General features: G+C 43.5%; 8 protein-coding genes across 12 annotated transcripts in view; 2 read left to right on the forward strand and 6 right to left on the reverse strand.

Annotated features, from left to right (window-relative positions):
* Positions 1-2944, forward strand: part of ginm1 (glycoprotein integral membrane 1) — a 5241-nt gene extending 2297 nt beyond the window's left edge. The window contains exons 6-8 of the mRNA XM_036549926.1: positions 885-1105; positions 1462-1625; positions 2367-2944. Of these exons, the coding sequence (XP_036405819.1) occupies positions 885-1105; positions 1462-1625; positions 2367-2469 (488 nt within the window). The 3' untranslated portion in view covers positions 2470-2944. The remainder of the gene's footprint in view (positions 1-884; positions 1106-1461; positions 1626-2366) is intronic.
* Positions 2945-3930: 986 nt separating this feature from the next.
* katna1 (katanin p60 (ATPase containing) subunit A 1) lies at positions 3931-11928 on the reverse strand. Its single transcript, XM_036550052.1, has 11 exons — positions 11568-11928; positions 10477-10639; positions 10081-10217; positions 8789-8975; positions 8187-8302; positions 7643-7748; positions 7197-7355; positions 6689-6815; positions 6180-6314; positions 5514-5640; positions 3931-4679 (listed from the first exon to the last, which is right to left on the reverse strand). The coding sequence occupies exons 2-11, from the start codon at positions 10636-10638 to the stop codon at positions 4481-4483; spliced, it is 1455 nt and encodes a 484-aa protein (XP_036405945.1). The 5' UTR covers position 10639; positions 11568-11928; the 3' UTR covers positions 3931-4480.
* Positions 11929-14169: 2241 nt separating this feature from the next.
* Positions 14170-24015, reverse strand: lats1 (large tumor suppressor kinase 1). Of its 3 annotated transcripts, none has more exons than XM_036549584.1 (8): positions 23862-24015; positions 22158-22672; positions 20420-20576; positions 18565-20081; positions 16760-17342; positions 15169-15351; positions 14878-14984; positions 14170-14768 (listed from the first exon to the last, which is right to left on the reverse strand). In XM_036549584.1, exons 2-8 carry the CDS (start codon positions 22515-22517, stop codon positions 14244-14246), a joined length of 3432 nt encoding a protein of 1143 aa, XP_036405477.1. In that variant the 5' UTR covers positions 22518-22672; positions 23862-24015; the 3' UTR covers positions 14170-14243. The 3 variants fall into 3 exon arrangements, with proteins under 3 accessions (XP_036405477.1, XP_036405480.1, XP_036405481.1); XM_036549587.1 differs by lacking the exon at positions 23862-24015 and adding an exon at positions 23722-23770; XM_036549588.1 differs by lacking the exons at positions 14170-14768; positions 14878-14984; positions 15169-15351; positions 16760-17342 and adding an exon at positions 17504-18210.
* A 2375-nt stretch (positions 24016-26390) lies between these two features.
* On the reverse strand, positions 26391-30868 carry nup43 (nucleoporin 43). Its single transcript, XM_036550471.1, has 8 exons — positions 30687-30868; positions 30368-30490; positions 29993-30070; positions 29336-29498; positions 28773-28908; positions 28463-28614; positions 28181-28297; positions 26391-26821 (listed from the first exon to the last, which is right to left on the reverse strand). The coding sequence occupies exons 1-8, from the start codon at positions 30804-30806 to the stop codon at positions 26592-26594; spliced, it is 1119 nt and encodes a 372-aa protein (XP_036406364.1). The 5' UTR covers positions 30807-30868; the 3' UTR covers positions 26391-26591.
* A 1014-nt stretch (positions 30869-31882) lies between these two features.
* Positions 31883-42848, forward strand: pcmt (protein-L-isoaspartate (D-aspartate) O-methyltransferase). Of its 2 annotated transcripts, none has more exons than XM_036549420.1 (8): positions 31883-32027; positions 36309-36413; positions 36562-36593; positions 36912-37016; positions 37694-37814; positions 38111-38196; positions 40246-40467; positions 42660-42848. In XM_036549420.1, exons 1-7 carry the CDS (start codon positions 31970-31972, stop codon positions 40423-40425), a joined length of 687 nt encoding a protein of 228 aa, XP_036405313.1. In that variant the 5' UTR covers positions 31883-31969; the 3' UTR covers positions 40426-40467; positions 42660-42848. The 2 variants fall into 2 exon arrangements, with proteins under 2 accessions (XP_036405313.1, XP_036405312.1); XM_036549419.1 differs by having other exon boundaries at positions 40246-40415.
* Positions 42849-45410: 2562 nt separating this feature from the next.
* lrp11 (low density lipoprotein receptor-related protein 11) lies at positions 45411-54199 on the reverse strand. The gene is made up of 9 exons (XM_036549418.1): positions 53358-54199; positions 52695-52852; positions 50605-50746; positions 49247-49372; positions 48111-48344; positions 47220-47390; positions 46909-46965; positions 46490-46591; positions 45411-45616 (listed from the first exon to the last, which is right to left on the reverse strand). The coding sequence occupies exons 1-9, from the start codon at positions 53962-53964 to the stop codon at positions 45462-45464; spliced, it is 1752 nt and encodes a 583-aa protein (XP_036405311.1). The 5' UTR covers positions 53965-54199; the 3' UTR covers positions 45411-45461.
* Positions 54200-56357: 2158 nt separating this feature from the next.
* On the reverse strand, positions 56358-105027 carry map3k5 (mitogen-activated protein kinase kinase kinase 5). 2 transcript variants are annotated; one of them, XM_036549464.1, is made up of 30 exons: positions 103829-105027; positions 92239-92378; positions 90264-90287; positions 86869-87062; positions 83988-84156; positions 82733-82839; positions 80517-80687; positions 79732-79844; positions 78486-78645; positions 77463-77616; positions 76765-76872; positions 75868-75917; positions 74407-74502; positions 73970-74051; positions 73084-73217; positions 68038-68165; positions 67557-67693; positions 66868-66973; positions 65759-65916; positions 63034-63211; positions 62736-62753; positions 62197-62374; positions 61648-61816; positions 61364-61549; positions 60070-60175; positions 59250-59493; positions 58070-58182; positions 57495-57607; positions 56900-56976; positions 56358-56719 (listed from the first exon to the last, which is right to left on the reverse strand). In XM_036549464.1, exons 1-30 carry the CDS (start codon positions 104265-104267, stop codon positions 56659-56661), a joined length of 4113 nt encoding a protein of 1370 aa, XP_036405357.1. In that variant the 5' UTR covers positions 104268-105027; the 3' UTR covers positions 56358-56658. The 2 variants fall into 2 exon arrangements, with proteins under 2 accessions (XP_036405357.1, XP_036405356.1); XM_036549463.1 differs by having other exon boundaries at positions 75868-75920.
* A 6850-nt stretch (positions 105028-111877) lies between these two features.
* Positions 111878-114801, reverse strand: ccn2a (cellular communication network factor 2a). Its single transcript, XM_036550435.1, has 5 exons — positions 114473-114801; positions 113969-114185; positions 113588-113839; positions 113258-113469; positions 111878-112798 (listed from the first exon to the last, which is right to left on the reverse strand). Exons 1-5 carry the CDS (start codon positions 114533-114535, stop codon positions 112502-112504), a joined length of 1041 nt encoding a protein of 346 aa, XP_036406328.1. The 5' UTR covers positions 114536-114801; the 3' UTR covers positions 111878-112501.
* Positions 114802-142623: the final 27822 nt, after the last annotated feature.

Here is a 142623-nt window from a genome sequence, read left to right on the forward strand (position 1 = left end):
TGGGCTTTAAGCATTCATGGCATTGCAGAAATGAGTCAGCCCCCAAGCTGGTGACAGTAGATATAAAATCACTGTTTATTCCTCAGTCACCTCTCAGCAAATGAGAGGATCTGTTCATGTAATGGAAAGGCAGTGCGGGCTGTTGCTCACTTGGGGCCTGTGTTTTTAAGTAGTATGATTACATTTGTTCCAAGTATTGTATCTTCGACTTCTTCCCACTGTTTCTAATTTGTCTTAGTTTTAGATCAGCATAAGTTAAGTTGTGCTTGATGATGTGATGCTTGAACGGTGTTGTGCATGCACTCACTGGTCTGGGAGTGTTGTTAACTAGGTCTGGCGCTGTTGCTCATGCAAGCTGGGTGGATACAGTTCTGTTTTCTTGCATTGGAAGTTGCTTTGGATGACAGCATTTGGTAAATGCATGTAGTGTAAGGTAAAAGCCAAAGGGTATTCAGAAAGCCATGGGAGACTGTCAGCAGACTATTTTTGTGGTGTTTTCTTAATGCTTTTTCCCTCTTTTTTTGATATCATCAATACTCCTACATAAAGCTTGCTTCTTTGTAGCATCTCCTGTACTCTCACATGAATACTGAGTGGGTGGACATGTTGAGGGGACAATGGCTGATGAAATCTACCCTACCCTGATGGAATGAAGTCAGTTGTGTTCTGCCTCTAGGGACTCCTGGTCATTGTCGGCAAATCCCATAGCTCAAACTTGAAAGTAAACCTTGGTCCGGGCTGTAGGGTGACTTAACTCACCGAGCTACTCAAGAGCCCATCAAACTGAAGTCCTGTCTAAAAGCCAAGGATGTGGACACGCTTCTTTTCCTGATTTTTAATAAAGTGCAGTAATACTGTCTTGTTCACCTTTTGTTTTCCTTTAGTGGAGGACCAAGACATCTTGCACACTACCAGTCACTACCCCTTAAAACAAGCAGAGACCACTCAGGAGGAGACGGCTGCCCCCGGGAAGCTGCCAGAGACCCCCCTGCGCATGGACCCCGCCCCCATGTACGAGGAGGACACCACAGCCGAGGAGGAGGGGCTTCCAGACAAACTGCTCCCCGAGACACCGCTCAGATCAGAGTCCATTTCCTCTTACAACGTGAGCAGGGTTGCTGGTCTGACGAATCGGAGCCAGTCTTCAGTGTTGTATTGTTTTAACCCTTTCGCACGTAACTTATCTTTTATGCTATGTAGCGCACATGTTACGTTACATGGTTCATGGTGTTTTCGTTAGCGTTATGAAGCTTCTCATAGTTTTCAGTTAGCATTTACTATATTTTTAAAGTTGAGTCGCTGATTTCTCAAAGCTAAAATTAGCTAGAATTTTTCCAATCTAGCGTTCTAATCGCACCGGTTTCAGCATACGCGCTAAATGGCTAATCACACCGGTGTGGCCGTACGCGCGAAAGGGTTAATTCCTAGAATGCATTGTGAACTCTTGACTGCCCCCTGCAGGCCATGTGTCAGTGGGTAGAGGAGCTGAGGGAACGTCTGAGACGCTTCTGGACCGAATCCCTGCCCCTCTTCTTCCTGATCATGTGGGTAGTGGTGGTGGGGGTCGTGGGGTCAGCGGTCATCGTCAAGATCCTGGACGTGTTCTTCCCATCCTGCGAGCACAAGTAAGTACTTCAATGATTGTGACCTGGTCCTCCGTGCTGGCAGTGACACGGACAGTAACCCGTGCACCTTCAGCTTATGTGTTATTTTCTATGTTTGTTCTCGTGCTCAGAGTCAGTATGGTTATGACTGCTGTAAGCTGTTGACATGAGAGCATCCAGATCCAAGACCAGTTCATAACGGCTAAATGAATTTACGCCTTTGGTACAGTTGCTCCTCCTCTCTGAATTTGATTACCCTGAGAAAGGCCATGCCACCCTGCTATTCTTTCCTGCCTGACGGATGCAAGATATGCAGGGTTGGGCTTGGCTAGTACTTGGATGGGGGACCTCACAGGAAAATTAGGTTGCCGCCGAAAGTGGTATTGGTTGGTCAGGATGCTCCAGTGCAGTTATAGGGACACTGTGCTGTAGGAGATGCCATACTTTGGATGAGATTTTAAACTGGCATCCTGATTTTCTGTGGTCAATAAAGATCCCATGACACTTTTTACAAAGAGCAGGGGGTTTCCAGGTGTCCTGGCCAAATTCTCAGCCAGGCTCTTTCAATCTGGCCATACAAATAATCCTACTGCTGAACTGATGATGAAATCCCCTCCCCTAGGCCGTTGCCAAAGAAAATTGGCTCTCACTTGTGAATTATATCACCTTGTGGAATAAACAACAATTTAAAAAGTTGATAAAATTGTAATTTGCCTTTGAAGCAAACAGGTGGGTGACTGGGTGTTTGTTTTTTTTCCCCAGGGGAATCCTCACTCTAAACCCTGTGACTCTGATGCCAGAAGACGAGAAACATTCTCTGCTGGAGAACATGGAGACACAGCCACAGGAAGAGAAGCAGCCCTGAACAAAGGTCCTGGGATGGATCGGACAGACACAACCGTGGGGCCAGAGGCATTTGTGTGGTCAGGGAAACCAATTATCTTTTCCTAAGTGTAGCACTTTCATACATAAATATATAGTGATGATGCCTTTATTTCTTTAATTGAAAAAAAAGGATAACCCACCACAGAACATATGAGAATCTAAAAAATTTTAAATGGACGGGGGTAAGCTTTGTGAAAAGGATTCTGACTGTATTTTTGTGTATTAAATGGTTCTGTCACTTCACTGTGGCTCCATGACTGTAGTTTGTATAGTTAAGCCCAATTATAGATGTTATTTTCTTTAAGATGACATGTCTTTTGTTTTTGTATTGGTTGACCTTGAGCAAAGTGAACTTGTACAGAGCATTCTTTCAGAGAGTTCAACACTGAAGAGCTCGAGTTCTCTTTGCTTAAGTTAAAATATACTTAAGAATTGCTTAAAACAATTCAGATTTCACCTCTAAGGTGTGACACTTAAAAACTTTAAAAAAAAGTATAAGATGAAAAAGAGCATGCCTGACACAAAGGAAAGGCAGTAATGGTAACAATGCAAATGTACATTGAACACAAGCTGTCATTTAGCTGAATGTTGTATTTTTACGTCTGAAAGCATTACTTACTTAGAAACTTACTTTGTCAGTAAAATTGACTGGACACCCTTTGGTCCTTGCACTTACATTAAAAAACGGGCAGTTAATTCCATTACATAAGACTGGAACAGTGCTGAAAACAGGTGTGAGACACCTCCCATTTTAAGTAACTGGGGAAAGCGCTCACCACTGCCCCCTATGAGATTTTGTGTTTGTTAAATGTATTTTTTCCTCCCCTTTTATGGTCAGATGTAGCTGTTAGGTTAAAAGAGTTGCTTGGGAATGTGATTCATGACACTTAATGCTTATTGTTTCGTGTTGATGTTAAAAATCATTCGATAAGTCGCTCTTTTGCACGGTAGCAGCATCAGTCATACAGGGAACCATTGCCTGCAGGGTAAAGGCACACAGCGGGTGGGGTTTGTGTCACAGGTAACTGAACCAGGTTGGGTTGGATGCCCTCATAACATTGGGCCCTTAACGGTGCTTCTGTCGTGCCTTCTCGGTTTTCCAATCTCCAGGCTTTGTCGTTTGCAGTGCTTGAAGCATGGAAGCATGACTGTGTGCTAAATTTTTATTTTTCCAAGTTTTATTTCAAAACTTTCCACTCTCTCATTATTTCATGCTGAAATCCTATTCGACAAATAAAAAAAAAAAAGTTTCTGTAAAATGTCCTTAAAGTGTTGACTTCTCTCATGTAATGGGTTACTCCAACAAAAAACATTAAAGAAGAAGCATTAAAGAAACATTAAGACAGCTCACACGTCAAAATAAACTTCACATTTTATTGCAGCACTACCACCACTACTCCTATAAAAAATGATCAGAAAAATACAGGATGATTTCCTCGTTTTCACTTTTAAATAGCTTTATTAACTTTAACTTTAGACTTTGCTGTGGTCAGATTTCAGTTAACCGCCCACAGTCCAATGTCTCTGTGGTGATTCTGGGAAGAGTAAGGTGGTCCCCCTATAAAAATTAAGTGCATAAAACATTTCGAATGCATTATAACTCTTCGATTGAGACACACAGCTGGCACACAGGCTAAAACCCTGGCATACAAACACAAAGTGGATGCTTTGGTACTAGTGGCAACCAGGGCAGGGGCTAAAAGCCACGCAACACAAACATTTGATTCCCGTTAAATTAAGTTTTAGCTCCAGTTTAAGAGGCGGACTCCAACGCAATGTGACCGTTCGGACAATAAGTTCAATAAAAGACGTAGTGTTTCTCAACAGTGCGCATGATCATCACACTATAGAGCATACTGTAGGACCGCACTGAATGAAAATACGAACGAACGAACGAACGAACAAACAAAAAAAAAAACTGCCAGAGTGTGTGAATTTTAATAGATAGCTACAGATCCCTCCCCCACCGCTGGTCCTGTGCAGAGGCAGACTCAGCAGGAGCCGAACTCGGCGATCCACTTCTCGTACTTCTCCAGGTCGGCCGCCGACACGGACTTGGACACCTTTCTCAGCGCGGACTCGAAGTCCTCCATGGTGGTGGGCATGTGCATCTCGTCCCGGGAGATGTTGCGGATCTCCTCCGGGGTCAGACCCTCAATGCGCCGGCGCATTGCCATGAGAGAGGCGTCCCTGGAGGGGGGTCGCGGAGAGAGGGGAAACCTCAGCGTCCTGGCAAACGCACTCATGTGCTTTTACATGACATTATAATACATTACTGTCATTTAGCAGATGCTCTTATCCAGAGTGGCTTACACTGCCCCCCACCTACTTCAGTGACAGGGTTGGGTAGCTCTGATTGTGTGTGCTCTTCTACGCCGTCCCAAGAAAACAGTCTTAACAACACTGATGTTCAATTTCAGTGATACTTTGCAGACACGACTAAGCTTCTCTTAAAATCACTTCAGCACCAGGTTTTAATCATTATCTAACAGACTCTTTTCAAAGCAGTCAAGTACAGAGAGCTGAATCAATGGAAGTGAAAGTGTGAAGTATTTTCTCATGAGGGCTTTTGAAATACTTATGAAACAATCCAAGAGTCTGCAAAAGCTCTGTATTCTGCAAAACAATTCCATTATAGTGTTTTGGAATCGTTTCACTGTTTGTTTCATTGTTTCAAATTCTCCCTCAGCCTCTGCTGGTGAAAGGGGGCGAGAGTGTTTCAAGGAGACTCAATGATTAACATATTTAAGCTGTCTGCTGGTCCTTCGAAAGAGAAACTGCACAATGACCTACACCGAGTTACAGGACTACAAAGACTCACCATAAACATACATGCAGAGTTACCTTTCTTAACTGGTAGTAGTTACATATTTCTTACAACACCTCATTCTATAGAATGACTCCTCAGTTGAGAGTCTTGTAGGTATACTCGCCCTTATTCACAGCATCTGCAGTGCGATGAACACAATAAAATAACAACATTAATAGTGTCAGATGAGTGAAAGTTGAAGTGAAAGGACCCACCTGCACACGTTGGTGATGTCTGCTCCAGAATAGCCCTCCATCTGTTCGGCTATCTTGGACATGTCCACATCGCTGGCCAGCTCCAGCTCCTTCAGATTAATCTTCAGCAGCTCCTCTCTGCCCTTGGCTGAAACAAACATTTGAACCATAACACAGGGTTATTCATATCAAACTCACTGTAATAATAAAAATGAATAAAAGTTATATTTATACATGCTATTGTATATGCTATATCTGCTTGAAAACAGTGTGCTAGCTTCATGTTAAATGTGTAATTAGGCCAGCTGAAGTGAAGTAGTACTGCGAACACATTAACCCAGCTAAAGCTACACCTACAGTTGCGTTTTCACGGTTTACATCACATCTCAGGTACAGCTCGTCGAGCTGAGAGGTGCTCTCAGCAGCTCACTTTCTGACCTGATACTCTATGCAAACTATCCAGCTTGTCTGGAAACAGCAATGGTCTTTCTGGGCGTGGCAAATTTGTTTTACATCCGCTGGCTATTGGCTATGTTTATCGAGCGCTGACTGCTTGAGGATGACACTCTCTTCAGCTGTGATGCACCGTGTGTGCGTGTGTGTGTGTGTGTGTGTGTGTGTGTGTGTGTGTGTGTGTGTGTGTGTGTGTGTGTGTGTGTGTGGGGGGGGGGGGGGGGGGGGGGGTACCTGAGGGCAGAGGGATGTAAATCCTCTTCTCCAGACGGCGTCTCAGAGCCTCGTCAATGTCCCAGGGGAAGTTAGTGGCCGCCAAAACCATCACCATCTTAGAGGGGTCATCATTTTCTGATGCACCACCAACACCTTAACAGGGACAAATCAATTTCACCGTCTATTCAAATGTAATTACACTCATCTGCAGTGACTGTAATAGACTCAGTGGGCTTGTTTAACCATGATTACCCATTCTGATAACAATGCAGCTTGAAACCATGCCCCACCTACTTGGTAACCACATCTTAACGATGTAAAAAATTCAGGAATGTTTATTAAAAATAAATGTTACAATTTCATTTAACATGGGAACAAGCTAAAATGAGAACAACCGTAATGAATAATCAAAGTGACATTTCATCTCAGCGAATTGTTGTTTTTGGCCATGAACAGTTTTGTGGAATTTCAGCTTTGACTGTTTGGATAGTTTGAATGCCACCCATGTCAATGAAGACAGAGCTTACCATCCATCTGCACCAGCAGCTCGGCCTTCACCCTCCTGCTGGCCTCGTGCTCCTCCGACGTCCCCCTCCGGCTGCACATAGAATCGATCTCATCGATGAATATCGTGGTTGGGGCGTAGAACCTGGCCTTTCAACGGAAGAGACACATCAATCTGAATAGGGCTCACAACACCAACAACAAAAAACAGATCAATCCATACAAACAAAAATTGTTGCAGACATTTTGATACCTCATTAAATGTGGCACTCCGTTGTCCACACTTAACTTGTGTTAGGGCTTGGACAGTGTTACGCTCACACTGACTGCTCTGGGGGTGTTGTTACCCTGGGCTAACACTGTTGCTCATTCAGCCTGAATGGATACACTTCTGTTCTCTTGTGCTGGAACTCACTCTGGGTAAAAGCGTCTGATAAATGAATGTAATGTAATGTAATGTAATGCTGGGGGAAGGTTAACTCCTTAACGTCGAGACTGCACTGACGTGGAAGTCCAGAGGAAGACGCTCACCATTTCAAAAAGGAGCCGGACCAGCTTCTCAGACTCCCCTCTGTACTTGGAGGTGAGCGTTGACGAGGACACGTTGAAGAAGGTGGTTCTGCACTCTGTCGCCACGGCTTTGGCCAGCAGGGTCTTCCCCGTGCCAGGTGGGCCAACCATCAGCACTCCCTGGGAAAGGAGGCGAAGAAATACACAGGTACACTTTCTGGAGAACGGAAGAGCCTCACAATTCACGTTTTGGCAGCCAATCAAAAATGTAATTTAGATCCACTTTGATGGTCTGCTGCATGGCCTGACTAATAAGGGGTGCCAAACAACCCACATCATGTACTTTCTCTGAAAAACCAAAACATTTCAGGTCCATTCCAAAGGTACTAATGCTAGAAATGCTACGCAAAAATCATACTTTTAAAAATTCTCGTCATACTTGTAGACAACTCATACAGCTGTAATACCTTCCAAGGTCTTCGAATTCCTTTGAAAAACTCAGGCATCCACATAGGCAACACCACAGCTTCCTTCAACAGCTTTTTAGCTTCCTCCAAGTCTGCAATGTCATCCCTACAGACATACACAAATGATTAACCATTAACAGATTAACTACAGATTACTACTAAGCACAAGGAACCTATAACAATTGATTGAAAAAAAACATGGCAAACCAGCAAAAATTACAAAAGTGATCATAATTAATAAAGTGGCAGGTAAACTTCACAGTCATTATAACACATCTAAAAGTGCAATGAAATATTGAGGGGAAAAAAGGCAGTTGCAGCTGGCTGTGTCTTTTATGTGTGGGCTGAGGAAAGTCCTGCAGATTCCATCCTTACTGATAAAACAAAGTTGCCCATGTTTCAGTCTGACCTCCATCAGCTCATGTATATATATATGTAAAAACTGTTTTATACATAAACACATTGGTATTGTATTTAAAAGATTCAGGGTGTGGGTGTTTTTATTATTGGAAAAATAAATGAGAAATGGTGTCATTTCACGCACCACTTGACATTTGGGTTTTGTGATATAATGTCTCGTTCCAGGGCCTCCACGAGGTCTTTGTCATATCCTGTCCCGTCAAACTTCTTCACCTCCGTCTCGGATACGTCAGCTTTGCTCTGCATCGCAAATATTCAGGATGAGCTGTTGAGTGTGGTCACGGCTACCTGATACTCAGAAACTGGACTAACAGGATAGTGGTGGTTCTACGTAAACATGCCGGAGAAGAGGTATTTGGTCAACAGCACATATATTTCTTCAGGTTATGCAACAGGTGGAGAAACAGCTGGGTTTCATGCATTTCTGAACCTTAAGGATATTTGGCTGAAAGAGAATATTTTTATATTATATACATATGCATATACACACATAAATAACATATTGCTATGTTCCGTGACCTCAGGTGTACCTTGATTGGTTTTAGGCCAAACACTCCAGCATACAGAAATATTTGCCAGTAAACGTTCAGCGTCGACATACAACCATTCACATGGAATCATACGAAAAAAGAAAGAATCCCCCCCCCCCCCCCCCCCAAAAAAAAAAGGTTAGAGGGAAAGGCATCCTGCCCGTGGTAGTTGCAGCTGTCCTGTGTGCAAACGTACCTTGTCATCCTTAGGCTTGCTTGGCGCCTCCTTCTTCTCCTTGCCTTTGGCAGGCTTGGCACGGTCGCCGTTGGGCACGCGCGGCGACTGTCGGTGCTGAGACCGGGCGGCTGCACTCAGGCGATTGTTGTGCGGTTTGCCTTCTTTGTAGGGGACCTGTGGCCTCCGCACCGGACAGGGCGAGGACCTTCATGGAGAGACATCAGACCATCAGCCCGCACACACACAAAGCCCCAGCTGTTACCATATTTACCACAGCACCCAGAAAGATTTGCATTAAACTCCTGGCTTGCGGAGGTTGCAGTTATTTTTTTTTTTTCCTTTATCCTTTTAACACGTCAAACGGTTGCATAATCTTATCAGACATACTGTGATGAGACCAAAAAAAACAAGAAAGCGAGCAGGCCACTTCCAGAGCGCCCATGCCCTAATCCCACTCATATGACTTAATCATGAAGCTTTTTTCCCCCAGACAAACAGCCCTTTCTTCCTGCTCACTTATTTACCTAACCACACTCCCAAACAGTTTTGGATGCACAAACATTCAAAGTACTTTATTTTTAGGTATTTACTGTGGAGAGGTGGGAAAAGCAAGTATGTTATTTTCCCATAAAGGTAGAATGCAAAAATGATAACTACTGCCCAAAAGAGCAATATGTGGCACAAAAACCCATACAGCAATATCAAAGACCTCATTTTCAAGGAAAAATGCACAGATTTAAACAAAAAAAAAACACAGGACTACCAATGTAACATTGCATTCAGGTAAACAGCATTATTGACTATGCATAACCCGATCATGCTTAGAAATCACGGTATAGACATCACAGGCTATGTAACTAGGTTCACACAGATGTTGTATGTCTACCCCTCATGTGAACCAGTGTCATTCAGTGCAATAGACTCCAGGCTGGAGTAGCTACGATACTAGGTTTTTTTTTTTTTCTTTACCATGCCTCAGGTGTGGCCAACATCAAGCAACATAGTGGCATAACAAAAAACAAACCACTGTCTTGCAGAAGTGAAACTGTCATCATTACACATAGGTCTGTATGGGTGTCTAGGCCAATATGAGGTGCACACTAAACAATTATTTCCTTGTACTATATTCACAAGGTTGAAGCTGTTCAAAACCTGTTAACAGCAAACTAAATTTTAAGACCTTTACTGAATTGCATTAAACACTGTTACCTCTAGATACGATGTAAACATGCTTCTACAAACAGCTCCACAAACTCTACACCAGAAATCCTGGGGGCAACAGAAGTGGGCACCATGTAGGAAAGACATACCTCCGCTCCACCTGCACAGGCCAGATGTCTCCATCTTGGCAGCTTGGTTTAGAGGGGGTGGTCTCCAGCTGAAAGCTCTCCAGTGTTGTCATAATGTCCTGCACATGTTTATTTTCTTCATGGATTTCTTGCCAAACCTGTCAGGTGGCGAGACAAGTCAAGTATTTACATCCAAATGTAACATTTCAACACTGTTGTTTTCAGATACACAATTTTCCCTTACAGTACCCTCCTTGTCAATTTCAAATGTCAAAAGCAATAACACAATATTTAAGCAGTACTGGATAGCAACAGGGTATGTTTCTCAGTCCAAAAAAACAAAAAAAAACAAAAACAAGTGTATTTACACATTATGCAATGAAAGAGGGCAAGGGCCATTGTAACGGAAATAAATACCTGTTGCCATTTATGTTGTAAAGCAGCATCTCGGACAGAGTAGAGATATTTCTTGATCTGCTCAAGCACCCCCTGGTAGCACACTATAGCAGAACTGTAGTTTCCGAGTAAGGCGTATTCTCGGGCAAGTTTGACGTTTTCACTTATTTCAAGTAGACTCATTCTAGGTGAAAAAGCGAAGATCAGTGGAATATTAACACAGAAAGTCGCAGTAAAAAGTAACATCCGTAATAATTAACGAAGTTAATGCGCTTTAAAAAAAAAAAAACGCATTCTACCGGCTACGTAGCATGTTTTTCTTTTGCCACTGTCAACACAAACATCCACACATTCATACAACTCAATGGCGATGTTTCCATCAGACGCAGAAACAGCTGGCAGCATTCACACCTGAGCGAAAATATTTTCCCGTTTTACACAGATCTTAGAATCCAATCCATACACTTAAATATTTAGCAAAAAAAAAAAAGTTTACTGTGATCGGCTTCAACTGCAGGTGTAGGCACAAACTATATGTTATTTAGCCAAGGTCCAAAAACCTGACGGGGTGGGTGACAGCTTTTCCTGACAACTTGAATATGAGATGAAGCATTTCCACTCCATCAGGAAGCCATGGATAGTGTAAAAATGTATTGACTGCACTTGCTCACAAGTTTGCTTTACAAAAGCAACTAAAAAGAGTACCGGTAAACTTCCTGCCTCCCTAGCTGACTTAGCGGAGCAACTGTATGCTCGGGCGGAGTTAGCAGCAAGACCGCACTGAGCGAACAAGCTAACCAAGCCCGCTAGCTAGCCCTCTACAAAGACTGCCATGTTGCGTATGAAAACACCCTTGGCTAGCCGAAGGCAGTTACAACTAACGTTTGTAACTTTCTAAAACATGAATTTCATGATAAGGGTATAAAAGGCAGACAGACTGGTTCTTAAGGTAACTACCACTGTTGAGCTGTTTCAAATCTTAGAAGGCTTTGAAGGAAGCAGAACTTTATATCCAGCTAAAAATTTAGCTAACATTAGCCAGGGAGCTCCCTAGAAGTTAGTTACTTAGCTAGCATTAGCGAGCTAACTAAGCTAGACAGTTGCTCACTCACCTGTTGCAATATTCAAAGTGCAAAACACTATTCGAAAAAAAGCGAAGAATGGCGTGTAACTAAAAATACATTTCTTGAAGCATCAACAAAACATGTTATTAAAAAGAGCTAATCCAAGAGCAGGTTTTGTTTGCTTGTTTTCGAGTAGATCTTTCTTCCCAACCCGTCCGGCAGCACCCGCCTCTGGAAGTTTGAAGTCAAGCGAAGGGCGTCATTTCCTGGGCTGGAGTGGCTGTTCGGAGCGGCAGAAGGAGACCAGGAGCCTTCTTTCAAACCAAAAAAGCTGGCACAATTAAAAAGAGAACAAGTTCCTACCTAACAACATTATTGTGATTTATTGATATTAGCTTTAACAAGAAAGAAACCAAGTCAATGTCTTCATACTTTTTCAAAGCCTGTTTTTTTCCTCTCATATTTACATAACTTCTTTTCGTCAATAGGGGGTATAAAAACCCAAGGTCAGTATCATGCCTCATTTAGTCCTGATGGATATATAATTCTAGATAAACTGGCATATCTGTAACTCTGTATTTTAGCTATCTTTATCTTTACTCAAGTGGCAAATGATTTGTGAGCAGAATTCACTACATCCCGAATTATTAGAAATATCATAGCAATACGAAAGGTGTTAATGGAGTTTACATACATTCCTACTCGTACACCTGTGCCTATAATATTGGGCTTTTCACACCTATCTTTATCCTTCCTTCGCAGTCCAGACCAGTAACCGCAAAATGCTACACCCTGTCTTGATTTCAAAAGATAAGGAAGGGTTCAACCTCCTAAATATACAATTTAGTGTTGTCTTTTTTCACAGCACGTTATTTTAGCTTCAAATAAGGCAGTACATACAAGCACAGCGCCTTTAAAAAGAGTGATTTGAGCTCCATGCGTTACACTGCAAAGGTTTGCTTTTTCACGTCAATTCCTAAACAAAGTATTAACTGTACAAATGAGTGAATAGGAATGAACAACTCTTGAGCTTAAGTCATGCTGGTAAATAATTGCCAGTACTACTGTAATGAATCTTATTTTAAAGAATATTCAGTATGTATATGTGTGTGTATTGTGTATATACAGTTTTCTGAATGAAGGATTTTATAAAGGAACACAAGAAAAACATTTGTGCTTTACATTTTTTATTCATCACCCTCCTCTCCCTGCATCCACCCCATAATACATTTAACACAAAATAACCAAATTTGGATATCATGTTAACATGATTACAGTAAAAAAAAAAAAAAAAAAAAAACACAAAACAAAACAAAAAACAGGAACAGTGCAGGAATATGAACGGTCATACCCCAGAACTACATTCAGACCTCTCCAAGATATGTAGAAATAAGAGCAAAAGGGAAAAACTACCCTCAGTACCCGCAGAAATGCACATAATCGGGTGTGCGCAGCCAGGAGGAGAGCCTTTAGGTCAGGCCTTAATGGCTGGCTTTCCAAGCAGCATAATGTAGTGCCATCCCACACATCTTTCAGACTCTTTTTCGCGCGTAGCATCGATCCCTCACGAAGCCGCCAGCCCTGTCTGGGAAAGATCCGCAGTGTTGCTTGGTACTTTGGTTGGGTGGTGGTATAACGCTAAAGGCACAGTTTGCCTAAGATCGAGAGCACAGACAGGACAAAGGAGAGCACTTCAGGAAACAAACACAGGGATGAGGGCCATCCCAAATTACACCTCTCTTGCTTTCGAGTATTTGCAATACAGTTGGTATGCCTTACATTTATTTCTTTTGGAAATGAAAAAAAAAAGAAAAAAATGTTGAAGGCCAAGAGTGATCAACAACCTTACAGAGGAAACAAGGTCTAAATGGAGTCATGAAAAAACACAGGGCCTGCCCTAAGAGGTTTATCACTGAAACCAACAGGATAGAGAACATTATTTACATCAAATTTATACAGCATAATTTATAAATACATTTATATGTATAAATTAGAAAGAAATACACAAACCTCTAAATCTTCCTTACACTAGTGTTTTCATTAAAAATGCCAGACTGATTAAGTTTTTTTTTTTTCTTCTTATGCATTTGGTAAAAGAAAACAGATCATCTCAAAAGGCACTGCAACATTTCAAGAATTTTTCCATCCCTGCAAATTCTATCCAGACCAGTAATTCTAATTCCCCTTTGCAGCTTTACACAACATCTATTCAAATATAAATTAAGACACATTTGCAATGAAATTAAGATCCAACTACAAAAACAAGTTCCATAGTGTATGTTGAGTGTTACTATTATCACCAAGTTTACAATATTTAAAATAAATTAAGGCGTAATTGGGGGTTTACTTTTCTGGAAGAGACTTCTTTCCAAACGAAGAACACCCACACAAAATAAACTATTTTTTTTTTCCGTCTGTTCAGACCACACAGTTGAAGCGTACAATGTACATCCCATAATAAATACACCAGCAGTGTGGTCAGAGCCAGACTCTTTCCTGCCTCCTCTTGAACTGACACCGTAATCTCGAACACAGTCACACCTCACTAGGCTCTCCCTGTTGGGACATGGCCAGAGAGAGCACTGACCGTGCACCACTCAAGGCCAAAAAATGGCCTTCTAATCCTACTCCTTTCCTATAATAACCTCACGATACACATCTGCCACGTCATGGATCAGCAGTGACACAGGAGAAAGCTGGTAGCCGGCAGAACACGCGGACAGTCTACACGTACACCAGGTCACGGCCCTGCGGCCCCCGGCCGGCCCCCTCCTGCTCTGGCCCCTCTTCCCTGGGGGGCTCAGCGTCTGGGTCCTCGTAGCCTTCGTACTCGATGGGCTTGGGGCAGCTGTAGGGGTGGCCGTTGTCGTCGAAGAAGCGGCGGAAGGTGAACTCGTAGAAGGCGTGCTCGGGGTGCTTGCCGTTCTTGTACCAGCCGTTGAGCGTGTCGTTGTGGTTGCCCTCGCCGTCGTCGTCGCTGCTCCACAGCTTGTCGGGGTCGACGGGGTCGAAGTTGGAGGTGTCCGTGCAGTGGGCGATCTTGGGGATGTAGGGGGCGGGCCGCTGCTGCTGCCGCAGGTCGCTAGAGAAGTCAACGGTCTTGAAGAAGGGCTGCACCTTGATCTCATCTGCCCCGTTCTTGCCCAGGCGGTCCTCTGGACCCCGGCACAGTTTGACGATCAGGTCGGACGCCTCGGGGCTCAGCTTGGCTTGCGGAGGTATGTGCAGGGTTGTCTGCCAGTTTATCACCTGAGACACACACACCAGGTAACAGTAAGCAAGGCAACAAGAGAGAAACACACACCTGGCCATGAATGAAAGTATTGGGAAGCAGTATTGTAGTACCCATGTTCATTACCTTGAGCTGTGTTTCGAGGGGTGTTGTTGCTAAGAATGGGGGTTGTCCTACTAACATTTCATACAAAATGACACCAACACTCCACCAATCACAGAGCTGGGTGTAACCTAGGGAAAAAAAGAAAAATATATTAAAAAGGTGGTTAGACATTAGTGGAAGTATTCAAGCACTGGTTAGAGATTTTTTTTACTACTTTAACTACTTACGGAAGCCATCTGAAATGACTTTTTAAAGTAAAGCAGCACTCTGTGGACCCAGGTCTCGCCCCAGGCAGTGAAGAGAGAGGCTCACCTGTGCGAAGCAGCACTTCGGGAGCGATGTAGTTGGGTGTGCCGACGAGCGAGTGAGCCAGGCAGCGCTGGTGCTGCCGGGCCGCTCGCCGCTCCAGGGGCTTGAGCCGGTCTCCGCAGCGACAGTTGGCCGGGTCCTCCCACTCCTTGCTGAAGTCCATGCTGTCCTGCCGGATGTGGTCACCTGGGGGGGGGGGGTTGAGGTATGACGGTCACTGCACACACTATGGCTGTCACAAGGATCAACTTTATCAATAAATGTAATATAATGTAATAAATGAATGCCTATACGACCATTTCACGGGGATGATAAACTGATAAGATGAGAGACATTAAAAGGGCGGCAGATAAGACAAAAAGAAAGTGGTTGGAAATGCCAAGCACTAATAAAGCAACCTTTTAAAGACTGATGACTTACAGGACAAATGCTTTGTCCTACTGTGTCCAGGGTTCATTTTTATATATTAGCTGACTTTTCCAGAAAGCTTGACAAACATTTCAAGCCCCAGTTAGTCATTCACATTAAACGGTCATCACAAACTGATTACACTTTTGAGAACAACTATTGATAATGAACTGCTGATGCTCTTTAAACAGACAAAACCATTTATGTTTTAGTGCTATTGCTGCGTATGCCAACAGCACAGCGTCGGTGAGTCGCCTCGCATCAGGAATAACTGATTAAAGGTGAGGGGGCTACTGCCTCAGCATGTTTCTGTGGAGGTTTATTTTGGTTTTCAGTCATTTTTACTGTTTAGAAAATAACTCGTACGCGTGTTTCCCTGTACATCCATCTGGCCAGATGTTTTGTGACAGGGAGAGAAGAGGGGGTGGGAACAAAGAGGCCTTTTCAGCAGTAAAATCAGCAGTACCTAGATTCCTGCGCGCAGTCACTTGACCTTAGGACCGTTAGCTAATCCCTTTGATCGATGGAAGGAGAACAATGTCGTCTTTTATTACAGCCATACCTTCGCTGCTCTCATAGGGGCCGATACACATACACAGCAATCATATGGCATTCCTCGGGCTGGACGCAAGGTCAAACTGATAAAGCAAGACATTCTTCAGCTACGTTCACGTGCCGGATTATGTTCGAGCGTTATGTTCGATTAATTCACTTCATTTCTCTAAACAAAAAAAACGTGTAATTGTAGTAACCAATGATATAATATATGATATGTGAAAAATCAGGTAAATACTACATAAAATATTCTAACAAATATCATTGTAAAAGAAGCACATTAATTCACTATATTAATTCAACACCTCAAGCATCCACTAGTTGAATTTTTCCGTTATTACATGTTATAATGGGGCAGCAGTGTAGCACGGCGGTAAGGAGCAGGGCTCATAACCAAAAGGCTACCAGTTCGATTCCCAGCTGCTGTGCCCTACTTAACCCAGAACTGCCTAAGTAAATATTCAGCTGTATAAATGGATAACATGTAAAAGCTGTAATTTATGGGAGTTGCACTGGATTAGAGTGTCTGCTAAATGACAATAATGTCATTTAATGTGTAATGTAAATCCTACGGGGAACTCATATTCACCGAGGGACCAAATCAGCCAGGCGAACGCGGACGGGCACTCACCGCTCTGGTAGTACTTGGAGTCGTGTGTCCAGCGGAAGCCGGTGCAGAGGCCGAAGTCGGTGAGCTTGATGTGGCCGTCGCGGTCGATGAGGATGTTGTCGGGCTTGATGTCGCGGTGGATGAAGCCCATCTTGTGCACGCTCTCCACGGCGCAGGTGAGCTCGGCGATGTAGAACTGCGCCAGCTCCTCCCGGAAGATGCCCATCCGGATCAGCAGGCTCATCATGTCCCCCCCGGGGATGTAGTCCATGACGAAGTACAGGTTGTCCTTGTCCTGGAAGGAGTAGTAGAGGCGCACCACCCACTCGTTGTCGGCCTCCGCCAGGATGTCCCGCTCGGCCTTAACGTGCGCCACCTGGTTCCTCAGGAGCACGTCCTTCTTGCGCAGCGTCTTCATGGCGTAGAGCGCGTTGGTGTCCACCTTGCGGGCCAGGCACACCTCGCCGAAGGCCCCCACGCCCAGCGTCTTGATCTTGACGAACATGGACTTGTCCATCTTGGCGCGCTTCAGCCGGATGTAGTTGGACTCCTTCTGGCACAGCATCATGCGCATCTGCTCCTGAGCCTCCCCCGAGAGGCCCACCTGCACGCGCACACACACGTGCACACACACACACACACACACACACGTGCACACACACAGAGACACACACACACACACACACACACACGCGCACACATGCACACACACACACACACACACCACGTTAGGCTGAACCTCTCTGCCACTTGAACCCAGGCCCTCTGGCCCCATAGACTGCACCGAGCTCACACAGCACTGCGTCACCAGTGAAATCTGGCCTCCTCTAGGGGGACCTTGAAGCAGAAGCGGTCAGGCGGAAAGCCAGCAGCGGGTGATCATTAAACGGCTTCCATTTCACACGAGAATGTTGTCGGACAACTATGCACCATCTTCCGCCTTGATCTGAGTAGCAAGGAAAGACCATTCACCACAGAACATTCCATACCGAGTTCGCCGGAAAGGTGTTCCATGATTCTGTACTCATGAATATCCAATATATTCACTTCTGAACGACTTGCGGTTGCCAGAATTCTTGGCACATATAAATAGTAATAAGAATCTGATCATTCAGAAACACCTACATATTGCTTTAGGGTTAAACTTGCCAGGCAGAATTCGTGTGAAATCCCACAGGCCTAATATCTCACTGGTGAACAACAGATGCTGGTTTGCTGGTAGGCTGAATTCTATGGTCACTGAAAAAACATGCAATCATAAACACCAGTAGCACCAGGTTAGTGGTGGAAAAACAGCAGAAAAGGAGGAGGGGGGGGTTTGTAACCATGCTGAAAAACAAGAGACGGTTTCATGCAGTTAATTTAAGATGGACTTTCTGTCAACAGTAGCTTACTTGGTCACTGAACTGTGGAGACTATTCAGGTCACAGCGCCTCAGATACCTTTACCTTCTATACCAGCTGTTAGTGAGACTGAAGAGAGGGGAAAAACAGCTCAGGATAGAAGAAGAAAAACAAAGCTACAGCAGAAAGCATTTTTTTTTACAGAACAAGGTGATAGAAAGAACCGAAACAGCTCAAGAAAGATGAGGGACAGATTCTCTGAGAGAACAGCTGAGTGTGTTGTGCTTAAACCAGCCCCACTTCCCAGTTAAGACTTGATTGCTCGTCACATCAAAAACAGTGCCTTGGGAGAGGAGATGACGAGAACATACGTTTACCTTTACTCTTAAAACAACTGACACACAGTTCACGGGGGCTTTCCCTATGCGTGTAAGATCTACCTCCACCACAGGGGGGCGCTGGCGGGACTCGGAGAACGCTCACCCTTTGCATCTCACTCTCCAGCTGCTTCTTGCGCCTCAGCCTCTGCTGGTGGTTCTTGAGGATGTTCTCCACGTGCTGCTCCATGAAGAACTTGAAGGCCTGCGGGGAGTAGATGGGGACGCGGGCCTCCCCCCGCCGCTCCTCGTCCTTCTTGTTCCGGCGCACGGGCACCGGGGAGGTGGTGATCTGCTTCTTCTCCCGGTCGGTCACCGCGGTGCCCTCGGGGCCGTCTGCCCGGTCGCCCGCGCCGCCTCCGCCGCCGCTACCCCCGCCCCCTCCCTCCTCCGCCGCCGCCCCCGCGGACACTGCCTCCTCCTTCCCGCCGCCGGGCTTGCTGCCTGAGTCGTAGGCCGGGCAGGGCGCGGCGGGCTGCTGCAGGAGGTGTTTCGGGTAGGGGGGCGGGGGGCCCTGGTAGCTGGGTACCTCTGGGCCCTGGTAGCTGGGCGCGGGGCCCTCCGGGTAGGGGCCCGGCAGAGGGGCCTGCTGCTGCTGCTGCTGTTGCTGCTGCAGCCACGGCGGGTGCGTGGGAGCCACGGCCGTGTGCAGCTCCGGCTTCTGCACGCGCATGCTCTTGACGGGCTGCAGGATGGGCGCCTGGGTAATGGCGGTGACGGTGGTGGCCGAGGGCTGGGAGCTTGCCGGGTGGCCCTGCCGGCCGCCCAGCTGGTGGCTGTTGAAGGAGTTGGAGCGGACGGGGATGCTGTGGGGCCAGGAGGAGGGCATGTCGTGGCCCCCGCTGCCGCCGGGGGAGGACTGGGTCTGGGGCCAGGACGGGGGCAGGCCCGGGACGCTCAGGTTGTACAGGTCCAGGTTGTGGCTGTTGCGGTTGGGCGCCAGCACGGACTGGGGGAGGTTCCCGCCATTGACGTAGGTGGGGGAGGAGGCGGGTCCCCCTGTCTGCATCTGCAGCGGTGTGGGGCTCTGTCTGCTGCCCTGGTTCAGGGGGTAGGGAGGGGGGGGCTGCCGCCCGCCCCCGCTCAGGGCTACGTTCTGATGTCCCAGGTAGTCGGGCTGCCCCGAGCTGTTCTGGGGCCAGCCAGAGGGGAAGTTGAACTTATTCCCCCCCGAACTCTGCATGATGATAGGCTGCCGGCCGACCGGCACCGGGCTGATGCCTCTCTGGTTCTGGGAGGAGGGGGCGGAGTACCCGTCGGGCCAGGCGCCTTGCGGGACAGGGGAGATGCGGGGCACCAGGTAATCCATGTTTCCCGAGAAGCGCTTGGTGGAGGGGTTAGTGTCCCAGGAGGGCGGGGGCGGGGTGGTGCCCCTGTTCGGGGGAGGGGTGACGCTGCGCACCTGGGGCGGCAGGGGCGGGTTGACCCTCTGGCTGTTTCCAGGGTGACCCTGTGTGAAGGCCGGGGGTGGGCGACCCGCCATGTCCGCCTGGGGGCCGGGACTGTCGGAGTGGTACATTATCCCGTCCACTAGGAGGGGCCCGTGCCTCTGGGGGACCAGGGACTCCTTGGAGCCCTTCCAGCTCTGCTTCCTCAGCACGGGCTGCTGGATGTGAGCTGCACCTGGAGCACAGGTAACACACAACACACACATCATCACTCAGAGGCAGCATGCGCACAAGCACTCAGACCCAACAGGCTGACACGCTGCAGAAATCTGAATTAACACAAAGGTACGTTTATACGCACACATTTCCACGTAGGGGGAAGAAAAGTCAAGACAAACAGCAGAGCTGCCAGACAGAGGAGCTGTTCAGGGTGGCCTCACTAAAAAACGAGGGCAGCCTAACTTCAGAAACAGATGGCCCGGTTCCTCTGGCCCGCACAACAGCAGGTCTCCATGGACACCCTGGGTAAATGACAGTTAGCCAAGCGGCGGGTTCCGGAGGACAGACACCTACTGGGCGTTTTCATGCCGGCGTTGACGGGGCGGGCGGCCGCGGCCACAGCCACCATCTGCTCCCGCCACGGGTCCTGGTAGCTCATCTTACTGATGTACTCGATGGCGGCCTCCACGCTGCGGCTGTTCGTCTGCTTCAGGGCGCGGATCACCATCTCCTGCGCAGACAGCGTTCACCGTTACACAGTCACGACATCACATCACCACACATTCATTTAGCAGACGCTCTTATCCAGAGCGACTTCCAGTACAACAGAACATCAATGTATCCATTCAAGATGAATGAGCAACAGTGTCAGACCAGGCTCACAACAATCCCAGACAAGGACAGGAAAAGCAGGGGGGATCATATTACCTCTGACACATCGCAAACTCACAAGCATTCACTTCAAACACTTCTCTAGTGAACTCTTTAAGGTGTAAACAAATGACAATGAGATGAGTAAAGGCTGAACTACAAGCAAACTCTTTCCATAGACATTACATTACACTGCTGGAATTTGGCAGATGATCTTATCCAGTAAGGTTACAGTATTTACATGTTATCCATTTATACAGCTGGATATTTACTGAGGTAATTGTGGATTAAGTACCTTGCTGAAGGGTACAGAAGCAGGGTCCCAGTAGGGAATCGAACCAGCAACCTTTCGCTTACGAGCCCTGTCCCTTAACCACTATGCTACACTGCCACCCCTCAGTAACATAACTCAATAAAACTGATATACAGCACATGAGAACGTAACATTTCACACAACTGGACAAAATCTGTTCCACAAACAATAAAAGCTCTGCAATGACAGGACGGGTAAATATGCAGTCACGCCCTTAAGATAAAAAGCACAGAGGTGGGTTTCTAAACTTGCACTACCTTAAATTATGATTTGAACGATGACTTCATTTGGGAGTGGGTGCAAATGTAAACTGTTTCATTCGAGTGGATGACAAAACTAAACTGAAATAAAGGAAACGATCTCGTGACTGTAGCCATAAACATCCTCACAATGTGGCTATGACATCCTGAGCACGGTAACAATGCCAAAGCTAACCAGTCCACATACCAGCGCTTACATATTTCAAATCAATCTCACAAAACAAGGTGTTGAGAACGTCTTGCAACACTTGCATACCTGTCACCGTCTCCCAAGCCTGCCTAAAATGGTATCCAATGCAGAACATGGATAAAAACTGTGAACCACCAACCAAACCATGTAGATTTTGGAAATACTAAATGTGCTGGCAATGTCCATGGTGAGCAGTGACTAGCTGTACCCTCTACCTCAGCTCCCACAGGATATTTCTAGCTAGTTGTTTGGAAAAAACATCTATCCAGCAGCATGTACATTTTCACACAAAAAAACCGGTTCTGATGCATAGACATGGGACAGGCCAGCCCTCTGGACCCAGTTAGCTAAATACCTTAGAGTCAGTGCAAATGATTACTGTTTTTGTGAAAAATCAAATTCCAAACCCTGAAAACAACAAAACATCCACAGGCGGCAATGTAGCATAGTGGTCAGGAGCAGTATTCATAACCGAAAGGTTGCCGGCTCAATTCCCCACTGGGGCTGGACCCTTGGGCAAGGCACAGAATTGCCACAGTAAATATCCAGCTGTATAAATAGATAACATGTACAAAGTCTGTCCTATGTAACTCACTCTGGATTAGAGTGTCTGCTAAATACCGAAATGTAATGTAATAATGTAGTGTAACATACGTTCACCGTCGCAACTTTCCCTACCTCCTCAAAGCCAGCGGTCTGCAGCTCCAGCAGCATCTGCTTGTTGACCTCTGCACCCCTGCTGGAGGAGGAGCTGGGCTCGTTAGCGAAGGGCATCAGCGACTTGCGTATCTCCTGCAGGGCTTTGTGGTACGGGTTCTTGGGGTTGCTGGTCCGACCCTGCTGCCTGAGGTCGTCCGCCACCACCTTCCCTGCGCCGGCGACCATGTCCACCTTGGCGGCATCGGAGGGCCGGGAGAGGTTCCGCAGGCTCTCCCGAATCTCCTGCAGCATCTGGTGGCTGCTGCCGCTGTAGTTACTCGCGGGAAAGGTCTTGGGTCGCATCTGTCGGTATCCTTCGGGTTTCTCCCCCCTCTTCATGTAAGAACATTAATGTGGTACAGCCAGGGGTGAAAGGGCTGTAGCTTCGCAAAGCGGCGAGAGCCGTCTCCGGGCGCAGGGTGGAGAATCGAGTCGGTCGAGCGCTTGTGTCGAGCGAGTCTTCAGTTCTGCGTCCACAAATCACACCGGCACATCTAAGGGAAGATAAAGGAAATAAGTTCAAAGGCACTGATAAACTCCATTCCGGATGACAGAACATAACCGTGTGCCCTGCGGTCCAATAAATGCATCACTTAAGAGTGATCACAGACCGCATCTATTCTTGGACGACAAATGTATGCATTTGAATCTAGCTATAATGCTTCCATTAGCCAATAGGTTTGTTCTTAAAGTTACAAATATTCAGTCTTTTTACATACTACCGAATTTATGGCAATTGTAATATAAAAACAAATATTGCAGGAAGGGTATGTTTCAAAACTAAGAGAATGTCTGTAATTAAATTTGCCCGTGTTTGCCAGTATATTCCTCTATAACCGTTGATTGTAAGGAAAATAAGTCGAGTGAGATAGCTTAGTTGATTCATTGACTACGTTAACTGATCGCTAGATACAGCTAGTTAGCCGACGTTAGCTTGCAATCCTTGCTTTTTGAATGTTATTACCCCACCTCTGCACACAACATATTGGCAGATCTGCAAAAAGGTAAACCTACAACAAACGAAGACTACGGCATATAGCTAGCTAGTTCGCTCGCTAACTACTCTGAAGAGGCTGGAAATGCATCGTAAACTAGCCACTGTGTGGTTACCTCGCCAAAAACGTCATTTACACAAACATTCGCTAATTTAAACTACTACATAACAAGCAAACTCTAAAAAAAGAATTTGAAACGGCTGCATCAAAAGAATGCTGCTATTCACTCTTCATTCACTTGTTATCAGAGACGCTTCCCATGGCTATCCACTGTATTACATTGGCTGGCTGGACTGCTAGCTGCTAGCCGACAAAACCAGGCTTCTCCATCTTGTCCAAGGCCTCCGCTGATAATGTTATGCCCGATCCCCAGCTAGCTACGGGCCTAGTTTAGCTACATAGCTAGGTGCGGTCAGAAATTCCTAAATATTTAGTTAGCGATCTGCCACGGCAACTAAGCGGATGTACGAATAAAGTACATATCCAACTACCTAGCTGTGTTAACATTAGTAACGAGCAGTATTTCAACGAAATTAGTTTTCGGTCACTTTGTTTTGTTGTGGAGGTCTCTCGGATTTCCAGGTCCAGATCCTGACATCAGTCCCGACTGAAGTTTCCAACCGATACGAGGGGCCTGCGGTGGCTAGCAACCTAGCTAGTTAGCTAAGGATACTTAAACAAACCTTACCCGCAAGGGATCCTATTTGATTTCCAGCTTCGAGTCACCGAGAGGGGTTGTGAATCTTGTGTATTAATTGTTTCCTATCGTACAACTCAACCGCAAAGAGTTATTTTGCTGTTCACACTCCTCTTTAGCATTCTTTTCCCGTGTGGCTTGGATATTGAAGTCTGTCAGACTGGTTGCCCGGATGTGAGGGATCTTTTCCCCCATTTCCCATCAGCCTCAGCAACATAAAAACAGCATGGTGGTGTCCCAATCCCAGCCTCTGGTCCAATGACGTCACACCATCCCACCAAAAGTCAATGGATTGGGGGCAAATTTGTGTGGCTGTGTGTGAAATATGCGGCGTGCTTTTTATCAGCAGTGCATCATGCCATTTTGAACATGTACTCCAAACGATTAGTTCTAGGAAAAGAGAGAATTAACGTTTTAATTTTTTTTTAAATGTCTGCAAACTGAAAAACAATTAAACATTACCAGATCGACAACTGCCAACATGCTTAAGTTTTTTGGAACTGGAAGTCAGTGATACTGAGCTCAAAGAACAATCAGGCAGATGTAAAATACTGACTAACCAGAGCCAATGTGCCTTGAGAAGGCTGATTACCTCATCTCACTGTCAGACCCTAGAAAATGTTAAGAGATACATGATGCCACATGCAAACCTGTAGGTGTTTTCCACTTCGAGAGCTGCATGCCATGAATTTTCAAGGAGGAGGTGCAGCCCACAATCAGTTATTAACAAAAACAATTGCACACCGTTGATTGGCATGGGACAAGTTGCACCAAGCCTGTACCTTGGGTCAATGGCAATTGTTCCTGTGGAGCAACGAGTCATGTTACACACTCTTTCAGTCTGATGGTGTTTGGGTATGCAAGATGCCTGGAGAACAACTCTTACCAGAGTGTTGTTGCAGCAGCGAAGTTTGGAGGTGGGGATATTTTATGGCATGAAAAAGGCACACTGGTCAAAGTGCATGGATCTTGTTCTGAACAATTCTGTGTGCCCTACATTGTGGCTATTCACTCTTCATTCACTTGTTAGAGTCACTTCCCATGCCTACCCTGGCTGGATTGCTAGCTGCTAGCCGACAAAACCAGGCTTCTCAATCTTGTCCAAGGCCTCTACTGATAATGTTGTGCTTGATCCCTAGCTAGCTAACAGTCACACAATGTTATCCTAGATGCCCTATCTAAATAATTACAAGAAGGGCATGTGTGTGCAATAATGATTTTAAATACACTTCCTTGTGGATGCTTGTGGATATGGAGTATTTTACTTACTTTAACCTTACAACATTATTGCACATGGCTGTGATATAGTTTATATCCAGAAAAGATATCCTTAATTTATATTTTCTATTTTAATTTTGAAATTATCAGCTTCATATGGTTCAGTCATATTTCCAATGCACATCTGTTATACAATTATTGTAGTGAAGACAAATTTTATGAAATAAAGAATAGCAGTAGGCTGTCGTTATTCAGTTCAAGGTCACAGGTTTTAAAATTTGCCACAGAAATGCCACAACACATTCAAACCCCGCCTACCTACACCAAAAATTAACATCATAATACGATATGAGGCATGGTGGTTTTTGAGATATGATTGAAAAATCATATTTTCCTCCCTTCCTCTGTCATTTACTCTCGTTGCTTAAGGACCCTTATTATTACAGAAATGTAGTTCTGACTTAACCACCAGGGGGCAAAAAAGCTTACAATGGTGGCAAGGGCAAGATATTGTGGTGACCAAAGGAATGAGCACAGGGCAAAGGCAGAGGAGTCTATCAGGGAGGGAGCATAGAGTGAATGTGGGTAAAAGTAATGATACATTTTTTACTTACTGCCTGTGCCATTGGGGGATTTATATGAATACTTCATACACTTGTTTTTTTTCCCTCCAAGTATTCAGAGCAAAAACATTTCTATTTCCACTTTGCCAGTTTAAATTAAATTTAATTTAAATTAGTTTCATGCATTTTATACATCTAACATGTTCATATTTAATCAACATAATTTTCACATGAACTTCTGGTCAAAATTCCCTGTAGTCCCTTTTTTATTAGTATATGTTTAAATTTTTCTGGCAGTCTTGCTGAATATACATTGGATTATTGAATAAATCTGTTTTGTATGGCATTAGCTCTGACATACTAAAAGAAGCTGATGTTATATTCTCTCTAGTCCTCAATATCCATAACATCACCAAACTGTCAAGTGAGTACCTACTATGTGTCTGTAGGCTGTATTATCTTCCTCATTATGTTTTTTGAGCAGTTTTTTTTTCTTCTTGAAAGCCAAACTAGGGACAGAAACTAGTCTAGATTAAAACACTAAATATGATTAAGCACAACATATTGATGTTCCATGTTTTATCCCCATCTAATTAGATGATAAATGAAATGAAATAAATGTATGAAATGAATATTCATGTTGAAAAGATAATTCATTTACAAAGACATGAGTTACAGTGCTTATTATTTCCAGTGTACGTTAAACATTTTGTAACATAATGGCATAATGGCACTTCTCTCCTTCAAGAGTGAGGGATGTGAAGGGGAGTTTCTTAGATGAATCCCTTCAGATGAAATCACATCCAATACCTAACAGACAGCTTCATAATTTTTAATCAAACTGCTCTTGAATACAAAAAAGATAATAACACTCAGAGTTACACAGATAGTAAATAAGCCAAAGTGAAAAAGTCCGCATTGCTGAATGATGCTCTTTGCTCTAGACAGGGACCTGTCTGTTGATGTAAATGGCCTCTCCATCAGTTCCACAGACCAGGCACTGCCCTATCACATCCAGACTGTTCACGGACAGGGTCTGGCTGGGCAGCATGTGCGTGGTCTCCAGGTGACCCTTACTGGAGTCTCCGCCCAGCCAGGCACTCATCAGGGATTGGTTCCCGCCAGCCTGTTGGACTGCGCTGCGAGATATCACGCTGGTGTTCCGACCGCCTTTGAAAAGCAAACATCAAAACCACAGTTATACTGATGTAGCAATTCAATAATAAAGTAAACACAATTATTATAAATGTTAATAACGTTCTTTAATGTTTTAATATTAGACTGACTAACTGACATTATGTGAAAATAGAAAACAAATACTGGAAATCAAATGCAATATCTGAATTTATTCATGAAAGACGTGAGGACCAAACCTGCTGAAATAATCTGGAAATCAACAAGCTTAATATGTTGCCAAGTGATGACAAGAAAAAAATGAGCACTGATTGCCACACTGATAAGCAATAGCAATCACTAGCAGCCAGGGCTTTACTGATGAATTGCCTTGTCATGACTTAGCAGTTTTTACAAACCAAAATGCCACTGTCAAGCGTCATCACGAAAAAGGCATTTACTCATTATGAAGTAGCTTTTATTTATAACGCGCTTTATTTGCTCACACATTTGAATAGATCACGAGTTGCTTGTTGGCTTCATGACTTTGAATTTAAAACAAATGCAGTCAGAGTGCAAATGCTAGCCCCTGACTCAGCCTCCAGTGATGAAAGGTCATTGCTTGTGCCCCTTTCCTGTGAGCAATCACAGAATTAGGCTGCCCCCTGATTTGCCCCCTACACCCTTGTTAGTTGACTTCCCTCACTATGAGGACACCACCAGCCATATTAAGCCAAGGCTAAATACTGCAGGAGGTGAATCCAAGTGAGGGGAGAGGGCATGATGTGCCCTCAACTTTTGGGATTCCCAGATTGGGAAAGGAGCTGGTCTCACAGCAAGGGAGTGAAAATAATGACCTAGAGACACATATTTAACAACTATTACAGTTAACCAGCTATTTATCCTGATATATAGCTAGCTTGCTATCTAGATATGAATGATTAACTGGCTATTCATGCCACTGGATAACTTAGCAATAGCAATGATAGCAATAGATGCTGACCAGGTGTTTTCTGCAGGTGTATAATTGCCAGTTATTGATATCTTTGATAAATATTTTCCCTGTATATATTTTGCAGGGGCAAACCACACATACAAATCTATTGATCTGCGATCATTCTCTCTAACAATTCTGTCACAGAATGCTGTTGCAAGGTGCTAATTAAACAAGGTGTGCCATAGGTTTTAAACCTCCTGCCTTCACCCTTCCTCCCACTTCTGCTGACTCACGAGGTCCACTCTGTGATGTCGGCAAAGCGCCAGGGTGAGAGGGCCTTTGGTAAAGGAGGGGAAGAGAAGGAGGGGCCACAACAAGCCAAACCCGAATGCAGCCCGTCCTGGGCTACAGTGATGAATGTTAAATAAAGACTATGAATAACTTGCTGATTTAACCAATTCTCACAACCGACAACTTACCCTGTAAGAAGGATGCCATGGAGGAATTTGTAGAGCTCTCCCAGTGCAACAAGGAGCCATCTTCTGAGCACGTGAACAAGTGGTCTGTGTTTGTCGGATGAAAATGAACTTCCCACACTAGGGAAAAACATGAACAAACATTTGCAACGGCACAAACATCAAACCTTCATGTCTGCAATTCAAACTGTATGATACAAGGCTAAAGGAAAACAGAACAGTGTTGACTACAGTGTACGGGGCAGCAGGTTATTGAGATGACTGGTGTGTACATAAAGCCCTCACTTTCAGCAGAATGGGCCTCCATCAAAGACAAAGGCACGCTGCCCTGTCTCACGTCCCACATGCACAGCATGCCATCCTGCCCCCCGGTGGCCACAATGTGCTGCTGGTTGGGGTGCCTATCCACACAATGCAGAGGGACTCTTTCTCCAGTTCTGTGAGGCAAAAGAAAAGACGTCACGAGTCATACACAAGGACAGGTCACATATGACAGGAGATATCCGCATTGCGCAACAATACCGATTAAAAATGCCGTTGTGCCAAGGCACTTCAAATAAAAATGGCATGTGTGCAAAGAAGGGGGCGAACTCACAGGGACAGGATCTGTGAAGGATCGCCGCCCTGTTGCCTGAAGTCCCACAGTTTCAGCTGGCCAATAGAGTTGACTGTGAGGACCTCTGTTGTTCTCAGGAAGGTCACAGCGTGGATTGTGCTGCTGTCAGCATTATCTAGGTATGAAACACCGGCAGCAGTTAGCCATATTGACACTGAAAAGATGAATGAACCTCATGCATAACTTTAGAACAAAATGGCACATATAGGGTTGAATGGGTTCCAGTAGTAAAGCTAAGCTAAGGTGGAGCTCCTTCCGGTTCACAGCCAACACTGGAAACCCAGGGAAAGCGTTTGGCTAGCTGCAGCAAACACAAAACTTGGACATGCCATCCACTCATGGATACCTGTTACCGTCATTCACTTTCCCCAAAACTATACCGTTGAACACTCATTGCACTATTAAAGAAAGGTTTATGGTATTAACATGCTTGGTTTTTTCCCATGCCATTTCTCCAGCATTAAAAGTGTGTAAGTGCACCCCGATCTGTGGTAGTGACAGCAGGTGCCGTACAGCAGGCATGACCTGTGCATGTCACACACCTATGGTGCGCAGGGGTACTTTGTGGTCCGCTCTGAAGAGGATGACCCTCCCGTCTTCCCCCACTGTCACGATCTCTGGGCTGTTGCACACCAGCCCCGTGCACGGCGCGTTGTCACAAGGGTAGTGGTGAGCTTTGTCCCACACTTGTGCCACAGACAAAGTCTACAGGGACCAAGGCAAAGAAGACTCCATTAACTGAGCAGTAAATACCTGGATCACACTCTCTGCGCAGCGATATTGTCAAATTTAGGAAAATGCTACTGTGAACAGCATGTATGTTTCGTGCACAGTAGTGTACTGTAGTGGTGAGGTTGTGGGTCCGTTTCCCTGGTGGGTTACTGCTGCTGTGTAAGATAAATACCTGTCTTCAGTGAATATCATGCTTTATAGTATTAAACATATGGCTGTTAAGAGCAGTTCATTGAATTTTATTGCAAATATTGCAAAAAAAAAACACTAATAAAAAGGCATCAGGATAAGAATACACGTTTAAGGAGGAAATTGTCGTATATGGTGGTAATAACACACATTGTGCTTAAAATTACAAGCTATTCCATTGGATGAAGATTCTTTCTGTCTACAGTCACATCGATTACGCCCGCTTATATCTTAACATGAAGGTGAAGCAACATAACGTAAAATCAGGAACACCTAACCTGGCTGTTGGGATGGTGCCGGAAGATGGTCACTGCTCCAGTTGATGAGGCTGTGACGATTCTCTCTTGGTCCAGAAACTAAAAGTAAAACACACTGTCATTTGCTCACGCTTCTAACAACGTAAAGAACATTTACACGATTTTAACATACGGTGTATGAGGAAAAGGCAGTACGTCAACCTCTCGAATTGGATTTTTCCCCTTCCATTCAGTAACACAGTAATATTAGCAAGACAGCTAGCTATGGCTACCTTTGCATGTTCAATTCTGTTCAAGAAAATTATCAATTTATGTAAACCGGTTTGAAATTAGCAAATACACCGGCTAAATAAATTCATAAAACGACTGGGTTTGTCAAATGTATACAACACTTACATGCAGATCCAGAACATCTCCGTTATGCTTGTACTCGCAAAACAACTGTGGATCTCCTTCGAACTCGTCTTCCATATGGGAAACTCCATGCTCCCCAATAGACCATAAAGAAACTTTGTTGTCCTGAAACAAAACAACAGTTAACGTTAGCCAGTACTACATATCCTCCTACGCAGTACCTAAGCCAGATTCTAAACCTGTCACTTATCCAAATAGTGTTTGTCTCATTAACTTGTGCTTGCTAGCTAAGCTAGCCTGACTATCCAATGTGAACGAAGGGAAACTAGTTAGCCACCGGTAGCCAGCTAACGTCACCTACCTCGTTGTCCCACGACCCTGTGGCGAACACATCTGGTGGATGTAGGGACCCCGTAGACACCGGTCTCCATCTTGTTTTGCTAACCTTCTGAGAGACAAATTTGGCGTTAATACACTCCATTATTCTTTAGTAATTCGAACGTCACCTCTCCGCCTGTTAATACTGTCAGGTCGGTAAGAAAGTTTAGCTTGCGGATTTCTATTTCCCTGGATCCCGCCAGCCCCACCTCTTCCGTTGAACACCTTAGATGTGATTGGTAAATCCACTACGGTGGCCCTACTTGGCCAAACCTTATGTGAAAAATATGAACATTATTAGAGGTACATATTTGTATGTCTGCGTTGAATGCTTGTCTGGGATTTGAAGGATTTGTTTTATATTTTATATATTTATATTTTTATATATATTATTTATAGGGGAAAAATTATATATATATTCACAGGAACAGGACACTATTTTCCCAAAACATATTTTAACCATCATTTGTACTGTCAGTATTGACAGATGGTGGCGATTTGGAAACCGCCAGGGCTGAATAATCCGTTTGACCAATTAACACTCTTACCCAAAAACCCAAACAGAAATTTTCATTGAATTAATGCATACATACAAAAACATACAATCTAACAAGATTTTAAGAATTTATGAACTGCAGGGTTCATCTAAGCATTCCTAACAGAGAGAGGCTCCAAATTACAATGATAGCCAAGCACCAGCAACAGAACGGTAACGAGAGTAGTACATTACCGCTTACTAGAAAAAAACACATGACACGGAAACATTGAAATGCATATTTATTTCAATTTTATCTCCCACCGATGCTCAAAGCACACCCGAAACACATGGCCAAACTGGAGATTTTTGCTATTGTCTAACCCAGCAACGTAGTATGGCTTGAAGCGATCCAATTTGCGCATGCGTCACGTGGTCCACATAATAAGCTCAAGTTCTCCGCCTGGTGGAAGACAGCTGCAGACCTAAATCTTAGCAAACACTTAACCGTATCCGTTCGCAGCAGATACGCGTGCAAAAATATTCCACCAGCACATCGGCCAAATGCCTGAAATAAAGACGCTATGTATTTAAATATATTTTAAATTGTGTGCATTGTGTTATTACGCCTGTCTGTTTGCAGGGCAAGTTGCAGGGTTACGCGGGAAAGCGCTATGTCGAGTGACGTATCGCCTCCTTCTGCGCTGGAAGTTGTCAGCGTCGTTGGCAAAGCTGTTTGCGCAGGCGCGGCACTGACAGCCGCTCTCTACTTGATCCGCAGAGTGTGTTTAATGATGGCCTGGAAATCAGGAGGAGCCAGCCACGCCGAGCTCGTCAACAACCTCCGCAGTAAGTTTTACCCTCCTCTGATCCTTCGCGTGGGTTTACCAGATCAAAAAAAATTGCATTTGGGTAATGACACGTTTTTTTTTCTTGTGGAAATGCCAAATCATATGAATAAAGATCTCGGCTTGGTAGCAATGTAAAACGGCAGTTCTCTCCGTAGCTCGCGAGCGTTAACGTATCTCGCGCCGTTGGTGATGGTAAGTTGCTAGCACGAGCAAACGACTTGCTGTTTTGCAAAGGGGTTTTATCAACTCCGAGGAGGGGACCTTTTTTATTCTACCCTTGCAAATCATAAATGTTCCGTAGCCTCTCGCTGTGACTTACGCCTGTCATATTGGGGAGTCATGTCAGATAATGACGTAACCTTAAAAAATTGTAGCCAGCTTAGTGCTAGCGTTGCGAGTAACGTGCACTGGTAACCCCCCTATTGCAAGCTACTAAGGGTCCACAAAGCAGCCCAGCCCACCTGACGCAGGCTTTAACGAACTGTGCCTTTTGTGTGTGCATGCTGCGTGCAACGTTGTGTTCGCGGCCAGACCTTGTCGCTCGATCTGTGCTAGGACGGTGTCATGCGATTTGGGTGGTCTTGCAGCAAACAGCAGTGTAAGCGGCCCTGTACCCCACTGCCAAGTGCTTGCTCTCATTTGGATGTGGCTAATTGAAGCGGAATCGTGACCCTAACTTAGCTAGCTAGCCAGCGTTATTCTTGCTGGCTAGTCATCAGTGTCTTGAAATGACGCGAAATTGTCAGCATATTTTACGTATGAGACGCCACTGTCTGGCAGACGGCGCGGCCCCAGCCGTAGCATAGCCAGGTAGCTTGCTAGTCATTGCAAGGCTAAGTTGATAACGAAAACAATGCATTTTGCAGCGATCATGCTGCCACGACGAGCAATGATATTGTTAGAAAGGCTACATTGAAAGCCAGACTCCGAACAGGAAGCTGCTATTTTGCTGTCAAGTGTAATGGGAAATTTTGCTAGCAAACTTGAATTCAAATACAGACTAGCTAACGTTAGCTGGCTAGCTCGCCCTAGCCATTGTTGACTGGATAATTTTCGCACGCTTTTCGTGTGTAAGGTACGGAAGTGTCACTGAATATGCTAACTAGTTAGCTGTCTAATGACACTGCAATTCAAATTAAGCAATAACATGCTAAAGAACTTTATAACGCAAAAGCAGATTGTTCTGGCGTGTATTACGAGTGCCCGACTGTCTCCGGTCAGTGAGGAGGGCGGGGTCGCCGAGCACCATTGACAAGTGCCGAACAACTGTTACATTTTCCATTGGTATAGATTTTTGTCATCCACAAACAGGGTAATTTGCTGCCTGTTCATAGGGATCAATTCAGAGAAGATGTAGTTCTATTCTTGATTGGCTCAATCTAAAAGTCGGTGACCGCGATGAGCCTATCCAGATGACACAAAGATCAGCGGATCTGCGCAAGAACGCATTCCGCGAACAAGCAGTCAATTTATATTATATCTAGGTAGTAGCTACATAGTGAATACTTCGAAGTATGTGTACACAGTCAAGTTCTGTATTTTCAAAGAGCCCTTGTCTGTTGTCTATTAACATATTTGATCAGGTTGCTAAGTAAGTTGTCTATGTAAAATTGATTTTAACATCATACTTACATGTCCTGAAATTCCCGGTAGGCCCTCATTTGTAATAAAGAGCCTTTATTATACACAGTAGTGCAGTATCTTTTCCTTTTCAAACATAGAAATACATTAAAACATAACAACTAAAACATAGCTGCTTTTTCCTTTGCACACTGGCAGTATAAGCAACTGTCTACACCCCGATCTCTGAGTAAAAGTCATTTGCTGTATTGTCTTTGTGAAAACAACTCAGCACATCAGTTATTTATAAAGCTAGGTAACGTTGGATCCTCTATTTTATCTTTTATTCAGAAATGAAATCCCGTCTCCAGCCGGGTCCTTTGGAAATTGCAGTCTCAGGGTTGAAGCAGTGCTAATCTCAAAGGAGCTGGATGAGTGGGAGAGGTTTTGTGTTACAGTAACCAATATAGCAATGTATGCACCATGATTAAGATATTTCCCGTTAGCTATAATAAAAGAACTCATAACATTTCCTGCCAGACTAGTTACATATTACCAGTGATATTGTCTTCATGGTATTTATTGTAGTATATATGAGGATAACATAGTATATTTTTGTTGTTTGGTAGAACACCATAACAAAGACTACTTGCTTTTTCATAGACTGAATTGCCAATTCTGACAAGAGTCAGATCAGTTAGAATGCATAAATATTAATGAGAAGCCTCAGGAATTTTGAGACTGTAGAGTAGTTTGAGCAATCTGAACAGAAATTCCTCCTGAAGGTTACTTGATAGTTGTCACCAGCCACACACTTACCAATAAAATGCTGGGTCGCTCTTTGCATCATCAGAATGGAATTGAATGCCACCTACAAAGGCATTTTGTAAAATGGCGTCTGCCTCTCTTTGAAAATGAATATTAAAATGAAAATGAATAGAGGTAGGGGAAGGTTTGATTGGACACAAGATTTTTATAACTCAGGTTAATCATATCATTCCAGACAACGTGTTTTCAATACAATAGCATACTTGCTGGTGGAAAAAAAACAATTAATAGCAAATTCAATTTGTGTAAATTCATTAGTTCATTTTATTACTGTGGGATGCATTTATGGAGCAACTGGCTGTGGTATTATGGTAGGCTACGTCTACTCTTGACTGCATTCTGCTGCTGGACCCTCCCCTTGGACCTAGCAGTAAGAATGCTAAACATGGGTACAGGTATAGAGTTACAGTGTGGGGGTGAGAGAGCGAGATTCAGTCCTTCCCAGCTTAGTCGTCAATTGCTGAATGCTTCAGGTCCCGTACATGTCCAGCCAGCTTTATTTTGCGAGCTGATTTTGTGTATCCCGGGCATGGGTTGAGTTGCCTCAGTAATGCTGCTCAATGAAAATGTATAAGCGCAGGAATCGTGTTGGGTGAGGAGAAGCCGGCCTTATGCTCAGCCAGTTGGAGCTGTGGCGTCTTGTCAGGTCTCCAGTATTTGAGATTTGAGATTTGAGCCCCTCCCTGGCTTGTGCATCCTCTCTCCAGCCTGTAGCCCTGCAATGGCAGCATTAGGCGACGGGCAGTCATCCGCGCACCGCTCTCTGTGAAGTCCAGCGCAGAGTGTAACTCATACCCCCGCGTCTGTGTCCAACGCGATTAGGCTGCCGGTCGCTAGCGGGCTATATTTAAATGCTCGGCTAAGCATTCTGCAGATGGGACTCGGTGTGAGCTTTTGTTGCCAAAGGTTACTTGCGTCTGTGAGGGAGTGGTCGCAGTGGGTGTGTTATGACGGGACATATGGATGCTGGGTTTGTAGAGATATGGGTGCTGTCTTTGGGCTGAGTCACTGGTACTGCGTGTGCAAACGTGGACAGTGTCAATATGGCAACATATTGTTTTAAATGAAAAATAAAAATGTATTTGTTTTTTACAGTTTTGATTGGTATTGTCCATTTTTCTCACTTTACATGAGCACTTTATTTCAGTGCATTTTATGTAAATTGTGTCATGGCAGAGACTGCTGGCAAGTATCCCTTGACGGTGAGAGGGCATTTTTATTCCGCATGATAAAAGATTGAGGCCACCGTTTAAAATACGCACCGGCACAATGCTGTCACGCCTGGAGAGACCACTCTGGGTGACATGTGGCGCTGGAGCATATGAAAGTTTCATCTCAAGAACCCAAGCGCTGAGCAGATCCACCCTACTCCCTCTTCCCTCCCTCCCTCCTACACCTGCACTGACCCATTTCGCCTGCCATCTGCAATCTTTACGTTAGCCTTAGCCAGATTAAACCCACCAAAGTCTGGATGCCTGTTAATGCTTGACTTGTAATTTGGCTTTGGTCTATTAGCCTTCAGTAGATTACCGAACAGTGGGCGCTCTAGAGACTTGTCAGATTCCAACTGGTGCGTTATATAGGGTCTGGAAGCCTTCAATGGGTTAAGGCTTGCTTTCCCTTCCAGGGAAGAATGGTAAGTAGGTGTTGTCTTTTTCTGTGGGAATGATGTCACAGTATCTTAGGTCTTTATGCAGCTGGTTGGGGATGCAGTTGTACTCTGGCGTTGAGGAGGTGACTCAGAGTCACCCTGCCTGTTGTAGGCACCACCTGTCCATGGGACCTCATGTTCGGGATTTACCCAAACGGTGACAGACAGGCTGAGGTCTGTCAGGCTGTGCATGTGGGCATATGGTTGTGGGCTGTAACTCTGGCTTTCTTTCTCCCTCAGAAAATGGGATCATCAAATCAGACAAGGTCTACGAGGTCATGCTGGCCACCGACCGAGCCCATTTCTCCAGATGCAACCCCTACATGGACTCCCCACAGTCAATAGGTACGCTCCATACTATTTTCATGATAACTGCCCACATTAATCTGTGTTAACAGTTTAATGTCATGTGATGCCTTATATGTGAGAAAGTGTAAAGGCATGTAAGGAGTTGTTTGTAGTACATAACATATCTGTTTTTTTATATCGACAGGATATCAAGCAACTATCAGTGCTCCTCACATGGTAAGGTCTGATAATTACTCTTCAAATGGCAAAATGGCTGTCCATTAATTCAAACAAACATCTTCTACAGTACTTATCAAAACATCCCATGTTTCTCAGAGACAGTTTTCTTTTAATTTGCATTTATTTATGAACAATAACAACTAACAGTGGACTCATTAAAGTTCATGAAGGCTCCCAGATTATGCGTAAACCGAGTCTTTTTCAGGACTGATATGCACTTGAGGTAACCGTGTCAGTGCGAGTGTACACGTTGGTAATATAGCTGGGACTTGCAGAGGGCGATGCTGTTTAATGCGACTGTGTGCTGTGTTGCAGCATGCCTATGCCCTGGAGTTGCTGCACGACCAGCTCCAGGAGGGGGCCAAGGCTCTGGACGTGGGATCGGGCAGCGGAATCCTCTCTGTGTGCTTCGCACGAATGGTGAGGCCCTCTCATTACATTACATTACACTGCATTACATTACATTATTGCCAGAGCAACTAATATTACAGTTGACTTACGGTTACAGTTCTTTACAATGTCATCCATTTATACAGTTGAATATTTACTGAGGCAATTGTGGGTTAAGCGCCTTGCCCAAGGGTACAACTGCACTGCCCCAGGGGGCGGAATTGAACCAGCAACCTTTTGGTTACGAGTCCTACTCTCAGAAGGGCGTCAGTGATTTCATTCTGCTCGCCGTTTCCACGTTAAATTCTCGTCTCTCAGCCGGCATTTACGCCTTTAAATGTGGTCCCTCCTTCACACCCAGGGAGGTCTGCGGACTTTTGTCCTTTTGGGACAAAAGATGTGAGAGCCTCTACATAGAGGAAGCGTGGTATTTTACACATGTGAAACAAACAATCACAGATTCTCATTGTTCCTCTTTCTGAGGAACTAAAGATGATGGCAGCCTGCAAATTCTCCTGCCTCTCTTTAATGCTCTCCCCCCCCCCCCCCCCCCCCCCCCCCTGTTTTTGCGTCCCCATTTTGGACTTGCTGATTGTATTCCAGGCTCGTCTCGGCGGGACAGCCTCTGCGCTCAGCCAGGGGTGGCTCACATCTTGCATATAAAGTAAACACCCTGCAGCTCCTCCCCTGTCTCTGTTGTTTTGCAGGTGGGTCCCAAGGGAAAAGTAATAGGAATCGATCACATCAAGGAGCTGGTAGACGATTCAATAAACAACGTGAAAAAAGACGACCCCAGCCTGATAACTTCGGGCAGAGTGAAGCTAATCGGTGAGCGAGCGAGGGTGTGTGAGCGCGTTATTTTTTATGTTTTTTTTTTTTAAAGAGAGAGATTGTTCCGGAAAGAGGATTGTGGGCCACGGTGTTGAATTATTGAGGGGACTGCGGCTGCCTGTGCCCGGCCCCGCCGCAGTCTTCGGTGCTGAGCGATGCCAGCTCCCCTCTGACCATGACGTCACCCCCCTGGCCTCCTCTGTCTGCCAGCCCCTGTGGGCGAGGTTGGCATCTCAAAGCGGCTGGCAACCTGTATGAGCAATCCCTGCTGTGTGTGTGTGTGTTTGTTGCAGTGGGGGACGGACGGTTGGGGTACACGGAGGAGGCGCCTTATGATGCCATCCACGTGGGAGCGGCGGCGCCTAGCGTGCCCCAGGCGGTAAGTGCCAAGCGCAGCGCGGTAGCGTTAGAGTTAGTATTAGCGACCCTGCCTCACAGAACGAGGCTCTTGTTTGTTTCTCCTCTCGGCCCGAGTGAAAGGCGTGATCCAGAAAGAGGGACTCTCCGATTTAGAATTCATAAAAAAAGACAACATACGGAGAGAAGGAACCCGCAGCTTGTGCAGTTGTGGTAATTTAGGGCGGTGCAGATGGCAAAAAATACCCATTTTCTCTTTGCTGTTTTCCTCCAGGATTTTTTTTTGTACTTCTGCTTGGGGGGGGGGGGGGGGACACGTTTGTGCACACTTATTTTGGGGTGTGAATTAATACTAACATCGGAGGCAGAGATATTTAAATGGTTCTGCAAGTCATCCACCTCAATGGTGTGTGTAATGATAACACTTGACAGGGTAGTTGTGACAAATGTTTATTGAATGTATAAATTCAATGGCATAAATTGAATTTGCTGAAGAAGATATGAATGTATAAGAATAAGAATGTATATAAATAAGAATGTATGCATCCATACGCAGATACTGCCAGACAGTTTCGCAATGACTTACTCCCAACCCGCTTGTGGAGTGTGCCGAATGTGCTAATGCAGATAAAAATAAAAAAAAAAGGATTTTCTTTGACAAGAGTGAGCTGTTTTGGAAAAAAATTGAAATTGGTGCTAATGTAACCTCATATGCCCCTGAACTGTGACGGCTACCCATACATGCTTGAGCAGAATGCTAATCCATCACACTGTTTGTGGGAGGAGCTAAACCCCAAGAATGTGCCCTGTCTGCAGTTCTGGCAGATAACAGTGTGTGAGTCCTCCCTACCCCGACTGGGTTTAATTCTGTGAGCGAACAGCTTGCGTTTGCAACCATGAAGGGCTGTCCTAGCAGTTTACTCTTGATGATAAGAGTGATTTATGTAAACTATAAAAAGAGAACAATGGCAGGTATTGAATAATAAGCAAGCTCATATCAATAAAATGGCAAACTGCATGCGGAACCTTGATCTTGATGTAATCTCCGGACCTCGTTACATCTGGCAGTGCCTCGAGCATTTGCAGTTTACTTTTCCACCTCTACAGTTTTCTGCAGAAGTGAGATTTGTACAAATTTTGTGCCTGTAAGATGAGATAAGTAAGACAAAAAGACAGTCATGGTAGAATTTGTGGCCACTTAACAGGTCTCTTTGCCCCCAGTATCAAGTTAACAGGCTGCTGCACCTGTTTGACATGGTTGACATGGATGATCTTAAGTAGAAATTAGCAGTAGGGTATTTTAGTACTCGTGTTTTAGCGGTGACGCTTTGTTTAATTCTTTCATTTCCTTAAACTTCACCTGCAGCTGACTAATTGGACTTTCAGAAGGATATAGCCTTATGGCAAATAATCTTTGTTATAATCGAATTACACTCTTTTCATTTACAAGTAATAAGATTTCTGGCATCTGGGGAATTCTGGCATCAGTCTTTTTAAAGCATTTACAACACAGTTATTCAGAGCATTAATCATTAGCATACCTCGCAGGGCAATTCATATGTCAACCTTGAGTGCAGCTGTATGACTTATTTTCATTTCTTAAAAAGATGATTGTACGAAACACAGACGAACAAAAGATGACTGTTATCACTGACATTGCCTGGAGTTCTTGTCTGACATCTTGTTTTTATGAGCGACAGAAACTGTCTGATAAGAAAGGTCAAGGGTGCAAAATGTTTTTGTTTCCTTCTTTCCCTTGGTTATGAATTCTGTTAGAATCATAGTAATATGCGCATAAAAATGTATTGTCAAAATACCAGCAAACTCGTAGAAATGTGCTGCATTCACCAACTCAGCTTTTATTATTAGCCTCAAAGATCTTTTTGTTTAATTTGTAAGACTTGAAAGTGGTTAAACAATAACCAGATTGCACATTTATTGAATATCATATGTGTATTTACAGTGTTATTGGACGCCACACTGTGCGGCTCTGCCTGTGGCGTTTCTCAGCAGGGGCCTGGGGCGGCCCTGGGTTCTGACCCGGTTCTGTCTGTGCTCTCCGTCCCCTCAGCTCCTGGACCAGCTGAAGCCCGGAGGCAGGCTGATCCTGCCAGTGGGCCCGGCCGGGGGAAACCAGATGCTGGAACAGTACGACAAAATGGAGGACGGGAGCACCAAAATGAAGCCCCTGATGGGGGTGATTTACGTGCCTTTAACAGACAAAGACAAGCAGTGGTCCAGGTGGAAGTGACTTCCCTACTCCCTCTCTCCCCTCCTTTCCAGGGTGGCAAAGGTGAAAGGGTGTGGCTAGGAGTGAGACAGTAGATGGCAAGGGCTTGCCGTTCGCTGCTTGTCCTCATTATTTGCCTCTCCATGCCATGGCAGCCGGCTGCATGTGTGATCGTAACCCCAGATCGAGCCGCGAACTGACGCTGTAGTGACCAAGCCGCTAGGTCGCCCGGGTGTGCGGTGAGGTGTTCATTAACACTGCGTAACAGCTTTGTACGTTCCGTGGGTATTGCTGCCCGAGTTGGGTAGTGGTGTGACGTAGTGGTGAGGAGCAGGGCTTGTAACTGTGAGGTTGCTGGTTCAGTTTCCCACTGCAGCACTGCTGTTATACCCTTGGGCAAAGTACTTAACTCAGAATTGCCTCAGTAAATATCCAGGACAGCCTGTAAAATTGTAACCTATGTAGGTGAGTCTGGGTAACAGCGTCTGCTAAATGACAATAATGTAAGGAGTGTTACTGCAGTGTCTGTGGAACCACATTAGTACAACAACGTCACTGTATTATCACCATTGTATTAACAGTGCCCCCTGAAAATGCATTAGAAACATGTTAACTGAAAGCAGTGGAAACAATGTATCAGTAGTGTAGAAGCTGTCTGACGTGACTGATTTTTCACTCCAAAAATGTGATGTCTCCAGGGGAGATAAAGAAATCAGACTGTCTCGTTGGAATGACCAGGGGGCCACAAGGACAGCATGTCTCTGTCTTGCACTAAAATTAAACTGGTTGGGTATAGAGTGAGTTGGGGACTGGTAAAAAAAAAAAAAAAAATGGAAGGGGTGTATAGTGCTTATGCATATGTGTGTTTGACGTGTGCCCATAATCCTAATCAGACTTCTAATTCCCCTGCATGTTAGAGATGAGCATTTGTGGCTGGTTGTGGTCCAGGCAGACTTGAATTCTCTTCTCAGCCAGTTGTTCTTTGGCCGTATGTTAATAGTGCTTTGAATGTGAATGCAATCAAATAGAAAAACATGGATGCCACCAGTGATAGAATATGCAGGTTTTTGGCCCTTAAATGTTGCACTGTAGACAGGTGGGCATCTAGCGCCCTCTTGTGGACCTAGTTGGTAAAACAGTCATTCTGATTATTACATATGAGGCATGCGTTTTAAGTTAAACGATGCAATTGATTAATACACTGATTGTACCTTGTAATTTAAAATGACATAATTTTGCAGAAATTTAAGTTATGCTTATTTCCCTAAGGAATCAGGCTGACAGCAGATTTAGACTGTAGGATGTTTTCAGCCAGAAAGTCCCCCTCACAAACAAGATCTTTTACTGAGGTTGGGTCAGTAATGAAGAAAAAGTTCAACAGTTGTTATTTTAAGTACAAGTAAGGATGGATATCTTTGTTCAAATTTGGCCAAAAATGGCCAAAAACATGCCCCTAGAAAGATTTCACACACTTAAAGTTCAAGATGTGTAAAACTCATAATTGGATCAAATTTGGGTTATCGCTACGTTATTTAACTTAATAACAGTATGGTATGAGAGTAATGTATGAAAGTGTCTGAAATTCCAAGCCAGCAAGCACTCATGTTAGTTGGATTCTCTGTGGTATGTCGCGGCATTACGGGACAAGATCCATTTGGATATTGTTAAACCTTTATTTTCTACACCATAATACATATTCTTTAACTTCACAAATTCAGTCTTCTACTTCGTTTTTCTCCCGTTAGAGGCAGGTTATTTTGTATGAAATGTAGTCAGCCCTTTATGTCAGTAGGCAGCGCAGCTGCCCAATCAGTTCTGTGCAAACGGTCATTGCTGCTTTCAGCAATATATTTATTATTTAACTTTATTTAATTTTATTTGGGTTGTTGGCACATTCTCCAAAAGCATGATGAATGATCCTAGATGAAAGGGGGGGGGCTGGTGCATGACAAGAACTCTGCATGTCTAAAAACACCCAGGGTTACTCTGTGAAGAGAGAAGAGAATAAAACCCAGAGCTGAACATGCCAAACGTTTATAATGTCAGTGTTGTTGCAGTCAGTCATATGCAGCGTGCTTGGTATGTTCAGCTTTGCCTCGGCTTCATTCTCTTTGGTGGTTTACTTTGAAGTACTCATTGATTTTTTTTTTTCCCTCCATAAAATTTTAAGTTAGATATGCATGTTAGATTAAAACGGTGAGGTAAACTAGAGGCCTAGGGCTTCCTTTAAAAGCTGCATTTTCTGTCCTCCACAGGGATGAACTGTGAAGATTCAGAGCGTCAGTATCCTGCATTTCAGCGTGCACCCGCAGTGGACTTCTCAAGTCTCAGCAGCCACTGGATTTCAAAACAAAAACGTTGATAACCAACACATCGGAATTTGCGTGTGTGTGTGTGTGTGTGTGTGTGTGTGTGAGTGTGTGAGAGTGTGTATGTGTGTGGTGGGGGAAATTTTCATGCATTATTGTTAAGTACCATGCTGAGGGACAACCCTGAGTTCAGGAATGTAGATTCAAGAAAGATAGTATTTAACAAAAAATGTTTGGAGATTGAGATTTTTTTTGTCATGCCTGCATTTTTTTTGTTGTGAACTACTATTTTTTTTGTTATTTTTGAATTGGATGCAGGGTACAGTTACTTGTGGTTAGATGAATGAATAATAATCATAACCACATTTTCATGCATTATTAGTTCCATAAAGCTAAGGGTGAGAGAAACCTTGTTTTCTTGTTGCCAGACTGTTTTGGTGTGTTAAGCCTTTCTGATACTTAATAGATGTCCACATAGCCACGGCGTGCATCCTGAGATCTCAGTATGTAGATATCTGTATTGATCTGCGCTAATATTTAAACGTTTTCCTGCTTTTTCTCAGCTAACAGTATTTAAAAAAAAAAAAGAGCAGCACAAAAAGGTCCGGTTTCTCGGTTCCGTATCTAATTGCTTGAAAACGCGGCACATAACAACCCTGTGTTTGCGGTGGCGTTGTAGATATCTCGCCTAGTCTCTCGCACAGTTGGACATGCAGGCAGACTCCTCCCACTTCTCCCCCCCCCCTCCAACAGCAGGCCACACGTACACGCCCCACACGGCAGCGCTTACTCTCTCCTCTGGTGTATTGAATTGCCCACCGTCTCTGGTTTCCATGACAGCATTCTGTGCAGGCTTTTCCAACTAGTGACTGACACTAAAATGAAGTACTGCTTTGCAAAAAAATAAACCTCGGTGCAAAGCGTATGTCTTCTGTTTTTCTTTTTTTTTTTTTTTTTGTACGTGAGTTCTAGAACACATTATCTTAGAGGATGTGTCGCTTCAGAAGAGTTCACTGTTTATGGAATGGCAAATTTAAATAAATAAAAGCATATCTTATTTTTTTTTCTTCGGTGTGTCACAGAGTGTTAGTGCTGTGAGCACTTGGTTTTACTAAGCCTTTGTTCTTCAATGGTTATGTCAGCTGTGTGGCGTTTCACACACACAGACAGGTTGCTGATTAGAGATTTTCTGGTTGTACATATAATTTATGTAAATAAAACGCTTGAGGATTCTTCTCAGTTGATCTCATGTCATGCAGTATGTAGAGTTTTTTTTCGGTTCTGTCACATACAATTTTTAAGCCAGAATCACCACTTATTTTGCCAGCACTTCATGTTGTCATTGGTGAATTGATGTCAGATTGCTGTCATTTGGGTTTGTAAGTCTCCAGTGACCTTCACGTAAGGGAATATGTTAAAAGTGAAGGAGCAGGAGGAGAGTGTTTCCAAACTTATAACACTGGCAGGAGCAGCATTCTTAGAATAGGTGTTGGCTGTAATAACTCACACAGCAATGATCACGCTGCCTTTCTACTTTAAGAGGATCTTAAGGTGTCACAATGTTGTAATAAACTGATGCATAACAGGATAACGAATTTTATTTTTTTTTTAAATAGATGTGCGTACAGACTTCACAATTTGTAGATCTACATACATTTACATTTTATAATTTATAGGTATATATATTCATAGAGAATAGAGAGCAACAACTGTTACTACAGTAACATCATTGGCAATTTCAACAATAGAAAATGCAAAAAAAAAAAAAGCAGAGCATGATACCAAGGCTAGAAGGCTTGTCTGGAATCAAGTCAGGGTGGGTGGGTTTACTTGTCTTGTCAACAACTATACAATGTAAAATATAGCAGTTAGGGAAACAAGACCAACATCGCCACATAGGAAAGCTTGATTTGGTAACCTCTACTGTTGTAGGTTCATTCACTCTTCAAGAAGCTGAAAAATGAAGAGCTACATGATCACAAATTCCTTCTAGATGGTGGTTAGATGAAATATATATACCCTGGAGCTACTCCTGTTTCTTCAGAATAAAAAAACAGGCCTGTGTAATGTACTTGATATCCCTGAGGGGCAGGAACCTTTAGCAGCAGTATGGAGTGAAGCTTTCTGTTTCTGTTATTCACAAGGCTAAGAACTGAAATATTCACTCTGAAATTTAGAGTAAAGTCAGGATCAGCACATCTGATATGGAGTGAGTTATCCTTTATCACGAAAATAGATTTGGACTTTTAACATTGGCTAATTTTTTAGAGATTTCAGCCTCTTCCATTTGAAGGGTTGGGTGTATGGTACAAGGGCACAACACCACCACCCAGTGACATTTGTGGGTAATTATTTAAATTTCAGAGGAGAAATGGGAGTGGGAGGTGGGGTGGGGCTGGAGGCACAGAAAAGGCACACCCAAACCAGGCACACTGAAAGGTACACAGAGACATTAACAGGAATAGGTTGTAAGGGACCCTTCTTCCTCTTACAGGGTCCATATGACTACAGCCTGCCCCCTGTCAGGTTTGTGGTGATGCTGTCTGAAGAGATGGTCAGTCAACATTGGAAAAAAAGGGGTATCGGTCCACCAAAGCAGAGAGTTGCTTGGACACTCCCCACTACAGCCAGCAGAGAGGATACAGAAGCAGCTGATTTACGATTGGCTCTGTGAACGGCAGGTGACGTGTGGGTAATTTCGTGGAACCCTGGGAATTCAGAACAGAAGCTGGCTTCCCTGCCCGTCTGCTACAGGTACATTCCGTTGATGAGGTAGTCTGACTCCTCGGAGGTGATTGGCCGAGCCTTTTTCAGCTTGTGTCGCACCAAGCGCAGACGGCAGCCAACCATTAGAAGCAGCAGGGCAGTGATTATCAGGCCCAGGGCCAGTGGAAGGATTGCACCTACAGGGGGCAACAGAGAGTAACACAACCTTTTTGAACATTCCATCAATTATCAGTTTATTGTGAATATTCAGACTTCATACACAATAATTGTTAGTTTCTTCTGATAATGGTAATAATAGTATGAAGTATCCCCATAAAGACTACAGCGGGAAAACTAAAACTGAAAAAGTTTGGAATTCAAGTGGAAAACTCTTAGAAAAAGAAAATATTTTATATGATGTGTATATCTGAGGATTTTGCATTTTTTTTTCTTTAATGGATATGTCCATCCACCATTTTTCATTTCAATTCTAATCAGAGGAGTTCAAGTAGAGTAGGTACAGCTACAATCTTCTTGCTAATGACTTGCATAAACAACACACTCCAATCTGTAATGTACGTAAGGCAGAGACGTCAGTAAGAAGAGGTCAGCAACCTGAAATGCCTATTTTTTTTTTTTTTTTTTAAGTTTTCTTGTTCTAAGCATTCAGTTCTGTGAAAATGTTACTACATGTGATGCCCGCTTTAGCTCTATGAACCTGAAGGTGTAAGTTCTAAGTCTGTTAAACAGTTGTTGGGTGCTTGGCTCCTATTAACTAACAAATGACAGCACCTTCATTTGAATGGTAGAAAGATTAATACTGCTAATAATACTAAAGTGGCTGCAGCCGCTGAATAGTGACTGTTCTTGATACATTATTCTTCCTACACTTGTTCTTGTACTTGTTACATTAAATGGTGGTTATCTTTGCCTGTGCTGTATGGTCATTACTGTTGCTCTTGCTGTCTATTGCTTGTTGTGCATGGAACCACATCCTATGGTGGTGCTCAGAGCTTTACGCATACATTAATGTATTGATTATGTGAAGTGCAATATTCTGGGTTTCAGACCTGACTCGGGGACGGGATGTCCTCCTAAAACAGGATAGGGTTTAGACACTGGAACCTCACTCTCCGCTTTCTCCTTGGAAATGGCCACCCGGGGTGGATCCGCTACAGATACAGTTCGAAAATAAAAAAGGGCATTTAAAAAGAATTATTACATCAGCTAATGAAAAATGTGTGCAATCAGAATAGCTAAAAGTGTAATAGTTTCTTGAGGTATTAATATTTTAAAACAACAGATTTTGTGTAATATTTTATTGTATTTATGTCCTGCATTGTGAGAATCTCTTCATAAAGGAATCTCTGAAATTTTTATCAATATTATTACTAGTACTTAGTACTTATTAGTACTTAATTAGTATTATTAGTGTATTATTACTGACACTGTATGGCACAGAACAGCAGGCAGTGAGGTGGAAACTTACGCGTCTGTGTGCGTACACTGGGTGGAGGAGCCGTGGTGGGCTTCTGTTTGACAGGAACTGAAATGAATCAACATCTGTGTTCATAATTCTCATGGGTGTGGTAACATTCAGTTGAACAAAGGCCATAATTACATTAAAACATAATGCATGACAGATGATCTAATAGCATGCTGTTTAACAGCATGTGTAAAATTTCAAGCCACTGTTTAAAAATAATGTTTCAAATTTCCACAGATTTCATTTCACATATATAATAGAACACTAATCTGTTACAATTTCAGTAGAGGAAAGGAAAAAGAGAGAAACCCCACCTGGTTTCTGTACGCATTCCGCGTTGCAGTCTGCCTCCTGCAGGAAGTTATTGTCGTTGCCCTTGCAGCCCCCATAGATGAAGTGCTTGCACACCCCAGCCACCGGGTCATAGTACCACCGGGGGAAAATGCCTTTGCAGGGTCCGACAGCAGGGGGCGCTAAGCAGTGATCTGATAAGTACAGAAATCGGGTAAAAGGAAAAGTTTCCCTCGGCCCCTCCCTTTCTTAACAGTAAGAAGATCTGATGGTGGGATACAGAGGGACTTTGTTCACGGACTCCAGGGAACAGGAGTGTAGAGCCCTGCTCTCGTATTACAGAACAGCCCCTTACTGTTTCCCTCATTCAGAGTCTAATCTACCGCTGTGCTGAGACACGCTGAATAATAATACCAGTCTTTAGCCCCCTGTGGAGAGTATCTCTTCCCTTATCTGAGAGTTAAGAGAGCATGACTCCGAAATGAGTCACGCTTCACTTGGGAAGTTAAAATTTGGTTATTTTTAAATAATGATCCTATTTATTTTGCAAACACATTGTAAAGGTGCTTAATGTGTTTATCCATCAGAAAACCCTATGAAGAAAGTCTTAGACTTAATCCAAAACCTAATCCAAAACTCTACACCAAACCCAAACTATACACCTAACCAGTCCTAAAAGTCCCCCCAAACGTATATGTTCACAAGAAAGGTTAACTCATATATAGATTATATCAATGACAGTCTATGATAAGTCCACAAATGCAGTAGCCCTAAATGAAAGTGACACCCTGACATAAATTTCTTCTATTCTAAATTATACTCATATAGCAGTCACTGTCTGACCAGGACTTTGAAGCCAGCTGGACCAACTCCATTGCAGGCCCGCATGCGTCTACCTTAACAGAACGTGGTACCTGGACTTGCCCTGCCGTCCTGACTGCTGGGAGCGTGAGGCAGGGGGCGGGGGTTTCCCCTTTCCTGGGATTCAGCGAAGGGATTGGGGTCCTCCATGCTCTTCTTGCTCCCGTCCATGTACATTGTGCGGTCTTCTTCCTCTTCCTCCTCTGCCTCCTCCTTGCGGTGGGTCACGGGTCTCGCCATACTTGGCAACCTGGAGGAGTGTGTCACAGCTTTCCGGTTCCCGTCAACTGGAGAAGCAGGAGGGAGAGGATTTCGAATAAAGACACAGCATGCACACATGCACACACGTGTCCATAAACACATGCACACGTGCACACGCACACACACACGCGCACACACACACACACACACACACACATACACACACACACACACACACGTGTCTAAACACCAGCAATGCAGTCCTCACGGATGGGATCTCAGAGTTATCATTCATTGCTCATTCACCATGAATGGATACACTTCTGTTCTCTTGTGCTGGAAGTTGCTCTGGATAAGAGTGTCTGTTAAATGAATGTACTGTAATGTAATGTAAAAGTATACCATGGCCCTCATTGCGAATTTCTTTCAGATACGAAGTACCTACTGCTCATTAGAAAGGTGATTTTGCCACATCAATAGCTGACAAGCACAGGCTGCTCAGACACAAAAACAGGAGTTCTGTTTGTGCTTCTGCTTACATGGCTGAGACAAACTGCCAAAAGAGTGAAGAGACACCAACAGAAACCATAAGCGAGATCCACGGCAAGCGACTTCATTATACAGCCAGTGAGAGCAGGCGCATGCTATACGATCAGGTTTTGACTAAACGTGATGACCTGATGACCCCCAGGTAAAAAAACCCTCAATAATTACCTAAAAAAAGAGCTTTTCCTATAGCTAGTGCTTAATGTTCAGCGGATGTCCAAACCTTAGTAGTCTAATGAAAGTAGCCAGAAACTTTGTGAAGGCAGTAGAAGGATTCCATGTAGGTAACATGAAATCGCTGAAACAAAATCACAGGAACTGTAAGCGAGATGCAAGGTGAGCGGCTTCACGAGGCAGCTGAGGAGAACAGGCCCACTGTATACTCTCAGGTTTTGGCCAAATGGAGGGGCGGCTCTCTCGGCCTCGGCGCCTGCTGACTCACAGTTCTGGCAGAAGGCCTCGTCGGAGCGGTCAGGGCACTGCTGCTTTCCGTCGCAGGCGTAGGTGATGTCGATGCAGCAGCCGTCGTCACACATGAACTGGTAGCGGGAACAGCGGCCCATGCAGACTGTGGAGGGGGGAGGGGGGGGGGAGACACCTGGGCTCAGAATTCCACCAGGTATGGTGAACACACGCAGGTATGGTAAACGCAGACCCCGAGACCCCACGACCCCCAGCACCTCACCTCACCTCTGCTGATCCACGTTTAAAAAACCCTCAATCATTACCATAAAAGCCTTTCCTATGGCTAGTGCTTAATTTTCAGTGGATGTCCAAACCTTGGTAGTCTAATAGTAGCCAAAAGTTTTGTCAACGCAGTAGAAGAATTCCATATGTGGAAAAAATATAACAATATAACAAAAACTGTGGGACTGCCTTAGAGATGGCATTTTCAGTTTTTCAAAGCATGGCCTTCAACATCACTGTTGTTTCCAGTGCATAGATCTGTCACCACAATCCCATGCAGAGAAGAAGGGAGATTAATCAGAAATCACATTAAATTTCCATTTTTGCATTAAAATCCTCCTCTGGGGATTTAATTTTCATTAACATAGACCCATGGTTAGAACATCTTGTCACTCTGTTGGAGTGACCTTCAAGCTGAATGAACATTGTCCATGATCTTCATCCATTAATTATTTTATCTGTAAAAAGATCATGATGATTTAATTTTTCATTCCTACCCTGGGGAAGACAGAGAAATAGCCATGTATCCCCTGACATAAACCTCAGCCACTTTACCTGTTTCACTGAGTATCTATTTTCACATGCATTGGGGAAAAAAAGCTTCAGTAATTACATTGTAACATTACATTTTGTTGTAACATTATATTACATTGGAAAAATCAATCCCAATTTGGCTTCAGTTACAAAATAATGAGTATCTACTTGGGAATCACATTTTAATAATAAGACTTAGTTCTCTGTGATAAAGTCTAGTAAATAACCACTGAAACATCACAAAACACATTGGCTGATTCTAATTCAAGGAATAAGAAATATGAGGGATTAGTCAGAGTAAAACAACATAAGGATTACTTTACATTGTAATGATTACTTCACAACATAAAGATTACAGTCCAAGGATTACTTTACCATATAAGGATTACTGTACAATGTAAGGCTTACTTTACAATATAAGGATTACTTTACAACATAAAGATTACAGTCCGAGGATTACTTTACCATATAAGGATTACTGTACAATGTAAGGATTACTTTGCAAAATAAGGATTAATTTAAGATATAAGGAATACTTTATAATGTAAACATTACTTTATGATGTAAGCTTTACTTTACCTTCTGCTTGATGTTCAGGTGGCAGCACCGTGATGGTGACATTGTCTGAGCTCTTCTGTCCCACAGTGTCTGTGACTGTCATCTGGAAGGAGTATGAGCCCTCCTGCAGGCCACTAATCTTCAGAATCCCAGGCTGGGTCACCTGCAGAGAACGAGAGACACCAGCGCTTCAGAAACTCACCCCACACAGCATGTGTTTAACATACATTCTATCATACAGCAACGCAGCCTTGTAGCTGAGATCCATATGTGTTGCAAGCATAATTTAACTGGTTTGGTCACCATGTGGTTGTAGTGTTTGCCCTGACCCCAAAAGGTTGTGGATTACACTAACATTGTTTTTTCAAAGGTTTTTCAAATGATCTCTCTCTATTTGGTAGTCAGCATTAAAAGTAATTGTGAAGCAGGGTGATGGTCCTACGACAGACTGCTATCCAGCTCATTCACATCAAACTGCTTAATGTTACGTATGGGGATACAGGAAAGTAGGCTACATGGCCACCCTGTGAGTGCCTGAAGCTCAGACATGGATGTTATTAAGAAAGAAACATAATAAAATTATGAATGGAGTTGGACATTTGGAGAGTGACAGACATGCTGGCCGTACAGAGGTTTTAGAAGTATAGTCTATAACGCCTACTCTCAGAGAGCAGTATCAGTCTCAATCACAACATCAGTATCAGTCATGCTGTATAGGTTTGTAACTTCATGCTTTTATGACTACACGATAAGAAATTAATCAAGAATCTGTGTTCCATGGCTCCTGAGTGGCACAGTCAGCGAGGTGCTTGTCTTGAGTGCAGGCTGACACCTGGGTTTGATCCCAGTCCTGTCACCAGCTAACAATGACTAGAACCCCCACAGTGGTGCAACAATTGTCTTTGCTCCACTAGGATAGGTGTGGCAGGCATTTCTCAGTAGGGTTTTCTCATCCCTATTCTCTCTCAGGTACTCTGCGACTTGTCAAGCACCCGTGACATCAGATAACGCCAGTGGAGCCACACCTATCCTCAGGCAGGTGCTTACTTTGCTGTATTGCACTGTGGGACTAGCTGTTGGGTGCATGAGGGTATGCTGTAGGACTGGAGCATTTTTTTCTCTTTCCAACATGAGTGCAAAGGTTATCACAGTAAGACAAAGCAAATATGCAATTGCTGATTCTAAGAATGGTTGCATGAAAAAGAAAAAAAACATTAAAAAAGTGTGTGTGTGTGTGTGTGTGTGAGTGAGTTACATATTTGATTTGTACCAAGAATCCAAAATTCCGAGTACCCAAAAAAACTTTATTTAGATTACCCACTAAATTATAAGGTAAGGAACAACTTAAAGTGTACTTATTTTGCAGTTTAATGTTGCTTTTATACAGTTTGGTGTGTGCAAGCTCAACTGCCTCTGCTCATGACAAACTGAAGGCCCCAATATGGCTGAAACATCAACGGATTACAGCAAAATAAAGACGTATGTTATTTTCTATGAGCAAGAGATGAGCTCTTTGCTCCTGGCAATTTTCAGTTACGTAAACATGCATTGTGTACGCCTATAGTGCAGCTACCATAACAGAGAGGCTTTTAGGGAAATTTATAAGAGAGAAATTACTGGAGGTAAGCATTCAATTCACAAATAGGGGCCTGTGAGTGTTTTCCTTTTAAAAACCCTTTGTCAGTCCCATCTTTCACGTCAGTGTGGGGGCGGGAAAAAGATAACACAGCCCTTCTAAAAGCAAAAGAGTCCTCCGTGTTAACGGAAAAGGCACGGTTACAACCCTTTGCACCTGCCGGGAGACAGCGACCCACAATGAGGCTTTTGTTCTGAGGGCGAATGCATAATAGCCTCTTATCTTCATCAGCGCAGCACTTTCTAAACGAGTCCAGCTCTCTCCCTCTTCAAATGTATTCAGTCTCCATCTGGAAGGCTGCTAAATGCAGGCTAATACAAACACACTGACCTGCTTCTCTGTGTGAACAGTTCAGAGCTCTGATGCTCTGTAAAGACGCAAGCATCAAGTCTGTTTATGAGTGTGAACAAAAAAGACCAGCTGATGATGGTTTTAACCTCATCAACAGATTAACATAAACAGGAGTTGCATTTACCTTCATGACGACTGAGGGGTCCCCCTTGATCAAGGCCCACTCATAGCGGTTGACTCCGTGGTCATCCACGCTGTCCCGGCCGTCCAACACGGCCCAGTCGGTGGGAAGCTGGATCACCACGTCCTGACCAGCATTGCTACGGGGAGGCTCGTCCACCTCTGCGTTTGGGGGAAAAGCAATCACTGTTAAACACCTCTGACGCCTCCCACACACCCTAGGCCAGACTGAATCTAAATTTAAATACAATGAGGCAATCATTAACCTAGTGTAAACAACCATCCTGTGGGGCTTAATAACCGGATTTGTTTTATGCCTCTGTCGATGTTTTAGCTTTGAACATCCACAATATTTGGTATTCAAAACGTGACACACATTAATTCAAATGTTCTGGTGCCAAATGAATTCATGTCAATGACTGTTCTTCAGGTGTAAAATAGGAAACCAACGGAAACATCCTACAGCACACTCAGTTAACTTACAGAGCGGTCAGGCTTCAAAGAGTATGGCACATGCTTGTCTGGAAACAGCAGGTGTCCAAAGCAAAACATTTTCTGACGTCTCAACAGTTAAACAGAAATACTTTTCGCAGTACGTGGCAACAGTAACCGAGAACCAAACGGGTTGCCACAATCATTATCAGCATAATTTGTTCTAATTACACACCTTGTGATGTTTGGTCATCCGAAAGTGCACCCTGGGGCATCTTTACTGAGTTTGTCTGTTTAGTGAAATCTGCGTGGGAACTTGCCGGGCTGGTGTAACCACTGGTGTTGTGGACTCGACTGTAGGTGCTGTACCCTTGCTGCATAGAGAACGTACAGACGTTTTTATTCCTGTACGTGCAGTTGAAGAGGAAGCAGCTCAGACTGTCCTCCGACTGCTCCAGGTCTTCCTGCACCACCGCCACGGTGCAGCGCGGGTCGGCGCAGCAGGCGTGCAGGCAGTCCCTCCAGCTGTACACCCGAGTGGGCGCCGTCAGAAAGGTAGCGCCCTGCTCGATGGAGTCCTTCGCCCGGATGATGTGCTCCTCGATGGCGCTGAAGCCGTTCAGGCACGCGTCCCTGAGCCCGTCTTCCCGTCGCAGCGCCTGGTCCTGCTGGAGCTGTTTGCGAAATTCCTCCAGGAGCTCCTCCACCCCGGAGATCTTGGATTTTATATCCGAAATCTGCGAAGACTTGGCCAAAATCGCGTTTATCCCCCACAACAGGGCAACGCAGACAATGAGTCGCTGGTGATGCGGAGCCCAAGACAGCATATTTACGCAGTTCATTTACTCTGCTATAATTAACTATGCCGAATCAAATTCCTCTCATATTCGAACACTTAGCGTACAGTTCCAGCATCGGAGAAAACGGAACACTCTACATAAAAAATAATTCGGATTCCGTGTTCTCCCCTGTCGCAGGTGAGCCCCTTTTGTCCTCCGCAGTGATGTAAGCAGAGCCTTGATTAGCAATATGGTGGTACCGCACCGCGTACAGCACTGGCGAGGAGTGACAGCTCCATCCAGCGATTGGAAATCCACGCAGCCAACCTGACGTCATCCGTGCGTCGAGGATGCAGGCTCCCTCTCCGCGCAGCCACCTGTTCGTTGCACTGTCTGCGTAGACGCGTGCTGATTTCATAGCGATCTGAAATGACGATCTGTGTTTCTCCATGATGAACAGAAATGCCGTGTTGTGGTAGTACTTGGTATAGAAACGATCTGACACAATAATAATACAAAAAGCCTTAAATGTGGAGATGTTCGCTCGACAATTAAAGATATATCTTGGGACATGAATGCATTCATTATCCTATAATACATTCCTAGATTTGGATAATTTTATTATTGGGATAATAATGGTCTTTTCACAACCATTGCTCAGTTTTCATGTATTCATCACATAACGAATATGCCTATTGCTTTTTTTTATGAAGATGGATTGGTCTGATATACATTTCTGTTCTCTGGTGATGTCCCTATTCCAACATCAAAGCAACAGCGAGGGTTGCTTTCATTTGTAAATGGCAATTTACATCGGTCACGCATTCCCAGACCCTTCAAAGCCATGTCATTTCATACATACACGTCCAGCAAATAATTATTCAGCATAATTAATAACCATTCGAAACAAACAACTGGTTTGAATGGATACTTGATCAATTGTATAGCATATCTGGTATAAGAATCTTTCATGGTTTTGGGCCATTCTACTGAAGAATATACAGCTGTCTGGAGAGAAGCGGGCTGAAAACGACTGATTAATTTCACCGAATACACTACAAACACTCAAAGCACGTACAGTACGCGAAAGCTAGGTCAGGACGCAAATGTGATGCCATTAAAACGCGAAATCCACGAGAAAGCAGCCACTTCACCAACTTTATATGTTTTAGAATTCACACTTTTATTTCACAGTTAATTTTGAAGACACTTAGATTATTATATAATAATATTATATCTGTACAAATACTCTCATTAGTTAATCATAGGTGAAAGTTTGAATAAGAGCGAAGTGAACATTTCTTAACAATGCATTTAAACAGTAGAGTTTCAAAGCATAGGAGTTAGAATTAGTCAGTATATTGATTTGCATTTAGACACACCCTTTCATGTGCTTAAACAGAAATGTGCATGAAAATTCAATATGAAATAATTATTCAAATTTTAGGTAAGTATTTACATATTTTAGGGTATACAGACCATGCACAGAAAACACCATGCCAAGACTACATAACTGTGCATAATGTACAGCAGAAATACAATTGTTTGTCAATAAACACTCTCTGCACATGTTATTTGTGTATGAAACAGACTGTCACTCAGTTGCACTGAGTATCGTATTATAAAAAGTGGCGTGTAAACGTATCGTGCGACTTTTGTTCCACTGTTTGTACTGACATCACTGAAAAACACAGCTCTTCTTTGATCCATTATTTGATATAATATCCTGGCTGATCTTTCGTGGGATCAGTTTGCAATCATAATAATTATCATCATTTAGCAACATTTCAGTAAAGAAATAAGTTGCTGTTCACATTAAACAGAATATGAGACAAATTAATGTTGGTTAAACATTGTCAATAGGAAAAAAAAAAAAAAAACACAACGTTGGAACTAAACGCAACTCCACCTTATAGCACAAAGGCTACACAGAAAGATACACAAGAATACAGGCAGGCATGTGATTGTTTGGCTAAGGCCCAAAGAAAATTCAATTTTACATACATTTAAATAAAATGTAGTATTAACGGTAAGCAAAAAACAACAATTACAGGAAAAGTTTGTCCTATTTATGATAGTAGATTTTAACATAATTATTACAGTATTCAAAAAAGTATCTGACTACATTTTGTAGGTGTAGCATTAGATACTGTAGTTCAATCATAGTTCAACATTGAATTGTGGTTCTCAGGTCTGTCAAAAAGTTCAGTCTCAGATTTTGTTAAAACATTAAATATAAATTTTTACAATCTATGCATATTTACTATAACTCACCAGATGGAATTCTGTGAATAAAAAAGTAAAAATATTTATTTTGGTAAATTACTACAATTTTCTTTTTGAAGTACCAGCTAAATGGTGTTGTAACTGTGACTACCTATACTCCAATAACAGTTGCATTAATTTACCTTCACATATAATATAGCCATTTACTGGAACTATAAAACCAGCTTCATGTTGAAATAATATGTACCCATAACTCCAATAATTTGCTTCACTAATGGAGTATACCCCAAAGGAATTAAATACTCAACAAAAATAAGGACACGTAGTATGTTATGCAAATTTCTCAGCTAAATATATGTACAATATGCACTTAACTGGAATGCTTTCTTCATCACCTGATGATATAACATTAGTAGCACTGGGGAGTGAACGTCAGCATTTTGGTCTAATAAATAGTAAGGGCAAAGTGCAGTGATGCAGAGAGAGAGCGCAAGTTCATTCCTGGTCAAAGTCCTCCGCTCCCTGCGGGATTCAGGAAGGTTTCTCTCTGTAGTCTGCGATTGCCTTCCACAGTTTGCACAGGATTCCACCTCTGTAAAACACACGCAAATATGAAGCATTATGCAACCAGCGCGCGAACACCACCGCTGCTGCCCTTCCCATTGAAAAACTTTATTTAGTTCAGGCCACCATTGCTGTCTTGGCTGTTTGAACCATAAACATTACTGCCTGTTTTGACTCTGGGATGAGGGGCAGAGTGAGGTGACATTACCTTAATCTCAAACTCTTCAGGTCATCTCTTGTCACATAGTGAAGCATGTCAGACAGTGTATATTCTTCAGCCAGAATCTTTAAACAGAGGAGGTGGGTGGAGAGATTAAAGATCTTGGTATGCAGTTACAGACAAAGAAACACAGAACCGGTGCAGCTCATTTAGTAAAATGCAATTTACTGACTCTTACGATTATGTTTGATTAACTGCACTCTATTACAGTATATTGTTTTATTGAACCTAACAGACATTTATGAATCTGTACTGTAATGGCCACTGACATGGTGTGTGTTTGGCATGCCCAACTCCATACTCTTCTTGTGGCTCATTTTCTGAAATGTACTTATTTACTTCTTTACTTTAATCAGGATTCTACTGATATTTTTTCAGAGAACTGTCCTATATGCCCTCTCAGATGTGCAGAAATGACTCATGTGTAACTTCCTGTACCTGCTCCTCAAATTAAGCAATACACGAGATCCAAGTGAGCTCAAAGGTGAGGAGGTTAGTGATGCTGTAGTATCCACAATATAGGCAGTGACTTCTGCCACCCACAGCCCATCAGCGGGTTGCCCGGGTGACGGAGGTGACCTACCCTCTCCACGGAGTCCTCGTCAGCGCCATGGACTCTCAGCCAGCTGGCCAGCTCCGTATCACCCTGCTCCACTGAGGAGGGGGTCCGGAGGGTCACTGAGGATGCTGGGGTATCTGTGGGACAGAGTTTGGGAGCGATCAGGACTGTGCTGGCCAAATCCTCACCTCTCTCCTGTCACTCACTACATTACATTACATTACACTGCATGCATTTACCAGACGCTCTTATCCAGAGCAACTTCCAGAACATAAGTGTGTCCATTCAGGTTAAATGAGCAACAGTCAGGGACTCTAGCACCTTTACATAAACACTGAGCTGATGTGTGTGATGTGTGTCCCCTGGGCTGTTGGCTTACTGTCCCTTTTATAAGCCCCCTGACATTACTGGGACGTCTGACCAAGCAGAGGCACAGTGGAAAACAGCCTAATGAACACAAACGTCTTACCTTTGTGCTCAGGTGGGTCTTCTGATTGGCTCATGTGTGAACTATGCGTTCAGGTGATACGAGCGATGCTGATGCTATGGATGTGGGGATGCTGATGCATGTTGCTATGGATTCAGGGACGAGTACTCACCTATGGGCTCAGACCTGGCCCTCAGTAGTTTGATCTCCTGCTCCCTCTCTTCAAGCACCTGCTGCAGGATGGCCTGGTACTCCCGCTCCTTGGCCAGCAGCTCCTCCAGCAACCTGGAGAACAGAGGGCAGAGAGCTGAGGTCAGCGGAGAGGGTACGGGTCTGGTGTGGTCACCACAAAAAAGGGCACAGGTCTGCTGTCAGCGCCACAAGGCTACAGGTCGGCTGTGATCACTGCGCATTCAACAGCTTAGCTGTGGCAGGTATGGAGAGGACAGGTGGCACTGTGCTAAAGCACATCATGTGTGGGCTAATGTCGCTATGTAGTCCGCATGCAGCAAAGGAAAAGCTTGATGTAACGATCATTGCTACTGTCCTGCAAAGTTTGTTTCTTAAAATACAGAACATCACAGACTTGCAGGAAAAATCATTCGGATGTATACCATTTGTGCACAAACAGGTTGTTATGATTACTGAGAAAAAGGGGAAGGTACTGTACATAACGGAAGAGAATGCTGTGTTCTGTTCTTCCTCCTAATCATCCATCTGCAACCTGCCACTTTAATGCAGCAGAGAGCAGGGTTACATGACTAGGGACCTGCCAGCTTCCCAGACACCAATCAGATGATGCATGTGATGCGATCTCAGAATCACTTGGCCCAACATGAACTGTGCAGCAATTCGTGACAGACGAGTGAGGCTTCGGTTACTCCTCTAAAATGGAGGAATCATGCATTTTTAATGACCTGTGGATCCTGAACCCACCAAAGTGCTGAGAGGGAAGTATGCAGACTGGTTCAGAAAAACCATCAATAAACTGATAATTGACAGCATATGATAGATCCACCTATTAAGGGAATAAGAAATCACTTTCACTCATCACTGACAATAAAATCAGGCATTCTACCCTTCCTTTAAGTTTATTAATGCATAGTGCTCCTGAATTTATTGACAGTAATGGCTGTTTATTAATCATGATTATCATGGGATATTATATGGGATAGTATTATATGGGATATTATATGGGATAGTATACAAGTTAAAATAAGATCCGAAATATAAGTTAAAATGTAAAGACTGTAAAATGTGAGAGCAAAGTACTTGCTTCACTGGCATAGCAGACACTTGCTGCGCATGGTTACCATATGAACCATCGTCATGGCGACAGCTTCCCTGCCCACCTGTTGGTCTCCAGCTTCATCCTCCCCAGCTCCATGCTGACGGAGCGCTGGGCGGCGTGAGACTCGTGCGAGACGGTCGAACTGAGCGTGCTCACTCCGGAGGTGGCCACCGTGTCGTCGTGCGGGGCACTGGGCGCCGCCCTGCTCTGGTGGGCGGGGCTTCCCTCTGGCTCCATTTCATCGTCCATGTCCTCCTGGTCGGCCGGGTCGCTCTCGGACGCTAAGCTGAAATGAGGCCTCAGCTCTGTGGGTGGAGAAACCGCAGCAAAGTCACCACCCACAGCAAGACAACAGAGACAATTCATCATTTTACAAAGACACGTCCCTGCCCACAGCAACACAACACAGACAATTCACCATTTTGTCCAGAAAAGTCCTTGCTCACAGCAACACAACACAGAAAATTCACTATTTCATGGCTACACCACACAGAAGCACATGGGCGTCAGTTTATTTTCCAAAGTGGTGGGGATGAAATGGGCCATGACAAAAAGCGTAAATTATGCCTATGCAGAAGCATCATCCTCTACAGCAAAAGACTGCAAAGTCACCAACAACATACAAGAGGAAAGTCACATTCCATGACCAAACATTAAAGGAAAATCTACTGCCTACTGTCTGAGCTTCAAACAGTAGGATTTCCTTTGATATTTTTTTAAACATTCAGACATCATAATGGACTCTAACATCACATTTAAGAAACATATAAAAAGTTCAAACTATAACAATTATTCTGTCAATTTTTAGATTTGTTTGGGATAATCTTGTACTGCTTCTGCAATGACCCAAATGTCGGGGGGTGAAGTTATCGTGCTATTACCTGGCACCAGGATGGTGATGGCGGTCTGCACGGCTTTGCGGATGATATTGTCCAGGGCGAACATCCAGTGAGGCTTAATGTTGTGATTCCGCAGCACTTTGTTCACCTGGTGACAAAGGTGTCCGTAAAAACACAGACCTCACCATCACCCTTTACTCATACACACTGTAACAGGTGATGACAAGGTGTCCACACAAACACAGACCTCACCATCACCCTTCACTCATACACACTACAGCGGTGATGACAAGGTGTCCACACAAACACAGACCTCACCATCACCCTTCACTCATACAAACTACAGCGGTGATGACAAGGTGTCCACACAAACACAGACCTCACCATCACCCTTTACTCATACACACTACAGCGGTGATGACAAGGTGTCCACACAAACACAGACCTCACCATCACCCTTTACTCATACACACTGTAACAGGTGATGACATACCTGTGTGGGTGTGGTCAAAACCAATTTGGCAGCATGTGACTGACAGTTTGCGGAGGGAAGAAGCATGAGAAGACTGTGTGTGCTATCACATGACGTGTGCCTCTTATGACTATAAAACCCAATGTGCTGTATGTGTCCCCAGTGCTTATTTGTGTTAATTAATGGAGTGGCCTCCAGAGACCTCATCACCTCCACCTGGTGACAGCTTCCTCGCCTGTATGAAGTTTGCTACAACGTGCCGAGTAACACACCACACACCAGCTAACCAGGGTTTATATGATAGCTGTGAGAACCAGAGGAATCATCTGTCGTGCTTATGGAACATAAGTAAATCCAAAGGGCTACAAACATGCATGAATAGAACGGTTTAATAAAAACGGTCTGACAAAAACTTCAGATGAAAGACAGAAAGAGAATCATTTGGCAATGCAATGCACATGCAAGGTATTCCCACAAGGGGGCACCAGAGTGCAACTTCAAAAGAATTATATAAGTCCCATAACAAGCCCCAGAACCTGCAAACAGGTCAGCCATTTGAGTGTAATTTGCATGAGTCTGTCAGACAAAGAACAGGGTCAGTCTCCTTTCATGAAGTGCAATTAAGCTGACAAACTTCCCAGTTATCATCTACCCTTAAAGGTCAGGCGTTTTTAACTCGGTTAACTCTTCTCTACCTTCTACTAATAATAACAGTAACAGCAGGTACAAGGTATTAAATGTAATAAAAATGATTTTCAGATATGATACGCAGACCAGTTCTAATTTATTTGTTCAATTCACACTATTTTGCACGCATCACAAGTTAATATTTTATCAACGTTCAAGCTACATCGTGAGACTCACCGCGTCCTGGAAGCCGAACAGCGCCACCTGCAGCTGGCTGATGGCGGTGCTGTCGAAGTCCAGCTCCAGCTTGAGCTGGGAGAGGGTGCTGGCGATGATCTTGCGGTCGGCCATGCGCACAAACTCTCCCAGGCTGACCACCAGCGTGGAGATGTGCTGCCGCTGGAGCGTGGTCTCCTCGGGGCCCTGCGGGGGGACGGGAGGTTTAGAGCGGGGCGGAGGGGTTTTTCGGAGGCCCCCCGGATGACACCTCCCCTCCCCCGGCGGGCCGTGCACCTCCTCACCTGGGTCAGCGCCTCCATGAGGTTGGTCACCACTTTGTCGCGGTCCTCGGTCAGGATGCGGTGCAGCGTGGCCCTCCTCTCGCTGTCCTTCCTCAGCATGAAGAAGCCCGAGTCCTTCTCCTCGGGGGACGGGGGCGCGCTGTGGTCCTCGAAATTCTCCACGGGAATGCTGGGAAAAAAAATGGCGACATGCTGAAATGGAGGATCCAAGAACCAAGAATCCAAGATTTTGACAAAAAATACAAGGTCCTTCACTTCAACTGGACAACTGAAGGCTTTTGCGCCTCATATCCATCCTCTACATTTCACGTTACATGTTATCCATTTACACAGCTGGATATTTACTGAGGCGATTCTGGGTTATAGCACCTTGTCCAAGGATACAGCAGTAGCGCCCCAGCGGGGAATCGAACCAGCAACCTTTGGGTTGTAAGCCCTGCTCCTTACCACTATGCTACACTGCTGCCCTTAACAAAATAAACTGAGCTGTGACATATGAACAGGAAAGCCAGGGCGACCTGCAATGCTGCGAGTCTCAGGAAGCTGTACCTCAGGAACAGGGACCTGTGGCCCTTCACGTCCCGCTCGCTGTAGCACTTGGTGCTGGGCTTGAAGACGAAGGGGTTGGTGTTGAGCTCGTTGTCGGGGGAGACGGAGCCGTACTCGCTGCTGCTGCTGGTGTCCTCCACCACGACGGGCACGGGCAGGGAGATGCTACGCAGGTACTCTGAGGAGCACCACGCGGGCACGGTCACACCGGTGCACGGACTGCACCACACTTACTCACGCTTACTCACACTTACTCACACTAATACACACTTACTCACACTAATTCACACTTACTCACAAGGACTGACGTTATAGCCTGACACAGTGATATTCACAAAATGGATAAATGACCATGCACTGGGAGTGAATCAGGCCTCGCTTGTTGCCTTTTTTAAGAGTTCAATAACCAGTCCAATCCTACCCTGGATGTACGCATACGCTTCATACAGACAAATGCAGGCGTGAGGTGTGGAATGACTGCACCGGTGTGTGAAATGTGTGGAACCCATTGTGAAAGAACAAAAAAGAGTCAGACTCACCTGATCCTGGTGTCAGAGCTGCAAACACAAAACAAGAACACATCGTCAAAGGCGTTCTCTTTACAATCCGGAGAGATGAAATCCTGAGGACATACTTCACCGCTGGCTCAAGGCCAGATATAAAGGGATGCAGCAAACAAATAACTCCATGACTTTGGCTCTATTGTTACAAAAAGGGCCAAACACAAGATTGCTGCTCACGATCTGAGCTCAGATCATTTTGAAGGCCATAAAGATAACACATCAGCACACAAACGAGTACCAGGGCAGCACACGCACAGGTAGCACGTCAGCACACCTGTGAAGTTGCTCTTGTTCCTCTTCTTGCGGCTGGTGACGGTGAGGAACTCGTCGGTGAGCAGGTCCAGGGCGGTGGCTCGCCGGTCGGGGTCTGGCTCGAAGCAGCGCAGGATGAAGGCCTTGGCCTCCAGGGACATGGACTCCGGGATCTCAGGGTGGATTTTAAACATCCCCACCTGCCGGCAAGGTCACCAACATAGGTTACAGCTTTGCATGTTATCCATTTATACAGCTGGATATTTAATGAGGCAATTCTGGGCCCAAGGGTACAACAGAAGTTGCCCAGTGGGGATTGATCCAGCAACCTTTTGGTTATGCACGCTGCTCCTTACCGCTATACTACTGGTGTAGCCTGGACACATGCTGAGTTGACTGACAGCTGTCACTGGGAATGAACAGTGCGGAATGAGTGGTGATGTAAGCGTTAGCGGCGTTCCGTCTGCGCCCTGGTGATGTCACACAGACAGTCTCACATATTCCAGAAACACCAGCTTTCCAGCTGCTGGAAGCGGCCCTCGAGAGTTCATCTAGAAACAGTCACTTTCCCACTGCTGCAAGCAGCCCTAAAAGTTTATCTGACAGTGGGATGGAATTTGAGGAATTCCTTTTACAGAACTGGAATGTGGGCCACAGACAAATATGATGTCTCAGATGCGTTTCCACATAATGTGACTGGAATGGCTGAGGTCATGGCTTCCATCTATTGTTTAAAATAACTGAACAAATATTTCTTTTACAACAAAAAATTCATAACAGAAGCACTGAGACGTGCAATGGTACATTTAAGGCACACAGATAAGGTACGACCATATGAGGTAGCTCACAGTGACATGATTTCAGCCTATGTTTGGAGGACAGTAAAAACAGTGCCAAAGAAGTCCCTGTCAAATGCTTGATCAGCAACCGAGATTATACTTCCTAGAATCACAAAGGACAACAGACAGGGAAGTTGCTGTGAAATTCCCCGGAGATGGAAGCACTGTAACATTCCAGTGAACGACAGGTTCCTATGAAATTCCATCTGCATTACAGAAGAAAAAGATTAGAGCAATGGAAACAGATGGAAAGGTCTGGCGATTTAACGATACAGAGGAAAGTGTGCCTATTTGTGGTACAGTACTGGGGAATGCTTTTTATACTGTCGGTCTTGTGTGCATATGATAAAAGCTCTGATTATGTTTAAGATATCCTGGTCTGTCTTTTCATCACTCATCACGCACTTCTTTCTATTTAATGCAGTTAAAACACATACCAAAAAAAAAAAAAAAAAATACGAAACTAGAGCAATACTGAGATATTGAGATTAGTTTAGCGCTTAACTCAGTATCTTACTGACCTCTTGTAATACTTTGCAATAACTACTCTTAGCATGGTGATGAACTTATTTGGAGGTCACTCTGGGTAAGAGCGTCTGCTAAATGATGTAATATAATGTAATATAATGAGATACAAATGTTTTCTTGCCCCTTTCCTGGTTATATATTCTTAAAATGCACCATGGATTTTTCACTGAAAAACTATCACAACTTGATATTATCACTGTTATTAATTATGCTAATATTGCCTTATAATGACATATTATTATGTAGCATATACCTTGTATTTGTCCTGTGTGATGTATCTAGCAACTGGGGTGTATCATTAGTGTCTGGTTTTCTGTAATAATCCAGGTCAGCATTATAAAACCCAGGGAAAGTACTTGGTTTGAGTTTAAGTCCAAACATTTTTCTGGTGTTTACACAGAGAACTAGGTGCTATTTGATACATTTTCTGCTGTTTTTTTTTTTCCCCAACTGCCTCCTTTGTTGGAACTGAACACGCAGGTGACACATGCAAAACTATAATAGGCACGGTGACAACACACACCGAGAGGAGGCCAGCAGAGACGTGATTCACGTTCGCGATTTGATTCCAAACATACTATGAATTCCCCCTTAATTTGTTCCATGATGTTTGCACCAATGAGTCTTGCAGTTTATGGATGGACCACCCGCTGCTCAAGATCTGAATGCTTATGAGGGCTTTCAAATACACACAAGTTATCAGAGGGATGTTTGAAATTGATAGTGATGTCTTGTAAAAAAAAAAAAAACAAACAAAAAAAAAACCCAGGCAAAACACCAAACCCCAGAGAAACCCCATCCATCAAATGCCAGCTTAAGACAGCGGACACGAGCTGTCAAAGCTTGTATCGCGCACACACACCGAGACTGAAGTTAACTGCAAACACACATTAATGAACCACGGCTCAATAAGCATATAATCCAATTTATAAAAAAACACTTCTAGCTGGATTGACAACCATTTACAACAAACAACAGCTAATGTGTTGGGATGAAAGAAGCTTTAAATATGTACGTTCAGCCTCTGCGTTCTGAAAGACCTTTTATTTTGCAGTTTAGTCATTTTCTACTGTTTACAGTTGTTTTCTGAACGCCTGGGAGTCCAGCACAATGCAGCGCTGTGGATACTATGTATGATAGAACTAGTGAGTGGGTGACAAAAACAGGCTTCTGTTCTTAATATTCTGCCTCAGTCAGGAGGTTTCTAATACGAAAAAAAACTCAGAAAAATAAACACAAACCTGCAAACCTTTTTTTCGGTTTGTGTTCAAATGATGACACTGCGTACGAGTTAATGTACGTTTGTCACAGAATACAGTTGTCTGCATGTACGTATTGCAGGCAGAGGGCATGCGAACTTCGGCCTCTTTGAACACCCACCTTGAACATGGCGGCCTGTGGCTCCCCCAGCTCGTAGAAGGGGGGCTTGCCCGTGGCCATCTCGATGATGGTGCAGCCCAGAGACCAGATGTCCGCCGGCTTGCCGTAGCCCCTGGGGCCCTTGTCAATGATTTCTGGAGCCATGTACTGCAGGGTCCCTGCGCCCACGAGACAGACACACATCAGCACACTGTCGTACAGCAGTGACAGCAAGTGGCCCTCTTACAGCACACGGCCGTTTCACAGACGCTGTTTATTGGCTCTCGTCTAGGAGGCAATCGTACCGCTGCACCCAGATGAACCATTTAGCCCTCGACCAGGAGCAATAACCAGGGTCTGTGAAATTCACCCCGAGTGTGCTTTACAGCACTGACTAATCTCATCAGTCAATGAAGCATGAGCACGGTAATTCATCTTGGATGAGGCAGCCTGCTATGCAAATAAAAAAGATGGCACTTTAAAATAGTAGCAGGTAAATTCGCAGTAGCAGGTCTTTGATCATGGGCTATTGAGAAAACTGACAGGCGCAGACAGTGCCTTAAGAGCTACTGAGACACTATGAGAGGCCCCGCTATCCTTGCTTTCTAGTGGCTGAGAGAGCAGTTGGAAGTTTTCCCAGTCACTGCTGGAGGTGCCGGCTGATTGGAGCCTGCAGATAATCATCTGATCTTTACAAACAAGGCTGAACCACGCAGCCATTGGCTGCCGCTTTGTCAACAGGGACACAGCCCAGTTCTCCGGCAGCCTGCAGGGCCGAAAACACTGATCTGACACACAAAAACACGCAACAGGCAACAGGCCTCAGAGCAGCTTCTCTGAGATACGGCACAGTGTGGTATCAGGTTTCAGTCAAGAAAAATCCCAGAACGGACTGCAAAATTGTTTTTTAATCCTTTGTAAATGTAAAATTCCCAATAAAAATTTAATCTGGAAAAATTCCAAAGATACTATCTGCATCTCACAGTTCACCTCAAAGGGGAGCAAAACATATGACAGATATTACTATGCCATTTCGTAGTTCGTTCCTAAATAAAGTGATTCATTTAAACCCATTTGTTTTCTCTACAGAAGAAACTCCCTGTCTGTGAATGTAGACTGACAGCACATACCAGTGAAGGTTTCCGTGCAAGGGTTGATGCCAGCCAGCCTTTTTGAGGTCCCAAAATCCGAAATCTTCAGCACCCCGCTGTATGTGTTTATCAGGACGTTGTCCCCCTGTGTGTCGTCAGGACAAAGACAGATAACGCTAAAGTTCTGAGTGAACGCCGCACACCAAACCCTCTGTAACTCCATGATTTACAAGCTTGGGAAGCGGATTTAATTTACTGCAGCGAATGAGATTTCCTAGAAAGTTAAAATCCCTGGACTGATTAAAAAGAAAAAAAAGCATGCACTGGCAAAAAAAATATCTTGCAAAACAAAACAAGATGATTAACATTTAACCAAATGGCTGTCCAAAATGATTTACGTAGCACTAATGTGCAATGAGGCAGAGTTTAAAGCTTTGCTGTGGGTGTATGATAAGTGTACAGTGACCTAAATGGCTTTCTACGCTAGTAGCTTGGTTGGTTTGTGTTTAGACGACTGCAATGTTTTTTAGGACTCTCTCTTTGGTAACGTCAGCAAGAAACCCCCATCCTCAGACCTGGTGTCACTTACAAAACACAGCACATGATTAAAAACATACTTCTTCCACCACGACTGCCGTAATTCCTCCCTTCAATAGTCTGGGCGAATGCAACGATTAACAAGAAGCTGCCTATAGACATGGTTAGGGCAGCCCAAAACGAGACCACACCTTTATGTCGCGGTGGGCGATCTGATTGTCATGCAGGTATTTGAGGCCCTCCAGGATCTGTTTGGTGTAGAAGCCGATGGTGGGCTCGTTGTTCTTGAGGGGACCCCACTTAGACCTCAGGAGAGCGGAGAGGCTTCCTGAGAAATGAGAGACAGACGGTACCGCAGGGATAAACACCACGATAGACAGGATCAGAGCAGGATTCACCGTTTCATGACAAGGACTTATTTGTGACATCTGTTTACCATGCATTTAGCTGAAGCAGACCGTGATTCAGGAAGGGCACATTTGTTAAATATGACTCTTTAAAGGTCACAGTTTGTGGTTTTTGTGATCTTTGAGCATAACGTGAGTCCTCCAAGGAGGCCTCTGAGGAAGGAAGAGGGCAGCTGTCTGGCGTGCAGGTTTCCGGAAGAATCCCAGGCACTGGGGGGGTTTCCACATCACGATGCTCTGATGCACGGGGTTCAGAGACACTCACCTCCAGGAACTTGCTCCATGAAGATCTTGATGAAGCCATTCTCGCTGATGGAGCCCAGGTACTGCACGATGTTTTTGTGCTTCAGGTGCTTGTGAAGGGCAATCTCCTCATGCAGAGGCTGAGAGTACCTGGAGACAGCAGGAGGAGCCGTAAGCATCTGACACATGAATAAGAACATTTGCGGACAGCACTTTCATAGGGTAAATAATAAATTCATTTAGGTTTAAAGACAGACATACATTGTGAATACCACAAATTACCCCACATCTGTGTTTACATTGCAGGAACAGTATGCAGGTTGTGATATTGACACGGTTTCTTTAAATACTGAAACCTCAGGTGGCAACATGTTGGTCGGGACATTCAACAAGTGCACGTCGACAGGGGTCAACTGTATCGACGATCAACAACTTCAGCTGCAAGACGGGCAATTAGATCTTTATGGTTTTGACAAAATATGCACACGTGACTTCACCCGAAAGCCACGTAAGCTCAATTTTTATTTCTGAACTTCCCTATAAGGAATCCAAAGATAAGGGACTTTTCCAAAAACCGTTCAAGGAAACAGACTGCACAGGACAAGGGCTAGAGCTTGACTCCCAGTCCACAAGCTGTCTATGACTTATCTCGCTCCGAGTGTCTCACTTACACGTTACGCCAGAAAACACAGGAAGACAGGGAACAGCTGGCGGCAGATAAGAACCAGGGGCCGCGTGTGAGTCAGCATACATTTCAGATGAACCCAAGGTCTCACTTAATGCATTCACAGATGGCAACAAAAACAAATGAAAGTCCTCACCACTCTGGCTTTGCAAATGAAATGCAAAGCACACCCCATACCAACCCCAAATCCAGGTCGTTTTTTTTTTTTTTTTGGTAAAACAGGCACGCATGCAGCTTTTCTGAGAAGAGCCTTTACTGCTTCAACTTAATTATTCATTAAAAAGCCCGGGGCCTTTGGTTACTCCACAAGAACCCTCCAATGGCTTGCGATTTGATTGCTTAAACAACGCGTGGCAGTCGAGTTGCTGCAGGTTTGAAGGAGTCAGATAATTAATATCGTGTAGGTGGAACAATGAGTTGACAATTATTCTGGGCAGAGAAGTTAGGGAAGTGCGAGGCAGAGTTGCTGTTGCTAAGCGACACTTCCCTCCTCGGTAACCAGCACTCAGGCCCGCGTGCAAGGCTCTTCACAGGGCGTTCGAGTGCGCCCCTGAACGAGAGAGCGATTCCCGCGGACCGTTCAACAGCGCACATATTCAACACGCTGATTCATCTCTCACACTTACAGGCACCCCTGTAAGCGCCTAACCCCCTACAGGTAACGGTCCAAGACCATACTGCTCTCATGTTTGCATATCACACTTACTCAAAAAATAAATCCCTTATGATCAGTTCAGGACAGTGTCAAGAACTGGATGGGGTCGTGGCCTCTCTCAAGCGTATGATTCATACTACAGTGCTGGAACAGGATCAAGCAGTTATCAACAACAATTTCCTGACGCTGCAAATACATTGCAGCATTAATCAGAGAGAACGTCAGGCACTCCTACGACTGCCAAGACACTCACTGTGATCTGCTCATAAGGGAGGTAGCTGAACATAATGACTGATGTCAGGACATCAGTGGGATTGAATGCCAGGATGGGCCAGGTGCATGAACAAGGTTTACACTGATCTTAGTCTAGTGTTAATCTAGAATTAGCTAATAAATGTTACAGTTATTAATCAGAGGCGTGCTGAAAACATGCTTTACTAAATCTACAAGACAGTTTGTGCAGTTTATTATAAACAATGTTCTCTGCTATATTTAATCTTCAGTCATGTGAATGAGCCACGATACAAATGCACTGACATCATACAATTCATATAAGAAGCACTCATTCTATGATTGCTCTTTAGTGAAAAAATATAATCAGTATTTGTGTAATTAGAGAGGGGCTAAGCCAACAGTGATTCTCCTGCAATCTATCAGCTACAACTGCAGGAGGTTACATTAGAGCTGTCATCTCTGAGGGGAAAATTACACATATTTTCAGTAAAAACCATCTGAGATAGAACATACTTTTCTATTATTGTCTAATGCTTATCCAAATCATAAAAGCAGACATGCAATTACTTTTAACCGTCATGTCATCTGTTCTAACTCCCAGTAACAATTCAAATGAAATAGCCCATTACTGCATACTTCTTAGTTATTGAGTACCTCTAGTCACTGAGAAACGTTTCAGCGATTCTGGTTCTGTGGATAAAACCTGGATGCATGTCTGGAGGGCAGTCATTATTAGGTCAAAATCTGGTTAATTTAAAGGGCACAAGAACAGATCAAAGTACAATGATAAAACCAGGCTTAGGCCCTGTTATGGCATTTACGATTGCCTGTGTGGCCTTGAAATCGGTGCTTTATTAATCCAGTTTTCAGTTTGGCTGCCAATGTTTTTTTTTTTTGTTTTTATAGTTTTTTCAAGCTTTTCCCTTCTTTTCCTCTTTTATTTGAGCAAGCAATTGTACATTAGGCTCATCTTACCATGCCAACCTTTTGCACTTGCGCATGAACGCTGAGGCACAGCAAATCTAACCCTCCGACACAGTTACATGACAGCAGCTATTTTTTCACAGTACCAAAGTCCCACAATGCACCAGGACAGTAAATTGACAGGTGCCTGACCTCCCTGATGTCATCTGAATGGCTGACAGGCAACTTGCACAGTGGCAACAGTTGCACGATGAGGGCTGGTGTTGTATTTAAGCACACAAGTTTTGTAATGTAGTTCCTTATTTTATATATATTTTTTCAATACGAATCGTTAATATCAGCCAACACTGTTTGCTGGCAAAGTGTGAGAGAGTTACCACACAGCTTGCTGTGTAAAGAAGAGGAAGTACAAATAATGGTGAAAAATGCAGACCTTTTTATTAAAAAAAATAACTTCCAGATGATTCTCCGGCTAAAACACACCCCTGGAGTGAATTAACATTTGTCCTTAATATGAGTGCTTTGCTCACATTCGAGCAGAGAGGATACCACATTCCCCATCTGAGCTGTGTTTCCTGCATGGGTAAGCATCATCACCTGCATCATCAGATGATACCATCAGGAATGGGGGCACCACAGGCTTGAACCTACAGCAGTTTCCTCTTTCCATTGTACACACGCTCAAACTGTATGTCATTGCAAAATACTCTTCCCTTAGATTGCCAATTTGTACAACTTTTAGTTCTAGTGTGTTTAATTTTAGTTGCCTTTTAGCTTCCTTCGGAAGAGCTTGCTCCTCCCCACAGTTCAGTGTGACTTGGACAATTTGACTATTTTGCACCCAACGTCCTCGTCAAGGTCATATATGCATACGAAAAAAGAAGCGACTAATACAGATACACTATATGGACAAAAGTATTCGGACGCCTGACCATTACATTGTAATGACATTGTATTCAAATACATATACTTTAATATGGAGTTGGTCCCCCTTTTGCAGCTATAACAGCTTCCACTCTTCTTGGAAGGCTTTCCACAAGATTTTGGAGTGTTTCTGTAGGAATTTGTGCCCATTTATTCTGTAGAGCATTTATGAGGTCAGGCACTGATGTTGGACGAGAAGGCCTGGCTCGCAATCTCTGTTCCAGTTCATCCCAAAGGCGCTCGATGGAGTTGAGGTCAGGGCTCTGTGCGGGCCAGTCAAGTTCTTCCACACCGAACTGATCAAACCATGTCTTTATAGTCCTTGCTTTGTGCACTGGGGCACAGTCATGTTGGAATAGAAAAGGGCCTTCCCCAAACTGTTGCCACAAAGTTGGAAGCATAGCATTGTCCAAAATGTCTTGGTATGCTGAAGCATTAAGATTGCCCTTCACTGGAGATAAGGGGCCTAGCCCAAACCCTGAAAAACAGGTGTGGCCAAATACTTTTGTCCATATAGTGTATCTGGAGGAGTCCACTGCCTGAGGCCCCATGGTCAACCAAATCTTGGTTACAGCAGAGGTCAGCCAGTCAGACTGCAATTTCGAGTATTAGTTTGCTTGAGGATAACTGAAGATAACCGGATTTGTGCCCTAATTGTTCAACTACCTGGCAATTATCCAGATCCTTCTGGACATCCCATGTAATACATAAATTAATTAGCAATGCATTGCACCCCCCCAATTTAATTTTAAGTAGGTTATCTTTTACACTGTTGATACTGGAATTACATGTACACGGAAATATCCAACACAATTTCTTTAGCTATGTGAACTAATGCAAACTGTACAGATGTGGCCCATTCATTTAGAAACCATAGTGCAAGAAAATAATTAAAACATATTAGTATTTGGATTCAAGCATGAAATCAGCAAATGTGGTAAGAAGCTGCAAAAACGCTGAAACTTTGAAACCCTTGAAACCTGTTATGGTCACAGTAAGGAGCATTTTATTTGAGCTACACTGATTTGTAAGTAATGGCATCCTCTGATGCATTATAATTTCAATATTTATGCTGGTGAGGACAAAAAACACATATAACCCCCACTGTCATTAATCTCAGATTATCCAAAGAAATGACAAAGAAAATTCCCCTGCCTTCTTCTCCCCTGATGGCAACACAATTGATACCTCAACAGCAAACTGCTTTCTTTTTGACTAACCAGAGAATTACAGAGTGACAACTAAAACTGAGACTGAGATGCAGGATGCAAATGTGCTACACAATTGCAATTTTACCGGCTGTTAATGCCACAAGGCAAAGCAATCAGTCATAAGCAATGAGAGGCTCATACTTTCAGCAACCCTGCTGACAGACAAGGGCAAAGATTTTAACTCATGCAATCACGTAGGTCCAGGGCCTGTATAATCGATCACACATTCAATTTCCTGGAAGAAAATAACTGCATCATGGACAAACGTCACACAACTGTACCATCTAGAATTTCTGGAGCTTGTTGCCATCAAGATGATATTCAATCTGATTTCCAGACCAACAGACAAGCAGTTAAATCAGTTGATGTATTTGCATGCAGATTTCACAAGGCCCAATGCTGACACTCAACGGCGGAGAGATCAGGCCTCCTCACCTGCTGTCCCTCTCCGGGATCTCCTTGATGGCCAGTCGCACCTGGTTGCTAAGGTCCCGTCCCGCGTACACCACTCCGAACGTGCCCTTTCCCAGCACTACCCTCTCCCCGTGCTCATCGTACTCATAGTCGTACTGAGGAGTCAAACGCAGGACACACACAGGTGGGTAAGCAACAGCGAGTGAATGAACAGGCATTAGACCCACAGGGTCACTCCAGGACAGAGGAGGTGTAATGTACAGGGGAGAAAAGTATCAAATGTGTCTTAACAACCTGTCTGTCTGCCACATGAAACAGGAGAAAGAAGTGCGTGACAGAGAATAATCTCCACACCAGGTGTGTGGTGCCAGGTGGAGGTGGAGACAGGTACACCGAACATGGCTGAACTACAGGAGAGGCCTATTGCATGGAGTCAGGTAAGGACACAGGCTGGTGAGGTGGGTAGGTGAGGTGTGATCTAAGAGATAGGTGTAGACGCGGGATAACATCAGGGGAGGCGATGTGACGCAAAAGTAATCGGAAATGAGGACATGGGAACTGTTTAGGTGGGGTTTGTGAGGGTGTGGCGCAGATCAAACAGAATCAAAACCGGTTCTGCAGTTTCAATGGGCACACTGCCGCTGCTTTGATTGACTGTGTGGCGAAGCAGGTGAATCACGGAATAAGGTGCTTCCCCTGCGCGCCGCTTCCTCTCTCAGACAGGTGAGCGAGGCCCATTGTCTCAGACATGCCTAAAGACACGAGCGTTTACATGTTTACACCAAAAACACCTGCTTTACCTTTGAGCTACACCTCATGTGTAAGAGACCCTGTGGTGTGAGACAGAGAGGAGGACGTAGATGCAAATAAAAGGAACTGGGTGATAGCCATAGAGATGACCCCTGACCTCCAGAGCCTCTGTGTCACACTCCCCTTCTTCCGGACCCTTCCACGCCTCCTCTGTGATGCTGTTCACCAGGTCACAGAACCTGAAGTACAGAGCCATGCCACAAACTTTTACACACAGTACATCTCTTCAGCCCTGACACACACACTTTTAAACACACATACTGTGTGTCACATTCAGATTGACCCACTCACACTTATTCACTTATTCACAACAACAATACAACTTACATCACAACACCACTCTCATCTCACATGCAAAAGTCCATAACACATTTATTACACAGCAGCGAACTAGTGGACGTGTGTTCTGATGTGGAGGAGGGGATATCAAAATGTCTGGCTTGTGAGAAAATGTGAGAAAAATGTGCCGTCATGAACCTTGATGAAAGCACTTTTATCTTTTCTGAGAAAAAATGAGACAAAGCAATTTCGTACCTTTTGCAGTGCATCTCTGTACAAAAGTAGATCTGGAAGTCCTCGGAGTTGTGCAGCACGTAGAGGAAGGAGCTTCGCTCATCGAACTTGGAGATGCTGCAACAAGAGGATTTGCATTTGTTTCTGAGTGACAAAGGTGCCTGTGATGTTCTCCGGCCACTGGTGTAACTGAGGATGTTGTGAAGTAGTGTGGTTTCTCTGCTCGCTTCTCCTCTGACACTGGATTGACTCCAATACTGAGACTGAGTCACTGTACATGGGCTTAACTTTAATCGCGGGCTCTCTGCTGTCCTCTGTGTCCTGCCTCTTCATGCTTTCACACTTAGCGAAATCTGTAAAATGTTCACAGCTTGGAAGTAAGAGGGTTTAATTTAAGACCCATGTGATTCTTTGGCCCCAATTTTAATTGCAAATAAAGACGCAGCTAATACTGCTATCCAAACAATACAAAGACAGCTAATACCTCCATCCACAAATACAAAGGCACCTAATACTGCACTAATACACTCTTGTGCATACTCAAAGCACAACACTGTTAGTCACACACACTCCTCACTCCAGGGTTCCTGTGCACTGAGCATTCACTCCCCAGTGTTAATTTAAGCAAGGAGGTCTGGGGCTCTTGCAAATGCTTTGTCAGTTAGGCAAGGCTAATGTTGCTGCGTGGGAACGAGGCAGCAGCAGCTGTCTTCAGCCTACCGAGGCAAGCTGGATCCGCTATTGGTTCTCGGAGCGTCTGAAGGGAGAGTGGGCACGAGGAGTGAGACGTTCCCTAGCAACATTTCAGCAAGGCCCACTGGAGTGTGGGATCAGTCTGCCGGAGAGGGTGCAAATCTGGCAGCCCGCTGACAAACACCTCCTTGTAAAACCGGACCCGCGACACATTCTTTGGCGCTGGCTTTACAGTCCGGCAGACAAAGGGCTCGCCCCGGGGCTAGACGGCCACTGCCGTGGCTTTGTGACTCAAGCGGCAAAACGCAACAGATGCCTTTGGTAGTAGCGAGCGCATTTTAATTCTGTGTATTCCAGCTGACTGGCTAACAGCTCCCAACTCCTTCGTTACGGTTGCTCAGGGATATTTTATGTTGGAGAGATGAAGGAGAGTGGCTGTCTGGTAGTCACTTGTAAGTCGCTTTGGATAAAAGTGTCTGCCAAATGAATGAATGTAAATTGAAATGTAGAGTGTGTGTTTGGCTTCCTGTAGTTTCTACGCTGTCTAGTCAGGTTAGCACAAGTTAAGGACTAGGACTAGTATTGTGTTATGCTCACACTCACTGGTCTGGGAGTGCTGTTAGCCTGGTCTGACACTGTTGCTCATTTGACTTGAATGGATACTTTAGTTCTGTAGTGCTGGAAGTCGCTCTGGTTAAGAGCGTCTGCTAAATGCATGTAATGTAATGTAAAGTAATGAGAGCTCTAAGGTATTACACATGCAGGGTGGCGTCCGGACGTTATACTGACCTCACACCCCGCACCGACGTGGCTGGGAAGTTCCACTCATGAATCCCTTTCTGCTGTTTTGGAGACAACAACATAACATTTCACAGTGTTTACCAAAGGTCATCCATGGCAAACTGAAACTGAAATGCCGTTTTAGCAGAGTGTATTAGCAGTGTGGAGTAGTGGTTAGGAGCAGGACTTGTAACTGAAAGGGTGCCGGTTCAATTCCCCGCTGGGGCACTGCTGCTGTACCCTTGGGCAAGGTACTCAACCCAGAATTGCCTCAGTAAATATCCAGCTGTATAAATGGATAACATGTAAGTACTGTAACCTGTGTAAGTCACTCTAGATGAGAGCGTCTGCTAAATGACAATAATGTAATGTAATGTAATATTGGTTTCCACAGCCTGCCATTCAGTAGCGCGGCTCAAGTGCTGTGCTCAAGCGAGAAAGAAGTTGTGTCGCGCTCCCCTCCCACCCTCAGGGTCTCTGAGGATCGCGGAATGAGACTGACACACATTACACTTGTGTGAGACTGCGGTTGCCATGGCAACACGCTCAGCTGGGGCTCTGTCTTTAAGGGAAGTGCTCGACACTGACACGCAAAGAACAAGTTCCATCCTGCCGTCCAGGATCACAAAACTTACTGTACCACTGTCTGGTCTGCTTCTTCCAGCTGGCCTGCTTTCTGAGGCAGACCGGGGGGGGGGGGTAGACCGCGCGAGGTCAAAATTGACATTTTGCCAGACATCGAGAGTAAATTCTCTTAAGAGCTTTCTTTCGATCGCCGGAACAAAGAGGATTTACTCCCGACTGTCTTGCTTTTTGACCGGCAGCTTAACTCATTATTTAAAAAGCCGAAATGAGGAAGCAAGCGGGCTGCAGCCTTGCTTCACCGGCTCCCGCTCTGCAGAATACCTTGTCATCCGGGGCCACGTGCCAGATCGAAACGGTCTTCTCCTCCACGTCGTTGTTGATAGACAAATACGAAGGCTGATAGACTTTAGTGGGCTCCAGTATCAAAACCTACGAGAGCGGAGATATACAAGGACCTGTTTTTTTACAGTAAACAGAGTCCTACATGAAGCACATATATACAGTATCAGTCACAGGTTTGGACATGCCTGATTAAGATAAGGGAAACCATGTGTTCAAAGACATTTTGATCGAAGGACTTTTGTTTAAATGCTTTGTTTCTTAGACAAATATAAATGATGATGCTGATGCCTATGTATGAATTTTAAAAAATTAATTTTAAAAAATATTTTTTGGCTACTTTGAAGAATCTAAAATATAGGATAGTTTTGAATTGTTTAATACTTTGTTGATCACTGCATAATTCTTTTTGTGTTATTTCATAGTTTTGATGTCTTTACTTTTATTCTAAAACGTGGAAAATAAAATAAAATAAAAATAATAAAAATAAAGAAAAGCCCTTCTACGAGCAGGTGTGTCCAAACTTTTGATGGGTACTGTAAGCTGCTACTGTGAGGAGAAAAATAAATAATACATGTGGTAAATGATTGGAAGGTGCTGGTGCAATATTAGTAAGAACGACGGGATGTGTGTGGGGGTGGAACTGAGATTGTGGGAATGAGGAGCAGGGGGTAACTAACTGGGAAGCGCACAGAGGAGACATCCTTCTTTGTCGCCTCCACCAGGAAGTCCATCCAGAAATCCACCAGCTCCTGCTTCGGCGCCTGCTGCTCTCCAGACGGCTTTTTGAACTGCTGGTAAATCAGTATGGTCTCCACAAGGGAACGCAAATACCTGCATTTCCGTAGGTACAGACAGACAAATACAGATGACCCGGGAAGTAAAAACATTTTAAGGATCGCCGTGTTTCAGGTTTCTGTCTTAATCTTAAACCCTGGTGAAATTTTCATTTAAGGTCTAACCTATTTTTTTAGGAAGAAAACATATTACATAAACCAGCTCTCTTCATTTATTATACTTCACTATTGCTCATACTGTTGTGCAGTAGTTTATACCGCACCACCCTGATCAATACTGTTCCAGAGAGGAGTGTCAGTACTTCGGCTCCCTAGCTGTTGTTTTTGTGTTTCTCCCTGTCTATCAGTGTCGTCCATGTGCTTTTGATTACAGATCCCATGTGTTCCTGCCCTGCCCCACTCTCCGCCCTGTCCCCGCCCACCTGATTTCCTTACCGTCTCCACCTGCCTGCCTGCCCACCTGCATCCCATCTCCTCGTTAGCCCTGCCTTTATGTGCCCTGCTTGCCTCTGTCTCGTTGCCAGTTCGTGACAAGTGCTGTTTCGTACCCGCCTGATTATTGGTTCATGTTATTCCTGTGCTCACCTTTGCCTGACTTCCGACTTCATCCCTGCCCCCTGCCCTGCCTTGGTTGCCTGTTCTGCCTGCCTGCCCGGTTTGACCCAGCCTGCTCCTGTTTTCGATCCCTGCTCCTCGTTTATTCTACCTCAGACTGCCTTTCTGGTTTTGACCCTGCCTGCTCTGCCATTACGAACCTGCCCTGTGATTTCCCATTCCAATAAAGTCTCTTGGAACCTGATTACGCCTGGTCTGCGTGTGAGTCCGTGCCTGTGCCCTGACAAGGAGTTTTACAGACGCCATCAAACACCTGAGTTCTGAGCTATGTATGATTCTGGGGGTCCTCACCAGACAGGGGCCTTGAGTTTGAAGAGCTTCTCAGACGCCTGGATGACCCGCATGTTGTCACAGGCCAGGATGCTGGCCCCCAGGAAGAAGCCCACATCCCAGTAGCTCTGTAGTTTGTCAAGGCTGCCCTTTTTTCCCAGAAGGCTGCTCAGCTTCACTCCTGCAGGGGAGAGGCGGTGGGGGGGGAGGGTTCAGCTGAGACCACTGTGGGTAAACACTTCATCCTCAAACTCAGGCCTCCGCTGACCGGCTTTACTGTTCTCGCGTTTACCCCACAAACATTTAGTCAGCAGAGGATCCTCGCTGAGGGCGCTTAGCTGCAGGCTGACACACAGACTGTGCAGATGGCAGATATTTCACAATTCTAACAGACAGAGGAGATGCAAAAGCAGCATGAAGAGAACCGTTCACAGCACTGGACACTGCACTTGGATCAGAGGGCTATGAAGGAAAGTCCTGGGTAGGGCAACAGTCTTGTGCTAAGCGGCCTGAGAGCACTGCTGTTGTAAAGCCCCCTTCCAATCCCCCGCCCCCACCAACCATTGCTGTAAGCAAGGAGCTTAACCTGAATTGCTTCAGTAAAAATTGAGCTGCATAAATGGATCATATGTAGGACAAAGCCGTTCCGTTGTGAAGGTATTTCACTGACTGCTCCAGTTAAATTCCAGCTATGTAAATGGGTTACATAAAGGGTAAAACTCTTAGTCACAATCATGACCAATGCAGGTTGCCCTAGATCAGGACATCTGCTGGGGTATAAAAAAAAAAAAAAATGTGAAACTGTTGTTTTGCTGGCTGAAGAGGCATGCATCTACACGTCCTGCAAGGCCTCAGTAGAGCAAAACACAACACTGAGAACTGCCCATTCATTTTCTCACATTCATGACAAGTTACTCCAAGTATCAGATTTCACGAAAAAAAAAAAAGAAAAAACCCTGGACTTATAGCCAATAGCATGAGGCACGGAACTCACTGACAAGGGATGTTGTCACAATGCGTAATCTGCTTTAATATTGACCCTTGTGACAAAACGCAATGCAGCTCCACCTTTCCCCCGGTTTGTGGACAGATTTCCCCATTGAGAAATGCACGCGAGGGTTATTTCAGCAACCTCTTTCATCTGTGGAGGTATCGATCCCAAACTTCTGGAAGGACTGCTGCTGTGTCTACAGATCCACAGAATACGGTCAATTGCCCAACAATTAGTCAGCAGTCTCGCTGCTGACAGCAGGCGCTGGACACGCACCAACTTTGCGGAGCTCGAAAGAGGTGTCAAACTGGTGGCCCGCCGCCAGGAGCAGGACAGCGTAGTTTATCCCCGAATGAAGCGTTGGCTCCGACTCAAACCCCTTCTTGAACCTGCCGGAAGAGTAAGAATCGGTAAGGGCACTTAGCGTCTGAGCGGGCACAGAAGTTCACAAAGCTCAAATTCAAATCCCCCCTTTCAGCCTGTAAAAAAAAAAAAAACATTGCCTGCGAGAGGAAAAAAGCATGGCCCATTTGCTAATGCTGCCTCTGTTCTTACATAATTGCCCCTCAATTCCTCAGCATTTTTCTTATAAAGCAATAACAATTACAGCAAAATTAGCGAGTGACACAGAAGCGCATATTGAAAAGCTTTGTCTCCTCTAAACAAGCTCATTTGCTTAATGAGGTTTTTGTTCCCCTGCAAGAGTAAGCGTGAAACATGTGACTTCACACCATGCAAAGATGCGATCTGGAGTGCGGGGTGAACACAGTGCAATAAGAGTTAATGAGGTGACACTTTTTATTCATCTTAGCTGGGAATTATGCGGCATGACTTCATCCAGAGGAAAACGTTTCATGTTACTCATGATTTTCTGCTGTAAGTCAGCTATCCTTGCCATAATTTTCGCTAATTAAAAACCTATTCGTTCAAACAACATCACTTTCAAAATACAGCGCTGTAGTCGAAGGGAATTAACTGATTAATCAAAATCACAGTGTTCAGTGAGTTTTTTTTTTCTTAACCCGATTCTGCCATGATTCTGACGGCCGTTATTTTTTCACCAGTATGTGCCGCTGTCCCGGCTGTCTGTGTCGGTGAAATGCGAGTCCAGAAACATGTCCTTGTAGATGCGTCCCACCAGGCAGTATATGTCTGAGGCCACCTGCTTCTCTGACTCCACCAGAGGTAGCATGATGTCCAGGGCCTTCTGTCTGTCCCCGGGCAGGTTCCTCCTGAATAATGGTCACAGGGGCAAGTATTCATAAAGCATTCACCTCATCTTGCATTTTTCACAGGACAAAGTCAGACCTTATCAGATTTAACACGTTTTATGAATACAACCGTCAAAGAGTACCAGTTCAGTATTGAATGGACATTTATACTGCCCCATTTGAACAAGATTTACATTTGCATTTATTCATTTGGCAGATGCTTTCATCCAAAGTGACTTATAAGTGAGGTAGAGTACAACACAAGCAAAAAAACATAAGGAGTCAACAATATTAGAAGTGCTGCATGACCAGGTTTCAATGGTTGGCCAGACAAGGTACTAGCTGGGAGAGATAATGAGTGTGTTAAGCCATTAGATTACATTTTTAGATACCTAACCTGTCTTTCAACAGAGAAAATCCAGCTGTTTAAGTGAAGTGATCCAGCTGGTAATACGCTATTATATTGCGTATATACTGATACTGATACTTCCATTTAATGTGTACCCTTTCTATATGTACCCTTTCTATATGTACCCTTTCTATAACCCTTGAAAGGCTGGAAGATCATTCTGGTTTCACAGCATGTGACTCATTGGTAACTGAGTACATTGTATTAATACCAGAAGCTCAGTAAAAAAAAAAAAGCAGCATGCCAGAAAGGGATGAACCAGCCACATTTCCAGACGCTGTGCTTGGAAAGGCTCCCTCATCCTGGATGCAGGTCACGTGGACCTTTAACTGTAGGTTGACAAAGTTATGCTAATTAAGCCCGTAAAAACGGCAACTCCTCCGTTTCCATGGAAGCTCTTGAGACTCCATTCAAAGGGAGCAGGAGCCCAAAAAATCTCTCTGTCTTCAGTGACTCACTCAGGGAAGCCAAACAAAAGCACTGCTAGCTCTCACTCGAGACTGAATTTAAAATCATGGCTGGATTGAGCAAAGCACATGACTAAGCAAAATTAGTCATGCAGTCAGCAGCATAAGTAGCAGCCCCACGGCAGGCAATGAATTTAGACCCCTGTTGATGTTGTTTTTAAAAAATACTGTCTGAGCCAAATGATCACATACAACTTTAATGAAGGCCTTTTAATTATTAAGCAATAATTAAAGGAATTTCAGAATGTCTGAGATTATTTTTTATGATGCAAACATTCCAACCTTCAAATTTAAAATAGAAGAGTGCTGAGTCATCCCAGATTTTCAGATTCAACTCCAAGGTCACCAGCTTTGTGTTTAACAGGGAGCATTGGCCTCAGAAGCACACAGTAATGTACAAGTACCATTTAAACACCTTGAATTTTCCTTTGAAACTTTCACAAAATCATTTCAGCCCTGAATCCCTTCACACTTTCCTCAAGCGTAAGAATGTAATAAAATGTTTCTCACTCCGTTTTTCCCAAAAAGCCTACATGTTACATTACATTACATTAAATCCATTCATTCATTCATTCATTCATTATCCAGAGGGACTTCCAGCACAAGAGAACAGAAGTGTATCCATTTAAGCTGAATGAGCCACGGTGTCAGACCAGGCTAACAACACTCCCGGACCAATGAGTGTGAGCACAACACCATTCAAGGCCTACCACAAGATAACTTGTGCTAACCTGACTGAACAGCCTAGAAACTAAGGGAAGCCAAGTGCACAAGCTGCCATACAGTCACTAGATCACAGAATTCAAAACACAATGCTATACTACATGTAAATTAAACAGCAAGGTATGCAAGCAGCAGGAATAAGGGGGTGGGGATTGAGGTGGAACTGTGTCTGAAGAGGTGAGTCTGCGTCAGAAGATTGCCAGTGATTCCGCTGTCCTGACCCCTGTGGGGAGTTCGTTCCACCACTGAGGGACCAGACATAAAGGGCGTATTGGTTTACAACTGCTTGAGTCAGTCACCCACAGAGCTTGTGCAAGTGTACAGAGGTGGGAAATGGTATGTAAAAAAAACAAGTGCTGGAAACCTCACGGCCGCTACTGTGGCTTCACTCCATAATTGTGGCATAGCCATGACACGTGCTCTGCACATGCCTTAGCAGATGCAAACGGACCGGGTGCAGATCTTACCGATTCAGAGCGAAGGCGTAGTGGAATTTGACGTGGGGGTGCGCGAAGGGATCGAATGTCGGAAGCTTCTCCAGAGTCTCCACCAGCTTCACGATGGACTCATAGTCCTTCCGAGCAGGAACGACAGACCCAGAACGGAAACAGAAGCGGTTTTGAGTTGCAATCTGGGCACAGTGAGGATAACGTTATATGAAGAACTTCATCTCATAAGCCTTTCAGGGATGCACACAATCATTCATATCAAGCCCCATTAAAAATGGAAAGTTCCCCGCTTACGTCACAATTTTTTGTTCAATGACAAATTTATACAAAATGCGTTGAATAATTCAGCCCGCCCCCCTGAAAATGATTATTTATTCATGAGGATAAGGGATAAGTGGGAGAGGGAGGGACTGAGGTGGGTGTGGCATGGACACATGAACCCTCAATCATGGCAACCGACTCCCATGAGCACACTGCGATGGTCCTGCTAAGATTAGCAGTTGACATGAGGGATAACACTTTTAAAAATTAATACTGTTGAGCCAGACTCCCCTCTGAGAAACAGTAACAGACTATGGGAGGCCTGGAAACACTGCCTACTCGGTCCAGCTGGCACTGAGGACCCGACGCTGCGGCAACGGGGGAGAACGGAAATTAAAAAGGAAATGATCGATCGAAGATCATGATCTTGGGTTTTGCAGACTGCGTAACGACAGCATGTGGTGGGCACTGAACTCAGACCCTCAGGGCTGTTGCTTTGCGTGTCATGCCCTTGAGGTAAGGCACTTTACCTTAACTGCTCTAGTTCCAGCACTTTAACTTTGTAACAGAATATATCAAATTTAAAATCATAATCCTTTTATTCTGTCCGGGATAAAGGTGCCTGAAAACAAATAATAAATCCACAAATATTATTGTAGTTGCTCTCTGAAAACCTTTTACTATCAAGCACCAACATACTAAAAAGTCAAACAACCCCCTGTGATGCTGAATATGAATGAAAGCTAATGAAATATTTACATTTATTCATTTGGCAGACGCTTTTATCCACAGCAACTTACATAGGTTACAGTTCTTTACAATGTTATCCATTTATACAGCTGAGGCAATTGTGGTTTAAGTACCTTGCCCAAGGGTACAGCAGCAGTGTCCCAGTGGGGATCGAACCGGCAACCTTTCGGTTACGAGTCCTGCTCGTTAACCATTGTGCTACACTGCCGCCCATATATTATCTAAATAAAACAGAGAGAGACAGCTGGACCGTGCAGCATACCTGGATATCCCTGTAGGACAAAAGCAGGTTGATGACGATGTCGGCTGACAGACACTCCACGTTGTCCAATCGCTGCTGGATCCGGCCCAGCTCCGCCGCTAGCTCCACCCCCGTGTACAGCTCCCTGGCTTTCCGAATCTCGTTCAGCATGGTCTCGCGAAAGTACTGGCTGGAGAGGGAAACGGGGTGAGTCAGCTGAACAATGTCAAAGCTGTTACATTGTAGCTCCTTATCTTCCCGAGGAAGGACCGATAACCTCAAATAAAGCTTTGTAGCCCGGCCAGAGAGGAAATACGTGTGGACAGAGTCAATGTCCATTGTTCATTTTAAATTCACACGGCTACGGAATTCCCTTTACAAGCTGGCATAAAGAATCTCTGAAACATTGCTAAACTTGAAAAATTTTACACTGACATAAGTAGCAAACTTTGATGAACATGTGAATCTTTTGAACCACATGTTCGATCACAGTTAACAGTGTCCTGTTCATACACCTTATTATGTCACATAATTGGATGCATTCTGTACTCACACTCTGCAAGTCACTTGATGAGAGCTTCTGCCAAAATGATGAAAATGTGTATTTAAATCTGTATTCAGAATATGAATATGAAATGCCATGTGAATGGCTTGGAACACTTGTTTCTGAATGACTACTTGAGTGGTCTGAACACTGTGATACCTCTGCACTGAAACAGCAGCAACATACTGTAATCATTACTCTCACGCTACCTCTTTGCAGCAGGGTTCCAAGAACCACAGAATTCAGCCAAAAGGGCAAATTCACCCAAATTTTCAGTTGTGACTCACATTTCTTAGAAGTGATTCAGTGCTGCTTAAGGCATGGTAGTCCAGGCTTCATCTAGCTAATACAGACTGAATGGACCCATATGAAATTGAAACGTATTGCAATATATTGAGAAATATGCTGTTTGGCCCAAGAAAATATGACAAGTACAATTCAAATATAGAACGCCAAACCAGAAATATATTGCAATGTACCAAACGGCAATAATTTACACATCTTAAATACACTTATTGAGCTAAAAAATATCTTGCCAAAAATGTATTATAAATATGTCTTCTTTTGTATATGGGGAATCCAAGCCACAGATTGGATTTTGTTGGGTGGTGTTATGCTGGAGAACATGCATATTTCACAAGAATAGTGAGGTGATTTAGAACACCATTTATAACAGAATTTGACTTTTTCCAGTCCAACCCCCAATGCATGTGGTAATTACAATAACAACTACCATATTTTGGAACATAAAATTACATTTGAAAGAACAGCTAAAGAACATGGTGAACATGGAGAATAAATAAATCAGACAGCAATTCAGTACATTTCGGGATTTAAAAAGAACACGCCAAAGAACAATTTCATCTACGAGCAATTACAGACAATATTTAAAAAGACAAAAACAAGATCCAATACGCACTTAAAAGCATTTAATAAGCAATGAACAGGAACAAAATATTAGTCACAGGATGTCCAGTGTATAAAAATATGTCTTCACCACAACTCAAAAATGTATAATTTAAGAGGCTAAAAATGAAAAACAAAGACAGAGACAAATAATAAAAAAAACGCACAAACACATAAAGTCGCCTAATTAACGTTTCATGAGGAACACAAGCTGCTATACAACGACAGCAGGCCAGATTTGAAATCATCCATTCTGCTGTGCACCACACAGCTATGGCGGAAATGGGCAAAATTTAGCACATGTACTCAGCACTAGGGGAAGAATTTTTCCAGAAAGTTTTAATAGTGTGCTATATGTTAATAAGAACATATAGCTTAGCAAAAATATATACATATTAAAATACTACAGTAAAAATATTTGTGGCTAGCTAGCATACTACTACCTATTTTTATTATATTGTAAACAAAAACACATATCCTCACAAGGATTGAGGCTTAGAGACTGCAGGTATATGACTTATCATTTAATCCATCTGTTCTGACTGTGGCAAGTGTCAGTGAAGTGCTGTCACAGGTTTATAAGCTAAATGGTATTAAATTTTTCAAAAAAATTTTTTTCAATTGTAATGAACATTTACTTGATTTAACCAGCTTCATAGAAAAGTGTATTTTGGTGGCACCAAATTTAGAGATTTAATTTACATTTAACAATACATATAAAAATGTTAATTAAGTCAGCACAGGTATATATTCGATTTTTCAGAGTGGCACAGTTACAGTCCTGGGGGCCAAATGCAGTCTATCATGGACTTCCTGCTGACACTTTCTTTGGACTTTCTATTGAAACATCATTGTCTAATTTCTTTTCAAATTAGTAGCCATATTGGTCATTCATAAAGCAGAACATTAGTCAGCTCTGGTGAGTCACGTCACATTTTTACCCACCAGGGAAGAACAACTTGATGCAAATGGGTTAAGGTGTTAAAGGAAAAATACTCACAGCAAGATTTCTAACTTGAATGGGACATACAGAATCATTAGTAAAAAAAAAATCACCCAATACAACTCTGGTGAGTCACGTCACATTTTAACACACCAGAGAAGAACAACCTGACTCAGCTGGTTTAAGGTGTTAAAGGAAAAATACTCACAGAAAGATCTGTAACTTGAATTGGGACATTACATTACTGACATTTAGCAGACGCTCTTATACAGAGCGACTTACATAGGTTACAATTTTATTTACATGTTATGCATTTATACAGCTGAATATTTACTGAGGCAATTGTGGATTAGGTACCTTGCCCAAGGGTACAGCAGCAGTGCTCCAGGATGGAATCGAACCAGCAACCAAGTCCTGCTCCTTAACAATTATGCTACACTGCAGCCCCACATACAGAATCATTGGTAAAAAAAAAAAAAAAAAATCACCCAGTTCACCGCAGCACTCACCAGGAGTTGACCTGTGGCACCTTGAGCAGCTGGACGAAGCGGTCCACCAGCGGCAGGCAGATGGGGCCCAGCAGCATCTCGAAGCTGGGCTGCATCAGCTCGGTCAGCCCCTTCATCAGGCTGCTCTCACAGCAGTACACCTTGTTGTGGGGCGTCACCATGTAGGGGATGAAGGTGTAGTTCCCTGTGCACGTCTGGAGAGACATCAGGCGAGTGAGCTTCACTAAAATTTAGCTAACCGAACGGCATAAAAGGGCTCATGGGTGGCCTGGCCATGCTGTGATTCTATAACCCAGATTTACCATGATTTAAATCATGGATTTAAATTAAAAAACAGACAGAAACAAGTCCCTAGTTCACTAAAGTTACTTCCTTATGTAGTAATGTATGTATCCTTATGTAATTAGTTCCTTATGTCTGTTCCTTATAAACTGTAATGAAAGTAGGAAAATCACTAGGGGAGGAATTAGACCCTTATTCTGATTTTAATGTGCTTTCAGGCATCAACACAATGACAGATGTGCTGAAACAAAACAATTCACTTTCAGAACAAAATGCAGACCTTGCAGGAAAAGAAACCTTAGTGAATGAGGGGGTGAGGGGGGTAGGGGGCGGGGAATCAATACCTGTGACCAAATGCAGCCGCTAAACCCCATCACATTCCTTTTCACACATCCCAACATCACAGGCCATTGTAGCGACACATTCTGCTAAAATAACAACGGCGGGCTCCACACTCTCCACTAGCATGCAACAAAAGGGCAGGGCCCTGGGGCCCAGAGGGTAAACACACCCATCAGAACAGCCTGCACTGTTTCACTGATCTCTTAATGATACCCTAGGGGCAGAACTGGCCTTACACCATTCGACTGATGATAATCAATTCAAAATAAGTCTTTAGCCTCGTGTCAGGTTTTGTTTGCATGTGCCATTTGTGGCGAGACGTATAGCAGGAAGGATCTGTTACACAATAAATCTACGCTATAACAGACATTTTTTTTCTTTTGAGTTCAATAGTCATAGTTTTTTTTTCTTCTTCAATGAACATCTGCAGTTCTCTAAAACCCTGCCTCTTCAACAGCCAAAAACGCCAGTCTGAAAACAAATGGCTGTTTTGACCACCTGCATCCTGCGATTTGCAGACCCTATTCTAACCTCTTTGTTTCACTTACAGGCAGATCACATGCCCAATGAGGGAAAAAAAACACCCCTGTAACCTTCCAGATGAATGGTTTCCTCATATTACACAGTACTGATGACATCATGGACAGGTTTTTCAAAAATAACCCTGTGACAGTCACTTGCATGCACAAGTTACAAAATGCACATCTATTTTTATCCTCTGCATGCTATTCATGCTCACCCAGATCACATATCAGCACTTCGAAATAACAAAAAAAAAAAATTAAAGACACACTCTCATTGTACTGGTGCCATGCAATTCTTGTCCTTTACCTGAAAAACCTTTCCAACACGGTCTCATTAGTTATTAGGTAATGGAACTTCCCTAAAGCAATGACTGTAAGGGGCAGATTAAAGAAAAGACAATGTTGGGATACTGCAGTTACAATAATTAAGGTGGAGAGCAGGACAGGATCTGACCTGCCCAATGGCGTCAGAGGTCCTCTGAGAGACCTGACCTGAAAGCCACTCGGTGACCTCAAAGGGATCCTCCTATACGTTCACGCTTTTCAAGAACAAAGGCCGTCGGGTCTTTACCTACAGCATTTACCAAAGCACTCTTTGCGGTTGCCATTCTGCATTCAACAGTTGGTAGGGTTTGAATCTACCTTGAGATCAAACTCAGGATGCTGTGTTTGAACTCCTCTGAATTTGTCACGGACACTCTCCACCTCTTCCTTTCCAGATAAAACAAAATGGCACATGCCTAAATGTTTGCTTTAAGCCCATCAATAACACTAACAAAGAGCATTATTTGCTAATGCCACAGAACATACAGTATCTCCAAAGCACTGGCTGCTCTAATTAACTACACTTCCAATGTGCATTTCCAGTTGCTGTAAAACAGTAAGAAGAGGAAGTGAACATGCAGACTGCATAACGTCAGAACTTCTAGCCCAAAGAGAGAAACAGCTGATGTGTGCTATTTACTGTGCATATATCTATAATCCACGCAAAGCAAACACTCAACACTGGCAACACTGACTATACTTCATGACCGAAGCTATGCAGCTGTGCTACACTTTAAAAAAGCTTCCAGCATTGATTTCTCAGTCTATCAAACGGTTAAGCCTCCTGAGTTTATTTATTCTGATCGCTGATTTGGCCACGCAACGTGAGGACGTTGAGCAGGGAGTGAGAGAGACGAGCTGCCTCCAGCAGAAATCTCAGAGCAGCACGCTTTTCTCTGCACTCGACGCCTCTCCTCACATGATCTGGCCGGGCACAGAACGGCCTGTATCTCGCCGCACAAAGCCACCTTATTCCACTTCACAAAGCCACTTAGTCCAGTTAAGCCTTTGGCTGTGAGGTAACCCCGCTCCCATCTGCTGCGGCTACCACCCCTCGCGCACGCAGTCATTACAGGGACACAGAGAGCCGCGGTCACATGCAAAGGGCTTCCCATCTCTGGAATTTCTAATGCCGTTAAACTTGTCCTCCTTTTCTCACATTTTAATCCCCAAGAAATGCACACCCTTCGCCGGGTTCTCTGTAAATTTGCTCCACCTTCTTTGCAGCCAGAGCAAACAGTTTGTTTGGGCCGACCGGTCTGAGATTTGTGCACTTTCGGCAGCCGGCAGCAGTTGAGGATGTCGTTAACATGTCTGTCGGATGCTGCCGAGTGTTTTTTTTTCATTCTGATGATTTTGGGGGGGGGAGGGGAGAGAGAGAGAGAGAGAGAGCAAGTCTGTGAATGTGCACCAGGTGGCCCTGGTGCCTCCCCACCTAACCCGTCTGTCACAGGGGCAGACAGACGGTGCTCAGGCCAACGCTGTGTCCGCAGCAGCAGTGGCAGGAAGTCAAATCCCGCCCCCCCTCCCCCTCCCCCATTCTCCTGACTGACAGCAACCCAACTGTTATACAACTATATACAAATACAAGCATACAGAAGTTGTCTACATATAATAGATTGTGTGGAATGCAATATGATATGCTGCAGAAGGAGAGGTACTACAGTAAGGAAAAAAAAATTAATAAATAGAGGCGCTTTAGATTAGATGTAAAATTCTCAGTGATGTTAGGCTGTCTATGTGACTGGATAGAGAGTAGGGGCTTGAGATCCCATTCGGAGAACCTGGAGCAGGAATGTAGCATGGTGTAGTGTCATTTCATTCACATACAACCACAGTAAGTGTAAATTCAAAAGGAGAAGGATGGGTTATAATCCTCTAGAGCATAGCTGTACAGTAATAAATGTGGTAATGTGTACTTACAGTGTTCTTCTGACAAATGATCTCCTAAAAGAGAAAAAAAATTAAATTAAACAAGTAATTTAGGTTGCTCCACTTCAGATTTTCACACCAAAACTTATATATTTATTTGGGAGACTTTCAACATGTCTCTGTGTTCAAGTTTAGTTTGAACATTTCAATAAAATTTAGACCGTTAGGGAACAGGATATTAACTGGATGGAGACTTCCTCCAACATTTAAATATAAGCAAATAAAGCTCTGTCTGAACACACAACCGGCTCAGTCTGTTTATTAAAAGATTATTCCTGACAGAGCTGTCCACATACATCAAAGTTAGTACAGCAGTCACTGAAACTAGAAAGAAACCAAAGTCTGTCTGACGGTGGCCTGATAGTAATCTGTGAATGAAAGAAGCACAGAAAAGGAGGCCTTTTTGCAACAGTGGCGCAAACCTCATGGAGGTCAAAGTTTATCTAGATAAGAAGAATAATATTTTTGTTGGAGCACACCTAGTAGAACAACACTGTTAAACAGGTAATAGAAAACAATCATTCCATCTCAGGAAAACACACATGTCGCGTACATGGATTAACGTCCTGTGAAAAGGCACAATTCAACACTCACTTCCTGGTTGGCCCACAGATGGACGCGCTACAATGAACATAAGGGTCTTTGTGGTTTAGTAACTGTCCAAGTGTAATGGTCGACTTGGAGGAAAGCCCAAACCATGTTTTATCAGCAATGGCTTGTTTGTGATATCATCTCTCAGCGACAGTACAGACATAACCTCTTCAGCTGATCAGAGGGACCTGTGTCTGCTGTGACGGACAAAGACGGACAACAATGCTTGGTATTGTAGATGGTTTGATTGACAGAGTGCGTGTGTGCGTGTGCGTGTGCGTGTGCGTGTGTGTGTGTGTGACTGTACGTGTGTACGTGTGCGTGCACTTGCGTGTGTGTGTACGTGTGTGTGTCTGTGTGTGTGAGTGTGTCTGTGTGTGCGTGTTCCTCACTGTCCCTTGCAGCTACCGCTGTTCAGTAGTCTGCACGGGTTGGTCCGGCACTGGGGGGGGGGATTCCCCTGGCATTTCCAGGCACGTCACTAACTTTGAAAAACAGCACGAGGCAAATGCTACACCTTTCACATGGCCGCGCCTGCAGGATCATAGGAGGATTAAGCTGTATCAATACTGACAGTCCGAGGCATTCTGAACTCCCTCTCTGTCTCCAGGCTGTGAGTCAGAGAGTCAGTATGTGAGAATTCCCCCGGTCTCCAGTTCAGTTCGGATTGATTCTGAAGGACTGAGGAGAGGTAAACAGCCCTATTTCTTTTAACAGGCCTTGAATTCAGCATGTTTTGCACCTGAACAAATGCTGTAGCACTAATGCAAACATGTAGGTTTGTGACATGGTGGGATGACAGTATGAGCAGACTCACTCACTCGCTGCCGTGTTGGACTGCATGCAGTGTGAGAACATAATTACAGGTACAACCCGTCCAATAACCATGAACACAACCTGGCGAATAGCGTTACAGAGATAACAATTAACCCATGTTATACAGTGCCAGTGAAAAGTTTGGGCACACCTACTCATAGATGGGTTTTTCTTTATTTTTGACTATTTTTGACATTTTAGAATAATAGTAAAGACATCAAAACTATGAAATAACACAAATGGAATTGTGCAGTGGCCAAAAACGTGTTAAACAAATCAAAACTCTCTTATATTTTAGATTCTTCAAAGTAGGCAAAAAATATATTTTTTAAAAGTAATTTTTTTGGGGAAGGAATTTATACATAGGCATCAACTTCATTATTTACATTTGTCTGAGAAACACATTTCAAGCATTTAAGCATAAGCCTTTGGATCAAAATGCCTTTGAACGCACGTTTCCCACTATCTTAATCAGGTGTGTCCAGACTTTTGACTGGTGATGTACAACGGAAAGCAAGAGCCACACGTCTTGTTGTGGGTGCGGAGGGAAAGGTCTTGCCTGTAGAGACTGCAGGGAGTCAGAGTTGGAGTCGCAGTAGAGGATGATGTTGTTGGCCATGCTGAAGCTCTCCCTCACGCCCAGGTGGTAGAAGAGGGAGGGCTGGCGAAACGCGTCTGTCATCTCCACAACGGCGATGTCTGCGAGCAGGGACAGAGGGACACCCATCAGCCTCAAAACGGGGACAGCAGGGCAGACAGCCATCTTTCTTTGGCATGTTAAAAAAGGTAGAAAATTTTTGACAAAAAACCGCACCCTCGCCCACATGAATATTTCCTTTTACACATTTTACACACCGTGTTCAGTATTCTATTCGTGTTTGCAGTTCATAAGAAGACAGGTGCTTGGGATGAACTGCAAACGTAACCACGTGTAGTCTCACTCTCTAAGACGTAGCAGCAGGGAAAGGCTGCCATCTTCCTCAGTCATGTTAAAAAATGTAGAAAATGTCTGACAAAAAACAGCACCCTGAGGCACATGAATATTCCAAATTAGCAGTTTAAACAAATGCTGTGGTCAATATTCTATTCATGTCTGCAGCTGATAAGGAGACAGATGTTTGGAATGAACCTCTCTGAGAGGTAGCAGCCTCATGAACAGACACTGAGAGAATAGTGCGTGACATTTTATGTCGAAATGTCAATTACACAGTTGCAAAACATGTTGATCTTACGCTACGCTAGTAACAACAAAAGATACTGAATTTGAGGTTTGCACCACAGGCATGACATCATCAAACACATACCTCCAATGCTGCAGTCTACATTCAAAAGTGGGTGCTTTTGCTTGCCACTAGTTTCTGAAGAAGTTACCAGTAATACAGTGCCTCACCGCTTTGCTAGCTAGTTACTTTCACAGTGAATGATTGTATGCTGTTTTGCATTCAGAGCCCTCAAAGCATGTAAAAGCTCAGGGTCTGCCCAAAATCTAGGTTCAGACAGTGCAAATAATAAAATAGATTTGGTTCATAGTGCCCTAAGCAGACCAAGTGCACACCACTAGGCCATATTAACCTTTTTGCTCTGGATGTGATTGCCTGAATAGATATTACTAAACAAAATATGCTACTGTTCTGACAACACTTTGTCCTCTGCACAGAAACAACGAGTGACAAGAAATATTTTCTTTATTTTTAAACAGATTAATTTAAGGCATATTTGCAACAACACAAAATTTTGCGATGCAACAAAGCTTCTCTGTGTCGTGTGGCACTGTAACACAATATCACTGTGAAGTGTGCTTAACTAAACAGAACATTACTCATTGACTGGTTAATTGATTAAATTATTGATTACTTGATTAAATGACTTAACTCCCGGATGAAATGACTGAGTGATTAAAGGTCAACACGTGCTGCTCACTTAAGCTTTTACTCTGATCACTTCATACCCACATTCTTGCAAAATGGAATATGATGATGCATGCGATAAAAGTCACTGTATCACTTTAAAAAAAAAGACCATATGCAAATATAGAATTAGCCGGAAATAGCGTTTGGTAAAATGCAGCACAACTTCTGCAGCTGCTGTCCCAAACATGAATTTAAGTAACTCGCAAGTGGTGTGTCTCTCAGACTTTCATGAGCAACTATTCACACCATTATTGTAAATGTGAAAAAGCGGGATTCGTGAAGGATCTCAATAATTAAATTAAGAACACCATGCATTTCAGGATTTGTGAATTCAATTCAATAGTTATATTCAGCACACTATAGGCTTCACTTACAGGAGGAGGAGTCTACAAAGCACACTGAACTTTTGCTAGACCCACAGACTGATATCAGCAAAAGCGAAACTGTCTTTGTGCTGTGGGTTTGCAATGATAGATAACACCTCGTCAGACCCCACCTCATCATGCACTGCCAAGATTTCCTCTCTGGTTCGATTTCAACAAACAAAACAGAGAGTGCAGAGAGTGTCAGCAGCCTACCAGCCCGATCAACTGGCTGCCTGCAGAACTGCACCTCAAGCGCTGTCAATGGGGGTGCTGTTTCGGGGAGCCCCGCGACTTTGGACGGAGGTCAAAAGCCGAAATCTGCACATGCAACCAGGAACAACCATCGGAAGAGATAAGGCCTCCCTCCGGCTGTTACCGCGGTGACCTGCGGCAGCTGGCTGACCTGGGCGAGATCTACGCCTTCTGAAAGTCGGGCTGTTGGAGGGCCAGCCCCGGAGTGCCGGGCGGTCCCGCCCCTTCAGCACATGTAAATGCCACCAGGATGTGGTTTCTTCTGGTGGGGCTTAAGGGTGCTTTTCACGAGGCAGGGCTTGCCAATTTCCCTTCCTCCCCGGAGGGATTGTGAGAGATGCCGAGGCGGAGCGGAGGCGAATGACACGAAATTATTGAGCTGACGGGCTACACCTGAAATTTTCACACTGCCGTGCTGTCCCCACTGTGAACGCCTTCTGTTCCACTTTCTCGTCCTCGAAGAGCAGGTGCACACCATTCGAACCTCAGAGCCAAACAGGGCAATACTGACCCCCTTAAATGGATCCACCATGATGAATCCGCATTTGCCGAGGGCTTGAGTCTGTCAGAAATTGGGCGTTGTCTGACACTGCCACATAAAGCTTTGAGTGCACACTATTCATGGTACGGAACCTTTTTTTTTTTTTTAAATACTTCTGCAACGCATTGCCAATTTTCTTGTTCTTTGTTGCCTTATTACAGCAATTTCCTATAATGTTGACATCAAGGTGGAAAATGCTAAAATGTTATACGCATAAAATTACATATAAGGAGAAAGGCGACATTAATACAGAGCTACAGCTTCTTTGACTAGCCATGCTAAGCATCTAGAGCCACATGTTAGCAAAGGAAACTAAGCGACTAACCAGACGGCACCGACACATCCTCACACTGACTAGTCGTGGGATGAACACTTCAGCATCGCTCTGTGCTGATGGCCGTGCGACATGCTAACACAATCTCCCCTTAGCAAAGCAGCTACCTGCAGCTAACTCCCTGGCCACGTGTGGTGCTACGGGGACATAAACACACTTCACAGAGTGACTGAATCATAAGTAAAAAATTAAAAAAAAAAACATTAAAAAAGGTTTCACGTGAAGCTGCTTTTTGATTTCTGTGGGTCTGGCTTTGCTGTGCTGCTCACCCCACAATAAACCTGTTATATTTAATTCTGGCACTTTACCAGATGTTGTGCGTGCCTCTCCCTCACAACAGCTTCCACAGACCAATAGAAGGGGGACAGACACCTAACGGCCGACAAACGCACGCTAGCGACAGGAAAGCAGTAAAAAGATTTCAGCCATTTAAATTCATCTCAAACCATGAGCAATCAAGGCAGACACCGCTGCTGGTTAAACACCGTGCGGTTCATAAGACACGCAAAGTGAAGTCCGTTATTACCACACCTGTGGTTGGAAAGGACTACTTCAGTCCAGTTCAATTTACCGGAAATGTCCCGTGGAGCCTGTGTCACTACACTGTGGAAAAAAAGCTCAAGGAGTTTGTTTAAAATGGACACGTGCAAGGCTTTCCAAAGATATTGACATTAATGAGGTTGGGAAAAATTAAATGGGGACATATAAACATAATTCATCTGCAAAAAAACCCAAAAAAACAAGCAAGACCCATGTTGAAGCTTCTGATGGGCAAAGTGCTTGAGAGTTTGAATGGTCACTCAGTTTTACTGGCAGAACTTTTCGTTCATCTTTCTTTTCTACTGGCATACAATGTGCAAGGATAGAACACATTCAATTCTTTCACATCCTGACCATGCTGAGGGCAGACAGAGATGTCCTTTAAATTGTATGTGTCCTCGGCAGCTCAAGGACTGAAGTTTTGCAAGTCCTCAATTCCTCTGCTTGTACACGCAAGATAAGAAATTCGGTTTGATTGCCCGATGAGTCACAGAGAGAGAGAGAGACCATTGTCCACCTACCAAAACACACACGTAATACAGGTTTATGGCCTTAAAGATACACTCGCTGTTACATACAGAAGCAGCGGCATTGACGTTCAGAGTACTTGTGCAGGAGTGCTGAAGAGGACCCTGTTGTTGTCAGTGTGATGACCTACATTAACCATTTCCTGCACTGTCATTGCCAGATGATCGTGAGCACAATGACCGCTTGCAGAGATGACAACACTGTGGGTCAGAATGAACAACTCAGGCCCTTGCTGAGCTCTGGACAAAGCTGTTTCTTTTAATTTGATCGACAAAGATGGAAGCATTCTGATTACATCACGTTACATTATTGTCGTTTAGCAGACGATCTTATCCAGAGTGACTTACATGTTATAATTTTTACATGTGATCCATTCATACAGCTGGATATATACTGAAGCAACTGTGGGTCAAGTAGCTTACCCAAGGGTACAGAAGCTGTGCCCCAACCTTTTGGTTACGAGTCCTGCCCCTCACCACTATGCTACACACTTTCTGTTTTTTCCCCAACTGCCAGAAATATCTCTGAAAAACAACCCTGACTGATTTTTTAAATGCTATTTAAAACAAAGGCTGAAACTGAGTATTCCCACTGAGTTCAGCGTTACCATCACCCAGCACTATTCTGTGGGTGATTCAGAGACGGGAGTGGAGTTGGGGGGGGGGGGCAGCACACAGCCTGAAGAGCCTAGATCATTACTGGGTCCCTTCCTTTCAGTACACTGACCACAGCTCTTATAATGCATAGACATCTCTTTGAGGGAAGTGAGATGCAATCAACTCAAGACAAGAGCAGGGAGAGCCCTCATTACGCTAACAGGACATGGTCTGAATCTAAGGTTTTTTTGGTTGCCTTTCATTGATGAAAATCTGATCTCCTGTGTTCAATATTCTGGGGGCCCTAATCAGACACTTTGATCAAATCCATAACCTCCTTATGTCCTCTTCTTGTGCGCATAGAATGTGAAACATTGTGCTTTCATTTTCAGGCATGGGATATTGAGGTTTCCTTTCTGCAACATCAGCAAAACCTCAACGACACAAGTCTCTGTACCGTGAACGCGTGCAATTTCTTAATTTACTCAAGTCAAAGCCTGCCAACGGCAGGTGGGGAGGTTTCAGTTTTGCGGATTCCACAGGATGCTTGTACGACCGATGATATTAACACAGACGGAAATGACTGCAGTAGCCTTCTGCTGCTGCCAACTCTATAAACGGCAATAAAAATGAATAATCATATTTCTTTTATGGCTCATCTTTACAATCTACACCGATATGACTATGGCACATATTACAGAATATTACAGAATATATTACAGAATGTAATACAGAAGAAAAGGAGAATGCTATGTAACACTCAAAACTCATTACGGATGACTGCAACTTAAAGTGCTCATCACATCTCAGTAAAACATTGTGCATGGCACTATGAAGAATTACTGCCTCTTCTTAGAAGTCGCACTGCAGGGAGAGGAAAATGTAATTGCGTGGATATAAGGCGATGAGGCTGTGTGTAAAGACATTACTCAGACGTGTGCACACTTTCCCGTAATCACAGAGGAATGCGAGGAATTTCGGAAGGGCAGCGCCAGTGGCTTTCCCAGGAGCTCTCTCTCCCCAGACGGACAGAATGAGCCCCTTTATGGAAGGGACGTGTCCGGCTGCAGTTTTCCATGAGGACGCGAGAGAGTTTGTGTGTCTGGTACGGGGCAATGAAGTGACGCACAGCACACAGAAATATGCCCGGCCACTGCCAAATTTCCAAAAAAAGTGACACAGTTCCAGAAACATTCCTCGCCGAGTGAGCACGCTTCTCTACCAATGGATTTATACACAGCATTTTCTATAGTACATTTCAGATCTATAGACTATACTATCCACTATATATACAATAATTCTGAAACAGTCCAAACTGTTCTCACAGTAAAGAAAGATGCGCACTGAGAAGTCAGCACATGGACATGTTTTCAGTTTTTACTGCATGTTTGTACAGAAGCTGTCGCAGTGAGGTCATGAAAATATAGTCTCTGACTGTTTTCCAAGTTTATATGTCATAAACTTGTGGGGTGGAGCCTTCCAGCATTACACTGGCTGAGGAAAAGAGGGAAAAACAGTGCAGACAGCAAGGGCAACATGTATGCAGCATCTAAAACCGCACCTTCTCAAATGCAAATCAATTTCTTTTGAATGAATAATGTGGATAAACATATATGGGTATTACTACTTCACCAGAGATCTGAAAGAATGACCAAAACAAAGAAAGAAGCCACAAAAGAGAGAGAAGAGCATGCAATTAATTTCACAGCAATGCCTGCCTGGGTTTCCAAGAAGTCAATTAAGCATACTGTACTTGCTTGCTTGTTTTGGACAAAACTTTGTTTGCATAACTACTTGAACAACTCAGATGTTCAACTGCTCCACTTAGGCCCTGAATTGTTTTGTAAACCCAGTCTTGGGCAACATTCAAAAAGCACCGGGACAAGGTTTGTCAGCTTAGTGCTACAAATACGCCCTTACACAAAACTATGCATTACAGTTAACAATTAGCATTCAGTGGTTTACATGACCTTCCCAAAATAGTACTTTATTTTTAGAACTGAATGTGATACACCGAAAGGAGACAATGCAAGTTTCCAAAAAAAAAAAAAAAAAAATTACACAGAATGGGACAACTCTGTCTCTGGTGCCAGAACTGTCTGGCAGAATGCTTTATTTTGGTCGTTTCTATTCACACTAAACCATTACAGACTGTAAGCGACATGCTCAATATGAAACATGCAGGAAAGAATGTGAACTTGCCAGTGGCTTATACAAACATAGGAATTTTACATGAAGTTAGCGATTGTCTGAACTTGCACTAGATGTTCCGATTTTTGCCCGATAGCAACAGTTGACATATTTTACACAGATTTGAAATGAAAGCTAAACACGTTCCAGTGTATTCTTGAAAGATAATTCAAAGATCTACCTTCTATGACCCTCAAAAGAGCCCACACTGATAACTCACAGATAGCCGGATGCGTGTAAAAACACCCAGACGAGTAATGTAGTTTGTGTAGTAAAGTGATGGTTTCGACATGCTTCTAGTGATGACTAATTACGCATGCACAAGATCCTTCTCTTATCACAAATGACCTTATTCTCATGCCCAGAACTGAGAAACTGATCATGCACAACATACATAGGTACTGTATGTACATTATTGTACAGTTTAAATCAAAATAATTTCAGTTATTTCGTGAGATATTGCCCACTTTATAAAGCCATGGCTCTGAACACAGGCTTGACTTCTCTGGTTCCTACGTTTCCTGCCTCTTTTGTTCTCCGTGATGCACTCCTTGCCTTTAGGAAGAGGAAGTGGAGACTATGGAATATCCCCATATGCTCTCTCCACCTCTTCAGAAGACTGTTGCAAGAGTCAAGAAGGCAGTGATCATGCTCTTGCAATGTCAACTGGCATCGAGGAACTAAGGCGGAGTAACTAAAAAGCTGAACTTTTTTTCTCTAAATATTTTACAAGATAGGTGTTACAGTTACTCCCACAAGATTCACAGTACCCATTTTTCTTATTACGCCCCATTGAAATTCACTGTGTATTCTATTGTGTTGTGACTCCAAGTAATTGTTGTAGTTGAATAATGTCAATTCTTATGTTGTTTTTTGCTTGACTCGTTCAAATGAAATATTTAGACAGCATTAGCATAATAAATGATTCTGTCCCAGTGTTTTTGGTGAATACATGCAGTTCATTCTTATCAGTAACATTCCTGATATCACTGAAATATAAAGCACAGTATTACCATTTCAAATATGCATCAAGTTCATTGCTCATTACTTCCAGACAAAGTTTTTACATTGTGTCATACAGCTACAAAGCTAGAATCAATCATTTTGGTCAGATTATAAGCAAATACCTTGGTCAGATTATAAAATCTTGTGTACTTGTGACAGACAGTTTACGGACTTAAAGAATCAAGGGAATCCTAATTTTGAGGATACATCTTTACTATCATATGGGAATATGTTTTACAAAGAGCATGAACTCATAGTAATGAGTCACTTGTATGCATTTAAAGCTTTAAAATGGAAGGTATGAGGGGTAAATTGTCAGTGTGTATAAATATTTAAAAAAAAAGTGATCACAACTCTTGAAGTGAGGGTCAGGCTTCCTTCTTTGTGAATATATTCAGTGTGTGACTAAGGCTTTGCCAGTGTATGATGGCTGGCAAATCATGCCATCACTGAGTGATTGATCCAAAATAATTTCCCACTGGGCCACATAACAGGAGAGATGGGTACTGCTGCCAAAGTGACTAAATGCCATGCCGTACGCTCTGAAAAATGTAAACAGCTGAAGCAGTAACAGCATACCTCAACCAGTGATAACTGACTTTTTTTTTCTGACGGACACTTGTTGCTTAGCTTACTTTGTTTCTGTGTCACAAAGACAACTCCTCCTCCTCCTGAGCTGTGTGTGAACCACAGCCCAATTCTCCTTGACGTCAAGCTCTCCGTCCCAAATGGGACACCCGTGTAAACACAGATAAACAACTTAGCAGGGGTCCAATAAGGACAAAGACAGGCCAATGCAGGGCAAAATGACATTGCGTGTGTGCGCCTGCATTGGAATCCCCGCTCAGTCCGAAGCGTTCTCAGAAGGGGCCACCTCCATTTGGCATGCTCCATACCAGCGCATTATGCCTGCAGTGTTCATCTCTGTAATGCTGGTCTATTTATGCTTTTAAAATCTATTTTTAACCGTTCAAAAGAAAAGTTAGCAAGGTCGACCCTTCACCAAACAACAAACAGGCTTTATTTTGCCCCTGGCATTTCTGACGGCTTTAACCGCTTCGTGCCATCATGTGAGCCTGTTGGTCGCTCTTCATTTTTGCAATTAAAATGCGGTTTAGCGGCCAGTGTTTCCAGATGACATCATACTCAACGCTGCCTTTTCCTGCTCCGAGGGCCTCCGGGGACGCAGAGCGAAGCTTCTTTTCCTCCGTTTGGGCCCCGACCGGGGATGGAAGGCAACGGCGGGGAACGAGGGGGTTCGAGGATGACGGCTGGGCTTTAAATAAGACTGACTCACACTGTCTTCCTGAGAGAACGAACTGAAATAGACCCCGTCTACTTTCCGTTTTTGCCGGTTTCCTTGATTCCACCCGGGTGAATCGGGTTGGTCTCCTACTATGTCAGATCTGAGCACGCGAGGCAGCTGTAGGTTCAGGATCCCTCCCGCCTTAGTCATGGTGCCTTCGCAAAGTGGAAACTGGCCGAGTAAACGCACTGTGAGGAATTAAACACTGGGCTACTAGGTCATGTGGAGATGACTGATAATGCACCGAGCGTTGCTTCTACGTGCCAGTCATCATTATTTTCTGCAAGCCTTAACACACAAACCCAGAGATTAATGCTGAGTGGTGTACGCCAGCATGCAGGTACCAAGGTGCCATCCCTCGGCACTGATTTCTTCAGCAGAGTAATGGAGATTCGGCACAAACAGCCTCCGTTATACCAGCAGACACGGGCTAACCTCCATTGCCAATCAGCGACTGAGTCATACAGCTGAACAGCGCAAAGTCAGTGCATAGCAACAGTGCATTTGTGTTTCTGTAGTGCGTGGGGCGGTTGCTTCCCTCGGATAATGTATGGTCAGATGAGATACTGCAGTCAACAAAAGCCATTAATAAGCAAATAATGGTGCTTTTTAGATATTAAGAAGTCATCTATTCCCCGGTCTCACATACAACAGAATTAAAATATGCTCCTGGCACATGGCACAAAGCTTTTCCCACACACTGGCATTTTTCAATACTGGGTCAGCAGCATAATTTCGGTTTGGGAGCTGTGAGTATTTTGGAGTTGATTTTGTGCCTGCCTTTTTAAGCAGGGAGTTCAATAGACACACGCTGCCTCCTCATTGCTATTTCTGCAAGTGTGCACCATGCCTCATCTTATCTGACATCTGGCAGGTATGTTGCTGCAGTATCCTGGACTGGCGGAACACAGTCGAACCATGGTACCCTGTGTCCTCAACCTCGGGCTAGGCTTTGGAAGCTGGAAGCAGGGTGAAGGTGATTACTCTAATGCTTCCTTTGTTTCTCTCCACCCAAATTAAATAGATCTTAAATGTAATTATTAACCATGATGGCAAAAAAAATGGCATGCCAAAGGAGTGACAGATCCACTAACACGCACACAATGGGGGCCATTAATCTACATGTGCACTGCCCACACAGAACGGAGGTCCCTCTTGACGTTCAGCTCTGGATGAGGCCCTTTCCCTTCATCCAATTTTGATCCAGGCCCTACAATCCAACTGGTATTAAATGCCCTGACATGGATGGAATCAGACAATGCAGCGTGGACCCAAGACCAATCAGAAAACGTGATGAACTAAGTAAGTCTACCCAGCCGTGACCAGGTGCTTTCACCTGTCTGTGCCTTCGCGGCGAGAACACTTGTTCGTTGCAACATGTTCCTTCAGTTGCCGTTCCACTGGTTCTGCATTCAAAGGGATGAATGGGTAAGTACAGTGGGGGACAGAGATAAGGTTACGCAAGGTTTTCCAGTAGGGAGTGGGCTTCCTTTGTTTACAGTTAAGTTCATGTAAAGCTGCTATTTCTCTTCATTTGTGTTCCATATGTGGAATGTCTCTTTATTACACTCAATGGAAAAAAATGGCTACACTGGAAAACTCAAGTCCTTCCAGTAAAGCTTGTCTGCATTTGAACTTATGTGCAGAAGTTTCCCCCAGCTCCAGTATAAATTATGTGAAAACAACACAGAGGTCCTGTGGAAAACTGCCAAAAAACATTCTGTTGACACAACCAATTATGTTATGACAACCAACAACATACCCCCCAGCTCTGAAACGTTGACTTTCTCCTTTCACCTACATAATTTGGCTTTCCCACCACACTTGAATATGTTTCTCTGCATAAAATTGTTGAAGTTAATGATACCAGAGGACTAAAAATGCGTAATATGACATACACAAGAACACAGGCTGCCACAATGCTATTGTGGGAGTTGTCTGTTTCGTTTAATTTTTTTTCTGTCTTTTATTTAGGACTGCTACACACTCCCGTAAATAAGGAGCAACACTTATGACTAAATGCATCTAAATTAACATGTAGGCTGTAGTACTCGAGCGGTCATTTGAAATACCAATACATAGCCACTGGATAATGCAAAAAAATTGGAATTATCAATGTAGTGGAGAACATACGTGTTTGCTTAATCTGAATACACTTAGTTAAAGATGAGATAATAGGGTATCATTGACATTATATGAACCTGATCCTCACTTATCCATTATTCAAAGGGCACTGGACTAGAAACCACGCTTCAGAAACTGATACGAGCCTCGTCCTTTCTAGATAGCTGAACCACTCCAGAGTGAAGTAGTCTGGCATTTTGCAATGGCACCGTACTACCTGTATCTGCTGTACTTTCATAGTGAAAACATTGTTTCTGTTAACGTTTATGCGTGACAAACATAATGTGCAACTAAATCAAAATTCACTGTTTGTAACACCATGGGACTTGAGTGTAAGACGGAAGTCGGGACTCATAACTCATGATGTAAACTTTTGTTGGCTGCATGCAATCGGATCAGCGGGTCTGTGCTTTCGACCCGTCTGTTTACGTGCATCGCTGCGTGTCACCACGTCTTACCTGCATTGTAGAAACGATCCAGCACGGCCGTTTCCCCAAAATCGAGCTTTCCGAAGTGCACGGTCTCCAGCTTACTTCCTACGGTGTCACACGCGTCTTTCAAACACTGCAAGGCCATGTTCTCGGCAGCGTGAGCCTGGTTAATTTCGTTGTTGATCACATATGCCACCGTGACGGGTCTGCTCTTGCATTTCCCCGTTGACAGCAAACCGCCGCCGCTCTCGGAGCAGTTTATGACACCGGGACTGATGCTCCCACTCACCACGGAGTCCTGCCAAAAAGTCCCGGCTGCGGGAATTACGGTGGCACTACTGGTGCCACCTTCCCGGGGGCAAGCGTGGATGTCACGATCGCCTTCAGCGTCTGAGGACGGAGCGAAAGAGGGAACCGAGACGGATATCTCTCCGGGGTCTTGATTCATTTTCGAATCGTTGAACATCTATCAATTTCGGCGTTGTTTCAGACAACAGCACACAGTTCCCTCAAGATAGTTAGCCAGCTAGCTGTCCCGTTTTCAAAGGTGTAATCCATGCAACGTTACGTATTTTTCCACAGCAACAGTGTGCACATCGCTGTTGCACAGTTTATCCATTATTCTTAATCTGATTTCACAAGGCGATCTGAATAACTGGGTTTATTAGATAACCACGCTTGAAACACAGTCAAAATAACTAGTCGGAAGTGCATGGTCTACTGGTATTTCGAGAACAGAATCCTCCCTATGGGTGGATGAAATTGTGCCAAGCGCATATTCATCCACACAGGTAGATAATCACAACTCTGTTGACAGGCGGCCATGCGCTTCAGCTACTACACCTTAATCTTCGAATGCACGACCAGCCATCTTCCTGGATTTGTCCACGCAAATAAGACAGTTACCGTCTAGTGTCAACATTCTTGCGGGTCTCCACGCCGCGTTCTTAGTTTCAAAAGTTGCCCAGGAACGCAGGTTTCAGCGTGTGCATAAACCCCCCGTCAAAACCGTACAGTGGTCTTCGGAACGGCCATCTTCCTAGAAAGCAAAAGGAGTTTTTTTCTTGAATCCTTTAGTCGGTGCTACAGTCAGCGCGCAACCACTCGCACAAGTTGGGAAATCGTTAGGACTACCGATCGCGTTCAGACACAGTCCTCCGACCCTGCCCTACTTTCGTTATCTTTGCTACTCAGACACACGCACACTCGGAGGGGGCTGAACCTTACTACAGAGGCGGTAACGTTACCAAATTTGGAGCGGATGAGTATCTACCCCTTTAAAGGAACAGTATGTTGGTGCACGTCCTCACCTACGCGCAGAGTTGGGTACACAACTCAATGGACGTGTATGTTATTGTTCATATTACATAGATCTACCCGTCCACTGAGTTCTGTGTCCAGCGACCATATGTATTCGGGATACTTATTTACTTCAGGTATTACTGCTGCCAGCAGTATACGCATATGCCATATGCAGGATTTTTATTTATTAAAATAAAAATAGAATAAAGCCAATATTTAAAATCTCAGGTGCAAAATTTAATACGAGTATTTTATTTGCTTAAAATACAATTTAAAATAGTATGTGTGGTCAAGATTGCAGATGTAAACATGAAAAACATGTACGCTGAATGTTACGGCAACAACACATACGCCTGTCCTGGTATTTGCTGACACCTAACGGCATAAAACCGCCACGCGTGTCTTTGTATGTCTTCATTCTGCAGACTGGAGTGTGTCTGATGAGACTCTCAGAAATGTTTATGGTGTTTTTTTTTTATCGCCGTCGATTGTCATGGCTTGCTTTTTTGTGTGTGGAGTGGTGTGACTAGGATAGACTTGTGTGTCCATGAGTTGTCTTTACTGTTTAACAAGGGAAAAACGTACTCATGACTGCGCAGCGGGACTGCGGTGAGTTCAGGCATCAAAGTACTCCCTGTACTTTTTGCTAGCTCCGGTCGATAAACAGACGGAGAGCAGGTAAGTTTATTTTAATGAGTAACCTTACACCGGATATACAACGCGTAGCGTATCTAACACAAACACAATGCCGGGGACAGTCCCCACTGTCGAAAAAAATATTTTATGCTGTAAAAATGGGAAAGCGTGGCATTACAAGTACACGTTACCAGATGACCCCGTGCATGTTTATTATCTACTGTTGAACACTGATCGAGAGAGATAACATCACTCTCAGAAATATGTTTTACATGGCACTTATCTCACATTCTACTTATCTCATATACACTTATCTCACACACACACACACACACACACACACACACACACACACACACACACACACACACACACACACACACACACACACACACACACACAAAACACGCTATTTACTACATTCATAAGGATTGAAATATATGGTGGCTTTTAAATATATTTGGTGATTTATCTAATATATAGTTTGAATTACAATATTAATAGTTTGAATTACAATATTAATAGTTATTTTATACCAGTCGTTTAACATTCCGTTTCAGTCTCTCATCTTCAAGATGTCCCGAGAAAGTCCTCTTTTAAACCGCCAACTTCTTAATTACCAATAATCACTCCATTGTCTAATATTTCTTAATCTCCATTACATTAATTATGGCTGTAATTGACTTGTATTAATGACAGTGTCATTAAAAACCACATGATTTGCCTAGAACACATATTTCAGTGGCAAAATGTCAAACTGTTTATAAATATGTATAGAACAGACCATCATCCACTTTTTAATGACAAGCTTGTCAATATCACAGCACAAAACACAGACACATGAAAGCTCTGTTAATAAGCAGATAAATAAATAGATAATGACCATGCAGGTCATTCAGTTACAGATTTGTGAAATGAAAGCTCTGGTAAAACTAAATTAAATGAAGTCATTAAAACATAAGTATTGTCAGCTGATTAACATGCTCTTTCATTGTTCAGCGGTGCACTACACTGTACTCACTAAAAGGACGGCACACAGGCCATTCAGCACCTACTCATGACTGACAATAGTCACTGCTGCTTTTTGTGTTTATTGCTTCTATAAGAAACTAGGAGGCAACTTTACAGTGTCATTACAGCACTCTGTTTACGAATTACCATGGAATGCACTTGTTCAGAACTGACTTCCAAAGTCACCGAAACAACCTTCAGGAGAGCCTCTGAATCCACAGATGTAACCGTATATTGCATGTGCATAACAGGCATTCTTATCCACAGCAATACACACAGCGTGTAGTTTTTATATGTTATCCATTTATACAGCTGGATATTTACTGAGGCAATTGTGGGTTAAGGACCTTGCCCAAGGGTACAGCAGCAGTGCCCCAGCGGGGAATCGAACCGGCAACCGTTCCTTGCCAGAGGAACTGTTCCTTGCATGCAGTGAACCCCTCTCTCACTGATAATGAAACCAGCAATTTTTGAGTTATGAGCCTAGCTCCTCACCGCTATCCTACACCAGTGTTTCCCCACAACCACTGCCTGGAGGTGGTGTAGGTGATGTAATGCAGTGCATTAATGTGTCTACCTGGAGAATTGCAATCGGCAACAGCATGTATCTATGTGTAATGTAATTGTTTTTTATTGCATTAATTCCATATGAAAGGGTAATTCCCAAGTGGTAGACATAATGACTGTGCCAGAATAACAGACAGGTTACTACTGTAGCTTAGACAAACAGTGCATCCAGAGGCAGCACTTTTAAGGTAGGCCTATATGCAGACTTGTTCATGCACACGGGTTGCACATTGCATTAAGCGCTTAAGATGGCACACACTGGTATGTATTGTCAATTCATGACCATTGTCACACCGGCTCCCAGTCAGCCAGCTCAGCCATGCCCAGTTCTGTTGCCTCATTGTGAGGTATTGTTTGTTGAAACTCTGCCAAGCCTGCACTCTGCCATTCTGTGTTTGGACCACTGTTTTTGACCCTCGCCTGTTCTTTAGACCTTGCTCGTGCTTGGATCTGTTTTTGTACTGCTGCTTTTCATTGCTGACCAAGTTTTCATCCCTGACTACGCTTTGCCTTCCGTCATTAAACATCGTTGACCGCTCTTGGATCCCAGTCTGTTTTCATTACAACCACGTCTCTCACAGCACGCAGAAAAAAAGAGCTCAATTCCATGTGATGAATGAGGCAGTACTTTATGTTCAGCAGGTTTCCTCTCAATTCCTAAGGAAAAAAAGGCAGACAATATGGATGCTGACAAATTTTAGCGCCCTACATTTCTCTGAATGACATAATATTTATTTAATTCACCTCCAAGGCATATGCCTTAAAATGTTTAAGTAGAATGCCAGGATGGTTTATCGATGAACCATTTACTGCAATTAATCTAACACTGTTACATATAGCTAGCAGCCATAGATAGTGCCTAAACCGGCTAATTTAATTATGCTGATTATCTAGCTAAATTCACACGACCAGCTAACTCTGTTTATGCCGGCGGCCAGCTCCAATATTGCTCCATATTGCTCCCAGAAACTGTCTTTCATAAGTACTTGTGGGGACATCATTCATTTAGCCTGAAGTGAAGATTATATATATTGATTGCACAGTAAATGTTTTTGAACTCTTTTCTCTGTTCTGTGAGCCAAGGGCTTTTCTGTTTGTCTGAGCAGCATCCGGCTGGCACCTCCCCATAGACAGATATGTTCATCGTAATGCTGCCAATGTTGTCAGCAGTAAGGACGATATAAGTGTACTTTCTGAGAGTAGTGTTAGAGTCTGCATTTTGTTATTATGTAAACTGGCAACTGCTGGTTTGTATTTCCTCCTCAGTTGTAGGAATTGGTTGACTTCTGGACATTGAGTTTTGTATTTGTATTCATGTAATTTCAGGCGTAATTACAATCTGTGGGGTACAGTGATGGTGGCCCCTGGCAGTCACTTTGGTTCTCTAGGCCAGCGTTTCTCAAACCTCTCCTGGAGTACCCCCTGCCCTGCATGTTTTAGATCTCTCCCTGCTCCAACACAGCTGATTCAAATGATCCACTCGTTATGAACTCCTGAAGCTGCTTAATAACAAACTGATCATTTGAATCAGCTGTGTTGGAGCAGGGAGAGATCTAAAACATGCAGGGCAGGGGGTACTCCAGGAGAGGTTTGAGAAACGCTGCTCTAGGCAGTGTTCAATCAAACCATCCTCCAACCACTTTATTCTGAACTAACGTGTATTGTTTTCATTGTCACACAATCATTTTGTCAATTACAGTGACCGCTGAGCTTGTGGTGATATAATAGAGTGGAAACAATACAGAATGTGTTTGAATGCGGTACTCAAAGTTATGGACATGGCATCAGAGCTTGGTTTAGTGCCGGACTACTACACTGGAATCCAGAAATGAGATGGAGCCAATGTTTGCAGTGATGAAACATCTGAGATTTGGTGCTGTATAAATAAGGGCTATCTCCAACACAAGGCAGGACAAAAGGAGGAAAGTGAAGCAATCAAGCGCATAAGGATGTGTGATCCTAGTGACTTATTCAGCAGCCAGTTAAAAGCTCAGCAAAATGTCTGGTTCTCCCAGAGTTCTCCAATGATCAAGATGAGCTTGCTGGCTCATTTTCAGAGCACGTGTCCTCCAAAAGATGGTTGCAAAGCCCTTCATTAAGTTTCACCCACAGGTCCCACATACCCTTGCTTTTTACTTCAATGTATGTGGTAAAGGTGTATGTGTACAGCAGTGGGTTCCACTGAGGGGTATAGGTTACTGATTTTAATTCTGCCTCAGGTCTTATTTACCTCATATCAACAGCACAATGGCAACAGATCTGGAGAGCGTCACAATATACTTCTTAAGGAAGCTGTCCAGAAAAAAAAAAAATGAAGAGTGTACAGTTTTAGGGATTCATTTTGGTCATCAGCGTGTAGTGTTGGTTGATTTAACGTGATGATTGTAAAGTAAAACATCTGTGGCTATAGGTGTACACTAGTGAAAAACAGTGAGCTGCTATAAAACAGTGAGAACAGCAAGCGGCTGTTTTATAAGAATGTCAACCTGTGTAATGACTTTTCAGCAGTGGATTTTATTTTTATTTTTACTCTTGCCTGTCAGAGGAAATAGTGGACAAAGTGAGAAAAGTGAGAAAAGAAAGGGTAAGGTGTGTGTTCTCAGGGCCTTTGAAAACCTCACTGGCTGCAGGTGGAGGTGAGTCCTGTGCTACTTCCATGCTGGCACTAGGGGGCGATGCTTGATCAGTTTCAGATCACTGTGCAGTGCTTGTAAGACTTAATTTTTCCGCTTTTTACATATGATCGGTAACAATTGAGCACTTATGTACTATACCATCCATAACTGAAGCAATGAGCTTTGACTGCCACTAAGTTGTCCCTTATACATGAGAAATGTCTGTTGTTGCCGCTTGAGAAGTTGACTTGCCCACTGATTTTGATTGTTCAGTATGCATACATTATTCTAGTATGAAAAAGCAGGGTATGCAGCTAGTAATAAACAGAACCTCTTCATGATTTAGAAAGAGAAATTAAAAAGTTGTTGCCTGTAGTTCTTTGTCTCTTTCGTGGGGCCAAAATACTCTGTAGTAAAATGTGTAATACTATAATGTAATATTGTCTGAAATGTTTTTTTTTTCTCCTAAAGAAAAGAGTTTTATAAGCACCAGTGCATATACTGTTGGATTCTGTTGTCAGGAAAATTTCAGCGTTTCAGAGTTCAGTGACCTCTTCAGTGAGCCTAAGAATATATACTAACAGCAGTGACAAATAATGACATCACTGCTGATGGCTAATGAATCTGTTATTATTAGCAGTAAATGCCATGTATTTGTTTTCAGGTTAACATATTTTGTCTAGACAGTCTCCTTGATTTTCTCCTTATGAGGGAAACTCCCAGTAGTTCCCAAACTGTTGATCTGTGGTTCGCAAGAACTAGCAAAGTGGAAAAAAAATCATCTTTAAAACTAACTGTTTAGCTTCAGAAAAACAGATCAGAGTTTCTGTAAATATGTACAAAAGGGATATCCCTCTGGATGTGAGACAGTCTGAAACTCTCAGATTAGTTTGTCTGATTAGGTCATGCTACAAGATGGCCTTTCAAGGTCTCCCATTATTCTAAAGTGTCCCAACAGTAAACATTTAAGCAGCACAGCTCTGTTCATTTTAAAATGAGTATAGTTGTATATCTTTTTTTGCCTCAGTGCATGGGGTCAGTGGTGAGTGTTCCAAGGCTACCAGAGAAACATCCTTGCTGTCCTTACCCAGAGAAGTCGGCCGTTTCCACAGACTGCAGTCCGAGTGATGTGTAAACATGACATTGGACGGTTAATTAAACACTGAGGTCCCCTGCATGTTACAGGGTGGGAACGTGTTGCGAAGGGGCACCAAATCTGCCAGTGGTGGGGCGCGCGGGCCAGAGGTGCACCTGTCTGGTGCCTGGGTGGTCTATCCCAGGAGGGGAATATGCTGAGGTAGCTTGGACCGCAAACAGTCCCATGTGCAGGAAGTACAGTCGACGAACTGTAAGTGTGAACACAGAACCGCTGTGAAAACATTCGTACATATGGATGAAATCATATGGGTTTGGAGGACATTTTTTTTAAGGGTATTGTGTTCACACTTGCTGAGGACAAATTTGACAGTCAGCTCCCAGATGGGATAATAAATGTCTCTAGAACACCAGGGGAAAAAAGGAAGAGAGGGGGAGACCATGTTTATATAAAAAATATAATAATTTTATTCCAAACTACAAAAGTGAAAACATGTAACTTTTTGGTCACACTTCTCAATAAAATAGTACACAAACTGTCACAGGAACAGTAACTTCAGCAAAATAAGCTATCAATAATCATGTCAAAGCAAGAAAACAGAGACAAATGCCTTTAACTTTAAATTAACTTAGAGAACTGTACAAAATTATGTACAATATTTACAGCATTCAGGATATAAAAAGGAATGAACCTAAAAATCATCCAGTTTTTTTTTTTTTTTTGACAAAATACTGATTCCCTTCTAGTGACCTAAATCAGTCAGTCAAAGTCAAACACTTCTTTTTTTTTCAGTGCTGTAGCAAACTCTCGAAGCTTGTTCGCCAGGCGCCTTGTCTTGGAGGACGGCTGTTTTTTTTTTCAGCAAACGAAGCTGAAACTAGGACCTGTCATTGACACTGTAACAGTTAAGCTTTAAAATAGTGCCGTATATGTATCACAAGAGCACATTCATCTACCATGCTGGTGGGTAAAGTATTTAAGATTCCCTTTGGGGGGTCAAAGTCTTCACCGTCCCTACCGCAAGTGCTCTGAGTCTCAAAAAAAAAAAACAAAAACTGCCAAGTCAGTTGGACGCCCACCACAGTTTAGGGGGTAGAGAGCTGGCAGGAGAAGAATCTGCCAGTCAGTGACATCACGGGAGTTGTCACAGAGTAGAACTATAGTGCAGTATTCTTATCAGGGCTGGTGGACAGCCTCCCTGTCTTACAAATCCTCACTAGGGCAACTATCTGCAAGTCCCTAGGCACCGTAAAGATATTCATACGTATACATTTAACATAATCATATAGCTATGTGTCTTTGTGTAAAAAAACACACACAATGCAAATGAAAAATGAACAAACCAAAAGACGAACAAAAAAAATATTGTGCTGCAACTGAGATGGATATTCTGTTGGGATTCAAGTGTCTCTGATTGGTTGTTTAGACGGCAGGTGTTTTTTTGTTTTGTTTTGTTTCGTTTTTGCTGTTCATTTATGCCATGTCGCCCAGCATCTTCTTGTAGTACATGGACTCGAAGATGTCGTTCTCGCTGGGGCAGTTGTAGTGGCAGGCGCAGGTCTTGATGAACATCATCTGCTTCTTCATGACCTGGCCGTCGGGGCACTTGAACTCCATGGGCAGGGTGGTGGTTCTGTGGGGGGTGCAGCAGCGGCCGTCGGTGCACACGCCGCAGAACTTGGGCCTGTAGGACTTGGTGGTCGTGCAGCCGGAGATCTCGAACTTCATGGGCTTCGAAACCCGGGGGGTACGGATGCACTTCTTCCCTTTCTGTGAACGGCAACGAAAGAGGAAACCGCACAACATGTTTAGATGCTTTCCTTCACTCAGCACATAAATTATTTAATTCATGAGTAAGTTAATGATATGTGTCTAACAATGAAATATCCAACAATGGAAGTGTATGAAATCCATATCAACTCTGAATTAGAATATACTATAAAGGTATACTCTATACTATAACATAATGTAGTATACTCTCATAGGATTACAGTGTAATAGCCTATGTTGATGATAGTATAACAGTATACTCTATGCTGTACTATGATGTAGTATAGAAAATCTATACTTTCATGTAGTATACTCTAATAGGGTAATAATATAGTCTCTTGGTCTGTAGTATAGTACAGCAGGATAATAATTAATGTTAATTATGCATTATGGCAGACACATTGTGGTGTGTCATGGCTTTAGTGGGTGTATAGCATAGGAGGGGGATGGTGTCCTTACCCTGATGCTCTGCTCCATGTGGGACTCGCAAGGCCTGACCATACAGAGACGGGACTGCTTCTCCAGGCGGCATTCGCGGTTGTCGTTGGTGACGCGGGTGGAGATGCCCAGGCCGCAGGACTTGGAGCAGGCGCTCCACTCGGTGGTCTGGACCAGGCAGTTCTCCCGCATCATGGACGGGTCGGGCCCGTAGGTCTCCTCCTCTCTGTACGCTGTGAGGAAAAGGGGCGGGGGGGGGTGTTAATTGTCATCCTCTCCTGTCAATGCTGCTGAAGCCTCTGCATTGAGGGTGTGCAAACATGCGTAAAGGGGGGAGGGGCCAGGGCTTACCGGCGAGGGCGGAGCCTACGAAGGTCTGGTGGTGGGGGGAGTCGCACACCCACTCCTCGCAGCACTTCCCGGGCACCTTGACGCGGCGCGGCATGGGGCAGTCAGGGCTGGGCAGGCGGATGTCCACACTGCAGAGGGGCACGCAGCCCACCGCCCCGTCCAGGCAGGTGCACTGGTATTTGCAGCTGCTCTGGAAGGACTCCCCGCTCCTGTACACCATCCCGCCGAACACGCAGGTGGCGCCCTCTTTTGCTGTGGAGGCGTAACAACAACAACCGAAGGTCACATCTCTGCTTGCCTGACAGAAGGCCACCGAGGAGCAAAATAACTGTACAAGTCACGGTAACAAAAAAAAGAAAAAAACGGACTGTGGCTTATTACCTGTGCACACCCCGATCCGGCGGTTGGTGGGGGAGCCGAAGTCACAGAAGAGGCCCTTGTGGGGGTCGCAGACGTCCCTCTCAGTGCAGAGCTCTCCCAGCTGCTTGGCGCACACCCGGCAGCAGCCGCAGGGGTCCAGCACCAAGCTGACTCCCGGGGCGCACTGAGGGGGCACGTCGGGGCAGCTGCACTGCCCGCTGCACTCCTGAGCCGAAGCCTACGGAGCAGGGAGAGAAACCCTCAGCAAAACCGGCCCCCGGGGACACCGCTCCAGCAGCCAACAACAGCACAGCGCGGTGCAGGTTTGCGTTACAGCTTACAGTACCTGCACCTGACTTTAGTACAGAGAGCACTAAAAACACGTTGTAACTATTGGTGGATGCCTGCGTACCCATGCCTAACAGGTGTCTGCCAGCCATTGAGTGAGAAGTATGGCAAACCAGCAACAAACTCTGACAATGTTCTGCTTTAGCTGTACAGTAACATCCACAGTCCCCAACTTACCCAGTAGAAGAGTGTGAAGCACACAAGAGCAGTCAGTTTCATGTTGTTCAGTCCAGCAGACATTTTCACAAAAAATTTTTTTTTTTCCTTCGGTTCTTCAGTAAAAGAAAATCTATCTTCAAGCAAGTTTTCCTTAATCTCTTCAAAGATGGGTCTTGGAGCGTGGTCTGATCAAGCCGATCTCGTTGTAAGTTTCTCTCTGGGTTCTGTTTCCCTCTCTCTCTCTCTCGCGCTCTCTCTCTTTCTTGTCAAAGCTAGAGTTTAGCTTCGGTAGTTGAGTTCTGCTCTCTCAGGAGGAGTTGAAGTGTTCTGTGTCTGAGGCTGGAAGCCCTCCCTGTATTTATACAGGCAGAGGCTGTGGTGACGTGCCAGCGGCTGAATGGAGTCCTGGACAAACATGGACATTCTTGGCATTCTTTCCTTGTTTCCTGCCCCCTCCCCACCCCCCCTTCTAGACTCGCACCCCTGACATCCCACATTCCTGCTGTCTGAAACCGAGCGCTGGCACGTATCAAAATAAAAGTGCAGTCTTAACACAATCGCTCAACTTTTTTTTTTTTTCCATTTTAACGTGTTTACCAGTGGCTGTACGGAATGTTACTGTACTAACAGTTACTAACCTACTGGCTGTTGAGTCAGTGTTTTCTGTTCATGAAGAATCACAGATTGTGAATGAATTCACAGTGGTGACCACATTATGTACTTTTTTTTTTGCATTTCTGTGACGCTAGTGATCTCCATATTCCATATACCAGTTGCAATGAACATTGCTGTATTTTCCTGCGATGTGGTGCTACGGACATGATGTGCAAGACTGGGTTGTGGAATGCCGTATCAAGTGAATTAAAATCAAATCAAATCAAATGAGATTACACCGAATTTTGAGCTCGTAATTAAAAATGGGTAGATTACACAAGCAATTAACTTCTGTGGTGTTTGCTGCGAGTTACATAAGAGGTGGTCAGGTACTGAAATATTATCCCCACTGATGTATGGATCTTTAGTCATGCTCCTATTGGGTTACTGGTGGACACAATAGACTTTCAGTTCGCCGGACCCTGCCTATAATTTTAATCACATTCTTTTTCGAGCCGTGTGCTTTCACCTTGCTAATAAGGTTTAGTCTATGTGCTTTAAAGTACAGGTGTGTCACATTCCTGAGGTGGTATCCTATTTTGCTCCATCAGGTCCTAGACACAGAGCAGACTTGAGGATTGCAGGAAAGCGGCTAGACTCTCGGTTTGTATATTTTTTAAAAAAAAGGATCACTCAAGCCCTAGACTCTCCACCTCACTCTTATGAAAGGCAGGGCTGCTTCTTGCCAGCCACCAAATCGGAAATGAAAAACTCCCAGAGAAAACTTGGAGCTGCAGGAATGCGAGCTTTGCGCCAGCAGACATACTATTACAACATGCGCACAGACCCCAGAGGAAGCACAGCCTTATATGGGAATCTTCTCTCCAGCTTCTCTCCTTTTTTTCTTTCTTTTTTTTTACCAGTTGCAGCAAAAGTACAGTAGGAGCGCTTTTTGTGCCGTACTGTCTTTAAAACATTCCCGCTGATGTTCGCGACGTTAATGTACCCTCGCCTGTCAGCACCGATTCATTCGGGGTGAGATGAGGCAGCCAGCTCTTTAACCCTTTTTCCGCCACCCCCCCTCCTGAGTCAAAGGAGACGCAGCTTATTAGTGTTCGGCTCCGCGCTACAGCAGATTACACGAATCAATAACGGCTCTGTGCGGGTTTTCATGCACCGGTCGCTAAGGAGGATGAGCTCACTCCAGCGAGGTGATGTTTAATAAAACAAACTGTGTGTGGCAATGCTGAGCCACGTATTAAACACCCCCCCCCCCATTCCTGAAACCTCCACTCTTTAAATCGCTGTCACCAAGCTTTCCATCAACCCTCTCCCCTTAAGCCCTGGCTCTGGCGTACACCTTTCCCAAGAAATTCCTCACTCAGTGGAGCATAGGTAAATACTTTCAGGTCTGTTAACCTTTAATGTCATGCTCTCTGATTTTCCGTGATGGCTAAAAGGGTGCTGTAACTTTAGCTGTGGCATGGGAGTTATTTCAGACATGGCAGCCTCCAGACGAGGGTCACGCCACTGCACTACTACGCACATTTTCCCTCCATCTACAACATCGATTTCGGCTATCTCAGCCTTACTTTGATTGCGTTCCCCCCTGAGAGCTGGGAGGCAGATCAGACATATATTTCGTGACTGTGGCCTGTAGCCCCCCTCTGTCAGTAGGACCGGTCTGTGTTTTGGATGGATGTCTGGGGTTAACAGCCAAAGACAGTTCAGCTTATGACGGAATGGAAAGGATGCATACAGCATAAATAAATCAACGCTTCATGGGAAGCATGATTCATCCTCAGAGTTTGTGCGTGTGTGTGTGTGTGTGTGTGTGTGTGTGATGTGGTTGAAAGTTTCCAGTGGCATGTTGTTCCCAAGTAAAAAAAAATTATGAACACACATCAGAGTATAGAAGCAAAAGCCAAGGAGTAATTTTCTCTGTAGTGTAATTCCAGCACTCCATGCCTGCTGTCTATCACTCTGTCTGCAGTTTATGTGACTCTCAAATTACTGATGTACTACCAAAATATTTGGTGTGTATGTGGTTTGGTATTCTTTAACCACACCAGAGGACTAACTTTCGATCAGGACAAAGCAGGGGCTTTTGTCTCTTAAAAAAGTTACCATGCTTACAGTTCTGTACTTACTTTCAGAGGATTCTCGTGATAACAACAAAAATTGTTTATTAGTTACCGTTAACGTATATTTACTGATAAATACTGGACTGAAAAATGGAGGCAATTTGGAACAAAGAGTGAAAAAGAGCAGATGAAGAATGAGCAAGCAAATTGTGACAGGCTGATATTAGGGCCAACTGCAATATAACCTGAAACTTTTAACCTGACACAGATGTTCTGGGATTTGCGAGGTAAGACACACCCTAATCGGCTTTTCTTAGCTCAGCAGAAAATTCCATTAACACTACAATCGATCTTCTGTTCCACGTGCCGCGGAACAAATCGACGTTCAAAGCCAGCTGTCAGTCACTCAAAGCTCGTCCATCGAGAAACGAAGAAGTCGTATTCGTGTTTGTTGTGCAGTGGTAGTAAAAACCAATCATCGAAACTCTTGGACATGTTACCTCGTGTGTAAAAAAATGTCAGCATGAATGTATTTCAGCCGAGGACCCCCGAGGCAGGTGGAGTGTCAAACTCTCAGTCTCGGGGCCTGGAGAAATACAGAGGGGTGTACTTGCAATTCACCAGGGACACAAGACGTCATATCTTAAAAAAAACGTAATGAATACTTTGTAGACAATGGGATGTAAGGCGATAACTGGGGGTGCACTGAGGTCCGTCTGGGGGTACCCGTAAGCACCCCCTATAGCGCCGGCCCTGTGCTAGCTGTCACGGTGGGCCACGCCCCTGGCAGGTCACACAGACGCGGCGGCTCAGTGAGGGATGTCCTTCCGTTTTTTTCTGCGAGGCGTGTTTTGCAGAGGCATTCCTGCGGGATTGCTGCACTGCATTCCTCCAGGGATTTGCCTCGCGCGCCTCCACTCCTCTCCCCCGCTGAGAATGACCTCACGCATCTTCCAAACCAACGGGAAACAGCCGGCTATGACAGAGGGCTATATCTGGACATTTCTTTTCCCTCTCCCTGTTCTGCTAACCCGCCCGCATTCATTGAGGCTTATGGTGCTGGTTCCCACGCTGGGTGTAACCATGAATGTAACCGAGTTGCGTTAGGTTAGCCCGCTAAAGCCCACAATCTCAACCTTTTGAGTTGTAGTCATTCTCTGACTGCCTCCTGTGAGGGGGGGGGGGGGGGGGCAAACTAATTATTTCTCTTTTAGGAGCTCAGCGGTACGGTTGTCAAGGCTGCATGTTCGGTCGCCGCCCGGAGAATGCCAGTAAACTCGCCGTTTCCGGTTACAGGGAGCAGGTGGTTCATTCTGACGGCCGGCGTTCACAAAGACGAGGTCGAGAAGTCGTCCGCTTTTAGGATAATTGATAGGTGACCACTATGAGGAACAATGCACAAAGGGGAGGAGGCATAAAACAGTTATGTGTGTTGGTTTGTATGCAACCATCAAAGGCTCCAGGAAACTGGCACTCGCATGTATGTCATGACTGTGATGGCTGCATTCTTGTTTCAGTTGCTGTTGTATTTTGGAGTGTCATTGACCATTGTTCAGGTCAGTGATTTCAAGTGGATGCTATTTGGACTGTATGCATATTCTGTCTAATGGTTGGTATTTCACACCATAAGGTAGCCCGCATTGATAAGTAGGTATACTGATTAATATGTATATGAGGTGAATGATTGTAATCATCTATACAGCTACAAACATCAAATAAACAAATACTGTAGTTACAGTAAGAGATAATATGCACAGTCACACATGTAAGCAATTACTAGAAGTGTGGATTATTTCCATTTATTTTTAAACTTTTTAGGATTCATTTTACAGACTCATTTTACACATTACAGGCATTCTTTTTTATATGGAAATCTGATGAAACTGCATAATGAAAAAAGGACTCGGATCTAATTATCCATTGAAAAAAGTCTCCTCCGTGCTATTTTAGTCCTGAAAGTTCATCATCCAAAAGTGTCTGGGAACAACTATAAATTCAGCTTGTTGAACCTTAAAGTAAATAGGAAGGAGGATCATTTTCCCCTCATATTCATATCCACCATACCATCTACAGCTAAATTCTGTAATTGCCAGTTGGCTGGCTGTTAAAAGAATGTTCCCTGCTTTGAAACTTCAGCTCCCCCCCCCACCTCCTCCCCCTTCATCTCTGGTCTGAACATGTGGTAGAGATCTCAAAATTAGCTAATTATGAGGGCTGCAGTTTGAAATGCCTGGACTGAATGAGGAGAGTCATAGACCAGGCTGGAGCTGGTGAACCCCGCCAAATCCACGCCTCATCGCTGGAACGTCCGCGTTACGAAACAAACCCACGGAAATAAATAGATAAATTAGATTCACTAAAAAAAGCCGTGGAAGCATATCAATGGGTTTTTCTGGACTGGAGAGAGAGCAGAGAGCACAGCTTTAAAGAGGAGCAGAGGGGGAAATTGCTTGATAAATTAGATTGACTATTAAAAGGCCCCACTAGGTATTCAGACGGGGTGGGGGGGGAGGGGAGGGGAGGGGGGCCGATTCGGGCACATTGGCACGCTATGGTGCTGTGAGCCTCTTTCAACAAATAAAACAAAGTAAAAATCATTTCACCCACAAAGATTTGCAGCATATGCCTCAGATGAGGCAAGAAATGAGCTCAAGCCGACATCTCTCATACACATGTCTGCAAAAGTGCTCCTTCACTGAACAGAGCGCCATATGGGAGACCGCTTAGAGTTTATTGAACTCTCTGTTCTTTTTGGAATCCCAACAAAAACGGTTTGAACAGTGTCATGGCAAAGTGCAGCGCTCCAAAAATAGCCCACGCAATGTTAGTGCTTTTGCAGACAGACCGCTGTGGGGTTCTTTTTTTTTTGTCTTTAGCCGAGGCATTCCACAGATGATGTCTTTTATTCTCGTGTCACCCTGAGAGGTTTCTGTTTGTGGTAACCTGGCCAGGTCTCAGGCAATTTTACTGTCTTTCTCCATAAATCTGTCTCTGTCTTTTTTTTAAATGCTTGCCTTTGCACACGAAAATGGCAAACCATAACAAAAATGGAACACTCGTAAAAGTGTTTGCATGGAACAGAAAAAAAGGCCATTTGTCATATTTCAGACTGTTTAGCAGTTAATGAAAATCAGCCAGTATGTTCCCTCTCAACCATGTGTATACATGTTATATGCATTGAAAAAAGAGATTTAATGGGGAGAGCCAGATTATGCGTTTGATCATATTTAACCATGCTAAGAGACGGGTGTGTTTTAATGAAGAGCTTGCCTGTAGTGTGAGAGATCAAAGTTATCACTAGAGGTGCTAATTATTCTGGGATAAGGAGATAATATTTTGTGCAGTGTCGATTGCATAATTCTTACAGCATTGATCTCAGGCTAATTAATTTTTGAACATATTTGTTCCTAAATTTGTAGCGCCCTGATAACCTATCTCAGTGAACAATGTAATTCAATCGTTTGTTTTATTTTCTGCTTTCTATCAATGGCCGTTACATAACATTCAGATTTATGAGCCGAATTAGAATTTTTTTCATTGCTGTTTGCGTTACTCAGACTTTTTCAGAAAGCGCTCGTGGACACCTGTGGGCAGCTCCTGACGGCCCTCAAAAGCTCTCATTCATGGGGACGGAGTCCATCGGCTCCTGGGTGCCAAGACAAGCAGCGCAGGAATGCCCTCATCTCACTCCCCGCTACCGTACGCGGAGAACTTCTGAGGACAAACAGGACCTGGCTTCAAGAAAAAAAGAACAACAACAGCGTGAATAGGGTGGCTGAGGTTCTGCGGCGGAGTGCGATGTCATGGTGATGAAACAGGGTGAAACAACGTGCTGAGATTCCACGAGGCACAATGTGAATTCTGCTTGTTCTTACAAAGAAGTCTGTGTTCTCTTGTTTTCACACTGGATAATTTCGTGTCCTTATATATGTATGAGGTGCACCTTTTAAGAAACCTCAGTGATTGAGGCTGGACAGTCTCGATGTGGAAAGTCTAAGTCTCAGGCCCCGTTTCTGATAGACAACTCACCCGGTGCGAAACTAAGTTAATTACAGCCAGGGTTTGTGTTCACATGCTGCAATTAGGGGCTGTACACACCAGGAGCGCTCATAAACACTTAGAGATGCCTTTCACCCAGAACCCATGCTGAAATGATGAGAATGGGGAGTGATGCAGCGATCATCGACAGTCATGTTTGTACACTTTTCAGAGAGTGTAAGTCACCAATAACCTGCTGTTATCCTGCCTTTAAGTCAAATGTGTTTTTGCAGGCGTGGATGGTTTGTGTTAATGTAAATACAGTGGCTTTGGAAAGTGTTAATGTCCAGTCAATGCAATTTGCCACAGGTAGACTCTAGTCAAGTTCTAGAGGAATCCCCTAGCAAAGCATGCCAAAACTTATGCAAATATGATATATTAGTTTTTAATTTTTAATACATTTTCTAAAAAAAGGTGTTTTTGCTTGGTCATTATGGGTTATTGTATGTAGATTGAAAGCCAAAAGAATACATTTACTCCATTTGCGATTGAGTCTATAACAAATTGTGGAAAAAGTGAAGGGGTCCAAATACTTTCCAAAGCCACTGTAAATGCATTACATTATTGTCATTTAGCAGACACTCTTATGCAGAGCAACTTACATAGGTTACAGTTTTATCCATTGATACAGCTGGATAATCACTGAAGAGATTGTAGGTTAAATACCTTGCCCAGGGGAACAACAGGAGTGTCCTAACAGGAAATAAAACCAGCAATCTTTCAGTTACGAGCCCTGCTCCTTAACATTGCACCACACTGCTGCCTTAATGAGTCTAGGAGGGAATAATGACACAAAGCAACAAAAACAGGAAAATAAGTTACCGTACTGTCGCTATACTTGCTGTATGCACTTTTGTAAGTCACTTTGGATAAAAGCGTCTGCTAAATAAATAAATGTGAAATGTAAATGTAAGTTAATCGAACATCATCAGCCCATTATGTGAGGCGCCTGTTTCGGCGCCCCCTACAGGAGCATGCCCGCCTGCAAGAGAGTGACAGAGTGGGGCCTTTCCCTAAGGAGAGTTATTTCCGACAGAAAAAAAAAAAACGTACTGTACTGCTCACAGGCCATACTCTTTGATAACATGCTGTTGTTTTCACAACTGATTACGACAGCTGGGTAACCTGCCTGTTATGTACCTACGGCTGCTGAGTTGGCAACAATATTTTGAAATGTGCTATGGCACCATGGGTAATATTGAGTTAACTGGTAAATCCAGGCGTAGAAATGTGTACTTGTGTTCATTTTCGTCAGCTATGAAAGCATGGAATTCTTAGCCAAAGGGAGGCAAGCAACGAAAAGCATAAAGCTCATACATCGGCAGGGAATTGCAACCGGGTCAGCTGATTGGAAGGCAGCTATTCTTGCCATTATACCAACTATTGCTGACAACCGTACCCTGAGCTTGGAAAGTCGGGTTGCAACACTTACGTGTTAAACACATCCTTCTACTTAATACAATCTGAATGTGGCCTGACCTGCTGTGTTGGTGCATGTAACAACAAAAATGACAACTGCAGTAGTAGTTGCAAAGAAAATAGGCTGAGACATTCTCAAGTCATGGGTGGGTTCAGTTGCCAAAACAAGAAATAAAAACTTTAAAGATCTTTAAAAAGATTTTTGTAACATGCTTTTTGATGAAGACGAAATGCAAAGAAGCTGAATCGAATAAACATGACCATCACTTTAAATCCCATTAGAATTTTTCTTCAAGGCACTGAGAGGCCCATTGTCCAGCATTCTTTTGTCTGACCCACTCGAGAATGTCCATTGTTTCCAGAGAGAAGCTGTAGTACCAGGTATGGAGAATAGCTTATTTCCTGCATTCTCTTTCATGTTTTGGGTGGTTTTGTTCTCCATGCCAAAGTTTCTTTGTGTGGTTCTTGCTGCAGCGTTGAGTTTTGGATTTTGGCATTGACCTGACGTTTGGAAAACTGTAGTACTGTGAAGCAGACAGAGCAAAACCTCAAATATTTAAGTACACTTTAATATTTATTCCATCGGTTATTGTCAGTCTAATTCACATTTAAATGATCCGAAATCTTTGCTTCTTTTATGTCCATAAAAGGAAAGATCCAAGGCATTCTGAGTGAAAAGAAACTGACAAAATAAAGAAATGAATTAAATGACTTGATTATTTCCCTGTGTGGTGTATTATTCAGAGTGCAGGAACATAATTTATAGAAGAGCAAATGAGTGTGTGGATGAGATCATACATATGCAAATAAATACTTCAGTATCTGTTTTTTCCCCAATTCATTTGGGTAACACGTTATTACTAAGCCTTTATTTTTCCAGCACTGAAATCACAACACAAGCAACACTGAACTCACAAGTGATGATCCTTTGCATGTCAGATAAAATAAAGACTTCATACAGAGGAACGATACTTCATAGTGAGCCAAGAAATCAGTGAATTATAAAAAAGGTTCTGTAACTGATTTGTGAGACAAGAAGCAAGAGGTTTGCCAGACACCTACACTGGGCTGACCTACTAAAAGCTTGTCCAACTTGGCACACTACCCCAAAAAGAAATCAAGTGAGAGCTGTGTTGCTTTTGTTCACCCCCCCCCGCCCCCCCACCCCCCGCCGCCCTTTCCTGTGCCAGTTTCAGCCTCTGAACACACGGCATAATCTCTCAATTCTCATTAAGCAAACACCGAGGGATAGCTTTCAAGTCTTTACCAGGTAAAAAAAACAAAAAAAAAACCTTCAGTCAGTGTGAAGGAACGTAAACAGGGGGTGGCAAGAAACGGAAACTTTGCTTCCTTTCATTTATTTAGCTAATTTGCCCTATTCTTAAATAGAGAGGAAGCCATGTACCTAAACAGCAATTATACATCTTTCTCAGGGCTACGCTGACAAGACGCATTCAGCAGATTTAATAGGAATGTCAATTTCTCCCTCGCCTTGGCAAAAGGCTGCATTCCATTCCTAATTGGTTTCCTGCAAAACGCTTTGAATCCTAAGATTGGTGTTGGTCAAATGGACTGCGCTTGTTTCATAAACTGCCAAAGAAAATGTTACTTAAACTCATATAGGAACCACTGAAATGTGACTTAACTGTTTTTCTTTTTTTTCAAGCAGGTGTTGCATAGCGTGATAGGTATGCACCCTGTCCACATCTGCGCCGCTCTCTTCACAGACTTCAAATAAACCGTGAATATTATTTTTTCATTTGAATTTTAAAAGTTAAGCTTGTGTTTACATTCAGTAAATACATGTGGTTTTGCCTTTCCTAGACAAGCCTTCAGGTTTGCAAACTGGACCAAAGGACCCTCAGGTGTATCATTTTATTTATAGGGCGGGGACTGACAGTTCTTGACTGGTGCTTTTTTTTTTTTTCTTCTTCTTTCAAGGTTTTAACAGTAGACTCCTTGTGCTTTAAACTGTTTACATGCTTTATTTACTCTAAGTCTTTGATGTAACACTTATCTCATTCATTTCACCATTCATGATCACATGGCACTATTTCCTACTCATGGTTTATCGTGTGAGGGTGCTTGGTTCTGTTGGCATGGCATCACGCAACTGTTTTTGCTTGATAAACAGAATTATTCCAATTACTTCCTTGTATTTTTATGCAAACTGCTCTGTGCCAAATGGTTTCACTCCGCTGTGTAGGAGGAGTGAGAGGGAACATTTTCATGACTTGCAAGGGGGCCAGTTTGTCTGTGCGCCCATACACAAGGGGTTGTTTGTTTGTTGTCACCATAATTCATGTGTTTTGCAGTCAAAATATTTTGCGAAGGAGCCTGTACACCTTCTTTCCATGTCCAAAGAACCAGCACGCCTCAGACACCGTAACAGAGCACACTGTTTCACCACAGTACTGCAGTAACGGGAACATACTGCTCACCTTGTCAGCCCGCTATGACGGCACACTTCTGCCATTCCTGGCATTCGACAGAAGACTGAATGCCTTTGAATGCTGGGTAGAGTCTGAAACAATGTCGGGTGGGAAAAAGTGCATTACCCGCCTGCATAGCTGCGATTCAGTCTGGAAAAATCTACACTGAGTCACATCCATAAAGCTAGTCACACTGTAACCCCAAAGAAATTCGGTATAAATAGGCCTTTTCAGTTTTTTTCAGTGAAACCTCGCAACAGGGTTTTCTCTGGCCCAGTCGGAAAGCTACGACCTATAGCGTATTTCCAGGGTTAGCAGAGCCATGCCTCATTTGTAACTAAAACGCGAATTGAAGATGCATTTGGCACATAATACTAAATGCATACAGTATGTCATAAAGTTGGTTGAGTTTGTTGAAGAAACTGCCACCAGAGGTTTCATCGGGGGGGATTTTATTGTCAGTTAGCGTGAAAGTAATTGGGTGAATGTTGAGCCGCTTTTGGAGCTGTGAAGTGTTGTCTTACAGCTCAAGCATAAAGGAAGTTCCTCTGATCCAGATAATTCATATCAGCCTCCAACACTCTCTCAGCAGGGCCACTTATCACATTGAAAACCAGGAAGCACTGGCAGTCTGGCACATTATTACTATCCTTTGAATGGGTTGAAAAACATGGTGTTATTTAGAAGTGACACACACGTCTTTGAAGAGTTTATTGCTAACATATCACACACGGGCATTTTCCATGTCACTTCCTGTTGTGTTTCTATGGCTTCAGCCTACCAAAAGCAAATATTCTGTGGTCATCATCTTAGCCTTACTGACTGATGACCTGCAGTAATACAAATAAATACAAATGTATTTAAACAGATATTGTGGGAATGTATTTTAATTTCTTTCAGACAACCCATTATTTTTAAACATAATTACAAACACAGTTCATTTTAGTTAATATTGTTTTTTATTTCAACAAGTTTACAAAAGCACATTTTTCTCATTAAATGGGTTTAATCATAGTTCACAATGAATACACTGTAAATTCAGGTTTGTTATGTAACTGTCCATGTTAGATAAAGTATGCCGCTGAGTAATTACGCAAAGTGTAAGTAGGGAGTTTAAGGTAAGCTTTATGTACAGTAAAAGGAGTTACACAAGCATGCCACCCAAGAAAATGTTAGGTGGATTGTTTTTCATCTTTTTTTTTTGTGAAAGGACCAATATGATGTGATTGTCCTCCAGCTAGGTCTGACGTAATTCTTGTGTCTAAGAGACAACATGTTCCATGCGCCACAACAAAGGTCATACCAGGGTTATAGAGAGAGGGACATTTCTCATGGAAGGAATGTCCTCATCGGCCTTAAAATCACAAAAGTACAGTGTATGTGAAAAATACTGTTACCTCCACCAGTTTGTGTTGTCTGAAATTCAGTGACTTTATTTCTTGGGGTTTACCTGCTGTGTAAAAACTTGAAGCTTGAAACAAATCAAAGGCACTGCTCTGTACGGCCCAGCATATGGGGCTTTGCAGGCTTCTGTGATTAATCTCAAAAGCTGTCATGACACCACAATGACATCATGGGTCATACACAAAAAACGAGCTCTGTTTACTTAAAACTTCTTTCCCACTGACCAACAAAAGCTCAGACTACAGCAGTTGCAGTTGGAAAAACAGTCCCCTGCTCTTTCACTAAGCACCTGACTTAAACAAGGTTTATGTTTCGATATACCTGTAAGCCGCCTTCAGTCACTTCAACACATCTGTTCCTTTTTGATTTCGTAGACCGCTAATCCTGATTCCAGCTCGCTGGAGCTGAGTCAGTCCCGGGCTGTTCAAACAGAGATGTGATTGGCTCAGGGAGCCAAACAAGACCTTGAAGCCTCAAAAGACAGACGCAGCAAAGTGTCAAAGCTATATTGTATGTCTTGAGGGCGTTACAAGGAGTTGTCTTTTAATGTGAACCTCCTCTGTGGTTACTTAACCTTGGTTAATCAGAAGGGTTTTCAAAATAACTTGGCCAAAGCACTGAATATCAGGGAAACTTGCAATAAAAAATAAAAGTACAACGAAAAAAAATGCCTTCTGCAAATTATTTTTCCCCCAAAGTGATATCATTTCAGTTTTCTAAAACAAATTTAGATTTGAAGCTGACACAGGGTTTCTATTGAGTGTTGGAAAGCACTCTATTTGAAAGGCTTTCCTAGACAATGAATATTTAGTAGTATGTGTAAGACACATTTGGCATTACTTTTATATTTAATGCATGTAGACGTTTGCATCTCATCTCATATTTTTTTACACTTTTTGGCTCACCTCATTGTAATAACCTCTGCACTCATGAGAAATCGCTATGCAGCCAGCAACTATATTTCACACAGTGGAGTGAGCGTTGATTGGAGGACAGGCCGTACTCCACTGATGTCATCCAAGCAACTTGTAGGCACCGGATGACTCAAATAATGCCTGAGAGTGGTGAGACAAGGAAGTCCCTGGCTGACATACTCACCCCTAACTCCGTCAGAGACAGTTCCTTTCTTATTTTACAGATGGTACAGCAACATTTTTAGATGTGACTCAGGAGAATCCTGTCTCTGAAATGTACAGTAGTTTAAGTGAGTCAATGAGGAAAACATTTCTAATATTCAGTGGTGGTCAGATCTGCCCCTAAAAAAAACAATGTAAACAGTCTTTGCTACTAGTAAATCCAGACATACTTTACGATTCGACCAGAACAGACTGTAAGCCACAAAAGTGCATTTTTTTTTTTTTGCAAAGTATGTTTTTGGTCTTTTTCATTAAAGTCATACCTTTGGCTCCTGGAGTGAAACCTGGACTTCTTGAGGTTTTATTCCTGTGGAATTTTCCCATTGGTTCACATAAGCTTTCGGTTATGGAAGTGGTCATTTCTGAGTTCAAAACCAACACATTAAATTTGCACATGCCGTTGAATTCGAATGAAAATAACTCCATCAAAGGGGCACAAATACATTAAGCATGCTCCTGGAACCCAGAACGATATCACTGAAGCTGGTTTGGCCAGAATTTATTTAACATAATGTATTGCCATCTAGGAAACTGACGGAATGGTATTCACTGTGGTTTAAGTGGCTCTTTATCAGTTTTAATTGTTGCCAGAAACACATTCCAGTTGCAACCCCTCCTGGCCGTCTCCACACAGCTATAAATGAAATGTTAAGCTCTCTATTTTATTGCCTAGGGAGAGAAACACACCTAATTTTGCCATTATCAGCTGCCTTATGGGGTAAAAAGACTGAGAGAACGTCTGAGGCAAAGTGTAATGTTTTTACTTTTGGAAATAGAAGTCTGTGTTTAGAGGCTGAGTCACTAAACGTGTTATAAAATATTCTCTCAATTGTTTATGAATGCTAACATATTGCATGTGCTTCCTCACAAATGTTACAACACCTGTGGTCAGCGCAGACCAGAAAAGTAATATCAAGACTGAGAATTGTGGTGTTTTTGCAATACACCATGAAGATGATGCAAAATTCATGCTACAAAACAGCTTAAGTTTTAATGGGCATGTACCTTTCTACCTAAATGAAAACACCTTCCTACATGAAAACGCACACCCTCTTTTTGAGTGAACTGTTCTAAGAAAGTGGCCACACAGAAACCATAGGAAGTTAGTGAAGAGAAAAATCAACAGAATTTTTCCACTCATTGAAAAGCAAATGTGAAGCACATCTAAATAAATGATCAATAGCTTCAGCTGTTAGCAAATGGATCTCAATGAATCACCCAATAATTCACACTGGCATGCTCTCACTGATTAATTTGAACCCACCATTACTGTAAAATCTTTATGATATCTTTGAAAGAGCTGCAGGAATTTAACAGTGATGTATCAGACTGCAGGACAGTATTCAGTGTGAGTAAGGTCAGCTGTGGAGTTTACCTGAGTTTATGAGCTGAGAGTTGAGTGTGTAGGCAACACATCCCTGTCTCTGAAAGACTCCATTTAATGATGATTAGTAATAACTACTGTGGGTGCCTCACTGAGGAGGCTTAATGAGCTGATTGGCCAGCATGAGAATATCACAGGTTTGCTGACTAATGCACAAGAGGACAATCAGCCAATCAGACTTCAGGAATTAGAAACCACCTCTCTCAAAGAGTACTTGTTGTTTGAGCACAAGCTAGTGACATTAGATTAGAAAAGCTTAGTTACAGTTTGTCCTTGCCTGTAGTTATTTGATAGCTGGACTTAGACACATGGCTATTTGTTTGTCTGCATGTTATTTTGTAATTTTGTTTGATATAACTTAAGTTTTTAGCACAGCACAGTGGATTCGCCGGTCACAAGTTTCATTGACATAACATTATGTTCCTCTATGAACAGATGAATCAGTACTGATGTGAATGTTACTAATATCACAGCTCAGCTTTGAGCGACTTTATTTTTGAATCCGCATTTAGTTTGGGTGGATGATTAGACTTAATAACACTAAATTATCATGTGCAGTGAACAATTTTGGATACTTGAAACTCTAGGAGAAGACAAAATGTTTAAAATAGCTCTGTTTTTTTGCATTATGAGTCCATAACAGGATTTCAGCGCAAACAATTTCCATGGGTTGGTCTGCAAAACTAATGGAGATGCATGTTTTGCAGAATTTCATGTTTATGAGCACCTGGCCACATAATTTTCAACATGGCATTGATGAGAGTCACCAAGTATCAGTGATATTTCTGTCCTGTTAGTGTAGTGATAATATTACACAGAACAGGGGTAGGCTACTCTGTTCACAGATCACCACAATCTTTGTTCTGTAGGTCTTGCTAAAAATACTAATCATCTTGTGGATGTGGTGACCTGCATTAATACAGCATAAAATTTGATTTGATTGGGTTTGATTTCCCCTGGAACAAAATCAGATGCATATCTGGTACGTGAGTATAAAGGTTTCCTGGTCCTGATTTATAGTTTCATGTACAGAAAGTTAATATGTAAGTTTATAAATTCTAGAAGGGCACAAAATTTCCGCATTAATAGCAAATTACATTTCCACAATGATGTTAGAATATGCAGGACAGCGCAGATTTAAAGTAACGCTGAAAATATAGGCAAGAAGAGCTGATGCCTTTCCCAGGTGGCTACTGGTAGATGGCAAAAACAGTGGCAATTTACTGTCTGAAAATATACCAGCCAAAACCACCAATGAAACTGGAACATGGAAAAACTCAACAGAAATGTCCTAATACTATAATGCAGACCACAATGCAGAGGTTTCCACTAGACCTCTTAACGCTTGGATGAAGGTGAGGTGATTTGTCAGAAATACATTTGCCCATTGTTTTGTCAAAGAACTTATTGCTGTAATTATTATCTAAATGTTAAGACCTAAAATGTATGAAAGGCCTCTATGGATGGAGGCTGATCATTGCAAAGAGAGACACATAAAGTAACATGCCATTTCATTATTTATTGCGGTCAAAGAATGACTTACAAGTATTTAAAAATATCTATTTTCCAACAGCTTTTTCGCAAAAATATTTTTAATGGCAACATTCTTTAGTTGGTGCCCATATTAATACGAACCATACCAAAGAATATTAAGTCTAATTTTTCCCAAAGATGGATTTATTTTTTATAATGGTTTAATTAAATTACCAAGGAAACAAGTAAATAGGGTTTCTATATATTGCACATACCTTATCAAAAATAAGCATATAGATTCTAATTTATTATCGAATATATGCACTTGACACCAGTCACCTAAATTGATCCCAGCGTTCTATCTGAAATGTGGTAAAAGTTATGCTTTTTTAAAGGAAACAACTGGGAAAACAGCAGTGTAGACTGGGTGGCTTGTATCCCTGTCAGAGAAGAATAGGCACAGTGAATAATGAGGCCATTAAAACAAATAAGTGGAAAATATTTTCAGTGACGTAAGCTCACCTGGCGACGGCAATCAGGAATAATATAGACAGGGCTGGAGTCTAAAGTTCCAGACGTGGGTCAGCTGGTGCATGGTATCCCAGGGTTAAGGCCAACAACTGTTCCCTTTTCGGACACACTTTTAAGTGTAAACTGATTAAACATTTGAATGTTGCTTTTAAGAGGCTGACGACAATTCCGAATATGGCACAGTTAATAGAATCAGAATTACGGAATCAGATCAGTTCTGATTGTGTCATAAAGGAAGCTTCAAAGAATTAAAACATAGGATAAGGAGGCAAGTACAGTAATTCAGACCTACGCAGGGAACATGATATCTGAAGCAAGCTGTGGTATTACTCTGACCTGGGGTTAAAAAAAAGGTGAGCTCATCGCTGTGGCTGTTAGCTAAAAAGAGCACGGTACCCCCCCCACAAGATTCCTCTCAATCCAGAGAGGGTTTTCAATAACTCATAATGTATTGTCCTGTAGCTACGCTTCCTGGTCGTGGGGGGGTGCAGACTGTAGAAGGAACCCTGGAGACAACGCTGAGCGGGCAGCACAGACAGTAACGTGTAATGGAACCCAGCGTCCTCTTTTATCCCTGGAGTAAGATCTTAAAAAGGAGCTCTCCTCATTGTATTGGAATCTAGTGTAGGCCAAGCGTTAAAGTTATCCTGCCCCCACATGGACTTCCTGTATCTGGCATTTGCATGCTGTGGCATTCTATTTTTTTGCTTTATATGGCAGGCAAATTAACAGTTTCCCTTACTTTTTTCAAAAATACAATCTAAGACTAGATCTAATGTAAAATAGTCAAAAAGCAAAGACAATAGTGAAATCAGAAATCATGGTGTTGGGAGGTTAGTCTTAGTCTATTTTTATGCTCATTTTTACTTGAACACTTTACTTTAAAGAAATAAATGAATAGTCAGAGGTCCACCCTGTTATCTTGCTCAGGTCAGTGTATATATTCAACCCATACCCATTCAACACTGTGAAACTGATGATACGATTTTCATATCTGTAATAACAGTATTGGTTATATAACAGTATGTGATGTCATTGGGGGAATCTGGACATCTTTGGCAGGAAGGACTCTAAGCCATTACAGACTCAAGTGGATGAGTCTACCAGACAAAGACCCAGATCCAGCGTCTCTGTCTGAGATAAGTGAATGAGGTATTTAGAAGCATCTGTCTGGAAAGGACTCACTTGGGATCTGTCCTAAAAAAAAAAAAAAAAAGGCTGAAACACATGGTGAATAACTGCGACCTGTCTGCCGCACCGCCTTCCCCTTCTTCCGAGCTCGACAATCAAAGTATTGTTCAGCCAGTGGGATCCAGACTGCCGATGTGCATCAGTCATTCTTTTCATTGACCTACAGGCTTTAACTGTAAACCATGTGTTTCTGGTAAGAGAGTGCCCTTATAAGTACATTAGACACTTTCCCCGCTGATGTCTGGCTTTTTGAAACAACATTACTTCCAACGTGACACATCCTCCGGAGGTAGAACGAAGTTTATTAATGCCACTGAAATGGCAAAGTTACGCAACGCTGGACGCGGCGTACACAGCGATAGCGGTTCGAAAACAGTGCCTGCCGACTTCAAGCCGCCTGCTTTTGAGTTATTGTTTGCCGTTCGTGACCACACATACACATTTTGTTGCAGCAGGACCCCAGAAACAAAATAATTTATGCCTTTTAATAACACTCTGCATGGCTACAAGGGTGAAGTCAATGCTTAAGTTTCAAAGCAGTCCATCACTGTAGGTATGACATTTCCTAGCTGTCAAGGGGTTCAGCCAGACCTTAACAAATCTAGCCCCGACAGTACTGGAGGTCCTTGATGGCTCTGTACCCACAAAATAAATACAGTTTTCAGCAGATCAGGTCAACTGGGAGGCACCTTTAAAGAAAATACAAGGGAATTACTTAAGTTATATGTGAATCATTTTCAGACAGACCACATAGCTTTGCGTAGAGTGGTTTATTCCAGCTTGATCAGGTTTTTGCATCCTTGATGTGTTTGGTTTTGATAACTCTGTTTTTATTTCCCAAATGGCCAGCAACACGTTGACTATTAATGTCCAGACCAAACGTGAATCCTCAAAACTAGAATCCTCTTAATGCATGTGTTGTTCTGTTCAGGTATTTTTGTGGTCCGATGTAACCTCTTTAGTAGGATTGTGCTGATAGCAGCACACGAAGAATCACCCAGAGTTTTTATTGCAGTGTCAGTGTCTGGCAAGGTGTCTACAGTCAGTGATGCGCAGTGATTGTCATGTAACATAAATAACACCACTTGATATAGTACTGCATAGTTTAGATTATGGCATACACCGTTATCAGCGTGTGGCATTAGAGTTATTGTTGTATGCATCACGACCATGTAATGGCATTTGACATAAGATATAATAAGCTGTCTTAATTGAAGAGGCATTGTCATGCATAAGTTGTGGGGTTATGGGATATAGTTTAAATAAAGTTTACCTTACATGTAGTGCAGCAGGACCATTGAGGGAATAGAATGTAACGTCGGACAAAATCAGATGCAGACAAGTGTTAGAGAAAACATGTTATTTATTAAAAAGACACGAGGGAAAAAAAGAACTCTACACAGCAAAGAAAAGAAAGCCAAAAACCTAACACAGCACAAACTGTGCGTCTGACTACACATCCATTATTACCTCTCTTACTACCAGACGGCTAGCTAGCAAACAGATAAACAAAAAAAAAAAACCAAAAACCGAAAACAGATGCTTGCTCAAGGGGTGATCCAGGTCCAGACCATTACATTATATTACATCATAGTCATTTAGCAGATGCTCCTATCCAGAGTGACTAACATAGGTTACAATTTTTATCCATTTACGCCGCTGGATATTTACAGAGGCAATTGTAGGTTAAGTGCTGTACCCAAGGGTACAACACCAGTGCCCCAATGGGCTAGACCGGGCCTGTTGTTGGATTTGGTCATCCCGGGACTGTGGGCAGTGCACTGGTCCTACAGGGATCAGGCTCTGCAGCAGAATGTGCGCTCCTGCAGCCCACTCTCTGTCTCAGGCACTCCTGAGTGGGTTGTTCTTCTATATATGTTTGTGATAATTGTCAGCAGAGGTGTAGGGTGGAACTGGCTGAGAATGACTGACCATGTACAGCTGGTAAAGCCATTTCCTGCTAAAGTACAACCCTGCCAGTGTGTGTCTGTGTGTGTGGCTGTGTGTATACATATACATAACTATACATATATACATATAGACACTGTATTTACATATTTACATATTTATTGTGTTCATTTAGAGAAGTTTTCTAGCATAGGCTAGCATAGCATCCAGTAATTCTCTAGAATGATGTCCAGTAATTTAGTTAAGCCCACATACTACATCTCATTTGCAGAGAACAAGGTCAGGGGACGATGAGGGACAATGATTAACAGCACCTGGATGGCTCTGTATTGAGTTTAGCCGTAGTCAGCAGAAGCACCATCTACACCACCTAGTTCTGTGGCAACATACCCTCCTCTGTGATCAACTTGACCTGTGTCCCAAACATGCAGGTAGCTGGACTGGAGCGGTCTGGAGATGCGGTACGTCTCTGGAACAGGAACTGAAATGACAATAAAAAGCGATCAGAGAAAAGACACTGGTGGGAAAAGCAGCTGGACTGTTGAGAAGTGGTAACACTGGAGCAAGTTTCCAAACGTTCAAGCTAATTCAGCCTGTTTCGATTGTTCCAAATATTCAAGCTTAATGCGGGCTGTGTCGATTTCGGAGAGGCGCCGATTGTGACGACTGGACTGTTGCTCTGCGACGGGGACAAATTTGATTGTACTCTTTTCACGTGAGGGGCCCTTTTAGCTAGAGCCCCCGCAGACACATGTCAGACTGAAAATAACTCGCTGTGAGATATCAGCTCAAAGTAATTGGAGTTTATTTTACAAAAGAATGTGTTGAACCGGGATATCATTTAGCAGGAATGTATGAGAAACACCCCTGCTTCGGTGCATGTGGTTATTCTAATAGATTAAGCCAGCCTTTTGATGTTATGCTTCTGGACAGACTGTTAAAATGAAAGGAACACGACTTGCAGCCGAAAAATCCCTTCTGTGGTGCGATAAGTAAACTCTCTTCAGCTGTTTTGTTTTCCCCGTAGGAAGCTCGCCGCACATAAAAAAAAAAACAAAAACATGCCACACTGATAACTATTCCCATTTCATACACATTAGAAATTAGTGAGTATTTTCTTCTAGTCCGCTGCCATATTAAAATTACGATGTAAGCACGCTGCAGTGTGTCAGGTACAGTCTACAGCCTTGCCTGGAGTCTGTGGAGGGATAGCACAGTGAATGAGCGTGTGGGTGACCGCTGATTTGAGTGTGGCTATTGTGTGAACGCAATGTCAGATACTTGGACGCCCCTGGCTCTTGACCTGCCAGCCAGCACCAATAGGGCTCAAGTGCTTAGGATGTGGTCCAAATCGTGGCCTTTGGCTGAGAAGGCCAACGGTTCCTTCGTAAGAGGCACCCAGGTCTGTTCTGGGTTCATTTTCAAATAGCTGAATATAGTCTTTTGCTAAATGCAGCAAGATTCATTTAATGGCCAAGTTATGTATACTGTGTATATACTGCGCGTGTGATTGTCTCAGATTTCTCTCCAAGAGATGCTTTGTGGGGGAGCACAGCTGTTCCCATGGGCACGACTACAGCACACTGCTGAGGCGTTGTGTCAGGCCTCACTGCCCGGTATCAGATCCAAGAAGAATAAAACCGGCTGGCACAGCCGTGGTCCAAATACCTGACAGGCTATCTTTGCCCACGGTGAACAGAGACGCTTCTCAACACCGACCCGTCCCGGGCCCGTCTGCAGGAGAGGCTCAGTCCATGGGGCCTTCGTGCAGAACTGGAACACATTCCCATGGAGAGGTGCTAAAATAACCGCCGCAAAACTATGTCTGAAAACAGAGGGCCTCTGTACAATGGGCCTCTCCGACACACAGGCCTCTTTCTTAACTTTGAAATGTGTCTGCAAACTCCAGGAACCCAAACTATTGGTCATGCTCTGTGTTTTTTTTTTTTCTTTCTCTACAGCACTGACCTACATGCAAATCATTCTCACACAAGCACAGAGTATTCCCTCACCTCTCAATATTTCTGTTTCTGGTTTTGTGATGTACATACATAATAAATCTGGGTACAACGTACATTCAGATGTTTAATGAATTGCCCTCTGTGTTGTGTGTGTGTGTGTATGCATAAGGGCAGCGCATGTTGTCTCTGTAGCAAGGGGAGGGCAATTTGTTTGCCTCGGACGTACACATTGTACACACGGCGCTTCAAACTGTGTTCCTTTCCGAGGTCCTTGGTGTTAGCTTACATTCTCAGTGGTGTATGCTTTAATTTGGTTTCAATGACGTTTTAAATGACGACAGAGGAGCTGCAGACATGTTTGCCTGTTTGAACCCTTTTCTCTGCCTGCCACTCCGTGTTGACTTATCTCACCATAAACTCGCCAGCTGCCGCTATAGGATAACTATCCTTTCAGGTGTTGCTGAAGTAAAAAAAGAAAAAAAAAGGAGAAAAAAATGGTCCCAGAGAAAGTGTCGCACGTACAGTCGGTCTACAGCAGCTGCTTGACAAAAGGCGTTTTAGCGGTCTGACACATGTGCCGGTTTCCGCTGGGGCGAGAGCCTCCCCAAACGGCGCGGGTTTTCAAAGGGAGGGCACTTTTCCCCCGTACCCCAAACTCGCTCCGTCTGCTCTCTCTCTCTCTTGCAGGAGCTCGACTTCCTCCCCTGCCAGGAGTAAAAGAGGGGTCGCCAGGCAACGCAGCACGCGGGAGCTCTCTATTTGCAGCTGTAAGAGAAAAAAAAAAAACAAAAAAAAAAACGAGACTTTGGAAATAAAACCAGACAGGCCCAAGTACCTTAATTGGTCACAGTAGGGCTCTGAGGGAGGAAGACATAACAAAAAAAGAGAAGTGAAGCATGATCATATCAATGAAGAAAGTAATATGCTTTAAATTTTATGCTGAGGTTCCAGACATTAAAAACATGGGCTGGGCCAAGGATCAGTAATTGCAAGCTTATGTATTTTGTTTCTCTTTGCGCTCAATTTCAGGTTCACGCGCTGTGGGCCTTGACCCTCCTCCCTGTAAAGTATATACATCTACTCCGTCTAATGCCAGCTTGTATATATTTTTACACTTCAGAGAGTTTAGATTTTGTCACATAAGCATAAGCATGTAACCACTGCAGTGCAGTTCAGGTCAGACCTCACAAAAAAATAACCGATGCCCAGATTCATTACAGGATCAGTTCGGTGTGCCCGATCACTGGCGGTAATGCCACACTAACACAGCCAGCGCTGCCATGCACAGGAATGGCCATTCCCCATGTTTTTCCACCAGATATTAAAACTTAAACAGGGTCTTCAAGAATGTCCTTGGCCCCAGAATTCTGAAATCCAGGAGGGTTAAACCAACTAACTTTTTCAGACCTGGTGTTACTGGTGGTGGATGTGCTGAATTAGTTCAATTGGATCAATAAAAGTAATCAGTTCAGTCAGGAGATTAGATGCTTGCAGTGAAAGGAAACATGTGGACCGAATGGCCTCCTTGGACCAGGGCTGAGTCGTCTGTGTTAAAAGGCACACAGGGAAGGTCTATGAGAAAATAAAACCCAGGGAGTGTGTTTGTTTGGACGTATCAGCAGCGAATAAATCAGCATAATAAGCACCATTGACGTGATATAGTATTTACTATATCTGACTAAACATTTTCCCTGGGGTTCATTTTTAAATACTTGCAGATTTAAAAAAACAAAAAAACAAAAACAGTTTCCAATACAATGTGCTTGAAGCTGGCCAACACTTCTCACATAAAACAAGCAGAAAAGAGCAAAGTTAAAAAAAAAAAACTAAACAATAATTTCTTTTAAAACCCAACAAAGACAAAGAGCCCAGCCTGTGTAAACTGACAACAGGAACAAAATGAGGGGGTCCCCCCCCTTGCTTCTGAGGGGGTTCCCCCCCCCTTGCTTCTGAGGGGGTTCCCCCCCCCCTTGCTTCTGAGGGGGTTCCCCCCCCCTTGCTTCTCAGCGACACCTGTTTTTAAGCTTTCAATTAGGTGTGCCTTGTTAGCCAATAGGCTGGTTCACAGACAAATTACAAGCATGTGAACAATTAACGGATTTGATGAAGTTGATGGCATAAGATCTCCTATTGGTCAGTTTGAATTTGACTGAAGAAAAAGGGCCCTTGAACATTTAACAAATGATTAAGACACAATTAACATTTACTTTCTAGGGGGAGGTGAAGGCTCCCCTTCATTATGTTATTTGAACGACAACAAGGAATCTGTTTATGGAATATGGTAGACAAAGTATCACAGCTGGTCCTGCGTGCTCAGATTTGGCTGCAGTCCTGAAGTGGTGATGTCATAATGAAGCTCCTGTAATACATGCTATCAGACTCCCAAGTAGAAAGAATGTTCTGGATCTCAGTTTGGTAAAAGAATGAACATTGTTTTTGTTGCATGAATGGTTGACTGGATGTGGGATTCTGTGATGATGAATTTTGTCTGGGAATTTGCGATGTCACACAAAAATAGCCACAGTGATTGGAACTGAAGAAAGCATCCTTCTAAAATGGTATCCGTCTATGACTGGAGGAAACAACCTTTGAAAACGGAGCTGTCCCTCTCACACTGACCGAATGACTGATGGCCTCAGCAGCTCCCTCAAGGTGGCAAGAGTACCTCATTGCACCACAAGATGGCAGAAAGGCCAGCAGAGTAGTTGCAGCTTTTGCATGGTGTCAGTTCTTGTTTTTCGACTCTCTTTTATGTGCATTTCTCTGTGATATAAGGAGTACCAGGGGCAAGACAAGGACAGTGTGTGAAATGTGCGTGCGGTCATTAGGTATTAAGTTCCAGATATGTCAAGCCTCTGAGGTGAGACATTTGTGTGTGTGCGTGTGTGTGTGACAGTTTGTCTGTGTGAGTATGTGTGTGTTTATGTGAATATGTGTGCTTTCACATTCATTCTCAGATGTACAGTGAGTAATTTGCTGGCTGGCGCTAGGCGTTTTTTTCAAGACCTGCACTTAATAGATTGCACGGTATGTTTTTGCAGGTGTGGGACATTTTGTGCGGGACAGCCCATAGGTGGTATTTCCTCCTTTTACGGGAACTGTGTTGCCGTTCATGAACCATCGCCGGTACCTGCCAGGCAGCGGTAATGACTGAAGCAGTTTACTGGGCACCTGGGTAAGGTTTATCAGGGGGTCAAAAACACGGGTGCGAGACTGCAGATGATTGCCTTTGAGAATTTAGAGAACATTTAGCACTTCTTTACTTTAAAAGTCTCAGCGGTCACACCCCTGCTAGCCTCTGATAGCCAAATACAAGGACCACTGCACTGCACGCAAAGTCTTCCATGGAAGTTCAATACAAAAGGATGGGAGGTGTAGTTATAATGGGGAATTACAAGCAGAGCTCCAGTTTCAACATGGGACATTTTATTAAATGTCGTTTGGAAATATATATGGATAATATTAAAAATAAGTTACATATATTCATGAAATTCAGTTCTGGACTTCATTATGAAGGTTTTAAAATTGGCCATATCCTTTATCTTATTGATAGTTCCACTGGCACAATTGTTTGTCTTATAGTATAAGTAAGTATAGAGAAAGTATAAGTAAGTAGTAAGTGTAGTTACAGTTATAGCTTACTCATGTTCCAGTAGACATACTGGTACGGCAGATCCATCAGATCTGCCAGGACATATTTAAAATGAAACACATCATGAAATTCAGGTTGCAATACAGGTACCAATAAATATCTCAGAGCTTAGAGCCAGATTTTCTTCAAACCAGATTTCCCTCACTTGAGACATATTTAGTGATGCAAGCTCAAGGTGTTTGGCCTTGTGTTGGATCAACCGTTGTAGTTACAGGCTTTCGAGAAACTGGCAGCAGGCTGACAAAACCTGTCAAAACCAGTCATATTTGTTAAGATTTCGAACTGTTTTCACAAGGGGCTTTCTTGGCAAACATGTTTACAGAAGTATTGACAGAAAGACGACTTTGGCCAGTTGGCAAGATCATCTCCCCGAGGCTAACTTTTACAATTATTGTAGAAATAATCGTGCTGGCACTCAAGAACCAGCCAACAAGGCACAGCCTCTGAAGGAGAGAAGCTGTCTTCTTCTGTCTTTGCCATTTTTTTTGTCTATTGGAAGTGAAGCAAGTAATTTCTGTTTTATTTTCTTTTGACTTACATTTATGCTCATATTTGGAATGTTCAAGATCTCACAGGCATCTGCTAATTTCACAGAAATGGTCATCTCTATGTCCTCAAATATGTAATTCTAACCATCATAATGAGTAATGTACAATGAAACCTTGCATAAACCCTAAAAGCACATTCATTTAGGAATCGAACCGGTGGTTTTGACATAAATGCCTTAAGTGTATTTTTTTACTTAATCATCGATTTAATGCCACATACTACATATGCAGAGTGCACTGTACATAACAGAATGATCCCTACACAGACTGCGCACTTATGTAAAAAGACGGTTGGCCAGAGAGAGAAAAAATAAACCACAAATTCCTCGTTCTATGTGAGGGTGAATCTAAACTTGGCTATTTTTAAAATATACCCACCCTGGGGCTAGGTACAGGCCAGGAGCCAGCTCCCGCTGCAACAGTATGTTTTCAATGAAAAAGTCCACACAGATCTCATCCGGCTCGACACCAGTTCAGATAAAAACAAGAGCAAGTGAAGCAGGCCCAGACAAGCGAGGGCCTATTCTGCCACGCACCACAGGACTGCAGAGTTTTGTTTGCAAAATGATGTCTCATGTTTATGACCTATTCCCTTACGAATCTGTTTTTTTTTAAAGAAAAGATACGCAACTAAAAATACACTGTATGATATTAAAGGCGATAAGAATGTGTATTTTTAGTGCTCGTTCCTCACCGCATTTCATGAGGGTAGCCAGGAACGAAATTGAAAGATGAACTTTTATAAATGTCGGTTTTCACCACGGTTTTCAAAATTTGCACTCAGAAAGCTGAGTCAAAGGTAAGAAGGTAGGGGTCTGTTGGTGATGGCTGATTTTGGAAAAAGGGTCTTGCATTGGAAGAGCACCTCCAATGTTTTATTTTGAAGAAGGGGGCCATGAATTCTCGGTAAATACAAATTTACTTTTACACCTAAACCAAAATTCAATTCATTCTGAACAATCTGCACTGACTAAATGTGGGTATGGAACGTTCCTCCCAAACTTTTATAACTGTTCACTCCTTTGTGACACATTAGATGTTTGTGGATAGCGCAAAGCATTCACGAACAAGTACAGGACAACAGTGGCAAAGCCCATTTAGCACCTACTAGCACGGCAGAGAACTAAGCATATCATAGCATAGCGCAGCAGATTACTAAGGAAAGCTTAATTCTGTAATGCCATTGTAAAACAGTTACATTATGTTCAGAATTGTTTGTGGCAAAATGACTTTGCATTGACAATGTCATACTCAACGACTGATTCAAGACTCTTGGTTAGATACAGCTGGATACTGGACACTCTTTGCTAAAACAGCACTTGCCTACTGGCATAAACAGCATGGCAGCAGTTAACATCAGTGGAAGCATGCCACTATAACTAGCCGTTGAGAACATTATACAAAATTCAAAAGAGGCTTAATGGGCAACACGCTGTTGCAATTACAGAACTTTCACACCCAGCCTGAAATAAGATAAGCAGCCTGCAATACCAGGATAAAATAGCAGTCTGCTAATGAACACATGTGTTTCAGTACTTGAGAAGACAATTATTTTGCTGGCGGTGTACACAGAATATGATCAAAATATGTTCAAGTTGAGTAGCCACTGATGAAAACCAGACATGAATAATAGTAATAATAATAATCTCTCTCTCTCTCTCTCTGTCTCTCTCTATATATATGCATATATATGAGGTACTGTCAGTGAATATAAAATACTGTCAGAATGTTATTGCAATTCCTGATGGCAAGTCTCATATCTCACGTGTATTTTCCCCCTAGAGAAAGATTCAGGTTTGGGTTAAGGGTGATTGCGAATGCAGGAGATCACGCTTATAGATCAAGCTCATAAGAAGCAAGGGAAACTGGCTATGTGTAGAACAATGTGTTTTGCTTTGTTTTTCTATGCAACTCCCTGCCTGTGCAATATCAGGAGGATCTGAACACCCGCTGAAATGTTACCGTAAAAGTTCACCAAGGGTTCAACTCAGAGGAAGTTTAGCAAGTACCCATCAGTCAGGCTGGCTGGGCATATCTCCTGGGGGTTTCCTTTAAAAACTTCCATATAATAAGCTATTTCTGTAAACTACGGACGGGAACTGAACACATTATGCTGTTCTTCAACTTAAGTGTCAAAAACTTTGCTACATTATTTAGCTAAGTTCAACTGTATCATGACATACACATATATACATACATACAATCTGAAATACAAATTATGCACATGGGAGACGTTTATACACATTTTTCACAATTTTTATTGATGGTTTGGCTCAGCATGCTCAACATTGCATGGAACAGGGAATTCCTTCGTACTCAGAAACCATCTACACCAACCAAAATAAAATGAACCACCCACAATTTCTCCTGCTGGAAGGACCAGGTGCCAAGACTCAGTTCTGAGCTGCAATGCA

Source organism: Megalops cyprinoides, chromosome 17 (genome assembly GCF_013368585.1).
Source record: "Megalops cyprinoides isolate fMegCyp1 chromosome 17, fMegCyp1.pri, whole genome shotgun sequence".
Taxonomy (NCBI): Eukaryota; Metazoa; Chordata; class Actinopteri; order Elopiformes; family Megalopidae; genus Megalops; species Megalops cyprinoides.

Excerpts from the sequence above, each read along its gene's own strand:
- katna1 (XM_036550052.1), bottom strand. The coding sequence starts at position 10,638 with ATGAGTCTACTTGAAATAAGTGAAAACGTCAAACTTGCCCGAGAATAC. Across the intron at positions 10,218-10,476 it reads TACAACATAAATGGCAACAG|GTTTGGCAAGAAATCCATGA; the intron begins GTATTTATTTCC and ends GCCACCTGACAG. Across the intron at positions 6,816-7,196 it reads TCCGGCTCCTTTTTGAAATG|GCCAGGTTCTACGCCCCAAC; the intron begins GTGAGCGTCTTC and ends TTCCGTTGAAAG.
- lats1 (XM_036549584.1), bottom strand. The coding sequence starts at position 22,517 with ATGAAGAGGGGGGAGAAACCCGAAGGATACCGACAGATGCGACCCAAG. Across the intron at positions 17,343-18,564 it reads TGGAGAGTGAGATGCAAAGG|GTGGGCCTCTCGGGGGAGGC; the intron begins GTGAGCGTTCTC and ends GTGCGCGTGCAG. Across the intron at positions 14,769-14,877 it reads CCCTCGAAACACAGCTCAAG|GTGATAAACTGGCAGACAAC; the intron begins GTAATGAACATG and ends TGTGTGTCTCAG.
- nup43 (XM_036550471.1), bottom strand. The coding sequence starts at position 30,806 with ATGGAGTGTATTAACGCCAAATTTGTCTCTCAGAAGGTTAGCAAAACA. Across the intron at positions 30,491-30,686 it reads CAGGGTCGTGGGACAACGAG|GACAACAAAGTTTCTTTATG; the intron begins GTAGGTGACGTT and ends GTTTTGTTTCAG. Across the intron at positions 28,615-28,772 it reads CCTTCACAGATCCTGTCCCT|AACTGGAGAAAGAGTCCCTC; the intron begins GTGAGTTCGCCC and ends TTTGCCTCACAG.
- pcmt (XM_036549419.1), top strand. The coding sequence starts at position 31,970 with ATGATGGCCTGGAAATCAGGAGGAGCCAGCCACGCCGAGCTCGTCAAC. Across the intron at positions 36,414-36,561 it reads GGACTCCCCACAGTCAATAG|GATATCAAGCAACTATCAGT; the intron begins GTACGCTCCATA and ends TTATATCGACAG. Across the intron at positions 36,594-36,911 it reads CTATCAGTGCTCCTCACATG|CATGCCTATGCCCTGGAGTT; the intron begins GTAAGGTCTGAT and ends GCTGTGTTGCAG.
- lrp11 (XM_036549418.1), bottom strand. The coding sequence starts at position 53,964 with ATGAACTGCGTAAATATGCTGTCTTGGGCTCCGCATCACCAGCGACTC. Across the intron at positions 52,853-53,357 it reads GGATGACCAAACATCACAAG|AGGTGGACGAGCCTCCCCGT; the intron begins GTGTGTAATTAG and ends CCCCAAACGCAG. Across the intron at positions 46,592-46,908 it reads CAGTGTACGCACACAGACGC|CGGATCCACCCCGGGTGGCC; the intron begins GTAAGTTTCCAC and ends CTGTATCTGTAG.
- map3k5 (XM_036549463.1), bottom strand. The coding sequence starts at position 104,267 with ATGTTCAACGATTCGAAAATGAATCAAGACCCCGGAGAGATATCCGTC. Across the intron at positions 92,379-103,828 it reads GGATCGTTTCTACAATGCAG|ACATCGCCGTTGTGGAGATG; the intron begins GTAAGACGTGGT and ends CCCTGCTCGCAG. Across the intron at positions 74,052-74,406 it reads ACAGAGATGCACTGCAAAAG|GTTCTGTGACCTGGTGAACA; the intron begins GTACGAAATTGC and ends TCTGTACTTCAG.
- ccn2a (XM_036550435.1), bottom strand. The coding sequence starts at position 114,535 with ATGTCTGCTGGACTGAACAACATGAAACTGACTGCTCTTGTGTGCTTC. Across the intron at positions 113,840-113,968 it reads CCGGATCGGGGTGTGCACAG|CAAAAGAGGGCGCCACCTGC; the intron begins GTAATAAGCCAC and ends ACGCCTCCACAG. Across the intron at positions 113,470-113,587 it reads CGTAGGCTCCGCCCTCGCCG|CGTACAGAGAGGAGGAGACC; the intron begins GTAAGCCCTGGC and ends TTTTCCTCACAG.